The sequence below is a fragment of the Camponotus floridanus genome, unplaced genomic scaffold, assembly GCF_003227725.1.
Source record: "Camponotus floridanus strain SB8 unplaced genomic scaffold, Cflo_v7.5 scaffold108, whole genome shotgun sequence".
NCBI lineage: Eukaryota > Metazoa > Arthropoda > Insecta > Hymenoptera > Formicidae > Camponotus > Camponotus floridanus.
Window position 1 is genome coordinate 475,944 of NW_020229224.1, and position 144,179 is coordinate 620,122.

Consider the following 144,179-nt stretch of genomic DNA (forward strand, 5'->3'; position numbering starts at 1 on the left):
TACGCGGAAATCAAGCAGTTGGATACTGCCAGATTAGCAGATGTGGAAGGTACTTAAAGACTATTGCATTTATAACATTTGACACGCGTATAAGTGAATTTCAGTCATACAAATTCATATAAGAGTATATAAAATTTGTTTTTCAGAGTATGTCTACCAGAAATTCGGGAGGTCGGCGGATCATACTAAACTGTTTCGCATCGCTGTACGAAACAAATGTAACAATGCCAAAAAACAAACATCTGTTTCATCGTCAAGATAAATGAGACTATCAGTATTAAAACATTTTTTTATTTCATGTATAAGTTTTACATATATATATATATATATATATATATATATATACTCGTATATATATACACAAACAAATGTATATGTCTTAATTTACATTTAAAATTACATTAAAAATTTATCTCGCTCTCTATATAGCTCTCTGTTTATATATCACGTGATGGATCATAGGTAAAATATTACAGACTGTGTAACTACTACTGTAATATTGCTATATATATAACACACTCTATAATATTTGATCTGTGAGGCCGGCGTCTCATGTGCGGAAATTTACAACGGAATCAGCTTTACTTTTCATTAATTTTTGTAATTTAATTAAAATTAATAAATGTGTTAAGAAAATAAAACAAAAAACGATAGAATTTTTTTCAAAATTTTATAAGATTGATTGAGCTCAATCAATCTTAACACTCACACACACACACACACACACACACACACACACACACACACACACACACACACACAACATCAAAATGTTTATAAAATTCTGAAAAAATTTCTATCGTTTTATTTAATCTTTTTAACACGTTTATCAATGTTAATTAAATTATAAAAATTAATGGGAAGTAAAGCTGATTCCGTTGTAAATTTCCGCACATGGGGGATGCCAGCCTGATCTGTGTAATCCCTGTAATATTTCCTCTGTAATATTTTCCTGTAATCCATAAACTGTAGTGCGAAAAAATCACATAAATTTACTGTAATATTTGTATAGTTATTGTAATATTTGTGTGTGGTTATTATAATATTTTTTTGTAGTTATTGTAGTGTTTGGATTACATAGATTACAATTCTCCGCCCGTCGGTCTTTTTCGTAAGGGGTATGTTAAGAATATATCTGAGCGTTTTCGGCATTGGGTCAGAGATCTAGATGTCAAAATTTCTTACACTGGAATAAATAATTTGCACCGTTTTATTAAAGTCGGCAAAGATAATTTGGAGAAAGACTCGCGCAGCAACATAGTATATAAGATCAATTGCATAGATTGCGACGGTTCTTACGTGGGACAAACGGGTCGCTTATTAAGGACGAGGATTAAGGAACATAAAAGGAATCTTACGTCCGTCATTGCCGAGCACAGAGCGTTAGATCATACGTTTAATTTTGACGACATTGAGGTTTTGGATGAGGAAACTTTTTTGGGAAAGAGATTGATATCGGAGATGATCTATATTAAGCGTCAAAGAAATGCGTTGAATCTCCACAGCGATACGTCAAAATTGAATATTTCATGTTTATCGATAATCGAAAACATATCTAAAATTTAATTGTTTGTTGTTTGTTAGGACTGTTCTTGTCCTCAGTGTATACTTGGATTGTTTTTGTCGATCACATTTTGACGTCATTTTATCGTTAGTATTCGAATCTTTTTGTCTAGTCGACCATGTGCGCGCTGAGTGTTCGTGTCCGTTTCTGTTTCGTCTTCTCGAGTGGGAGTGAGTTGCCTTTGTCTAATTATAATTATTGCAAGGCTTTACATCTATATCTTGTGCATTTATTTTGTTAGTGCATTGCTCTTTGCGCCTTGCAACGCTCAAAGGATTGCTTGCATCTGGCTTCCTTCGGATTGACTTGCCTTGACGGGTCCACGTTCGCTCTTTAAGACTATACATGTACGATGACTAATTTTTGTTTTCCTCTCTTTTCTATTAAGAACTGCGTTTTTATTGTTATTTTATTTGATTCTTTTTTATCTTATCAGATTCACTGAAAAAGACTTGAAATGAGTCCGAAACGTTTGTCAATAAAGAAGAAAGATCGTCTAATGTGATCGTTTTCATGGATTACTTTTTTCTCCAAAAATCACGCCTTACAACTGCGTTGGCTCTTTATGGCCTTTTACTATATTTTATTTTAATTTGTTAATTTCGAGAGCCTTTTATTTTGTTTAATTTTATTCTATATTTTTTATGACCCGTGTCATATGTTAAAACTTGTTCGAAATAATTTTGCAAAATCTGGTATTATTCGTGATGGAGAAGGTAATTTTATAAATTGAAATTTTATTGTAATATTGATCAGACTTATAGAATTTGAAGGGTTGCATCCTGCAGTAAAGATTCGTCGTCGTTACATTTATTTTCATAACGAAAAAATGAAAGTGAATCTAGCTGCTCAGGTTTTAAGTAATAGCGTTAGTGATGCACTACTTCATGCAGAAGTTGATAGGAAACTGATAAAAACAGATTCAGAATTTAATTTCAAAGGGGCTTCTGCTACAGCAAAATTTTGTAAAACTTTTAATGATATTTTTGATTTATTGAATTCCCGGAATTTATATAATAAAACTGAATTAAAATGTGCAATTATCAAAAGAAATATAAATATTTTAAAGAGTAAAGTAGAAAATTATATTAAATATATTGCTAATTTAAAAATAAATGATGTACCTATTTTACAAACAAATGTAAGGACTGGTTTTATAGGCTTTAAAATTTGTTTGCAAAACGTTATTACTTTAGCTGAACAGCTATTATCCGAAGACAAAATAACTTTTTTCTTGACTTATAAACTGTCACAGGATCATATTGAAACGTTTTTTGCACTAATAAGACGAATGGGAGGCTGGAATAATAATCCTAGCGTAAGGCTATTTAAAGCTTCGTATAGGAAAATTTTACAGTTAGCGAAAGTATCGGTACCTCTTAGTGCTAATTGTGTGCCTAAAGATGACACTATTATCAACACTATTATCGTTATCTGAAAATTATTCCGAGACAGGTGATAAACGTACAAAAAATGAAAACATCGATGTCGACAGTGATAATTTATTCCAAAATATACTTCTCGATCATGATTATTTCATGTCAAGCAATTATAATCCCTCTGAATACGACAGATATTATCAAATACGTTGCAGGATTTGTTATAAGAAATATAGAGCGTAAATTATCTTGTCAAACATGCTATGATAAGTTGCGAAATAAAAATACATATTCGGAGGATATAAGCAAACTTCTACTGCGGAAGAATCATATGACAAATGTTGACCTCCAAAATCGAAGAGGCCTAATTGAAGCTTCAAGCGACGTAATTAATATATGTGAAGTGGCTGAGAAAATTTTGAGGCATAATAAAAGCATTTTATTTTCAAAGAAAAATATTATAGAATATTTAATTTGTCAATGTTTTCGTTTTATGCCAACTAAAATTTTTGATGATGAGTCTCATAGATCAATCTCCTTTATTTGATCATCGCCACCAAATTATTAAATTAATTTTAAAAAAGTTTTTAGAAGTACGTTTACATTATGAAAGTGAACAATTTCAAAATAATGTTAATAGGCTAAGAATGCGTAATAATAAATTAACTTTGTTTCAAGGTCAATAAATAATGATTATTATTTAGGCAAATTATGACTTGATTTTTTTAATATTCCTATATATTAATATACAGCGTGTCCCAAAAGTATGGACACACCTGATTTTCTTGGAAAATAAGCGTGCTAGAAAAAAACGTCAATAACAAAAGTTTCGGGAAATCAAACGGTGCATCTAAGAGTGACCTTGAGTTTGACCTTGAGCTTGACCTTCAAGGTTATTTGAAGGTCAAAGTGTTTTTTTTTAAATGGGAATCCCTATTTTTGATTGTATATTCTTATAGCTGACCTCGAGAGCTTTCCAAAACACTATAATAAAATATTTTTCCCTCAAGCATTTATCGAGTTATGAGGCTTCAAATCATTTCTTAATTTTACATAAACCGTAAAATATCTTGTAAAATATTCACTTTTCGATTATTTTACCTTAATACTTTTATATACAAAATAATGAGAGGAATCAATTGGTGTAAACAAAACATACAGTTGTTTTTAAGAAAAAATATGGAACTTAATTGCAAATTACATATTTTTTCTTAAAAACAACTATATGTTTTCTTTACACCAATTGATTCCTCTCATTATTTTGTACATAAAAGTATTAAGGTAAAATAATCGAAAAGTGAATATTTTACAAGATATTTTACGGTTTATATAAAATTAAGAAATGATTTGAAGCCTCATAACTCGATAAATGCTTGAGGGAAAAATATTTTATTATAGTGTTTTGGAAAGCTCTCGAGGTCAGCTATAAGAATATACAATCAAAAATAGGGATTCCCATTAAAAAAAAACACTTTGACCTTCAAATAATCTTGAAGGTCAAGCTCAAGGTCAAACTCAAGGTCACTCTTAGATGCACCGTTTGATTTCCCGAAACTTTTGTTATTGACGTTTTTTTCTAGCACGCTTATTTTCCAAGAAAATCAGGTGTGTCCATACTTTTGGGACACGTTGTATATTTAATGTTCCTATATATAATGTTCCTATATATTTTTAATGTTCCTATATATAAAATTTTATATTATTTTTGGAAGAAACATTCTATCAGCTTTCAGTATGTTGTAATGTGTCCGCAATTAAATGCCAATTGTGATTTTTTATTAATTATCATTAATTATAATTGTTATATTACATTAGCGTCGTCTGAGTATTTAAATCAGATTGCGCAGATTCTATTGCGCAGGCTCTCCCTACTACGATGATGTAAGAGAGAAAAAGAAACTCATCTTACATCTTTTGTCTTTCTTTTCGTATACTTAACGCTTATACAATGTATGCTCGGTCTATACTTACTATGTCTATGACTGTAGCCATCTGTGACCGCATTAAGCTTTTGTTTTGGCGACAGAGTCTGTAAAACATAACCTGTCAACAGAAATCGAGCAAAATCTGCGCATGTAACCTGATGACAAATTGACAGCAGAAACTGCACAAGATTTGCGCTTACTTTTATTAATGTTATATAAATGCAACAAAATTGATTATTACAGGTGCTAAATAACAATATTATCGGCAAGTTAATTATAATTTTTTTCTAAAATGACATATATGTCATATGTTATATCGTAATATATATTATATCGTAGTTATATCTCATATAGCGTAGTTATATCTCGTATAGCGAAGGATTAATTCAATTTAATTAAATTAATAATAAAGTAAATGATAAAAGTAAATGTAACTTGTAAAACTGGAGATGTAATTTATTTAAACTTAAATTCTTGCTTTATGCCTCAAATAGGCAGTACATGAATAATTTTCCATTTATTCATTATATTTATATTGATTCCAATCACTTTAATATTCTGAATCTCATCTGTTTGTATCAGATATCAGAAATTAAAGTGATAGACATTAAAAATGATAATTATTACTATTATGTTTTTAGTCTTATTCATATTCGCGACTTTATATATACTTCTGACAGAAATTAGATTACGAGAAAGTACAGCTCACGTAGCAGTAAGGAACTATCGAATCATGCAAACCCTGTTCCGTTTCTGGCGTCAATCTGTTATCAGAGATTGTGTGCGCAGATCCTGCTCGGTTTCTGCCATCAATGTGCCATCAGTTACATTCCGCGACAACAATTCGTTCCTTGGCTCCTCTTGGGGCAAGAGGAGCGTAGAACTGGCCAATCAGCTGCTATGCTGCCAGTTAATTGGTCAGTTCTACATCCCCCGCGACATCAGCAGGTTCTACCCGACAATTTGATATCAAATTTCATTGCGCAGATCCTGCTCGGTTTTTGTTATCAATTTGCTGTCAAAACTGCGCCGCACAGATCCTGCTCGGTTTCTGCCATCAATGTGCCGTCAGTTATATCAGCAGGTTTTACTCGATTTCTGTCAACAATTTAATATCAAATTTCATTGCGCAGATTCTGCTCGGTTTTTGTTATCAATCTGCTGTCAAAATTGCGCCGCACAGATCCTACTTAGTTTCTGCCATCAATGTGCCGTCAATTATATCAACAAATTCTGCTCGGTTTCTATTGACGATCTGTTGTCCAGTTATGTGAACAGATTTTGTTGTATGTCTGCTGACATGCTGATAATATGCTCGAACATATCAATTCCCTTATGCAAACTGTAGTCTTTCTGCCTTTAAAATTTGTAATGGGTGTTTGACGAAAATCTGTTGTAAACAGATTTGGCTATCTGGGATGTGTTTTTTTACTTGCCGCTACGTGGCAACACCAAATTTAACTAACCCATATTCGAAGTCATCTAAAGTGGATAGAAGGTCTACAAAGGACTAATGTAGTAATTATATTTCTTGTCTTGCGTCAGTTTAATTTCTGACAAACTAACTTGGTTTATTTAATATTCTAAAACCTAATGAGGGATCTAGATTATAATTAATATAAATAAATAATTAATATATATAAATAATTAATTAATATATATAAATAATTAATTAATAATTAATAATAAATAATTTGTATTATATATAAATAAATATATAAATAAATAATAAATAAATAATTTGATAAATAAATAATTTGTTTAATAATCTGGATCTCTCATTGAGTTTTAGAATATTAAACAGATTTTTCTCAGTTGAATAGGTAAATAGGAAATAATTCATTTATTGCACATATTAAAATATTCTGGTGTCGAATGTATGTAAAATAATTGTATGTATATATTGAGATAAATATTTAAGAAATATCTAATAAAAAACACTAATAGATGTTTTTTTAAAGGCATTTGTTCCTATCTTTCTTAAACATTTTTTTATCAAAGTTTATTTATTAAATTTAAAACAGTGTCTCCATTTGTAGCAAAACGCGTTTTAATATTACAAATACGTTGCATCGTAACATTGCTACAATTTTATATTGCAATATTTCTAAAAGCGGACATTTTAACTGCAATGTGTATGCAATCTTTGTGGAGGATTGCCCGATTAGACACAGTACGATTAGACACAGCCAATCATATCGACCGATGCCTAGGGTAACCAGCACGATCAAGCACGATTAGCCAATCAAAGCCAGTTATGTCCAATTGTACTGTGTCTAATCGGAGGTGTCTCATCTTTGTGTGCTGTATGGGAGGACACATAATTAGCATATTAGAAGATAATGTGTTTTTAGTGATAAAAAAACATGTCAGTAATAAAGTTTTTACATTATCTGTGTCAAACCGACATTAAGATATTCCGAAATATTTTGTCTATTATTAAACAGTACATTTTAATTGAATTTATTATTCATGTACAAATGACGTGGATACATTGCAATGATTATACACATAAAATTGTAAATCATGCAGTTAATTTTGTAGATCTAGTACATGAAATCCATATACAAAACATAGAGAGATTATGGAAAGAAATGTGAGCAAACATTCCTCATTACGATATATGCGATTATCACTTTACACACTATTTTGCTGAATTTCTGTTCAAAAGAATATATAAGAATATATAATATATAATTAACGCATATAATGAGTGAAATATATCAATTAGATTTAATAACTACTGAATAAAATTCTTATTTCATTTATATCCATAATTTCCTTTTTTATCACAAATTTTATGTGTGTATTAATAGTAAATTTGATAATTATGCAATATAAGGGAATTACTTCCGGTTTTAATAATTCTTACATATATTATTAAGAACATTAATCTGAGTAATATGAAGAATATGAAGTAATGTGAAGTTTTAATCAACACTCGTTGTTTGTTAAAAAATTATTAAAAAACGTACTATAATATAAAATAAATGCTTGGATTTGTAACTTCCTATGCAAAGCGAAATATATCCCTTATTTTATATATCATTTATATTTAACCTTGATCTTCGCTAAAAATGGATTTCGCTTTGTCTTGGAAAGTATAAGCGTGGACACAATGAGTGCTTTCCAATTGAGATATCCCTAGACACTTTTATGCACACGGCGACACCAGAGAGAAACCTGAGAGCGGCCACCTCGCTTTAACGGGCACATTGTCCTAATGCGCCGCCTGACAAAGTGGACGTCAACTACATCCATTACAGTCGATAATAATACATGGTTCGTATCTGAGCTATGGTTCATGTCCGAGCTATGGTTCATATCCGAACTATTCACATGAGATGGACATGAGAGTTAGACAAGAGCCGATAATAATCTATCGTTCTGCTTTTGTCTCACCAATGATGGCAAATCACGCGGCGGCATGAGGCGGGCGGTGATTTTCTATCGTAAAGCTCATGTCTCCTTCCATCCCTTGTCGGCCCCGTCTCATCTTTCACGCGCTACATTTTACATAATTCGGATAGGATTTCGAGACGACTTCGGGCGCCCAATACATAGAGACAAATTTATTTATTTATTATAAAGATATTTATTAAAAATGTTTTTTAATAAAACCTTTTCTTTCTATTTAAAATAATTATATCTGTATTTCATAAATGCTTACAACTCTCATATTATTATAGTAATATTTTATTTTATATATTTTTTAAATAATTAATTAATTAAAAAAATATACATATCAATGCGAATGATATCTTACTTTGATGCATTTGCGTGTCAGTGTTAGACATGAAAAATATAATGTAATACAACATCTAGTGTATCGAATGCTGTGAATAATTTTCTTGTAAAAAAATAAAGTTTCAATAAGATTGCTCACACATATACGGCACAATATAGCATCCAATGCGCTAGATATTGTATTACATTATGTTTTTCATGTTTTTATGATAAATATCATCCTGGCTCATGTCTTGATGAGATCGATAATTCGGATGATTAATTTTATGTAATCATTTTTTATGTAATCATATTTAATTTTGAAAATAATAATAAAAAGATAGATAAACCAGTTTGTGAAACTATAATTCTTTGTATGATAATATACAAAATAACTTTACATTAACAATAAACAGATTCTTTAATCTTTTATTAATATACATATAAAAGAATTACGTTTCACTGTCGTGATTTCGCGGCTATTTGATGCTATGAAACAAATAATGCGCGACGACACGCTTGAAATAATCAATCAGCGAACTTTAAAAGTGACGTTCGATTTTGCGGTGCTTCATTATCTGTGCATAACAGATCTCTTCTATTGTTTTAAATTTATATATTTTTTTAACGATCTGTAAGATCTGTGTATTTTGAAACACGTGTTATCGTTTCTTTTATAGAACACGACACATTATCTGTAAATATTTCTGCGTGTACGTGCGTGTATGCTTTTATCGTGTTGGTTGTGTAATCTTTTTATTTTTTTATCACGTGTTATATTTCTCTTTTATTTCTACTTTTAAGTTTTTTTAATTTTATTTTTATATTTTTTTGTTTTGCATTATAATAAACAATCACTATGTCGAGTCAGTGCCCTGTAGATAGTTATTATGATAAATGCGTATACAAAGAATGTAAGAATGGGAGATTTTCGCATGGGAAACGGCTATTCCCAATACAGAAGGATACAAAATGCAATACATGGATACGCAATACAGGTATGTTTTTGTGCAATAATTGTAATTATTTTATTAATTTTTTTGCCTTTTCTACTCCCAAATTCAATACATATTATTTGTTATTTTATTATTTCATAAAATAAAAATAAAAAAAAAAAACGACAGATGGGAGATTCGAACTCGGATCAGCGCCGTGACAAGCAGTCATCTTACTTTTTTTTTTTTTTTTTCCGCTGGCCGGGAGGTGGAAATGCTTGATGCACACCCCTGGATCGGCCCAGGCGGTAGTGTGGGACTGAGTGCGATGGGTAGTGGGCGTGATAACCCCCAGCTACCCGTACGTTATCCACTAAAACCACCCCCTGGGGGGGAGGCAACCCGAAAGTTGCCCCCCCCCTTACCATCTGAACCTTCCTTTCTCCATATGCCCTTTCGGGAGGGACCGTTTAACACATTACTTCTTCCGGTAGGGCAGAGTCCGCGCTTATGGCGCCCTTCAATAATTATTTACAACACATACTGGACATACACTAATCCTACACTCTGTTGTCGTCATCGTCTCCGTCATCTTTGTCGACGTCATCAATTATTCTCGGGGGCCTTCCCCTCCGCCTCCGAGCCCCTCTGGTTGAAGGGCTCAGAGGCGAAGAGAGAGGCAAACCCTGGGAGGACGCCACCAGAAGCTGTGCCTGTGCCTGTCGCTCCCTCTCATCAGCCTCCTTAGCAGCCATCACAGTCTCCGCGAAACCAGCCACTGCCAGCCACGCTTCACAAGAATCCAGCATCGCCGCGATCATATGATCCAGGGTCATATCCGCTGCTCGTCGCACAGGATCAGCAACATCTAGATCCATTTCCTCCACGTCGATCAGGCCAGTTACAGGGGCAACCGCCAATACAGGGTCTTCTTCAGCCATTGCCGAGCCATCATCATCCGTCCCCAACACCAGGGCAACCGGCCTCGGGAGAGGGGGAGGAGGAGGTGCTCTACCTATCCTTTCAATAAGCTGGCTTCTTTCATCCTGCCACCTGCTACAGTAGGACAGTGTGTGCTCAGGCGTGTCTACATCGCCCGAATCACATGCCGCACACGCTGAATCAGGGACTTGTCGTATCCTGTGTAAATAGGACCCAAAACACCCGTGTCCACTTAACATCTGGGTGAGTCTAAAGGTAAGTCCTCCGCTTCTCCTATTCATCCACTCATTCATTCGCGGACGAATCACCGACATTGTTCTGGCGCCTGCCAAACCCGGTTTAGCCAGGTAAGTAGCCCACATTTCCAGAGTTTTATCACTCTCCTGCTCACGTATCACGACCAAACATCTTCTGTCGTAGATTCCTTCAGATCTGAGGACCAGCACCCGCTCAAAGGTTCTTCGACGTTCATCCGCTAGGAGTAGTATTGGAGGAATCCTCGCCAACAGTAATGCAGCATCAAGAGAAATCGTCCTGTACGCCGCAATAACCCTGGTAGCTATAGTATGCAATACCTTATTCATACCTCTCTGTGACTTTGTTGATGCTTTCAGTGCATTACTCCAAACCGGAGCAGCATACAGGAGGACGGATAGCACTACATTAGCATACAGACGTCTTTTGGCCTCGCCTGGACCCCTGAGATTAGGCATCAATCTACAGAGAGCTCCGATGACTTTACTCGCTTTACCAGCTACTTGCGCGAAATGTTCGTGAAAATTAAGCCGTTCATCTATAAAAACACCCAAGTATATCATGTATTTTCCAGTCTGTATTACGTCTCTATCGACGTGAATACAGGGGTACGACCCCTCCGTCTTGATAGGAGAACTGCTTCTGTCTTCTGAGTAGCGACTCTAATTCCAATAGAACTGATTCGATCCAAAGTTCTTGCTACCTGCGAATTAACGCGCCTAACAGCCATGTCGATCGTATACGCCGACGCAATGATGAGCGTATCATCCGCGTAACAGATTACTTGACAGCCATACTCGATACCACCACCAAGAACACGATCATAACCGACATTCCATAACAGGGGGCCCAGGACTGAGCCCTGGGGCACCCCTGCCGTCATCGACCTAACTTTCACACCGCCTGGTATGGCATATTCCACGGATCTTTCGAATAAATATCCATCAATAATTCGTCTCAAGTAATCTGGAAATTCCTTTCTCAACATCTCCCGCCTGATGATCGGCCATGGGATTGAGTTAAAGGCATTCTCAATGTCGAGACTGACAGCCAAGACTACACCGCCTTCTCGAAACGCCATTTCCGCCGCATTTTTCAGTCTCGCCAGAGCATCACATGTAGATTTACCAGCCACAAATCCATATTGGTCCTCTGATAAGGCAGCGCTTTCTGCTTCCGCCATCCATGCATTAATTCTACCGGCAATAATCCGCTCTAATAGTTTGGCAATGTCCATGAGTAGACAGATCGGTCTTACCTTAGGCAGCTCTCCTTCAAGGGTGACTCCTTTCGGAATCAAAACAAGCCTGGCTCGCTTCCATAATCGCGGGAAGGTGCCAGATCTTAGGCATACAGTGAAACACTCCGCAACTTTTTCCATCATTTCAATGGGAGCAACTTTCAACACTCTTGAAGGAATGCCGTCCAAACCTGGCGCCGAATTGCGAGCACTATCTTTGATAACTCGATATATTTCCGCAGAATCGACAGTACACTGCTCATCCCAGAAGGGGACCGTCCAAATTGTATGCGGATCCGTCTCTGTACCATTTGGAAAGAGTCTGTCTATCAACGTCTGCATCACTAATGGGTCCATTATCTCTGTTAACGCAGGCTGCTGTCCGCAGGCGACCCAACACCAATTTATACGGAAGGCCCCAAGGGTCTTCGTCTATAAGACTAAGTAGCTCTTTCCACGCACGAGTTTTTGCAGCAACTATTGCTACTCGTAACCTCTTTTTGGCAAGTCGATAGGACTGTTGACGACGATCCACCTCATCTGCGCTCATAACACCTCGCGTATGTCTAATAACGGCTCTACACCACCTACGCCTACCCGAGATAGCTTCAGATCTTAAATTCCTGATTTCGTCACACCACCAGTATGCCGACTTTTTGCCTAAAGGTCTAGCTAACCTAGGCGTGCTACAATCTGCAGCCTCGCGCATCACGGTGGCTATCCAGTTCGCAAACTCATCCGCTGTACTATTTTCTAGTGATAGGTGGCATATAGCAGAACTCCAGATCAGAGCAGCCTGAAACCTGTCTACGTCCATTTTCCTCCAATTCCAATCTAGTGATGAACGACCAGGAGGAACTGAAGGCACGCCAGGTTCCAGCTCAAATGCGATATAATTATGATCCGAGAGAGTCTCAGTGTTCTGCATTACTCGCCAGTTCATCACCTTACATACAAGTCTCGGAGTACACTATGTCAGATCTACAACTGACGAACCTTGCGGACGCACACATGTAGGCACGTTACCAATGTTCAAGATCCTCAGATCCAGACCTGCTGCCCAAATTTCGACGTGATCACCTCTTACATTTGCAGCTCGAGCGCTCCATAGTATTGAAGCAGCATTAAAATCTCCACCTATTATTGTTTCTGAGGTCGCAGAACGAAGAGATTCCGCCATTTCATCAAGCCTTTGGATCATGCGTTGAGGAGAATCGTTCGGAGGTAGGTAACAGCTTATCATATTTATAGATTTAAATTCAACGATAACAAAGCCATCACACTTCCTTCTTACCTTTACAGGACCAAGGTTAGCGCGGCCATCCCACCAGATGGCAGCCATGCCCTTCCTACACAAGGACAATGAAGGGCCATCCTGAAGACTATACGGCGGCTCCGAGATCAAGCACACATCAATGCTCCATTCTTTTACATGCTGTATAAGTAAGTCGTACGCAGCACGACTTCGATTTAGGTTGCACTGCACAACGCGCATTTAACTGCCTGAAGGAGTCATTTCTACCTGTCTCCGATTCAGGTCATCATTGCCAGGCAGAGACCCACAACCCATCGCACCAATACGATGCTGCGCATCTCTACCAGCCGCCGAACACAATGCACACTTAAGTTGCGCAGAACAATCCTTTGCCACGTGCCCCGTCTGGCCACAGCGAAAACACAATCCGCGTCGATCTATATTAGATCTACAATTCGCCTGTACGTGTCCAAACTCCCAACATCTCCAACACTGCATCGGCTTCGCGTCGAGGAACTCTATTCTGGCATTGACCCAACCTATTTTAATCCTCCTCCGATTAGCCACTCTAGTAGCAGCAGCCAGAGGAAGCTTGGCCCAAGTCATGTAGAGACCATTATACATAGGTCTCATAGGGCTAATCGTTACCTCGTTCTCTTTACAGCCACCAGCACTTGCTACCGCAGCAGCCATCTCATCAAACGTCGCGGACTCATCGACTCCAACTATCCTTAGTTCACCTTGCCGAACCGGACGGGTCACAGATGCCGTTTCACCTAGAACTTTGGTAAGTTCACTCTTTAATTTTTCAGCTAGTTCGTCACCATTAGGACCCAAAACCTCGATGAGAAGCGCACCGCCCAATGACCTCCTAATCCTCGTGTTTTTGATTCCCATATCTTGAAGCGAGATGTTATCTTTCGCCTTACGCATAGCGTCGGCATATGAGAATCCTTCCGTAATGCCCTTAATAGCCACTGCCGCACTTCGGGGGGCTTTCCAGCGTATACTCCTCTTGTCAGTCTCTCCTTGCTTATTTGTGATATCATTCCTATCTACACTATTTACATCATTATTCCTACTGTTTACAGCAGATCGAGTTTTCCTTGGATCCCTTGGCAGAGGCCCGTATCCACTAGCTCCAGGAGCATCAGCCTCAACTGGAGAATCAACATATGGCCGCGGAGGGGGGGGATTCCTCCTCCCCCGCCCCCCCCGCCACCTCCTCACTCTTCCTTTGGCAGCGCTCCAGTCGCTGTTTGTATCCCCGGCATCCCCGCCAGACATACCGATGCTCTCAAGGGCACCGGGAGTCTGCGGGGGCCGGGGGGTAGGAGCATTTTCACGAGGTGGGACCAATTGTATATCGCTCTTCACCCTGACCCTCGGGTTATTCCGAGGGAGGGGAGAACTCACCTGGTCTTCCAACTTCACCGTTTGAGACAGCAACCTTCTGTCTCCAACAGGTTGCATTTGCCTAATTACCTCCTCCGTTATTCTTCTTACTAATTCCTCTTTTTCTTTTTCAGAATCAACATGAGACATCAACGGACCATCCCTCTCGGATCTTCCAGGACGAACGTCACACGACGGCGGACCCATTGGCGGAAACTCTTCTTCTTTTGGGTAAGTATTCTTTAGTACTATTTTACTTTTTCCTAATCCTTCTTTTCTTTTTCCAGGTTTACTATCTTCTTCGAACTCCAGCGGACGACTCCTCTTCAATCGATCCTGGGCATCCTCCGACGGTGTACCGGCCATCAGGGATTCGCCATCCTGCAGGTAAGTATCTCCACTTCTTATATTAGTACTATCTGATGGGGACCCCATGATTGGCAGCATCGGGGTCACTCTGTCTATTTTGGTCTTTAAAAGCTGAATACGACTTGCCTCCGTTCGCTCCTTGTCCTCCATGGCTCTCAAGGCTTTGGTCTGCAGGTCTGCGACAAGCTCTGTCAGCGCGCTTACCTCGTTTTTTAGTTTGTTTATTTCCTTTTCGTATAGATCTATCCTCGACGTTTTCTCGATGTTCTGTTTTTTCAAATAGGCGATATCTCCGTTATCTTGAATTCTTTCGGAGAGTAGCTGCACCAACATGGTGAGCGCAGACGTCCTCTCCGACATACGCTTCATTAACGGACCTTGCATGGTCTTACACTTCTTTCTAATGAAATCGAGCTCGTCAATCCACCTTTGAGCCATAGCGCCTAGGTTCGGAGTCGATCTGTTTCTTAATTCGTCCATATCCTGAGGAACTTCCTCCAATTCCATAATTATCCTTTTAGCTACTTTCTCTTTATTTAGGAAGGGCTTTCTACCTCTCATTCTTCCCCCCTTTTCAATGGAGGGAGGGGGGGCAGTATCCTCTTCCTCTGGCCTTGCCAGCGACGAGACTATCGCCACCGGCTGCTCATCGACCCGCTGCTCTTCCTCCTCGGGCTGTTCTCCGTCCGTTGACCATTCGTCATCGTTCGCCGAATCTCTCCTGGAAGGGGAAGCTGGCCTGGGCTTTTTTCTGGACGGACGGGCATACTTCGATTTTAATTTAGCTCCACGGGGTCTGGACACTCGTTGTCCCGCCGATTCTCCAGTCGTTTCCAGCTCAGAGCTGGATATTCCTTTCTTCCTTTTTGGCCCGGAACTTTTAGGCCTGGAGCTGCTTTGGTTGCTTTTTGAGCCAATTTCCGGGCTCGCGTCACTCAGTGAGATTGCGATAGCCTTCTTAATTGACCGCTGTATCTTTACCGCTTCTCTCATACACGGGCTTTCCGTTCCTTCAGTTAAAGCTGCTTGCCATTCAGGAGCAGCAAGTCTTCCGCGTCTTGTGGCGGCCTGCCTAGGAGTGACTGGGTCTTCCCGGGAGGACACGTATGTGTCCCCCTCATCTTCTCTCTCACTCTTCGTTATTCTCTCTGGTGATGCATCCTTGGCGGCCACTTCTCTCTTCGCAGTAGTCATGTTTCCTGGCGTGCAGCAGTCATCTTACTTAAGCTGATGGCAGAGAACTAGATGTCTGTCGTAGTCGTGGACGTAAAGTAAGACAGAGAAAAACGTAAGTCGTATACCGAATGTTTGGTAAAAAAAAATTTTTTGTCAGGCGTGTTGGTTATAATCAATTCGATAAAGTGTTCATAATAGCGCGTAGCAGTGTAAGGCTGATGGCAGAAAACTAGATGTCTGTCGTAGTCGTGGACGTAAAGTAAGACAGAGAAAAACGTAAGTCGTACAAGGCCATTGTGACAATGGCCTTGTACGACTTACGTTTTTCTCTGTCTTACTTTACGTCCACGACTACGACAGACATCTAGTTTTCTGCCATCAGCCTTACACTGCTACGCGCTATTATGAACACTTTATCGAATTGATTATAACCAACACGCCTGACAAAAAATTTTTTTTTACCAAACATTCGGTGTACCAATTGCTATATGTCAGCTTGAAATATGCATGTAATCATAATTTTCATAATGTGTTGTATTTTTGTTACAGAACATACAAAGTTGGAAAACTTGTTTGTCAACACCCTTAGAAAATTAGGATTATGTGAAAATCATTTCGTTATTACATCATAACGAAGAACGTAAAAGCGCGACGAGAGAAAGGGGAAAGCAAAATCGTAAGCTCGTCGCGTGGCAGTCGCGTGGTCTGTCATTGATGAAACAAAGATAGAACGATGAATTATCGGTTCTTATCCGACTGTCCATCTCTGAATAGTTCGGACATGAACCCATATCATAGACACAAACCATGTTTCGTTATCGAGCGTAATGGACATAGTTCACGTCCACTTTGTCAGACGGCGCGTCAAGCATCGAGAAATGTGCCCGTCGAGGCTGGTGGCCGCTCTCAGGTTTCTCTCTGGCGACACAAGTCGCGTTCCAATTGCCGTAACTGCCGACACAACTTTACACATCCGTACTCAACTCGAGGGCTACTAGTCGGATGTGTAAGCTTGTGTTTTCTAGTGACAAATAATAGTTACAAATTACAGACATTGACCGATTTCCGTAAAGTGCATATAGGCGCATATAGCATACGTGACACAACTGTAAATATGCATATATGCGCGCTTTACGGAATTCCAACAAGTAGTAGATTTATTTTTAATATTTTCTTTTATTTAACAAAAATATGTAACATGGATTGCGAAAATATTAAAACTATCTAAATAAATAAATTATTTATTTATTATAAATTATTTATTATAAATATTCTAAATAAATAAATAATTTATTTATTTAAGCCAAATTTCTAATTATTAATATTAAAAGTATCATTAAAGATAATAAGTAATTCAAATTATCTTGTATAATGAATTTTTGTTAAAAGCTCATGTTCCGAGTTTTCTCTTATCGATAAAAGTGCTTCTAAAAGTGGCTTAAACTCTCTGATTGGCAACAAATCACTTTTAGTAATACTTTTATTCGATAAAAGAAGACTCAGAATATGGACCAAATAGAATTATATATATTTAATGAATAAGAAATATTTATTTTTTGTCTTCCATTTCTACATATTGACGTAGCATGTATGTGTTGTTGTTTTTTAAAAATCATTGAATAAAGAATACCAGGAAGGAGCATGTTGCGATATATTGCGGGAATATTGGGTTAGTTTTATGACGTCATGAAACATCATAAATGACGTCATCACATATCTGGCGGTATATTTCAAACACACTAAAAATGCATCAAACAAAAAATATGAAAGTAATTTAACGCATGTATTATATAACATAATTAGATGATTAAGTAAAAAAATTATAAAATATTAATGTCAAATTATTGTTAATTGTTATTGATAAAATAAATTATTGTTAATAAAAAATAATTATTGTTAATAAAATGAAAGTAAATATTTACTAGATATATTTCATTTTTTATAGTATTGATATTATTTAATTTTTAATTGTTAATATTAAGATTAATTGTTAGTATGAATTATTAATATTAAAATATGAATGTATATACACATATTTATATACATCACATATAATGTAGATTTTAATACACATATAATGTAGATATAATGTAGTATTTAATACACATATAATCTAGATTTTGCAGCACAAATAATAATTTTTTGTATATATGTTTTTTTAAAAGAGAAACAAATAATACATATAATACATATTTAAAAAAGTATTGAAAGTATGTAAAAGTATTTAATATGTAAAATATATTTATATATAAAGTATGATTTGTACAGATTATAAAAAATGTATGATTGAATATAAATGTACTTGAGTGAATATAATTTGCTTTATCAATAGTTACACATTTAAAAAAATTAAATATACACATTATTAAAAAAAAATCTAAATTCTTTTTTAAATAATAAACAATTGTTTATATTTTTGTTAAACATTGAAGTAGAAGAAACCACTATCAAATGCCTTTTCCTTGATAAAATTGATACCTGATATTTCTGTCAATATTTTGTCCTATTAAGTTGCACATTGTTTAATTTGGGAAGAATCTGAAAAAAAAAATAATTAATTACAAATCTTATGTATATAACTATTTATTGTCCTTTAAACAAAATGAGTTTATTATAAAATGTTCGAACGTAACTTTGGTTTTTCGTATGTATTGCACTTTTACAAATATGATGCATCCTCAATTTATAAAATTCTGTAACAATGTTTGTAATTAGATAAATTATATGATCTTGTAAAGTAATTTGATCATGATTTATCGACAACTCTAAAAAGATTTGCTTATTTAAAAATTTGTTTATAATATCTTGTTCTAATTTCTCTTTCAACGATGTTGTAAATAATTCATTAGATAAAAAACTACGTAATATTATTTCACACTCCATACAAATTTGAATGAGATCATCACTGGGATACATTAAACCTTCTACATCTTTAAATGCCAAAAAGGTATTTTCTAAATTATCTCTACTTCCAATAACTGCTGATGAACAATCTGTGCATAGAATTATAGAAAATATTTTTTTTTGCCACAAAACCACTGATATAAATGACTACTTCCTTAGAATACTGTGATAAATTAAAGTTAAATACGTAATCATGATCATACATTACATTATTTGAACATACATTTTGCGAATTTGTACTTAAAACGCTTTTGTTGTTAAGATCCGCGTTGTTGTTATTATCCGTACATTTTTTTTTGCTTACATTAGAACTATATCTAAGTATATTTATGTTTTGCAAAGGTATGCAGCAATTGGCGCCATGTTCACGAATTTCCGCGTGAATTAAAATTTTTTTATACGCTGATATAAACTGTCGACAAGTTGGGTTATTGTTGTATCCTCCGCAAGATCTTATAGATCCAAAAAATAATTCCAGATGGTCTTGTGACATTTTATATACTGGTATAAGTGATAGATTATCTTTATCAACACATTCTTTATAAATACTAAGTAAATTTTTCATAGAAATCAACAAACATAAAAATCCAGTTTTTCGATTAGAATTTAAAATTAAACTTCCATCATAATTTTTCAATTTTGTTATATAACCGAGTAACTTTTCGAAAAATTATTCTACTTTTTCAATATTTTTCTTACACAGTGCTTGTTTGAAACCAAAATCTGATATCTTTCTAGAATTTAATACATCAAATGCATCATTCATCATAAGAATAAATTTGACTGTAGGATCACAATCTTTAAAATCCTCTAATTTTAAATGTTCAGAACAAAACATTAAAGCTTCAGCTACAGACTTACTTAATAATTGTGTAGCTAGTTTGACTTTCATTTTTTGTTTAAAGAACTCTATATGACGTTTATTAATTTTATTACATAAATGTAACCCTTCATTGTCTTGCAATTCATTTAATTTTTTTAGATATTTAAAATTAATTTCTTCATTGTTATCATCATACAAAATACCTTTTTCTGCTAAAACATTACGAATCAATTTCATAATATGTGAAGGATCAGAAAATATGAAGACAGGATTCTCATAACTTATTTTGGTTTGTAAAACAAGCACTGGTTCTTTTGCACTTTGATTTAACTTTTTTTCAAATTCAAATTTACAGCCAAGAACTTTTGACATGGTTAAATTTGTCGGGCAACAGTCAAAAGTGATATTTATGACAGTACCTTTGCAATTCTCCAGTAATTGTAAACAATGATTGACTAAATTGGCTTTTTTATTGCTATTTAAGCTTTCAATAAAAAAGTACCTTAATGGAAGTTTCCATGATTCATTAATAGTCACGAGCATGAAAACAAGAGCTTGTTTGGCAATATTTTCGTCATAAACATTATTTCTAATAGTAATTAGACCATACACTTTATCATTAATCCATTTTACGTATTGCCGTAAACTCATTTCGTCAAATACAAGAGAACAATATTCTAATAAATATTCTTTTCGATATATTCATTTCTTTTTTTTAATATTTCAAAAGATTCAGATGTAAATCCCGGTTCACCATTAATAGTTTTATACCATTTAGACAAAGTTTTATGATGAGGTAATGCACCATTTAAAATATTTGTAACATATTTGTACGCCCTTGGTGAAAAATAATGAAGAGATATAGCAAATTTTCGAATATCCTCTTCATATTTTGCTTTGCATTTTTTTTTCTTGTAACAAGCTTTTTTAAATAAACTAAGAAATAAATTACTATTACTACCAAAATAATTTTGCAATACTTCTTTAGCATTATGAGAAATCATACCGTTATTCTGTAATTTTTCTAAAACCGATGTCAAATTTTTAATTCGATGTTTCTGTCGATATGTCACTTTTTGTAATTGTATTATACGTTTCATGTATAATTTTTCTTTTGTACTCATTTCCATAATTTTTCTTTTAAGATAACTTTTTCTTGGAGTATCATCTTGTGTTGGATAATAAGAAAATTCATTCCTTTCTTTCACTTGTAAAGGTGTACTTATTAAGTTATCTTCTTGCAGTGCAGGTAATTTGAGTAGAAGTTGATGGCCCTTCATTATCGTCCATATTAATAGTGCTCACTTCCTAAATAATATTAATATTTGTTAGTTATTTTTAGTAATTTATGTTTTTAGATATTTTATATATAATTTTATATATATAACAATATAAATAACAATAATTAATATAACAATATAAATGTAACAATAATTTACTCCAATATTATACAGAAAAGTATTAACAATTCAATATGCTTACTAATTTCTTAACAAATTAAGTGTCATTAATTAAAGCCATTAAAAGTTATTATTTACTTCTAAATGCAATTCTTAATTTAAGATAAATTTAAATTAAAAATAAATAGCATTAAAATTGAATATTATTAGACATATCAACTTACTTGTGGTGTAAAAGTTTTAATAAAAAGCTCTGAATGTGCTTCTTGTGCTACTTTTTGATTATTGTGATTTGATGACATTTGCTCTAATAGTACCTAAAAAATAACCCATATCCATTAATGAATTATTATTATATAATAACAATGAATATTATTTATTTGAGGATTGCCCGATTAGACACAGCCAATCATATCGACCGATGCCTAGGGTAACCAGGACGATCAAGCACGATTAGCCAATCAAAGCCAGTTGTGTCCAATTGTACTGTGTCTAATCGGAGGTGTCTCATTTATTTTACTACTAATTAGGATTAAAATATAATATATATATGGTTATACATACACGTTGTGTATTTGCGGATTTAATGGTAGGGACAGCCATACTCTTTAATCGAGTAATTTTTCCTGTTCTATCAAAACAGTCAGATGTAAAATGCTTAGAACATAATCTGCTGTTTTTTAATGGCTGCCAGTTTGACCTACTTATAAAATTAATCCATTTTTGTCTTTGTAATGGATGTTGTGGAAAACTATATTAAAAAATAATTATGATTCATTAATAATTTACATAAAATTATATATATATATTTTGCATGCAATATGACATTACATCACAATAATATAATGTATTACATTGCCCACATCTGCAAGAATGTTTACTGTTCAAAATTATCTGTGTAAAATTAAATTATTGCTCTAAATCTAAAAGAATAATCCAGCTTCAATTTCAAAAACTTCCACTAGTTGCAAAATAAATACTTTACTAAATATGACTATTGTTAGATATAAAATACAATAAAATTAACCTACAAGTTGTAATACTTCTATTTTGACTCTATTATTTTAAATAGAATATATTATACCACTTACGTATGAAATGTTTCTATGCGTCCTTTTGTTTTAGAATATATCCACAAAGGCAACAACTGACCATTTTTTATTTTTTTTATTTAATTCTCAGTCTATTCAAGTTTCACAGTTACACATGTGACGCTTATTGAATTCAACTACAATGACGTCATAAATTCGATTCTATCGATATTTGGTTCACTTTCATTACGTCACATCCTCCGCACGGCAAACAAAGGATTTTCGGTCATATGCTCCTTCCTGGTATTCTTTATTCAATGTTAAAAACAGTTTCTATTATTCTCTACCGTAGATTAAAAAATAAGGCATGAACACAGTACAGATACTAGAATACAATTTTGTTCCAATTGAATCGTGCATATCGCTACACTTTGTGCTTTCCTGTGCACATTTGTGTTAAGATGTGTTAAACAATTGGAAAGCACCCAATGTGTTCCGCCTTGTTCGTCTTATAGGAAGAGGGGGCTTCATTTCTGGAAAATATAACCAATCCATATTCATGGTGTAGGATATACCTCGCTTTGCATATAGAAAGTTACAAATCCATTCGAAATTATGTAACAATAGAATTTTCTTTCGATAAACATATTAATAGACTTATGAAACTTCTTTCGTTTATTTAATTTTTTTAATAAATAACAAGCGACGACTAAAATCTTTGGAAGGTTATTCCAAGTCATGAATTTCAGAACATATGTCAATGTCAAAGTTATTGAAGCTAGGTTCTAATCGATACATTTACCATTTATAATATATAATGGAAATTTTTTAACAATAAAGCCGATTTTGTTTAACTGAAATGTCAAAGCAGCGATGACTTTTAAGGCAGAAACGAAGAGATTTTTATTTTCAGGGAATTAAATTTAATTAAATTTAATCGAATTAAAATCAGATTAATTTTTTCAAATCCTTAATAAAATGGATTATATGTAGATACCGCTACAATATTTAATTCTTTTCTACAATATATTTTAATTATACAAGTTACACTTTAATACAAGCTATGAGCAGTATATACCGTAACAATCACTTTTTTTGGAAGATTTCTTTTTTTTGTTTTTTTTTATGTGGTATACATTTTACGTCACATGTGATTTTTCATAATTCCGTTCTTAAATATTTGACAATAATTTTCATTCTTTTACATTCTATAATATTATTGAGAGCCATTACAACATTTCATATTAGCTTTTCATATCGCTTCTCTATCTTTGACATTTCTCAACACTTCCTATGTTCCGCCAACACATTCACCTGTCTACCGCCACCTGCCTTCATACCAACTGCACACGGCATATATACACATGCTATAGCTGTGTATGCTCTGCTGTTAAGTATAGTATTCTGAGAGACCTTAGTTCGTCTATATAGTACACGTAGTGGAGCCATAATCTTTCACCATATTACATGCTTGTTCTATCTAGCAATATAACCGCCCGTAGTTGTGCAGTCAACATTACGCTGTCGTTGATCACAGTCGTGAATCGAGTTGAAAGTTTTAATAAGCAGCGTTTGAATATTGTAGGACACCGAAAAAAAGAGATCCATTAATAATATAGATTAAATTCGACGAACTCTAAACGGAACATCGATGATGTGCGATGTCGTTCCTTCGTAAATGTCTCGGGATACTCTCAGAAATGTTTGCAACGTTTGCGAATATTTTGTAAAAATATTGTTCTCAATACAACATAGTTGCGTGATATGAAATACCGTTTTAGGCCTTTTAAAAGAGAATATTATACAATTTTAGAAATATTCCACGTCAATCTAGGATCGAGCATATTGGTGTAAAAAGTTTTAAAGTTTGAGATAAAATTAGAATAAAAACAAGTTTTTAACGTAAATTTAGAAAATATTTAAGATTTGTTTTTAATCAAATATGATCAATACAAGAAGTTCGCGATATTTATACTAGCAATTTCGCGAAAGCTATATGAGCTCTAGTGCTTGTCGATTTGCCATAATTATTTGTTGACATTGAATTATTAAAGAAAATTATTTATTGCCTCCGGCATCTCGAGAACGCCTGATTTTGATTTATTGACGAAGACAAGCGAATGTATCAACCTCAAGTTATGATGTTAACCGGATATTTGAAATGGTAAGCTCTCGCGATTAATGCAATCAGAAAATTTTGAAAAAAAATTTAGAAAGTATATAAAATTATGTATCAATATTAATCATCAATATTAACAATATATAGAAAAAAATTATTTACACACACTCTCTCTCTCTTTCTCTTATTCCTTAATATGCATATTTGTGTAATTTTATTAAAATAATATCGTTAAAATAATATTGTCGTTAAAATAATATGTCGTTAAAATAATATTCAATCATATGAATATTTTTAATTCATTATTATAAACACTATTTCTTGTAATAAGCAACATGGTAGTAACAAATATAATGTAAGTTATTTATTTGTATAAAACTGTAATATGCTATATATATTAATTTGCTTGCTTATATAACAATAAGCATTAATTTGCATAACAATGTTATAATATAATATATAATATATAATGTATAATGTATAATATACTATTACAATATAATATTGTTAACTGCATATTCCTTTACTTACCATTATTCGATGAAACCAGACGAAATTCGTCTTCAAGTTTTTCTTATGAAAAAGATCCATAAAGTATAGACTATTAATATAAGTTCTATAGTATCTATAATATTTTTTCCTCAGTTTAATAATTTCTCATATATTAATTTCTCATATAAGCCTAAACAAGCGATTAAAACTATTAAACAGATTGTTTGGAAGTGGACGGATAATGAAAAATTATTTCCATATTTATTTAAGGTGAAAATCGGAATTTAATTTTTATATAAATTAAATTTCTCTCAAGTTTTATGAATTAAATTTATTTTATATTATTTGTTTGTGTATGATCTAATTATTAATAATATAATTACAATATAACTTATAACTATTAATATTGTACTTACAATATACATAACATCGATATATATTAAATATGTTATATAATTATATATAATATTTTTATGAATGAGAGAAATTACAATTAACTATATATATATATATATATATATATATATATATATATATATATGCACAGAGAGAGAGAGAGGGTTTATTTCCTTATATAATACTTAGGTAGCAAGCACACGTCATTTTGATATTCCAAACTGGTTATTTTTGGTCATATATCGTCAAAATGACTAATTTATTACTTGACTTTATTGACTGACTATTCTTGATGTCATGAGTTGATGTTTTTATGATGTAAAAGTGACGATCTAATGTCACAGATTCTTGACGTCATAACATGTACCGCATTTTGATGTCTTTTTCTTAGCATAATAATATATTTAATAGCATTGGAATAAAGCAGTCTTGATATAACATTATTTTGACGTCATATTTCAATCATGAAATCAATTCCATAAAAACATCTTTTAAAATTTTTTCACATAACATGACTTTCGCCATCAGATTTTAACAATTTTTCTTTCAACATATGCGTTTATCTGTGCACGACTTATGTTGCTTAACCATTCAAATGTTTATTAAATTAATGCACAGTGAAAATATTAGCTATATCAATCGAGTGTAATCAAAGTGCCAAGAAATATACACATTTTTTTATATACAGTTGATTGGCAAAATATATTTTTATAAAACACAGACAACGGAAGACATTATTTCTTGAAATTTTAAATGATATTAGAAGTAAGTTTATTTATGTTTAAATAAAATAATAATAACAAATATAAAACTTGTGACCTATTTTCTTACCATATTTATCCCCATACAGCATAGAATATTGCAACAATATTATTAATATTGTTGTAACATTACAATAACATTGCAATATTGCCATAATATTGCTGTAATATTCTGTATTGTATGGATGTTTTCTAGCGTTTTCAAATAAAGAAGTTTAATCGATCCGCGATTCTTCTGAAGAATATAATAGCTGTAATTGTTCAATGATGCTCTCGAATCCGTTAATCTGCTTTATTCCAATGCTATTAAATATATTATTATGCTAAGAAAAAGACGTTAAAATATGGTACATGATGTCAAAATGCGGTACATGTTATGACGTCAAGAATCTGTGACATTAGATCGTCACTTTTACATCATAAAAACATCAACTCATGACGTCAAGAATAGTCAGTGAATGACCAATTTGAAACGTCAAAAAATGATGTGTGTTTGCTATCTGGATATTATCTCTAATATTCAGTTTTGTACTTATATAATATTACTATAAGAGTGTTTTTCTGGTCTCACTGATATTTACTATGATTCCTCCCTGCAGATTATATAATATATATAAAGTTTATCCTAAAAATGTGGAAACCAAAATATTTTGAAAAATACGCATTTTCATGAAAAATTTTCCGTACAAAAGTTGTAGGGTTTTAAATGGTACATTACGTAGTAATAATATCATTATGATTTTGAATAGCATTATCAAGGTTACATAAAGATTATTTTGAAATATTTAAATAAAATCCTCCATTTTTAGATATTCTTATAGTTATCTCGAAAGTTTTTAAAACATAATAAAATAATTTTTTATTAAGTACTTTTTGAGTTATGAGACTTGAAATAATTTTTTTAATTTTACATAAACTATAACATCGTCGTATCTCGTAAAATATTTATTTTTCGATGATTTTACCTCAATACTTTTATGTATAAAATAATGAAAGGAATCAATTAGTGTAAGAAATATAATAATATAAATATAATAATAGTGTAAGAAAAACACATAGTTACTTTTAAGAAAAAAATATGTAATTTGTAATTAACATATTTTTTCAAAGAATGTATATTTTGCATATTATGAGATTGTAAATGAATTTATTAAAAAAGAAAAATCTACATAAAAGTAAATTATATTATAATAATTACATATATATATATATATATATATATATACATATAATATATATACATATATATATATACATATAATATATATACATATATATATAATTATATATTACATAATATAATAATTATATAATAATAAAAAATCAAAGTCGATTAATTGTTTTGTTCTTTTTTTAAATAAAATTTACTTTTTAAAGAATTTTTTTCATTGTTCCGTGAATTGATCAGTTCACAGACTTCTATATATTATACTAGACCGCTAATACAGCGATGTTACTTGTGAAGCTAGAATAGCCATTTACAATTGAGCATGATATAATTGCTCTATTAATGGACCGAATATTAATATAGACTCCAAAACATACTCTCTGAGGAAAATTTTACTTTTCATAGCCGTTCCGAAACCGCTTCCAGCATTTCTGATTAGTTCCGATTCATGATTCGAGAGCGTTCCAAAACTAAGAGGAAATGTTTGTGTTCCCTCCAATCGTGTAAAATTCTCACCGATATTTTACGCGAGTAAACAACAAAAAATAAAAATGGTGGAAAGAAGTGCAAATTCAAAACTTGAAAACACTTCATCGTTCCATTTTAAATTTAGCCGCTTAGAGAGAGAAGGAGAACTAATAGGTTTTTTTCTTTTAATTATATACAGTACGTTTCAAAATTGTATTATTCTTGTTTTCCTCGCGCAGCTTCAATTGTTTCCTGTCATTTATCTCCTGTTTTCCCTAATAACAGTTTTGGAACATAGATATAGGATACGTTCTGAATTAGCTTTCGTTAACTATTTTTCTAGTTATAAAGTTAATAACACTTTAACTTTTAGAACTACCGGCATTTTTTCATTATGCAGTTTTTTTTTTCATTAAAATAGTAGTTTTTTGCTAAAAAATTTTTCTATATAATTAACATATACATTACACAGAATTTCGAGATTTATTCAGAGCCATAAAAGAGTGGCTTTCCCGACAGTTTAAAGGATAATTAACTTGATTTTGTTCCTTAATGAATCAACTGATCAGATGAATAAAGCAATGAAGAATTCATAGATTTTATTAATGTGAATAATCCGTAGCAGACAAAAGAGAGCGAGATTCAAAAATTTTATTGAAACCGTTGTGTATAGGTCAATGAAGAATTTTAATCAAATTTTCGATTCTCGCTCTTTTTCGTTTGCGGTGATTATTCATATTAACAATTAATAAAATCTGTTAACTCTTCGTTATCTCAATTTGAACTTAAAAATATTTTACTCAATATAGCCCAAACAGCACAATAACAATTCCTTGTAATATCCGAAGGATGTCAAACGGACATTGTGGATATCATAATTTTATCCCGAGACATACTCAGGATGAAAGAACAAAAGATACCCGAATATTAGTTCCTAAGACATCGAACAGCCACAAGATGCCCTCCCACTCAGCATGTAATATTACTGCTATATTTAAAATATATCTTTCAACAGTATTATAGAAATATTTCAACAGTTTGTGCCACACTTCTGCAATGTTTCAATGTCTGCAATCATTTCAAATCGATAACTTTACCGAAAAATTTCAGTCATATTTCTGTAATATTATTAAAATATTTCTTCGTTGCTAATAAATGAATATCTTGGAAATTGTCGAGTATGTATTTATATATTTATAAAAAAATATATAAATATAAAAATATAAAAATATATTTATAAAAAAATATATAAATACATGCTCGACAATAAAAATATTTTAATATATACAATAAATGGGCTTTCCCCCTTATCCATTTAATTTCAAATAATATGTTTAATATTTCGTATCCTAACAAAGGATTATTAAACAAATTATTTTAAATTAAGTCAGTTTATCAGAAATTAAACTGACTAAAAAGAAGAAATATACTTTGGATTTTATATTATAGTACCAGCCCTTATACATTTCATGACGAAAAATTGAGTACAAGTTAGTTAAGTTTGGTGTAATGGCAAAGCGAACAAGTACATTCTAAAAATATGCAATATTACAGAAACATACAAATATAAAACTATTTTTAGTAAATTTTTTTATCTTTTTGAAGGATTTCAGAAATATTGCAAATGCAATATTATAAAAAACATGATGCAGTTTTTTTTTTAAATATTTCAAATACAAAATTAGAATTGAAATGTTCTGAACATGAAATATTCTGAACATTACAATATTTTAGTAATATTATATGCCGAGAGGTAGGACTTTTTATGCTATATTTGAATTTAATGAATATACAATGGACATTAGTGAAATATTTATACCTTATTAAAAAAAGTTATACCTTATTAAAGTTTTAACGTCTTAACATTATTTCAAATATTTCATTATAATTAATGAAGTCTCCAAATATACACATATAAATATGTGACATTAACATAACTATCCTGAAAATATCCCAGGACATCCTGAACATATTCAGGATGATCCTGAGAATGTCTTGTGCTATCTGGGAAGTTAGATATTCATTATTGTACAATATCATTATTGTACAATATATCTTGTGTTGATGAAAATATGATGTAGATAATTTCAGCTGATTTATTACGGAACAAAATCAAATTAAAGTATTATCAATTTTATAACTAGAAACATATTTATGAAAGTTATAATAAAAGAGTTACAATGAAAGCTAATTCGATGAAAGCTAAATATGACTCTATGCTAACATATAAGGCGCTTTTGTGTAAAGGGAATTTTGACGTCTTTCTCCTTATTAAAATATTTTTATTCGTTAATTTTTTACAAAATTATTATGATTTTTATTATACACACTTTTAATAACTAATAATTAAATTTATTATTACTGGCATAAAAGTTTCATATTTTGAACATTTTGATATTAAAAATAAAAAGTGCTTTTTAAAATATAATTTAACGCTTCTCTGTTAATACGCCTTTGTACAACAATTTGCACACCTGTTTCTAGCGGTCCTGACTCTATATCAAAATAAGTATCATAATGTATCATAATAAATTAGCATATTAATCTAATCTATATATTTTGTCCAATTGTAAACGATTATTTTTTGATGTTAGTAATCTAGATATGTACAATATATAGAAGTCTATAGATTAGTTAAATGCTTTCGAGTACTAAGTCTAATATCGGTAGCGTTGTTGTCAGAAATTCACATGCGCGTTTTAACATTTGCAGCATTAGAAATTGAATATTAGATTTACACATTGGAAATTGGATTTACACATATTTTTTATTCTGTTACTTCCTCTAGCTTTAATTTATAAACAATTTAGACTTTGTACTACTTTATAAAGTATACTCTATAATAATTCTCGTCTTATATATATTTAATATAGGATTACACAAAGCTAATAATTTATTTTTAAAAAATTTGCAGATGTAAATGAAAGAAATTAAATATTAATTAATCAAAGGAAAAAATGAATGGAAAATATGAATTAATCAAAAAAGTTATTTTTTTTATTATTTTGATTAATCGAGAAATATTGTCTATACGTAAAATCCAATTATATATGAACGCTGCTGTTATAATAGTTTTCAGAAGTTATTTTAATTTTTTGACTTTACAAGCGTTTTAATAATTAACAATTCTAAATTAAATCGGGAAATAAGAAAAAAATAAAATTAATAGTTTATATAACATATTTCCTGTACAAATGTATAATACATTTCATGTACAATTTATCTCATTATATATTATAATACATTTCATGTACAATTTATCTCATTATTTAAAATTGATATTGCATTCCTATAATATTTTCTTACATTGAAAAAAAGTACTATTTTCATGTTACTGTTAATTAATTTTAACATAGAAGAGAGACACTTATTTAAAAAATTCTATTATTTTAATAAACATGGTAAAGATGTGATTTTCATATATGTATTTAAAGATATATCATATATGTATACTAGTTTATTAAAAATATCTATAATGATATAAAAATAAAAATTCTTCTAATGTTAATTAATAAAATCTAAAAGAACTATATGAAAACATACACATGAATATAATAATAAATACGAGAAATGATTATGAAAAATTGACTAATTCTTTAAATAAACATTATGTCTATATATAAAAAAAGATAGAGATAGAGATATAAAAAAGACACGAATCGAAGTTACTTTTGTGTCAAGATATAAGCATTTCTTTATAATCTATGTAATAAGCAAAGAACATGTAACTACAAATATTTGGATGTTAATATTACATTAAAATTGGACAAAATATTCAATTTAAAATCTGAAATAGGTGAATAATAGATCGAATCTCTTTCCTCCTTCCCCTCTCTCTTTCGATAGTACCTTAAGGAATCCATTAATTATTCACTATTCAAAGTGCTGTGAAAATGCTTACACTTAACCATTTTGCGATATTAGTCTGTCATTGCGCTTCCATTTAACTTATATTTAGTCGACATATTTACATATTTACATAATTATAAGTAATTATAAGTGACGTTGATGTCCAAATGCAAATACAAAATGAAGTATTAGTTTATCAACTTTTTTATTCGAAAGAAAAGAAAATTATTTTCAATTTATCGCAAGTTATACATTATACATTTCTAATAAAAAACTTAATGATAATGAAAATATCCGTCATGAGGAAACTATAATAAACATTATATATATATACACACACACACACACACACACACACGCACACACACGCACACACGCACACACGCACACACGCACACACGCACACACGCACACACACACACACACACACACACACAAAGTTTACCAAAAGTGTGGAAACCCCTTAATATTTCGAAAAATACGCATTTAAAAAAAAAATGTTTCAGGTAAAAGTTGTATGGCTTGAAGGGAGACATAAGATAATGTCATTAGTTTGACATTGAAGAGTCACCTGAAGGTCACGTGAAGGTCACATCCAACTTTTTAAACGGGACACTCTATATGCTTTTGCATATTCTTATAGTTCATCTCGGGAGCTTTCCAAAACATTATAATTAAGTTAATTTTCATTAAGTACTTTCCGAGTTATGAGGATTGAAATCATTTCTTAATTTTACATAAACCGTAAAATATCTAGTAAAATATTCATTTTTCGATTATCCTACTTTAATACTTTTATGTACAAAATAATGAGAGGAATCAATTGGTATAAAGAAAACACATAATTGTTTCGAAGAAAAAATATGGAATTGTTAATTGCAAATTACGAGGGGGCGGGAGAGCACGCCAAGTTTTCATATCTTACTTCGACCTGAAGGTTATTTATGCGATTTAGAATTTGTAAAACTTTTTTAAATTATATACATCATATACAAAATGCTTTAGGAATTAAAGTAATCTTAACTCATTTAGTATCGATTACGAATTAATATCACATAATTTATTATACTTGCTAATAATATTAATCTTATATCGGTTTTTAAATATTTTATTTTTTTCACTCTTTTAGATTTTTTTATTTTTTTATGTATCTGTATCCGTTTATGTATCTACTCAAAATCTGAGCAATAATACTTTTCTAATCAATTTAAAAGTTATTTAACTTTTATATTTACAATGATGCTTACAAAATCGCATATTATTCTTACAGAAAATCGCGGTAATTACTAATTTGATGAAAAAGAAATACAAAATAAACCAAATTTTTCACACATATTAACGAAATTCTAATGGATATAAATTTACTATGATTAAGTATTATAAAAATTTGTAAAAGTATCAGTATGTTAAGACAGGAATTAGATGGCGTACAGTCATGAGGCAGAAGGCACAAAAGAAAAGCTGCTGATCAACAAGAGAAAAAGACAGAGGTAGATAAATAGAGAGAAAAAGGAAGAGAAAGAGAGGGAGAATGTAAAAGAGTGGAAAGGAGGAAGAGAATGAGGAAGGAGAGAAAGTGAGAGAGAGAGAGAAGTTTGCAGCTGTATGCGACAGCTGCACGCTTCCCAATATTATTCCCCGAACAGTGTTCCGTCTTATCCTTCCTCTGCATATGCTCAATCCCTCCCATCAGGTTGCCAGGTGTTCCTTATATCGTCAGCACGCTTCGAAAAATCCTCTTTTGTTCCCTCAACAGTGTTCATCTGGAATATAGAACATGCACGGACTCGACGAAATCTCTACTTTTTTGAAAAGAAAATTTATTCGATTGCATTGGAAATATTCGCGCACATAACAACTTTATATTTCACTTTCAATTTATGCAATTGAGAGCAGATGCACGCAGCACAAACAAATGAATCGATAAATGATCGATTAAGTAATTGCTAAATAAATCCTAAAAATAATTTCATTACATATTTAAAATTGAAGTGAACATACAACAAGAATTGAATATATACTTCTCCTCTCTATATATTATTATATAATTACTAATTCAAATAATTCATTTCTATATTTATATTTTTTTTATAAAAAACTGTTTACAAAAATCTAAAAGTTTAATTAATTTTTAAAATTTTATACGAGAGATTTATGAAACTCATTATACAGTCATTTTTTTCACTAAATAAAATATAACCTCTATCTTATCCTCTACCTCTCTCTCTAATTTTTCTATATAAAAAAGACATGCTTTTTGTTTGTGTGTTTTTCGACAACAGAGTAAAATGCTTTACACATATATGGATAATTAATTAAAAGTGCTGAAACTGAATTGCTGCAATAACAAAAATTTACAATATCATTATTTGTATGTCATTTTTATTATATACAATTGTTCTACATTTTTAATGTTATGTATCTCTTCATTCAATTAATTAAATATCAAAATCAAATACATCTACGATTTTATAATTATTTACAACTTATAATTTATCATAATTTTATAATATCACTCTTTTTTGCGTTATAATTTATAATAACTTATATAATTTGCCTCATGTGCATAAAAAGTTTATGTAAAAACGTCATGTAAACAATACATAAATAATTCATGCAGATATTATTTTGAAATTTTTATTGCATAATTCTGATTTAAGTGTATGTAAAAATTTTAATTTTTTCTAGCTCAAATTTTTATTTAAAATTCATTAAACAATTTTTTATTTAAAATTCAAGTAAATTCTTGTTGTTTTACACTTTTGTAATTATACTTCTGAAAGGTGGGCATTGAAATTTATGAAATATTATATTGAATTACTCAGCAAACACAGAATATTGCAGCAATATTGCGGCAATATTACAACATTGCAGCAATGTTGCGGCAATGTAGCTGTAATATTTTGGTTTGCTGGGTAATAATAATCATAATCTTACAAAACAATAACAAATATAATAAGTTACGAAAAGCTATATATTCAATATTGCACGAGTTCCAACAAAGGATACTGCTTATGCGATTCAATTTGTTTTAATAAAGAAATTAAAAATTGGCAAGTAAAAGCTAAGGCGCGATAATTAGAAGAGAGAGAAGAAAACCTTTTTCTTTTAGTTATTAATCTTTTTTTCTTTTAGTTATTAATATATTTCAAAATACTTGTTATAATTCTTACAATGTTTATTTGCAATTTATAATTTTTAATTTTGTAGTTATTATTATTTAAGTTAATTTATTATTTATTATTATTTTTAAGTTTTTTATTTTAATTTTCAATTTGCTATGTTCTTGATGAAGAAAGTGTCTCACAATATTTGTAATTATTTCCATATTTTAAAATCGATAATTTTAATATCAATCCGATCAATACGCTCTAGAACATTGCGAAAATCTGGAACATTATGAAGACCGATAATTTGCAAGCATTATTGAATAAAAATCTATAAAATAATTATTTATTGCCACGCTCTATAATTTTCAAATGAATTTTAGTTTAGTTGATGAAATAGAACAAAAATATTATTTACTGAATAAAGAAGATTATTTTGTTGCAACATATATTAGAATATATATTATATTATTCGGTAAATTTTTATATTAGGATCTTCACCTCCGATTTGGTTTAAAATTTGCATAATGTTGTCTCTAATTCTCATTGATTCATTGATTCTATTATTTTGCATTTAAATATTATATTAGAAAACAGATTGATGATGATCTAGTAATTATTATTACATTATGTAGTATTACATTATGTAGTATTACATTATGTATATTTAAAAAGTATAGGGCTCTGTCTCTCGCTATATATTCTCTGCCCGAAAACTTAACTTAATCTTATCTTAACCTAATCTTATCTTTATTTATTTATTTTAGTTTTGTAAATATTTTAGTGATGTATTATGTATGTTATACATAGATATACAGAAAACTATAGAAGACAGAACATTTTAAGTTGAATTTGATTAAGTATTTTGCAAAAAGAAGGGCTTCATCCTTTCCTAGCCCGCTTGTTTATTTAAAATTTTCATTATATATATATATATATATATATATATATGTCATGTAAAGGAAATCACGTAAATGCAAAAACCAAGTCTTTTCGTGGCGTATTTAAGATATATTTTTGCCGTAACATAAAAATATAATAAAGTTAGTTGAAAAAAATTAGTTTTTTCGTAAAAAGACATTTTATATATTTTTATTATAAAATGCTACTTGATGTTTTTCCCCAGGACGACGTATTGTTTCTCAGACTTTAAAATATCATAATTGTATGTAGAATCACAGCAAACTCTATGCTATCTAAATTTTCAATCAAATCATAATTGATCCTAATATAGAAATTTACTTGTTTTTCTCACAAGAAACCATCTTTAAGTTAGGCTGATAAGATTTTTCTTATCCGACTTTGTGCCTTTGGATTATTATTTATTCTCATCGATGCAGAACTATAATTTAAAGCTATAATTAAGCTATAATTTAAAATCAATAAAAGATTAAATAATCAAAAGTATTATACTTGTATTAGAAAATTTAAAATCTTTATATATTTCAACGAACAATTTCAGGTCAATAAAAGATTAAACTAAAAATAGAAGATCAAAAATATTAAAAATATTACTGTAACTAATTGCGACAACATTTATTATGGTTCAAAGCTGAAATGATTCAATAGCAGCGACAATGAATATTCATAAGTCGTTTTTGCGATTATTGAAATATATTAAGATTTGAAATAATATAAAACTGTAACCAGTCACCGGCCAAAAGAACTGATTTGAAAGATTCTATAATCGATCATCGGTGAGAGGAAGGTCGAGGAAGGCCGTAGCTGGTTAGATCCAGTCTGCGTACAGTTGAATGCACGGGCATACCGCGATATATAGTTCTCGCAATGTCATTATTCCCCTTCTCCACATTAGTCTACAAATTTACAAATACAATTGTTTCTCTTTTCTTGATTGGATTGTCGATAAGTTCTTTGCTTCCCAAAAAGATAGTGATTTCGAGAGACAAAATCAAGTTTGTCGTGCAATTTTTTCGCAAATGCTATTGAAATAAATACTGATTAATTTCTTGACCAATATATCATAGAATCACACATCATAAAAATCATTCAAACATTAATAAAAATTTCGATTTAATCTTCAGCTTTGTAATAAAGTTTAAAACACTCTTCTTCTTGTAAATCATGAGATTTTAATAAGCATGTTTTGCAGTGTCCAAATTGCTTGTCTAGATTACTTTCCTTAAAGAAATTATTTTTTATTTTATACATATTTTTTCATTAATGATTTGTTTTTTTTTAGCTTTTCGACAGTATTCTCCTCTCAATTATCTTGTTCTCTGATATTTTTTTTAATCCTATTTATCCTTGCAAAGATAAAAGTAAAGATTAGTTTTACTAATATCTTAATCTTAACTTTATTTCTTTGCACTTCTAATTCTAAAGAGAAACAAATTAGCCATAAAATAAATTAAAAATAAATTACATTGAATAAATTGAATTAAATTATAAAATTTATATTAATTAATATTAACATAACTAATATATATCTTCAAATCATATTAAATTTTAATTTACAAAATATATTGTTTGTTCATAATCAATTTTGTCATTTGATATTCTATTTCTTTTCGTAAAAAATTTTATAGAATGGAATACAACAACTGAGATATAATAAGTGAAAAACGCAAAATTACATTTGCGTCACATTATACACCATCTTTATTTCACGAGTTTCTCCTGTTAGTTCCAATGGCTCTTCTGGTTCGCGACCGATTCTTTTCTCTTTTTCTCCTTCTTCACCGCCTCTTCCTTTTCCTCCACCATCTGTATAACCACCACCACTGTCGTCATCGTTTCCATCGACACCATGACTCTCGGTCCAGAGGTACTGCAGAATTAGTCGTAGCCTGCATGTCAAAGAGCACTGTCTTACGTATTATCGAATTCTCGAGAAATATTTCTGATTTAAGGTTGTCGGTTTGTCAGATCCTTACTGATCGAATGCAATATAATTCCACAGTTACTTTGACAATTATTATGTGAATTTGATTTGAGTTATAAGAGTGTGCTCAAAACGGTTTCCAAAAAAGTTACAGAACTTTTTTTAAAAAACGCAAAAAAGATTATTTAAGTTTATAAACACGCAAATAAGAAAAAAGAACATAGTAACAAATCTGCTTCTTGTGATTCATAATTCATGAATAGTGAATAATACCAACGAAACATTACGTCTTTTTGCAAGTGATTATTAGTGTATTTAACTTTAAAGATGGTGCGTGGTTTATCACAGTGGACCAAGACACTGAGTTTCCCAGCGAGAGTGTCACCTCAAAGACCTGTAAAAGAATCCAAGAGTTTCCACGTAAGTCCCAGTGCTAGTCCCACGTCACCGCCCAGTCCAATCAACGACACGATGGATAAAGCACCTATAATTACTGACGAGGTTAGATACATATATTTTTCTGTTTTTGTCTCGCATTTTTATTTTTCTCGACTCTTAATTTAACCTTTTAATGCAAAACTAATTTTAACGCAAACTATTTTTAACGCAATAATATATAATTCATATTTTTTTCCTTACAAAGTATTCGAGCATTTCGATAACGGAGGCAAATCTCTTGTGGAGGCATGTAGAATAAATAAAAATAATCTTAACAATTTTTATAAAATTATAAGTTTCTATAAAATTTTTTTCTACAATGCATCTATTATTATCATCATTTTATTATTTACTTTCTATCTATTAAATGTTTTTTTGTTTTTGAAAACAGTTAATTTTGACGAAGTGAAACAAGAGAATACTTTTTTCCTAGAAAAAGATATGGCACGGGAATTAAAAACATATTTAAAAATATATATAAAAGAAATCTATCGGTTTCAGAGTTTTGTAAGTTAGAAAGCTTAGAGGTGGTCTGCTCCTAATTCTCCAACATAGTAACAACAAGTCTATCACGCAATATTTTCAAAATCTTTATTTAATATACAAATAATTATTATAAATTATTAAAAACTATAAATATTATTTAAGAAAAATGCTTCTTAAATTTTAACTTTAAAGACAAATATCTCGATGGATGTATTATGAAAAAAAATTTTATAGAAACTTATTTATTTTTCTTATTTATTCTTAGTTATTTTTATCTGTTTTATATGAAAAGAGATTACCCATCTTTTTATTCTACATATAATTTGAAATAACTGAATTATTTCTATACACAACACTGGACAATAGGGATATCATCATAATAACATGTAATGCTCATCCGTTATTCCGTTAGAATTCTGTTTTCCCTGATTACCATCCTAATACTAATAGTAAGGTGCGAATGAAAAAAAAAAGGAAATATTCAAAAATAGTAATAGAAAATGACTTTGATGTCAACATTTTCGACAAATATAAGTTTATTACGATCTCATTGAGAAAGACTGTTGATTCTGAGATATGTACGCAAGAATTCCACATACAAACGATTCGTCTCGATAGTCCTGCATTTCAATGTCGCTAGATGCTGCGCAAACTCGACAAGGCATAATCTTTCTTCATGTTCATATGATTCGTGGAATTTCGTGCTTGAGTATGCTCAATGCCGTCTCATTGGAATAAAATGCTAGCTATAAGACACAACGGCAGCAGCGGAAGCGTGGGAATCGAATGTAACAGATGGCCTCGACCGCTTCCGAAGTCATTCGAGTTCTTTTTTCTTGTGTAGCTCTTTTCTGATTCACATATATTCGCGCTATTATTTCGCCAATATAAAATCGGTAATTGATGCGAAATATTTAATCGTACAATGTATTTCATGATTTAGTTAACGTAATTTTTCAATTTTACATTATGAAAGAAACAAAAAAGAAGAAATTAAATTTTTAGTTAACTGATAGCAGCAAATATTAATACTTAATACACACACACACACACACACACACACACACACACACACACACACACACACACACACACACACATATACACACACACGCACACACACAGAGGTTTTTAAGGTTTGAATTTTTGCATTCCAATTCTTCTTTCTGTTAAAAATGAATAAATTTAATAAAATTTATAAAATTGAATTTAACAAAATTTAATAAATTAATTTTTTTACGCAGCAATTTTTTTCTTCTTTATTTTAAGATATTTATGATAAAATATGATGACAATAAAATATGATGACAAAAAGTAATTTAAACTACCCGTAGAGGGGGGGGGGAGCGGAACATGCAGTGTCCACACATGTACTTTGCAAAATGAAGGAAGTTACAAACACTTATTAAAAGTTTAGGTAAAATAAAAAGTTTAATTTTTATTTAGCAAAACTAAACAATAATTCTATAGCTTAGCGACATGGAAGGGACGAGCAAACGTAAACAAAAAATATAAACGCACAAGTAAAATATAAAATATGAAACCGTGATAAGCAAACAGAAAATAAACACATAAATAGAATATAATGAAAAGATGACATAAAAGTATGAAACTTCAAAAGTGCATATCTCAGAAACGAAAAGAGACCATCACAAAATTAAAACGTATTACTTAGGAATGTATCTTCTACAACATATGTGAAAAAAAATTTTTCGAGCTATGTAACCTAAAGTGAACATTTACAAAAATTCTTTTACATAACATTTTTATAGGATTATATTAATTTTTACATACCATTTTTATCGGATTGTATCAATTTTTTCACAGAAGTAGAAAATCTAACATAATTTGAAAATTGCATTCGGAAAGAATAACAGGCTTACACTACTCAAGTGCCGTTCGCCGATATTCTTGAAACTTTGTACACACATCGAAAAACATTGAACACGTGTTTTTTTATTTTAGCTAACAAGGCGTTTTAAGGTTAGAAAACGCATTCGAAAATTTAACACAGTTTAACCATTTAGCACAATGCTAACTAACGCTACTCATGAGTGTCATTCTCTTACAGCTTTTACGACATTTCTCTTTCATAATTTCATTGTCTGCGTGTTTTTGACATCGCTAATGACGATTTTGACATTAGTTTAACGAGATTCAGAATAGCAAATACAAAATGGTGGACAAAGGTGGCAAGATAATCACTATCTTGCCTTCACTGGTCGGGTAGTACCACTATCTTGCCTTCACTGGTCGGGTAGTATCACTATCTTGCCTTCACTGGTCGGGTAGTTCCACTATCTTGCCTTCACTGGTCGGATAGTACCACCATCTTGCCTTCACTGGTCGGGTAGTACCACTATCTTGCCTTCACTGGTCGGGTAGTACCACTATCTTGCCTTCACTGGTCGGATAGTACCACTATCTTGCCTTCACTGGTCGAGTAGTACCACTATCTTGCCTTCACTGATCGGGTAGTTCTACTATCTCGCCTTCACTGGTCGGGTAGTACCACTATCTTGCCTTCACTGGTCGAGTAGTACCACTATCTTGCCTTCACTGACCGGGTAGTTCTACTATCTTGCTTTCACTGGCTGGGTAGACCTTCCCATTGCCTTCAGTTTTCGCCATTTGGATGCGTCATATTGAATTTTTCATCCACCACCTTTAGATTGATATAATTGTTGCTAAAATCGTAATCATGTATCTAATAAACTTCGCAAGTGGCGTTAAATAAAGTTTTTGAAACTTCTGCGATTTTGTCCACCATTTTGTATTTGCCATTCTGAATCTCGTTAAACTAATGTCAAAATCGTCATTAGCAATCTCAAAAACATGCAGACAATGAAATTATGAAAGAGAATGTCGTAAAAGCTGTAAGAGAATGACACTCATGAATAGCGTTAGTTAGCATTGTGCTAAATGGTGTTAAACTTTCGAATGCGTTTTCTAACCTTAAAACGCCTTGTTAGCTAAAATAAAAAACACGTGTTTAATGTTTTTCGAGTGTGCAAAGTTTCAAGAATATCGGCGAGTGGCACTTGAATAGTGTTACTTGTTAGTAATATCGAAATTTTTGAGTGTTTTGTTAATTATTAATGATTATTTTTATTTCCTCTGTCAGTAGCAGGCTATGTATTAAATTAAATTAAAAGTTATAATTTTTAAAGTAGCCATTCTTTCTTGGAGAAAGTTACAAATTTCAAAAACTGTAGAGAGAAAGGAAAAGAGAGAGCGAGAAAGAGAGGCAGAAAGATATATATATATATATATATATATATATATATATATCCATTGAGAAATTCTACTCAAAGATTTTTTATTAAATCATAAGTAAGTTATTTTTTGCACTAACATATAAAAAATGAGTTATCATATAAGTTCATAGTAGAAAATAATTTAGTGAAGTTAAAGAAGAGAAGAAGAATATATCCCAAACATAAAATATTGCAACAACATTGCTGCATTGTTATAATATTGCCGCAACATTGCTACAATGTTATAATATTGCCGAAATATTGCTGCAATATTCTGTGTTTGCTGAAATATATTATATTTATTTTAGCCCACAATATAAAGATTCTCAAATCAATGATTCTCAATTCATATATCTGCTATACCAGAAATTATATACAAGATGAAGAAAAAGTATGGAAACTCTGAAAAATTTCGAAAAATATAAGTTTTACAAAAAAATTGTTTCGAATAAAAGTTGTAGAGTTGTTTAAATGATTTATTTACTGATCTTATCAGTTTGATTTTGGAAGATCAGAACAAGATCAAATTGAATTTTTTAAAATGAGAACCCTCATTTTTTATCCCTTACCTTCCAAAACATAAAGAAGTATTTTTCCATTAACTATTTTTTGAGTCATAAGACTTAAAATAATTTATTAATTTTTACATGAACTATAAAAAAAATCTTGTAAAATTATTTTTAATAAATCTTGTTAACTTATTTTTTTATTATCTTATCTCGATGTTTTTATGGATAGAATAATGAGAGGAATCAATTGATGTAAAGAAAACATATAGTTATTTTTGAGAAAAAATATGTTAACTGCAAATTACATTTTTTTAAACATATAAACTATATGTTTTTTCACACCAATTAATTCCTTTCGTTATTTTCTGCATAAAATTATTGAGATAAAATAAAAAAATAAATATTTTATGTAATATTTTGTAGTTTATATAAAATTAAAAAATCCTCATAATTCAAAAAGTACTTAATAAACAAGTACTATATTATAATGTCCCAAAAACGTTTCCACAAGAGGTATAAGAATGCAATAAAAAATTCAAGGTCACATTTAGAAAATTCAACTTGATCTTGTCTAGATCTTGACAACGACCAAAGTTAAACTGATAAAATAGATAATAGTAACTAATAAATAAATATTTTAAGGCTTGCAACTTTTATCCGAGAAACAATTTTCTACAAAACTTATATTTTTCAAAATTTTTCAGGATTTGCATATTTTTACTCACCCTGTATATACAATACTGGTAAAAAATATTGCATTGTTTCCAAAAAATACAAAAAAAACACAAGTAATTGATTAAATTTTTTATTTCTTCCCCTAGCTATTTTGCCTTTGTTTTTAGAATTATTAAAGTATAAAATAACAGTAAAGCATAAAATAATAATAAGTATAATTTATTAATAGTAAATATAATTTATTAATAGTTATATACATTTTTGTTCAAGTTATAAACATTTTTGTTCAAGCCTTATGATTTGAAAAACACTTAATGGAAAAATACTTCTTTATAGTGTTTTAGAAGCTAAGCTACAGGAATAAAAAATGAGGGTTCTCATTTAAAAAAATTCAATTTGATCTTGTTAAAGTAATAACTTATCTGCTTCTATAAGTGTTGCAATATTTTTGACTAATACCGTACTTTGTTTAATTACATAAGCAATTTTTGAGTTCAAGTACACTCTATATTGGCAAAATATTAAAAAAAAATTTACCAGTATAAATATTCAAATGTAATAACAAAATTTTACCATTGTTTTTTGTATCTGTTAAAATATTGTTTATAACATATAGAATTAATAGCAACAAATTCTAGTAAACCTTCTAGAAAATTTAGATTCTATTGTCAAATAATTAATGCGTTGATAAATATGAATAAATATTTACAGCTAGATATTACAGCCAGATTTTTGTGAAAAACGATTTTTCTATGTTTATCATAAAATTATTTTTTATAACATATAATTAACTTTAACATGAAGACACGCCAGAAAGACTTTATTTCTAAATTTCGTTTACAGTTCAGATGTAAATTCTGTCTCTGTTTAGATTAATTATGTAAAATATATTACAATATTTGTTAATTATTAAACTGTCTTAGTTAATTTTTCGTATCTAAAAAATTGTTACTGTAGTTGCAAAATCATTTTCTTTTGACTGCAAAAGCATGTCACACTACGTGTACATTCCATGATTCTATTGTTGTTCACACTATCCGGGAATGCGGAATAACACAAAATGCTTATGAGTGTATATGCAAGTAATTATTGTAATATTATAAAAACTCGCCTTTTTTGCTTCTCTTTTTCTGTCTCTCTCTCTTTCTCTTCTTCTCCCTCTCTCTTCCTCCTCGCTACTTCCATCCTTCCCCTTTCTCTCTCTCTTTTCCCACGACAGTATTCTTCAGTTGGGCCGGAAACAGTGCGGTTCTATGTACGTGTTCCATCGTCGCGCATTCCATGACATAAACTTCTCTATACTCTGTGCCGTTCGTGAACGAAAATGTTACGCTCCGCGGCAACTCGCTACGAAGGGAAACAATGCGTGAACTTGATTCGTTCGTTCAATATTATTCATATCTCAAAATTCTTATCTCTAAAACGATATGAACAATTATTATATCTTTCATATGATATTATATCTTTCAAAAATTGATATTGATGATCTTTTATTTTTATGCTCAAATTATATTATTTGCTTCTCTTTCTGTCTCTCTCTCTCTCTTCCCCCCCTCTCTCTTTCTCTCTCTCTCTCTTCCTCTGCCCCTCTTTTTCTCCTCGCTATATACAGGGTGTAACTGAAAAGGCGCCCACAGAGCAAATAGCATTATTCCTGATTAAAAATCGAGTCGAAAAGTCCTGACTCATTTTTTTCTATAATACTTGATAAAGCGGTAATTATTGAGCAAAGTTGCGCCAATAAGCACCGACCTTTAGCCTCCTTGTCGAAATTTTTTTTTACGCTTTTGACGGAAGAAATATGATTTTTAATGCAAAAAAAGTTTTTCGCATTATTACAACGCATAAAAATATTACACGATAGTGGCATGACATAGCGTCGAAACGGCGAAGCGCTCACGCACACTACCAGACGCGCGCCTCACTGACGTACGTCCATCTAAAGGTCGGTGCTTATTAGTGCAACTTCACTCAATAATTACCCCTTTGTTAACCATTATAGAAAAAAATGGTTGAGGACTTTTCGACACGATTTTTAATCAGGAATAACGCTATTTATGTGTGTGTGCGTGTGTGTGTGTGTGTACAAATAGCGTATCTCTTAAAGCAAAAAGGATTGGAAAAAATGTTTCAAACAAAAGTTGTTTTACTCGAAGGGAGACATAAGATGATGTCATTGATTTGACCTTGGATAATTGTTTAAAGGTCACATGAAGGTCATTTTTAATTTTTTAAACAGGACCTCTTCTTTTTATTATTTATTCTTATTGTTTATCTCGAGAGCTTTCCAAAACACTAATAAAGTATTTTTTCGAGTTTATAAGGCTTGAAATAATGTCTTAATTTTATATGAACCATAAAATATTTAGTAAAATATTCATTTTCTAATTACTATAGTTATTATAGTTATTTTTATAGTTAGATTATTATAGTTGTTTTTAAGAAAAAATCTGTAATTGCAAATTAGTTTTTTTTTTTTTTTTTCGAAACAATTATGTGTTTGCTTTACACCAATTGATTCCTCTCTTTATTTTGTACATAAAAGTATTAAAATTTAATTATTAAGGTAAGGTAATCGAAAAATGAATATTTTACTAGATATTTTATGGTTTTAAATAAAATTTAAACTGAAGAAAATCCTACATCATTTTACGATCTTTACAATAAAATTGAAGAGAAATTAATGTAAAAAGATCGACTAATTCGTGAAAAGGTAATTATGCATAAAAACGGCCCATCTTCGCACAAATGTGTTATTGACATATGTTGTAAAGATGTTATCCCTGATTAACATTCTGAAGGCTTTAGCCGACGGTCATTTTTTATTCAAAAGTTATTAACAAATAAATGTGAGAAATATTGACATAAAGATTCTACTTTATTTATTCACCGATTTGCTTTATTTTTAAATATGTTATTGAAGAGATTTTCCAGAGTAATTTCATACATATATATAAAAGTCAGACTCAAATAGTTTTGGACTTATAGGCTGAAAAATGATAAAAATAATAAATACAAAAATCAGGAAACTTTCGGAAAATCTACCTATATGTAATAATGGGTAAGAATACTCAATTTCTACGTATTTTTACCTCTTGAATACGAATATGAAACTTAAAAATAGTGGTCGAACTCGCAAGTCGAAGAAAAACGCAAAAAAAGGTAAATTAAAGGTAAATAAAAAAAAGGAAACAATTTTAATTTATATAGAATTTAATACAATTTAATACAATTAAAAAATATCACAAATGTATGTGCACACACACACATGCGCGCGCGCACAAGAGGGTGCAAGGGTAGGGGATGCATTGCGAAGAGTTCAATCACAATGGATATATGCTGTAAGTTGTAAAGCGAGGTCCACCTTCCCTACCGGTGTGGTGGTTGCGGGAGGGGGGCCGAAGGCTCTACCTTGCAATCCCCGCGCGCGTGTGTGTGTGTGTGTGTGTGTACACATACATTTGTGATATTTTTTAATTGTATTAAATTGTATTAAATTTTATATAAATTTAAATTGTATTAAATGTATTTAAAATTATTATTTTTTCATATAACAACTAAAATAGTAGGTTTACGAAAAAAATGCATATAATCTTTTTTGTAGAGTTTTTCAGCGGCCTTATTTTTTGCTTAAAATTTTTTTTCTCAAATCAATATTTTCGGAAATAAAAAGCATTAAAATTGGAAAATTCTTTTGTTAATAACATTTTAATAAACAATGACCGCCGACTAAAACCTTCAAAATATTAATTAGAGCTTATGACCTTGACAACATATGTCAATGACACATTTGTGCAAAGATGGGCTCTTTTTATGCATAATAATCAATATTTTTATTGTATTCAACAAAACATGCCTATATCAATTTATGAAGTAACATGTATTCATAACGTATGGTTATGAGTTATTGGACTTAGTGTTAATCTATTAATGAAAAATTTAGTTTTTTTTTTTTTTTAAATGAACCTTTTTACAATTTTTAATAGATTTTATTTATTATTTATTTCTATTGTACATAAAGTATAGTTTAAAATTTATGCGACATTTTAAAATACACTTTATTAAGTAAATTTCCTAAGAAATCAGAAATATCATTTTACATTCTTAGATACAAAAAATTTATTTAAAAAAAAAACGATTGATATTTCATATACATGATGTTCTTAATTGACCACCCTCAAAAACTTTTTTATTTGTGATTCTAGAAAATAATGTTGTAGAATTTAAGAAGATTTATTTACTGATCTTATTAGTTTGACCTTGGATGGCGTCATCAGAGTCAGGACACTGTACTTTCAAAAGATATAACCTAATTCAAACCTATGTTTGATTTAAAACAAATCTGGTTTAAAACAGAAATAAGTTTGAGTTAGGTTACATCTTGCGGAAGTAGAGCTCCCCTTCAGGAGTGGAACTCACTGTATCCACGCATGTACTTTGCAAGATAAAAGGAAGTTCATTCTACATCTAATCTCCCGTTGAGATTATATATAGTACAATTTATACCAGATTTACCGAAAATAAGTTCACGGGACCATTGAACTTATTTTGTAAATAACTTTGTTGTAATAAACAACGAGCGACAACTAAAATTTTTTGCAAGTTAATTAGGACATGTCCTTGACAACATATGTCATGGTCATTGAAATTGATGAAGTTGTCGCTAATATGCAGTTTTACCAAGTCCTTACTATTTTGCAATTTTAGCAATAATTAAAAAATATAGGCTAATGAACGCACGTTTCACGCGACTAGATTGTAAGTTGTATTCCAGGTAAGCCAGCAACGAATGTCATATAATAAAATGAAAAATGTTCCATCCGTATTCTGGCTCTCGTCTTGTTGTTGCCATGCAATACTTATTGTTCTCTAGCACGTCTAAAACATACATCCGATAGTCTAGCGCGTTAAATATGCACTTATTTGTTAGTCTTTTTTAATTTCTTTTTAATATTTCAATCATTATTACGAAAATTGCAAAATGGTAAAAGACTTTTCTGATCAGTTTATTATACTTTATTTTTTCAAAAGTTGCTCCAATCTTTTTCAAACCTAACTTGTGTGTATGTATGCGTGGCGTGTCGTGTGTGTTTCTTTATACTTTTATACTTATATATTTCAAGAGCAATTTGAAGGAAGAAGACAGGTTTGTCTCTTTTATTTTTTTTCTGTTATTTATATCTCACCGCTAACGACTATCTGGTTAAGTTCCTCGACCTTGCCGGTCGTGCAAGTTTCTGCTTGCAAGTATCTATGAACGTGCTGAAATACATATTTATAAGCCGGATGCATTTGTGTACAAGATATAAAAATGAACCTCACAATTTCTTTTTCTAAACCAATTTCAAGAAAAGAGAGAACAGAAGAGAGCGAGAGAAAGGGAGAGGAAGGAAGAAATACATCGACTACATTCGAATACATGAAAAATATAAAATTGCATAAATTCGAAGCGACATACATAATAACATATTTTTATGCCATTAAAATTATCAATCTTTTATAGTCATATATCAATTTTTTCTATATTAATATTGCAATATTTTTAGCAATACTGTATATACACACACACACACGCTCACGCACACGCACACGCACACACACACACACACACACACACACACACACACACACACACATCATTTAAAAATATTAAAATGTAATAAATCGTATTTAAAAGAAAAGAAATTTACATATTATATCTTGAAATTATTATGTTATATTGAAAATATTAAAAACAATATTTAATATTTTATTTGCCGAAATGTAATTGGATAGTAAATATGTCGATAAAGAGAGTGCCTCGATTACCTTGACCTTGACATATATTGCCAAGGTCACTACCCTGAGTAACATCCAAAAGATTTTTTGCCATCGCTCGTTGTTTATTAAAAAGTTATTATTAAGAAAAGAATTTTACAATTTTAATGCTTTTTATCTCCAAAAATATTGATTTGAGAAACAAAATTTTAAGCAGAAAATAAAGCCGTTGAAAAACTCTACAAACAAAGTTATATGCATTTTTTTCATAAATCTACTATTTTAACTGTTATAAAAAAAATAATTTGAAATACATTTAATACAATTTATATAGAATTTAATACAATTAAAAAATATCACAAGGGAGGTCTTCCGGCCACCCTCCCGCAACCACCCTGTCGGTAAGCAAAGTGGACCTCGCTTTACAACTTACAGCATATTTCCATTGTAATTCAATTCTTCGCAATGCGTCCCCTACCGACGGGGTGGTTGCGGAAGGGAGGCCGAAGGCCCCCCTTCGTGCGCGCGCGCGCGTGTGTATGTGTGTGTGTGTGTGTGTGTACACATATATTTGTGATATTTTTTAATTATATTAAATTGTTCTAAATTCTATATAAATTTATGTACATGCGTTGTCGGAGAAAGAAAAATATTCAAATTTATGTTTATATTTATATTTTATTCAGCAATATTATTATTAATAGAATAAATGTCCTGCATATTTTGAAAAAATGCTTCAATTCTTTTTTCGAAAGGATAATTTCTTAATTTGTATATTCGATATTAAGAATCGCTTTACATCGCATTCAACTGTCCTAATCACATTTTTTTCACAAAGATAAGAAACTAATTCCTCGTAATTATTAGTTAACCGGAGAAACTCGTGAAGTCTCATGTTCACGTATTAAGAGTTCTGCAAGTACTAAATACAAGGAATATTTCTACAGTCTGGCTTAAGTCTTACTAAGGCTAAGGATTATTGTTATATTTACATATTTCGGACCATAAGCATACTTTGCGTGGAAAATACTTTCGAACTGTGTTTTCATACTATAGTTCTATCTACACAGTGTCAATAAAATCTATATTCTTTTTCTAATTTCTTTACTAATAACTTTTTAACGAAGCGAGCGACGGCTAAAATCTTTTGGATGTTACTCAGAGCAGTGACCTTCACAACATATGTCAAGGTCAAAGTAATCGAGGCTGTCTTTATCAACATATTTACCATTTCTTATGATTTGATTTCAGTTTATAAGTGAAATAGATAATATAATAAAAAATTTCTTTTGGATGTAATTTTTGATATTTGTTCAGAAGAAATAATAAAATTCTAATAACTACTTTCACTTTATAAAATCATAATAGAATATAATTGAGAACATATATAATAATTAATAATACATTAATATCTTCCATTTTTCACATTATAACATTTTTATGACACAAATAGGTATGATAATCGGACAATTAAATGACGGATATTATGTACGAATACGATTGCATTCATATATGCAAATTATGAGTGATCGTTGATCTACATTTAATGTAATACATATATAATACACACACGCACACGCGCGCGCGCGCGCGCGCGCGCACACACACACACACACATATGCAGGGTGTCCTAAAATCACCGAATTTCCTCCTAAGGACAGATTCCTTAGAATATTTCAAGACAAAAATTGTAATAAAAAAATGTCAAGACTATAATAGTTTTCAAACGGCAAGCGATTATATCTTACGAACAGGGCTGAGATTTCGCGCACTTAAGTACGGCAAAATGACAAATGAAAGAAATGCTCCTATGAATAGGGCGATCTTTTTATAACATTATGATTTGCATATAAATTTAATAATAACATTGTCATAACATTATTATACGCTTTCTCGCTTCTCTACGCATTGCATTACATTTTGTTAATAAATAAATCGCAATAATTGCAAATGAACGCAAGAATTAAAAACGTCTCAAAAATAAAAATGATTCAAATAAATATTTGCGACATGTTTCAACTTCAGCTATCAAAGTGGTCGATCAATATTATAATCAAGAAGGTATTCACTACGCCGTGCGAGACGAATAAATTATAATAAAATTAGATTTGATATTTATTGATTTTACATTTTAAAATATTTTGGAATATGTTCATAATGAAATAGAAATTGAAATCGTTTCAATAAAAAATATTTAAATTAGTAATTAGAAATCAAATATATTTAATAAATTTTAATTATAAATTAAAAATAGACATCCTCCTTCATGATTGGTGGTTTTAGAATATCTTGTTATATGTATAGGGCATATCAAAATTTGTGAATGCGGAATGCACGTAATAATTCGTGCCAAAAGAAACAACTTTTCCTTTTGGCAAAATCACGTCTGAATATTACTTTTTTATTGAGAACACAACTTCCCATACAGCACAGAACATTGCAGCAATATTGCGACAATGCATACAGCACAGAATATTCCAATATTGCAATGTTATTGCAACATTGCTGTATGGATTTAAGCTAATGAATAAGCGCTTTAGATTACGCATGAATCAGGGGCGGCGCACGCACATCTTACGCAGCGTTTGAGCATATGCGCTATTTTATTATTTTGCTAATGGTTTTATCAGAATTATGCATGATAATTAAATTTTTATTATATACCTATTAAATAGCTATTTTCTCTCAAGACAATTTACTTAATGAAAGAACATTTTCCATTTGATATCACCGAAGCAATGACTAAAAGTAAAATAAGTAGATAAATAAGTAGATAACATGTGAATAATTTTGATCTAAAATATTGTTTCAATATTCTCAGAATTTTCTTAATCCTAAAAAAGATCAATATTAAAACATACATGTTTGAAATGCAGACTCTCTATATGTATATATATAATCGCTCTGCGGATAAGATTCTCTTGTATACATTGAATCATTTCTGGCGTGATAACTGCTATTGCACAATAAAACTGTTCTTCTAAATCTAATATGTATGGATCAAAATTATTCTAACCTACTTATTTTACTTTTAGTTATTGCTTCGGTAATATCAAATGGAAAATGTTCCTTCATTGAATAAATTATTTCGAAAATAGCGATATTTAGTTATCATGCATAGTTCTTGTAAAACCTTTAGCAAAATAATAAAATAGCACACATGCTCAAACGTTGCGCAAGCCATGCGCGCGCCATCCTTGATTCATGCGTAATATAAAGCGCTTACTCGTCAACTTAAAGTTGCTCTCATTAAAATTATAATATTCAGACGCAATTTTGCTAAAAGAAAAAATTGTTTTTTTGACACAAATTCTGGTCTTTTGACAAAAAAATTGTTTTTTTGTATCCGCAAATTCTGGTTCACCCTATATTAGTAAATTGTATATAAATTGTATATAATAAAATTTACTTATATAAATTTACTATAATTTATTTAAATATGTGTATATATATATAATATTTATATAACTAAATTTTATGATAATCAATTTACTGATCTGCATTAGTAATGTGATTTTTTTCTTAATTAAAATATATATATATATATATATATATATATATATACAGGGTGTCTCATTTTAATTTCCCCAGGTAAATATTTCGGAAAATAATAAAAAATCGAAAAAATATTTCAGACAAAAGTTGTATGGTTTCTAGGCGGACATAAGATTGGTTTGACCTTGAAGAGTCATTTGAAGGTCACGTGAAGGTCACTTCAATTTTTTTAAACGGAACACCCTATATATTTTTGCGCATTCTTGTAGCTCATCTCGAGAGCTTTCCAAAACACTATAATTAAGTTAGTTTTCATTAAGGACTTTCCAAGTTATGAGGCTTGAAATCATTTCTTAATTTTACATAAACCGTAAAATATCTTATAAAATATTCATGTAATTTGCAATTAACAATTACATATTTTTTCTTTGAAACAACTCTGTGTTTTCTTCACACCAATTGATTCCTCTTATTATTTTGTACATAAAAGTATTAAAATAATCGAAAAATGAATATTTTACGGTTTATGTAAAATTAAGAAATAATTTCAAGCCTCATAACTTGGAAAATACTTAATGAAAACTAACTTAATTATAGTGTTTTGGAAAGCTCTCGAGATGAGCTACAAGAACGTGCAAAAATATATAGGGTGTTCCATTTAAAAAAAATTGAAGTGACCTTCAAATGACTCTTCAAAGTCAAACCAATGGCATCATCTTATGTCCCTCTAGAAACCATACAACTTTTGTCTGAAACATTTTTTCGATTTTTCATTATTTTCCGAAATATTTGCCTGGGAAAATTAAAATGAAACACCCTATATATACAGGGTGTTCTAAAAAGTATGTTAAAAATTTAAGAAGATATTCCTCACACTTGAAGGATGAAAAAATGTTATATGGATATAGATTCGGAAATGTTTATTTCAGGAGTTATGTTGAAAACACTGTTAGCTGTATTACTTACACAAGGAAAAATTTAGGATTAATTATTGTAGACGACAATTGTTTAATTAGACTTATTTATATTTGATTTTAATATGACTTTGAGTATGTTACAATAAATGTTAAAAATGTTCACCTTTTTCATGAATACAAGCAGTGACACATCGATTCACGGACACGTTCAAAAATACCTGGCATACAGCGGATTGTCTCGCAACCTGCAGTAATACGGTCACGAAGATCTTGAATATCACGCACTGGTGTAGCATGTATGTACGATTGTCTTTAAATGTCCCTACAAATAAAAGTCGGATTGAGATTCGGGGAACGTGGGGGCTACAAAGTAGGTTCATCTCTTCCTATCCACCGATCACCGTAAATTTGATTCAGCAAATCACGACTAAAACGGGCTGAAATGAGGAGGAGCTCCATCATGCATAAAGTACATGTTTTGTCTAATTATCAATTCATTTTCAATATTTATTGTAACATACTCAAGGTCACATGAAAACCAAATGTAAATAAGCTTAATTAAACGATTGTCATCTACAATAATTAATCTACTCTAAATTTTTCCTTGTGTAAGTAATACAGCTAACAGTATTTTCAACATAACTCCTGAAATAAGCATTTCCGCACCTATATCCATATAATATTTTTTCATTTTTCAGGTGTGAGAAATATCTCCTTAAATTTTTGTCATACCTTTTAGAACACCCTGTATATATATATATATATATATATATATATATATAAATAATATATACACACACACATATACACATATGTGTGTGTGTGTATATGTGTGTAATCGGTTTTTAATCAGGAATAACGCTATTTGCTTAGTGGGAACTTTTTAAGATACACCTTGTATATATGTGTGTATATATATATATAACATATAACATATACAGGGTGTCCCATTTTAAAAAACGCACCTCGATAATTCTTCAACGAAGCATTTTCAGCAAAAATGTTTCAGACAAAAGTTGTATGGTTTCAAGGGGGATAAGATGATGTCATTAACTTGACCTTGAATAGTTACTTGAAGGTTATGTGAAGTTCACCTTCAATTTTTTAAATAGAACCGCCTACTTTGTATTGCATATTCTTGCAGCTCATCTCAAGAGCTTTCCAAAACACTATAATGAAGTATTTTTTATTAAGTATTTTTCGAGTTATAAGGCTTGAAATAATTTCTTAATTTTACATAAACCATAAAATATTTTGTAAAATATTCATTATGGACATAATTTATATTTACATATTATTCCTTTGAATAAAATTATTGTAAGAAAACTGGGTGTGCAAATACTTATTTGATCCACTGCATGTTATCAAGATCATCATTCTGAGTAATTTTGTGAAGATTTTAATCGGCGGTTATTGTTTATTCAAAAGATATAAACAAAAGAAATTTCATAAGTTCATTAATATATTTATCGAATAAAAGTCAATTGTTAGATAATTTCACATAGATTTGTAACTTTTGATGCAAAGTGAAGTGTATCCCGCATCACAAATACGAGTTGGGTTAGGTTATATCTTCTGAAAGTGGAGCCCCCCGCAGGGAAGCGGAACATACTCTATTTACGCATGTACTTTCTTATAATATATACTGAAGCAAAATTTACTCTTAATGGAGGTTAAAATTAAGTGAACTTTGCTTCATCTTGAAGAGTACATGCATGGACAGTGTGTTCCGCCTCCCTTTCAGGAGATACAACATAACCCAACCCGTGTTTGTAATGCGGGATACACTTCACTTTACATAGAAAGTTACAAATGTAACATTTTTCGCGCACAAATAGTTTAATAACTCATATTTTGTTGTTAAAGCGAGAAACTCGTATTACTTCATGTTAACTACCCAGTAAATACCAAGTAACAGTTATATAACTGTTAGTTGTAATTTCCCACTCAACAATATAACATTTACATAACAGATATGTTATATAACTGTTAGTTGTAATTTCCCACTCAACAATATAACATTTACATAACAGATATGTTATATAACTGTTATATTGTTGAGTGGGAAATTACAATTAACAGTTATATAAATGTTATTTGGTGTTTGCTGGGTATACAATAATCTGTTTCTAATTCACCTTTTCTAAAATATTTTCAGAAGTCATAAGAGATATCAAAAACATAGAAGCCTATCATTGTTCCACTCTCTGATTTCAATATAAGAAACTATGTTCAATATACTAACTATTTCAATATAAAAAAAATGTAATTGTTAATTGCAAATTACATTTTTTTCGAAACAATTATGTGTTTTCTTTACATCAATTGATTCCTCTCATTATTTTGTACATAAAAGTATGAAGGTAAGATGATCGCAAAATGAATATTTTACAAGATATTTTACGACGGTTTATGTAAAATTAAGAAATGATTTCAAGCCTCATAATTCGGAAAGTACTTAACGAAAACTAATTTAATTATAGCATTTTGGAAAGCTCTCGAGATGAGCTACAAGAATATGTAACAGCATATTAGGGTGTCCCATTTAAAAAGTTGGAAGTGACTTTCACGTGACTTTCAGGTGACTCTTCAAGGTCAAACTAATGGCATCATCTTATGTCCCCCTCGAAACCATACAACTTTTGTCTGAAACATTTTTGTCTGCCGCGTTCAGTTTTTGAGATATTCCGCTGATACGGGTAGTCTGCGACACTCTGTATATAAAGATTCTCTGAATCAGAATAATAAAATTTTTTACCAAAAAATTTTAAGGCACTATAAGTATGAATTGATAATATAGTTTTATAATTCGAGTTATGACATATATTCGGCCATAGTGTTTATGTTTTAAAGACAAAGGGTCAAACAAACAAAAGCAAATAATATTATCTTTCATCATTTTCAGACGTTCCAGGACACGGAAGCAGAAAAGGCAATAATGAGTTCAATCGTATACTGCATACATCACAAGGATGGCTGTAAATGGTCAGATGAATTAAGAAAACTGAAAGTAAGATTATTTAGAACAGAGTTAGAAGAGATGAGTATCGATAAATAGACAAATTCAAATCTTGCTTTTATCAGGCACACTTGAACACATGTAAACATGATGCGGTTCCATGTGGCAATAAATGTGGAGCGATGATTCCTCGTGTACTTATGGAAGACCATTTGAAATATACTTGCGCTCAGCGTAGGGCTCGTTGCGACTTTTGTGCCAAAGAGTTTACTGGACATACTTTAGAGGTATAATAATCTATTACTAATTCAATTTTTTAGTAGTTACATTTCTATGAGAAAATTAATAAAAAATTAATAAAAAATTTAATTTTATTAAGCTCCTAATCATTAAAAATATTTGGCAATTAACTTTATCAAGCAATATAAATTTCTATTAGTCTTTTTTAATTATCTTCTTCATGTGAAATATGAATATTCCATTTAGCAGTTTCTTAAAAACTGCTATTCTTACTTTAAAAAATCATTAGTTTCTATAAAATCAATTATTTACAGAAACACACTGGAACATGTGGATATGAGCCTCTGTATTGCGAAAACAAATGCGGAATGAAGGTACAAAGGCGACATTTCGGACAGCATAAGTTAGGAGAATGTGCCAAAAGATTAGTTGCCTGCCGTTACTGTAATAAAGAATTCGTTTTCGATACACTTGGTGCTCATCACACGAAATGCGGTCGATTTCCTGTTGCATGCCCTCATCGTTGCGAAACTGCGGTGCTTCCTCGAGAGGATCTCGAGATTCACTTAAAGGATCATTGCACTACGCATCTACTTTCCTGTACATTCAAGGATGCCGGTTGTCGCTTCAAGGTATTAATTATTCTTATATCCACTCTAATAAAAGATAGATAAAAATGAATTGAAACCGATTTATTTCCGCAAAATGGAATATTAAATATTTAGAATATATAAGATTTATTATAAGATTTATTTACAAAGATTTCAATTCTCTTTTATCTTTTATACATTTATATGCATCGGAATGACCAAAATTCATTGATTAATAATTCTAATTACACACACACACACATACGAGTATTCTAGAGTATTCTATACTAGCGCTTGTAAGGAGGCAGAGGAAGTTAAACTGAATAGCAGAGTCCTCTACTATTTTGCAATTTTCGCAATAATTAATTAGATATTATTTTTAAAGAAATCGGCCAATCTGAGTAGAAGCGCGCGGCGAATCGGGGGACGGGGCGCTTATCAAACATAAGGCCCTTGCACGTACAAAAATTTTCAAATTTCAATCGAATATTCTCCCTGCAATAAAAAAATAATCAACTATGATTTGTTAGTTTTCTTACGGTTACGACTAAAATTTTTGTACATGTAAAAGTCTTTACGCTGAAACGTCGCGCATTGCCATCATATTGAAGAGCACTCCACTCACCGCTTCGCCGCACCTAGTTTACAGTGGGATGACTCTCATCGTTGTGCGCTTGTACTCGCACGCATTGACCGATCTTTTCAAATTAAATTTAATATCTAATTAATTATGATGAAGATCGTAAAATGAAGATTTTCTCATTCAGTTTAATCCGCTCTATCTCCTCATGCGCACTTGTATATAGTGCTCTAGGATACTATATATATATATATATATATATCCGGGTGTTTCAGACCACCCGTACACCCCATTTTAAAGCAAAGGAAGTGGTTATTTTGAAAAATGTTTCAGACAAAAGTTGTTGAAGATAAAGTAATGCATTACATGGGTAAATTTGATTGACCTTGGGTGGCGTCGTGAAGGTCATGTCAAGGTCGACTTGAATTTTTTAAATGGGAACCCCTATTTTTCATTGCATATTCTTGTAGCTTATCTCGAGAGCTTTCCAAAACACTATAATTAAGTACCTTTTTATTAAGTACTTTTTGAGTTATAAGGCTTGAAATAATTTCTTAATTTTATATAAACCATAAAATATCTAGTAAACCATTCATTTTTCGATTATCTTACCTTCATACTTTTATGTACAAAATAATGAGAGGAATCAATTGGTGTAAAGAAAACACATAGTTGTTTCTAAGAAAAAATATGGAATTGTTAATTGCAAATTACATATTTTTTCTTAGAAACAACTATGTGTTTTCTTTACACCAATTGATTCCTCTCATTATTTTGTACATAAAAGTATGAAGGTAAGATAATCGAAAAATGAATGGTTTACTAGATATTTTATGGTTTATGTAAAATTAAGAAATTATTTCAAGCCTTATAACTCAAAAAGTACTTAATAAAAAGGTACTTAATTATAGTGTTTTGGAAAGCTCTCGAGATAAGCTACAAGAATATGCAATGAAAAATAGGGGTTCCCATTTAAAAAATTCAAGTCGACCTTGACATGACCTTCACGACGCCACCCAAGGTCAATCAAATTTACCCATGTAATGCATTACTTTATCTTCAACAACTTTTGTCTGAAACATTTTTCAAAATAACCACTTCCTTTGCTTTAAAATGGGGTGTACGGGTGGTCTGAAACACCCGGATATATATATATATATATATATATATATATATATATATATATATACACAGGGTGTCCCATTTTAATCGATGACCCCGAATAATTTTTTTAATTTTGATTGTAGGAAAAAATGTTTCAGACAAAAGTTGTATAGCTTGAAGGGGGACATAAGATGGTATCATTCGTTTTATCTTGAAAAGTTGTTTGAAAATCACATAAAGGTCACCTTCAATTTTTTTAATAGAACCCCCTATTTTTTATTACTTATTCTTGTAGCTTATCTCGAGAGCTTTCAAAACACTATAATAAAATATTTCTTCATTGAGTACTTTTTGAGTTATGAGGCTTAAAATCATTTCTTAATTTTACATAAACCATAAAATATCTAGTAAAATATTCATTTTTTGATTATCCTACCTTAATATTTTTATGTACAAAATAATGAGAGGAATCAATTGCTGTAAAGAAAACACATAATTATTTCGAAGAAAAAATATGTAATTTACAATTAACAATTCCATATTTTTTCTTAAAAACAACTGTGTTTTTCCTTTACACCAATTGATTCCTGTCATTATTTTGTACATTAAAGTATTAAAGTAGGATAATCGAAAAATAAATATTTTATTAGATATTTTACGGTTTATGTAAAATTAAGATATTATTTCAAGCCTCATAACTCGCAAAGTATTTAATAAAAACTAACTTAATTATAGTGTTTTGAAAAGCTCTTGAGATGAACTAAAAAAATATACAAAAGCATACAGGGTGTCCCATTTAAAAAGTTGGATGTGACCTTCACGTGACCTTCAGGTGACTCTTCAATGTCAAACTAAAGACACCATTTTATGTCTCCCTTCAAGCCATACAACTTTTGTCTGAAACATTTTTTCCTACAATCAAAATTAAAAAAGTTATTCGGGGTCATCGATTAAAATGGGACATCCTGTATATATATATATACAGGGTCTACCAAAAGTGTGGAAACCCCTAAATATCTCGGAAAATATACGTTTTACAGAAAAGTGTTTCCAACAAAAGTTGTAGGGTTTAAGAAGATCTATATACTGATTCTATCAGTTTGACCTTGGATGGCGTCGTCAAGGTCAGGTCAAGGTCACATTGACTTTTTTAAATGACACCCCCTACATTTGATTGCATATTCTTATAGCTTAATTCAAGAGCTTTCCAAAACACTATAATAATGTTCATTTTTATTAAGTACTTTGCGAGTTATGAGGGTTGAAATAATTTCTTAATTTTACATAAACCATAAAATATCTAGTAAACCATTCATTTTTCGATTATCTTACCTTCATACTTTTATGTACAAATTAATGAGAGGAATCAATTGGTGTAAAGAAAACACATAGTTGTTTCTAAGAAAAAATATGTAATTTGCAATTAACAATTCCATATTTTTTCTTAAAAACAACTGTATGTTTTCTTTACACCAATTGATTCCTTTCATTATTTTGTACATAAAAGTATGAAGGTAAGATAATCGAAAAATGAATGGTTTACTAGATATTTTATGGTTTATGTAAAATTAAGAAATTATTTCAACCCTCATAACTCGCAAAGTACTTAATAAAAATGAACATTATTATAGTGTTTTGGAAAGCTCTTGAATTAAGCTATAAGAATATGCAATCAAATATAGGGGGTGTCATTTAAAAAAGTCAATGTGACCTTGACCTGACCTTGACGACGCCATCCAAGGTCAAACTGATAGAATCAGTATATAGATCTTCTTAAACCCTACAACTTTTGTTGGAAACACTTTTCTGTAAAACGTATATTTTCCGAGATATTTAGGGGTTTCCACACTTTTGGTAGACCCTGTATATATATATATATATATATATATATATATATATATATACATATATATATATATATATATATATTCAACAAAATTATTGCATAGGCAATTTCATGTCAAATTTTCGCATAACTTTAAATAAGTCCGTCAAAAATGGTCATATTTGAAATTTTTTTTTCATTCTCCAATTTAAAGTCTCTATTTTAAGAATCATTTGTCAGATTTTGAATTTATCCTCTCCTTTTCTCGTCATTTCGTTAAAAGTAAGGACGTGTTACGTCTCTAAAATTGTATAATTTAATTTATTTCACAGGGTAGAATAAATTGTTTTCGCAAATTTTATTATGATAATCAACATAAAATATAGATTTTTATGTGTGAATTTAAAAAAATGAAGTTATACGATTTTTTTTGCGGAGTTACGACATATCAAAGTTACCTATACATTTTTGTTTACCGCCAACATTAGCATTACTCGATGCGCATTACAAGGAGGTTGCAGACGTTCATGCATATTTATGTAGGCTCTAATTGTTGCCTGAATTTCATTCCATATTTGATTCTGCAAGAGATTATCTGAAGACGAGGCGACAATACACATGAAAAAAAATTTATTCCCTGTGGAATGCATCAAATTATGCAATTTTTTGGAGACGTAACACGTCCTTACTTTTAAGGACAAGAGAGAAGGAGGATAAATTCTAACTCTGACAAATGATTTTTAAAATAGAGGATTTAAACTTGAGAATGAAAAAAAAATTTCAAATACGACCATTTCTGACGGAGTTATACTTATTTGAAGTTATGCAAAAATTTGACATGAAATTGACTATGCGATAATTTTGTTGAGGGTATATATATAGGGTGGCCCCGGACGTTCCAGCCAGACTTTGGGATCTTATAGGAAATTTAATTCTGAACAAAAAATGTCATATAAACATGAGTCGAAAAATGCTTCCTTAAGAAGTTATCGCTCTCAAATCGTGATTATTTTACACATTTTTCCAAATAGAAGATATGCGTCTTTTAACAAAAAGTATCGAAACAAAAGTTGTAGAAAATTAAATTATCTTTCAAATGAGATAAAAATGATTGTTGTACGTTCCACAGGCGCGTGTTCGGTTATTTTATAAGAGCGATGTTGTCGAAACTTCTGGAAATCTTGAGAACGCGATGTCGAGTCATGAGGAAGTGACATTTATTGTTTTGTATTAGAATTTGGCTGTCGTTCGTGTTCTTAAATTTCTGACTTTTTGCATGGTAGAAAGAATACATATGTATGTATGAAAAAATGTGTAAAATAATCACGATTTGAGAGATTTTTGAGCGATAACTTCTTAAGGAAACATTTTTCGACCTATGTTTATATGAAATTTTTTCTTCAGAATTAAATTTCCTATAAGATCCCAAAGTCTGGCCGGAATGTCTGGAGCCACACTGTATATATATATATATATATATATATATATATATATATATATATATATATATATAATTGATTAGTATAATGTATAATTATAATTTTTAATTCTCATGAAATTAATTTCATTAATTGATTAAGTTTTTATGCTTTCAGTTATAACAGAAAGAATCAAAGTGAAAAGAATTGTATATCACTGCGATTAATTCAATTAATAAATTGTTAATGAACTATTGTTGATTAAACAATAATTATCAATTATTGTTATTTTGTAATCAAAATCTAAACAAAAAATTCATATATGTTGATATTAAAAATGTTGTCTTTGGATAATTAACTTTGTTCAATTATTTATGGATCTCCTGTTTGTTCACTAAGCGAGAAAAAGTTATTCTCTTATTATCAGCATATCTTCTTTTACTCGAAACGCATTAACACATTTTTTTCTAATAGGGAAATAGATTTTCACTTGATAAACATCTAGAAGAATCCGCAAAAATGCATCTAAGCCTCATGTGTAGTCTTGTAACGAAGCAGCAACATCAAATAACTAGTCTAAAGTCAGCGATCAGCAAACTATCATTGAACTACACGGGTACACTTATATGGAAGATTACGGACTATGCTACAAAGATGTCAGAAGCGAAAGCGAAAGAAGGAATGGAGCTTGTCAGTCCACCTTTTTATACTAGTCAATATGGATATAAATTGCAAGTATGTAGGATATTATATAATCAACTCAGTAAATACTGTTATATTAATATAATTATATAAAAGCAATGAAACAGAAAATATTACAAATAATATACATAAATATTATACGGATAAGTTACTGGTTAATTGTAATTTCATATATATAATATGTAATAATATAAGTTACATCTCACCTATTATATGTCATGTTACATCTCTCTTTCGTAGTTACTCCATAGAATTGGTTCATATAGAGAATTAGTCATATACAGAATTATTAATTAAACAAAATAAAATAAATTAAATATATTTAATTTATAAAATACAAAATTTAATTTATAGAAATTTTGATTTTTTGCTTTATTAGGCATTAAATGGATTTTTTTATATTTATCTTTCTTATATTTATCAATTTCAAGTAATCTGTTTAATATTTTTAATTCTTTGTTAAAATTATAGAACTAACTGATAAATAAGAGGATAAATAGATTTCTGATCTCATGTTAGTATCTGTTTTAGTATAGACTTTATATCTATTTTATAATGAAATATTGAATATGAATTAGTTAAAGTCTAGTTTCGCTACATAACAACAAATGAAGGTATATTAACATATGAAGCAATATTATATTGCAATAATATATTTTATCATATTACTATTGTAATATTATAAAATAATATTTATAATATATCATAGTTTTATATAAGTAACTTATGCGTTATATTATTTATTACTTCCACATTATATTATAACAGACAATGTTTACTGGGAAGTATATGGAATATAAACAATCATTATATATTTGCACGACTCAAAATCTTTTAAATTTTGTGTAAGATAGAGTTTTTTTAATCTGTTTTGTGAATTTTCTTTGATTTTAATGTCTTTGTACGTTTGTGTTATTTATAATAGAAACTATATATGAACTAGGAACAGGGTGTCCCATTTTAAAAAACGCACCTCGATAATTCATCAACGAAGCATTTTCAACAAAAATATTTTAGACAAAAGTTGTATGGTTTCAAGGGGGACATAAGATGGTGTTATTAATTTGATCTTGAATAGTCACGTGAAGGTCATTTTCAATTTTTTAAATGGAACCGGCTACTTTTTATTGCATATTCTTGCAGCTTATCTCGAGAGCTTTCCAAAACACGATAATTAAGTATTTTTCATTAAATACTTTCCGAGTTATGAGACTTGAAAGTAATTTATTAATTTTACATAAATCGTAAAATTTCTTGTAAAATGTTCATTTTTCGATTATCTTACCTTAATACTTTTATGCACAAAATAATGTGAGAAATCGATTGGTGTAAAGAAAACACATAATTGTTTCAAAGAAAAAATATGTAATTGTTAATTACAAATTACACATCAAGGTGCGTTTTTTAAAATGAGACATCTTGTATGTGCTTATAAAATATATTGAGTATCAGTTTATTAAAAGAACTTTTTGATCCTGTAGGCCTCGATTTTTTTAAACGGAAATGGGACTGGAGAAGGCAGTCACATCTCGATATACATAAAAATTCTACCCGGCGAATATGACGCGCTTCTACGATGGCCGTTCTCGCATAGTGTGTCATTCACAATGTTCGATCAAACAGTTATTGCGGAGAAGGCTTGCAACATCGTGGAAAGCTTCATACCTGATCCAACATGGAAGAATTTTCAACGGCCAAGTCGTGAACCAGATTCTCTCGGTTTCGGCTTTCCAAGATTCGTGTCCCATGAAATGGTGAAGAAGCGACACTTTGTTAAAGAAGATATCATGTTTATTCGAGTTAAAGTGGATCCTAGTAAAATTGTAGCGGTTTAAAAGATGCATTAACGCGATGATTCTATTAAAACATTAGGGTAAAAACCATATTACTGACTGTGTTCATATTACTGTTGATCAAAATTTAAGTGATTTTTAAAATATAAAAATTACATATGTTATATTTTATTAAATTTCAAAATAAAATTTTGAACAAATGTATTTATTATTAAAGTAAATAATGTTTTATTATTAAAATAAATAAAAATTAAAGTCAAAATACTAAATAAAAAAAACTTAGAGTTTCAAAAGTTTTTTCCAGGTCGCATCCATTTTTATTAAAAAAGTAGGTAAAAGGTACAAAAATGATCAATTAAAGGCAACTTTATATAGTTCATATATAATATAATAAGTATTATAAGTTTCATTGAAATGTATTTTTTTGTTAATATAAGATTAAAATTAAACAGGAAAAATACTGAATAATATTGAATAATTTATTAATTTATTTAATGTAATTATTAATACCAACAATGCTTTCATTTTTTTGTTTTTAATACTGTTAGCATTACGAACATCAATTGTAAGGTGAACTAATTATATAATTAGTGAAATAATTATATTATTATTAGATTATTAGTAGAGTTTCTCTAACATAAAAAATTAAATCTTAAATTTAAATTATTTAATATAATGTGGCAAATTGACAATAATATGATCATCTGGTTGCCAAAATTACAATATGATGTAGAAATTATCAGTATTAGATGCAATTGTCTTCAACTATTATTATATTAATTAATAAATGAAAAATTAACTTTAATAGCTTTTTTCTATTTTATTTTTAAATTTTATATTACAAAAAAATATTAAAAAAATAAAACATTTATAAATATCATTGGCCGTATATATTTAATCAAATATAACTGAATATCTAATATCTTAATATAACAGTAATGTGGTCTTGTACCCTAAGTGTTTATGGTTGCGGACTTTATTGTGATATTTCCAAGTACTTCCTTGAGCAAGGCTACAGTACTTATGCTTTAAATTATGTAACAATAATTGCTTTAAATTATGTAACAATAATTGCTTTAAATTATGTAACAATAATTGCTTTAAATTATGTAACAATAATACATACTGAAATTCCGAGTAAAGACACATACGGGAATTTTGCCGTCTGTCTACGTCAAGACAATTTTATTTCGTGTTTGTTTTTAAACGTATTACTAGAAATATTACTGATAATGTGTTGCTATATAATTATAGAACCCTATAGCACACATGTCCAAAGGACGTCCTCGAGAAGTCATTGAGAGGACATCCAGAAAAAAATATCCTCCGGCTGTCTTCTGTACATCCTTCGGACATCTTTTTCACATAAATGTTGTTAAGGAATTAACTTATTGACACTGCCAAATACGATCAAAATATATTTACTTTTTCGATTTCCTAATTTCTTTTTTTTATTTAAGTTTATTATCATATAACCATTTCCCGTGGTATATAATTCCCATCCAGAAAATAATTGGTATTAGATATCTATGAATATATGAGAAACAGCTATTAGAAATACTACCCAGATAGCCAAATCTGTTACAACAGATTTTCGTCAAACACCCATTATAAATTTTAAAGGCAGAAAGACTACAGTTTGCATAGAAGAATATATATGTTCGATCATGTTGCTAGCATGTCAGCAGACATACAACAAAATCTGTTCACCTAACTGGACAATAGATTGTCAATAGAAACCGAGCAGAACTTGTTGATATAATTGACAGTACAATGATGGCAAAAACCGAGCAGGATCTGTGCGGCGCAATTTTGACAGTAAATTGGTAACAAAAACTGAGCAGGATCTGCGCAATGAAATTTGATATTAAATTGTCGACAGAAATCGGGTAGAGCCTGCTGATGTAACTGACGGCACATTGATGGCAGAAACCGAGCAGGATCTGTGCGGCGTAATTTTGACAGCAGATTGATAACAAAAACCGAGCAGGATCTGCGCAATGAAATTTGATATCAAATTGTCGGGTAGAGCCTGCTGATGTCGCGGGGCAAGGGGGACGTAGAACTGGCCAATCAACTGGCAGCATAGCAGCTGATTGACCAGTTCTACGCTCCCCTTGCCCCACAAGAGGGACCAAGGAACGAATCATTGTCGTGGAATGTAACTGACGGCACATTGATGGTAGAAACCAAGCAGGATCTGTGCGGTGGAATTTTGACAGCAGATTAATAACAAAAACCGAGGAGGATCTGCGCGCACAATCTCTGATAGCAGATTGACGGCAGAAACGGAACAGAGTTTGCATGATTCGATAGTTCTTTCACTTACCGCTATATGAGCTGTACTTTCTCGTAATCTAATTTCTGTCAGAAATATATATAAAGTCGCGAATATGAATAAGACTAAAAACATAGTAATTATAATTTTATTCAGAATATTAAACTGATTGGAATCAATATGATAAATGGAAAATTATTCATGTACTGCCTATTTGAGGCATAAAGCAAGAATTTAATTCTAAATAAATTACATCTCCAGTTTTACAAGTTACATTTACTTTTATCATTTACTTTATTATTAATTTAATTTAATTGAATTAGTCCTTCGCTATATGAGATACAACTACGATATAATATATATTACATTAATATATATTACGATATAACATATGACATATTATGTCATATTTTAGAAAAAAATTGTAATTAACTTGCCAATAATATTGTTATTTAGCACCTGTAATAATCAATTTGGTTGCATTTATATAACATTAATAAAAGTAAGCGCAAATCTTGTGCAGTTTCTGCTGTCAATTTGCCATCAGGTTGTATGCGCAGATTCTGCTCGGTTTCTGCTGACAATCTAACATCAAATTGCACGCGCAGATCCTGTTCGGTTTCTGCCGACAGTCTGTTTACAGGTTATGTTTTACAGACTCTGTCGCCACAAACAAAAACTTAATGCGGACACAGATGGCTACGGTTCTGGTGTGGGATTTTGATCGAATTTGCTGCCAATCTGCTAACATTTTGCTTACTGGGTATAGATATCCAAATATCTCTTTATCTTTTAAAATAGATAGACCATAACAAATATATATGAAATTAAATGGCTTGAACTGAACTTTATTGTGAATATAGTGATTGATTACAAAATTGATCTGTATTGAAGAACGGAGAGATATGCATATTTTTTTATAATGTAGATATTTTGATATAATAAAAATTGTAGCGCTGTTTGAAACGAATATAACGATGTATGATTTAATGTAAATATTTTATATATTATGCGAGATTTTTCGGCTTGAAATATCGCGGGCGATGACCACAATTTCATTTTCGGCCCTGCGATATAGCCAACTTCTGACTGAGTATCATGATTAAATAACAACATGACATACGTCAACCTCTACTGCACGAATCAGAAGTTGGCTATATCACAGGGCCGAAAATGAAATAGTGGACGTCGCCCACGATATTTCAAGCCGGAAAATCTCGTATAATATGTAAAATATTTACATTAAATTATGCATCGTTATATTCGTTTCAAACAGCGCTACAACTTTTATTATATCAAAACTCTACATTATTATATCTACATTATTATAAAAAAAATTATGCATATCTCTCCGTTCTTCAATACAGATAAATTTTGTAATCAATCACTATAATCACAATAAAGTTATGTTCAAGCCATTTAATTTTATATATATTTGTTATGGTTTATCTCTTTTAGTTTAAAAGATAAAAGGAGGTGGCCACGTTTAGGTGAGACACGCTGTATTATATATATATATATATATATATATATATATATATATATATATATTGCGACATTTTTAATTGATAATGAAATTTTTATTTTAAACAATTCTTCCTCGAGGTGTTAGAGAGGAGGAGAGGGAGCGAAAACGTCGTCAAAAACACAAGGCGAATAGAGAATACTTGCGCTCGAAGAAACAGGGATGGAGGGTGTTCTCGCGCGAGCTGCGGCGAAGCGGAGGCCGTCTCGAGATCTCTAAATTGGGCGCCAGATATGGTCTTTCACGTATCAGTTTGCTAAATGCCAAAATAACGCAAAAAACGCTTGCCTGATTCGCCACGGGCCGACTAGCCCGCCTAACGGTAGAGGGACAAGGTCTTTGGAAAAGTCAATTGTTCTATGCGAGGTTTTGGCAAGTTCGAAATTCGACAAACACAACGGAATTTAACAATCACGAAAGGCTAACACTTAAATAAATTACGCGGACTTAATAAAGAATAATATAACAGATTTATTAAAAAAGAAAATAATATAAAAATAAAATAAATAACAAATCAAAGAAAGAAAGAATATTCACAATAAGTTTGGAAATTTGAAATGACGAAATATATAACACATATCCAATCGATAACGGTAATAATAATAATAACTCAAATGGATCGAATTTTGCACGAAATTGATAACATACAAAAGCGCTAAGTTGTTCCCAATATTTATTTCAATTTCCCATACAACACAGAAGCTTGCATCAACATTGCTGCAATGTAATATGCTATGCAGGTAATTCAGATGCAAAGCTTATGAATTCCAATCACGAAAGGCTAACACTTAAATAAATACGGACTAAAAAAAAAATAACAGATTATTAAAAAAAAAAAAATAAAAATAAAATAAATAACAAATCAAAGAAAGAAAGAATATTCACAATAAGTTTGGAAATTTGAAATGACGAAATATATAACACATATCCAATCGATAACGGTAATAATAATAATAACTCAAATGGATCGAATTTTGCACGAAATTGATAACATACAAAAGCGCTAAGTTGTTCCCAATATTTATTTCAATTTCCCATACAACACAGAAGCTTGCATCAACATTGCTGCAATGTTACAATATTGCTCACTGCAGTGTAATGTGGCAGATATAATGCAGAGACATTATTTTGTATTATTACTTTAGCAATGTCGCAACAACATTTTAACATAGCGAAAATGTATAACATGTGTTTCTTTATTTGCCGCTACGCGGCGACACCCAATTTAACTAACTCATATTCGAATTCATCTAAGATGGATATAAAATCTACAAAGGATTAATGTAGTAATTATATTTCTTGTCTTGTGGCAGTTTAATTTTTGATAAACTGACTTAGTTTACTTAATATTTTGAATCCTAATGAGGGATCTAAATTATTAAACAAATAATTTGTTTAATAATCTGGATCCTTCATTGGGTTTCAAAATATTAAACAGATTTTTCTTAATTGAATGGGTAAATGGCAAAATAATTCATTTATTGCACGTATTAAAATATTCTGGTGTCAAATGTATATAAAATAATTGTATGTATATTATTGAGATAAATATTTAAGAAACATCTAATAAAAACTAATAGATGTTTTTTTAAAGGCATTTTTTTCTATCTTTCTTAAACATTTTTGTATATTTTCAAAGTTTATTTATTAAATTTAAAACGGTGTTTGCATTTGTAGCAAAAACACGTTTTAATATTACAAATATGTTGCACCATAACATTGCTACTAAAAATCTTACATTGCAATCTTCTTAAAAGCGGACATTTTAACGTTACTGCAATCCTACAACAATCATGCAGCAAAATTTTGCAGTGAATTTGCAACATTGCAATATTGCGATGAAAGATTGCTGCAATGTGTATGCAATCTTTGTGTGCTGTATAGGTTGTTTTTATGACTAGGCTTTGCGAGATCGATCGGCGTTTCAAAAATGTAACGGAATTTCGACCATCTACTCGTCGAATTCTTGTACATATCTTTTCCCTTTCTCTTTTACTCTAAACGACAGCAATATATTCGACAGACTGACGAGAATAATCGAACGAGAATGATGGAATAATTTGCAAAGACGGAAAATCTCGTTTGCGACGAGCATAGTCGATGCGATCGATGTTCGACAGCCATCGAATGCCACTTACCCATACAGCACCGAAAGATTGCAGAAACGTTGCATAGACCTATCACGGAAACATTGTAACATTGCATGGAAGTTGCGAAATGTTTCTGCAACATTACTGCAAGCAACGTTGAAATATCCGCCCTCAGAAATATTACAATGTAAAGATTGTAATAATGTTACGGTGCAACATATTTGCAATATTAAAACTCGTTTTGCTACAAATGCAGACCGTTTTAAATTTAATAAATAAATCTTGAAAATATGAAATGTTTAAGAAAGATAAGAAAAAAACATTTACCGCCTTTGAAAAAAAACATCTATTAGTGTTTTTTATCAAATGTATCTTATTAAATATTTATCTTATTAAATATTTTATTAAATATTTCTCAATAATATACATACAATTATTTTACATACATTCGACACCAGAATATTTTAATACGTGCAATAAATGAATTATTTCCTATTTACCCATTCAATTAAAAAAAATCTGTTTAATATTCTGAAACCCAATAAAAGATCCAGATTATTAAACAAATTATTTGTTTAATAATCTAGATCCCTCATTAGGATTCAGAATATTAAGTAAAACCAAGTCAGTTTATCAGAAATTAAACTGACACAAGACAACAAATATAATTACTATATTAATCCTTTGTAGACCTTATAACCATCTTAGATGAATTCGAATACAACTTAGTTAAATTGGATGTCGCCGCGTAGTGGCAAGTGAAGAAAAACATACATTTTCATTTTTTATATGTTGAAACGTTGTTGCAACATTGTACAACAAGTACAATTGTAACAAAGTAATATTACAAAATAATGTCTCTGCATTATTTCTGCAACATTACACTGCTATGTGCAATGTTGTAATATTGCAGCAATGTTGATGCAAGCTTCTATGCTGTATGGGTACTTTTCTTTCGGCTTAATGCTCTTTATTCATGCGCAGTTCTCGAATTTCGACAATTTCTTAATTCGTTATAATCTATTACACACTGCGACACACTCACATGCACGACAAATATCTCGAAATAAGCGCAAATCATACACGTAACGAACGCGACAAAGACCGCACAATATTCGCAATGTCACGATACGCAACAGCCACACACTCACATACACGTTAATTAACAACGAAAATCGCTCGAAGGTCGATTGCGAAAATGTCTTACGCGGCTTCGACAATTCTTCTGATTCTTTTTGACAGCACGGATAGCGAACGCATTCCCCGCGATTTACCGCGCACATGATCGATTTACGAGAGCTGATCGCTACGTGTTTTACGACACTTCGAATTCCGGAGAGACGAACGGTTCCTTATCGACTACGGCCGTTACGTCCTTGATGCTTCGGTCGCTTGTCTCCGGTCACCCGAAATACATGAAAATCGAATATAATTGTTAATTGCAAGTTACATAATTTTTCTTCGAAACAACTATGTGTTTTCTTTACGTCAATTGATTCCTCTTATTATTTTGTACATAAAAATATTAAGGTAAGATAATCGAAAAATGAATATTTTACAAGATATTTTACGGGTTATGTAAAATTAAGAAACGATTTCAAGCCTCATAATTCGGAAAGTACTTAATGGAAACTAACTTAATTATAGTGTTTTAGAAAGCTCTCGAGATGAACAAGAATATGCAATAAAAAATAGGGGGTTTGATTTAACAAATTCTAGGTGGCCTTGTCGTCACCTTGGCGACGCCATCCAAGGTCAAACATATGGCCCCAGTAAATAGACCTTTTTACACCCTACAACTTTTTTTGAAACAATTTTTTGTAAAACTTCTATTTTTTGTGATATTTCGAGGTATCGACTCTTTCGAACACTCCGTATGCCGATGTAATGATACGTTTCCGACCCCAGGTTCATTTGTAAAAATGAATTGAAATTGATTTTTATGGCCCCCGACTCTGAAAATTTATCAGTTGAATTTCCGAACATCCTGTATATACCCACATGGCAGAATTCGTAACCGTCCGCGGTTAATTTTTGGGACTCTTCGCAAAGGATAGAGAAGATGCGACTATAATAGTCTTCTAGCTAGTGCGTTTTTTGATCAATGAGGCATCATTCGTAAGTTCTATGTCGTGCGTAGCCTTATATACTGCCTTAATTGGATCTCACTCTCGGATTAGACGTTCCCATTTTCGCCGCCTAGTGGCGAGGCGCGAAATGAATGTATATGAATATCCACTGGATAACTTTAACTACTTGGATATACACTCACATTCAAAAAAACAGGCCATTACATTTAGCACAATTTTTTAACATCTTCCAAATAGCGATAAATCAACAAAAAATCATCGTATTGAGAGGAAACAAAGCTCAAATTAAAGCTCAAACATTCTTCTAAAAAAAAAAAACAAATTTCGGTCACAAAAAATATTTTACAAAATGGCAGACGTGGAGGAGATAGACTTTGACGAATGGATAGATTTTGACGAATGGAAAACAAATTTTTTTAAATTGTTGCATTGCTCAAGAAAATCAGCTTCCTAGTACGAAAATGTGTAAGTTTTTAAGCTCATTTATTTCCTAACAAATCCATATTTTAATTTTGTTTTAACTTTATTTTATCTCAGGACGGTAATTTTTTGCTGATTTATTGTTATTGAAAGGTGTTTATTTATTGCTATTAAATGATGAAAAATTGTGTTAATATTTAATGATCCGTTTTTTTGCATGTGAATGTAGATATGTGTGGATAATATATACAGGGTGGTCCATTTAAGTAAAGCCACCTAAATATTTCTTCAAATTATAATGCAAAAATTATTTTTTACATAATGTGAATGGTATATTAAAGTATCAATATTCAACAATATTTAATATTTTTTTGCAAGATCATTTTTTCAGAGTTTTCAAGGTCATCGTGTTTTTTTTGTAAAATGCATATTGCATCGTACTAATTAAAAAATATGTTCAGGCATGTATAATAATATGACCTTGAAATGAATTCGATTTCCAAAAATTAAAGTTTTACACAAAAAAGTCGAGATTGTAGGATTTGACCAAGACGAACCTATAAACAGAAAAAAAATATTTTATAGCACTAATAAAATATCTATTTAGAAGACTTGATCATGAAATGTATAAGGCAACATTCACTTTCTTTTAAGTTATTATCTTTGTAGATGTTCAAAATGATGTTCCTCTATGATGATACATCTGAAACAAGCAATAACCGACTATAATAATTTTTCGATCGTTTCACAATTAATATCAGCACAAGCTCTAACTTTGTACATTCGAATTGTTTCCTTTAAACACTGATCATTTTACTATAAATGAATATTATATTAATATGAATATCATATCTTTTCTTACGTCGAATAATTCATCATAAATATGTATACGTAAATCATCATAAATTCGTTACAAACACGTACATGTAGATATACTGACAAATTAAAAATGAAGAAAACTTTTAAATCGTCAAGGATCACTAGTATTGTAATTGTAAACATGTTTATTTACATTCTTAGGCTTTCGATTGTCGCGTCTTTTCCAAAACCTGCGATCTTGATAAACATAAATTTTATGTAAAATTTTAATTTTTGGAGATCGAGGTCATTTTAAGGTCATATTACTATACATGTCAGAACATATTTCTGATCAGCTACAAGGTGCAATAAAAAAAAAAAAAATATATATATATATATATATATATATATATAATTGCAAAAAAACACCAGACTCTGAAGAAATGACCTTGAAAAAAAATATTCTTGTCGGATATTAGTCCTTCGATACATCATATGATGTAAAAAATATTTTTTGTATCATCACAATTTGAAGAGATATTTAGGTGGTCTTATTTAAATGGACCTGTATATGTCTCCAATCAGTCAAGTCTGTTCTAACAGTGTGTTCTTTCTAACAGATTTTGTCAAGTGCCTGCTATAAATTATTGTCAGCAGAAAGACAGATTGTATGCAAAACTTGTTATATCAGATAATAATAACAATTTGTTATATTGTTATATCAGATAATGATAATAGAATGTTAGTAGAAATGTTACAAAACTTGTTGATATAATATGTTAGAGTGATTCCCAATCGGACACAATACTTATTGGCCAACTGAAAATAAAGGCTTTTGATTGATCAATTGTGCTGATTACTCTAGACACCGGTATAAGTGGTGTGTCCGATCGGGAATGTGCGCAATCGGGACGATCTCATATGTTAGTAGGACACCAGCACAAACCGAATTGGCACAGAATTATCATAGCAGATTGATAGCAGAAATCGAGCAATGCAATCTGAACAATGCAATTTGATGTCAGATTCTGCTCGGTTTCTGCCGACAATTTGTTGTCAGATTATGTTTTACAGACTATGACGCCAAAACACAAGTTTAATGCGGATACAGATTCTAATTTTGGTATAGGATTTTGATTGAATCTGCTACATCAACTTGCTGACATTTTGTTTACTGACAAGTAACACTACTCAAATGCCATTCGCCGATATTCTTGAAATTTTGCACACACGTAGTACATCGAAAAACATTAAACACGTGTTTTTTTATTTTAGCTAACAAGGTGTTTTAAGGTTAGAAAACGCATTCGAAAGTTTAACACAGTTTAACCATTTAGCACAATGCTAACTAACGCTACTCATGAGTGTCATTCTCTTACAGCTTTTACGACATTTCTCTTTCATAATTTCATTGTCTGCGTGTTTTTGAAATCGCTAATGACGATTTTGACATTAGTTTAACGAGAATGGCAAATACAAAATAGTGGACAAAATCGCAGAAGTTTCAAAAACTTTATTTAACGCCACTTGCGAAATTTATTAGATACATGATTACGATTTTGGCAACAATTATATCAATCTAAAGGTGGCGGATGAAAAATTCAATATGATGCATCCAAATGGCGGAAACTGAAGGCAATGGGAAGGTCTACCCAGCCAGTGAAAGCAAGATAGTAGAACTACCCGATCAGTGAAGGCAAGATAATGGTGCTACCCGACCAGTGATGGCAAGATAGTAGTACTACCTGACCAATGAAGGCAAGATAGTGGAACTACCCGATCAGTGAAGGCAAGATAGTGGTACTACCCGACCAGTGAAGGCAAGATAGTAGTACTACCCGACCAGTGAAGGCAAGATAGAGATTTGACCCGGCTACTGAAGACAAGGTGCGGCCTTCTCCATATACTTGAATTTTAATTCCCCATATCTTGGTGAAAAGAAAAGGATGGAATTAAAAATATTGCCTTCATTTCACGTATCTTTTGCAGTAGTGAGGAGAAGCATTATAGTCTGGAACAAAAAAGTGTTGTATACATAAAGATTCGTTACACCAAGCACATTTTATGATGGAAATGTTTGTGCAAAACCTACAGTGTGTACCACAATTCTCGAAGCAGTATTCCACAGATGTTGCACATTTTTCTGGTTTTTCTGAAGTATACGCTTTTCCACCAAGCGTATTTGAATAAATTTACAAATCTTGGTGATGAGAACTGGTTATGAATCAATGACTGAATCTTTAAGATGTTATTCCTCAAATGTAAATTGATATCGTAGTTATATAGTATGATTAAGTCCGAGAAATGTTTAAGAAAGTTCTTCCATGGTCTGAATGTATAAACATCTAATGACTGGATCATACCAGTTGTCCCTGCGGGAATAGTTAAAATTTTGACTCTTTTATCACGCTTATCTATAACATCGAACTTTTCTTCCGTTTGTCCAGTCCAAGAGCCTAAACATAGAGCCGATGCTTCATTAACATTAGGCAAAAAAGCATCGACAAACCATTTTACAGCAATATGAAAGTTTGCCAGATTTCGAAGCAAACACAAGAATATTTTCAGCTTTATAAATATTGTTTCTGACGATCGGACCAAATGTACCTTGTGTCTCTTGTAACATTATTAGCAAAGGTGATTTTAAAACCCCACTTGCAGATATAAAAGGCTGTATAGTGTAGCTGTGAGTCAGTGAATTTATAGATTGAGTCAAGCATTCAACTTTCAAAGTACCTTTAAATGACAATATACGCCCTGCATGTGATTCTAAATTAAAGCCTGATTGATCAGAATTGAATACATTATCTTCTCCTATAGATAATATTTCTGATCTCACTATTACAACGAATTTATTACTCTTCTGTACGAGAGTTTCTTTACTCGTTATCTGGGTTTTCGTAACAAACTTGTTAATCTTTCTAAATACTATTCCATGTCTCACTTTGAAAGTATGGATCCATTTGGAAGAAACAGAGAAGAGTTTATTTGATAGTTTAACATCATCCCTTGCTTTCAAAGCCCATCTTTTCAACTCTAAATCATGAACAGGTAGTGATTTTTCCATAGCATTTTTGAATTGATCTAAAACATATGTACTGATATGAAATAATTTCTCATTCCTTGTGCCTCCCTTCGCTACTTGTGCTTTCCACCTGTACAACGTTTTTTTATCTGGAACCCTCTTAAATCTACTTTTTACCGTACTAGAGCTCACGTTACCATTTTTAGCAAATCGCCAAAACTTGACCGCTCTGTTTTTATAATCAACTTTCACTTTTTTATCATCTTGAACAACACATTCAAAATCGTCATCGACTTCAACAGCATCAGGTATTACGCTGTCATCATTATAACACAATGTTTCATAAGTTTCAGTGAACACGTTGGAACCAACAGAAGATTTAATAAGATCTTCCAAATAAGCTGCGAATGATCTTTCATCTTCTGTCACAATCGATTCAACATCATACTGCGAATCACTGAAACTATATGTAGTAAACGAAGAATATTTTTTGGATTCATAGACATGTTTTGATGAATTTTTTCGAGAAAGACGCAGAGAAAGAATAGTACTTAACGTTATTACAATTAATAACAAATAATAGACGTGGAAACAGCTGATGAAAATCTATTTGTTGTAAATTGTATAGAAAGAGATACACAATGTAGAAAATATTAAAGCCGTGCTGTGAAAACGGCCGATGAAAAACTAATTGTTATCAATTGTAGTTCAAAAATACGCAATGAAAAAAGATAATACTTCGTGAATATAACTTATTGTAATCAGAAGCCTGTCGTATTGCTCTCTGATTTCAACCTTTAAAAACGATTAATGAAACCTTATTCGTTATGAATGGTATTAGCAAAAGTTGCAACAATGATAATGAAATGCGGTAAAAATATAATTCATTTTGACAATATATGTGCAAATTGTGGTATCATAAGCATGTTAGACGAAACTTGAACATATAAGTTACCATCGGCCGTTCTGATTACTGTATGTCAGATTGTATAATTGAAAACATTAAAAAGACTTAATAATCCTATCTTCATAAGATTCAATTTCTTAAAATTTCGTGATTTGCTTATTGTTTTCGTCATTTGAAAAAAGGGTTAAGAAGTTTGCCCACCGATATTTGTCGAGGCACATTTTGACATCCTTCGTAAGACTACTATTAAATTTGCCATTTTTCATCAGCCTCTACATTGATATAACTGATGTCAAAATCGTCATTAGCGATCTCAAAAACACGCAGACAATGAAATTATGAAAGAGAAATGTCGTAAAAGCTGTAAGAGAATGACACTCATGAGTAGCGTTAGTTAGCATTGTGCTAAATGGTTAAACTGTATTAAACTTTCGAATGCGTTGTCACGGATGATTTCCGCGAGATTCGTCGTCGGATAGCGGGAATCGGAAATCCGGGTTCGGTAGGTCTTGAAAAATGAGCGAGAGCGTGTGTAAGATAACAATAAAAAAAGAGTTTATTGTGTGTATGTAATACAGAGTGTGTGTGTGCGTTTGTGAATGTAATTTTTGTTCGGGCGCGATATTCGGCGCGAGACGTGAATTAATTATTCGGCGTGCTATGCAGATGTTGTGTCACGAATGCACGTATAATGCTATCGAATTTATTAAAGAATGTACAATAGTTTACAATCGTGCGTATTTCGGAGATAATGCGGTTTCGGATCGTATTGATACCTTTACGGCGCGTGTTATGATTCCAATGCGGTCAATGACCGTTTGACGTCGCGCGTATGGTTTTTATGTACGCGCGTTCGAAGGATCCGTCTAGTTGGCTTTTTGTGCTGTTTATGAGAAATGCGCGCTATATTTCCGTGAAATTTGTCGTATGCGTTTACGCGGAATTGTATCGGTAATTCCCGATAAATAAGGAGAGTTTTCGGGAACGCAGTGCCAACGAGAATAACTCGTCCGAGGTAGCTCTCCTCTCTGCCTCGTGAATAGATGCACTAGCGCCTGGCGGTCGGATTACAGACCGGTGGTCGAGAACTCTTGACGGAATCAGAGTGCACTCTGATTTCTTTTCCTGATCGGATTATTGATCGGATGGATGGATCTTGATCGAGGATCGAAAGTGCTCGATGGAGGAAGAGTTCGCTCTACCTCCTTTCCTCGAAGCTAGATTTTATTTTATATAGGAGCAGTCTAGGTTTCGGAGCTGCTTCGTGAGCGGATCGGAAAAAGGTAATTAGTGTGCCGAACGTGCCCGTTTTAATTGCCCGGCGCGCGGCGGTATTACCCCTTTCGAACGAGTTACGGAAAGCGATACGATCAGGGGCCCGCTCGGAGGGGTTCGGGATGCGTGCCGAGCGCAGGTTTTCGCCGGTCGCCGGATCGGAACTCGTCGGCAACACTCGGCGGTATTCGGCTCTCTCTCCGAAGGAGTTAAAATAGTTTAAAAAATGTGGGCGAACCGCGCCCCTGCCGGCGGGTGTTCTGCCGGGCGGCAGCTTCCGGCAGATCGCCGGGTACGATGCATCTAAGGGGGTGCACGGGGTGCATCGTTACAGCGTTTTCTAACCTTAAAACGCTTTGTTAGCTAAAATAAAAAAGCACGTGTTTAATGTTTTTCGATGTACTACGTGTGTGCAAAGTTTCAAGAACATCGGCGAATAGCACTTGAGTAGTGTTACTTGTGAGTCTAGCGGATATCTTTGGTAGCTACTTAGGCCCAGTTCCACAATTTATTCTAACCGAAGTTTAGCTCGTTAAAGGATTTACATTGCGTCCAAAGCCCACTGTATCCAATCGGACGTCATACATTGAATTGTTCACATTGGACGCAATGTAAATCCTCTTTTAACGAGTTAAATTTCGGTTAAAGTGAGTTGTGGAATTGGGCCTTAGTGGATATGGATGTGGATGATATATACACATATAGTGTAAAAATATCCCCGCCAGTTATTCGAGAGATATAGATATTTGTACATCTATTAGATTACTAATTATAGAGGACATAGACCTCATATAAACATTAAGATATTTATTAGATATCTAGTCATATATATAGACTCCTATATTACCAGTTCAGTAGGAGGAATGAGCGAAAACATTATACGGTGCAGACGATACCTTCTTTCTCGCACAGTTAGTCTGTTTTAGCACTTTTGTGCATGCGTCAAATATATATATGCCATATATATATTTGATGCTAAGTGCTAAAACAGACTAATTGTGCGAGAGAGAAGGTATCGTCTGCACCGTAATGTTTTCGCTTATTCCTCCTACTAAACTGGCAATATAGGAGTACTATATATATGTATCTAGTACATAATTTTTTTTGTGTGGGTTTAAGCGCTGAATATTAATCCTCAGAGAGAGAATGATACAAGTGACCTAAACAACATACTAACATTTTAGGAACATCCGAAGGGCATCTAGGATGGATATTACGGATATCTTGTGGATATCCTATTGTGTGTGTGTGTGTGTGTGTGTGTGTGTGCGCGTGTGCGTGTGCGTGTGTGTGTGTGTATTGTAAATATATTCTATTGTATATATATTGTTGCGCCCGCGAAGTGATATATATCGAAATACGCATGGTACAACTATCGACATACGTTCACACTCGCGCACTCGTGAATAATAATACGGTTCTGAAACACAAGAACTTTAGTAGAATCACGAGAAACATACAAGAACTCAGAATAACTCAGAATAAACGGAACACAGGTTAAGAACGCGCAATCGCTCAACTTCAGACAGTCGTTGTTAAAAACAATGTTTTGACAACGCACGCAAAGATAATCTTCTTCCGTTGACGTACTTCCCGCCGACAGAATAACGGATGGCGAATCCGCAGGGACGGAATGCGGGGGCACAACAATATTATTACATAATTTTATCCCGGAATATTCAGGATGTCATGAGGAAGAACAAAAGATACTCGAATATTAGTTCCTAAGACATCCTCAGGATATCCTGTTGGATATGCTCAGGATGTCCTTTCACTCGGCTATAATATTACTAAAACATTTTTGCCCCATATTTTATTCGAAATATTATACTTTCCCAATACTATTACAGAAATATTTGGGAACTGTTTATGCAACACTTCTGCAATGTTTTAATGTCCGCAATCATTTTCAATACGTAACCTTGTCAAAAAAAGACCGCACATTTTATATGAAAAAAAGTAGCTTCGGTCACATTGGCTGAAATTGAAATTGCATATGTTGGTGCTCAAAAGTTTCCTCGCAAAAAGTCCGAAAATCAAAAGTATCGAAGATACGATGATTTGAATGATTTTTGCATAATGATGAATGATTTTTACGGTAAATGTTTATTTTACGTCATACAGCTCGAAAAATTTTAATTTTTTACATATGTTGTAGAGGACACATTCCTGAGTAATACACCGTTTGAATTTTGTGGCGCTCTCTTTCCGTTCCTAAGATATGTAATTTTGAATTTTTCATACTTTCATGTCATTTTTTCGTTACATCCTATTTATGTGTTCACATTTTTTGTTTACATTTGCTCAACACGGTTTGATACTATATTTTCGTTGTGTGTTTATATTTTTTTGTTTACATTTTCTCGTGACTTCCATGTCGCTAAGAATTTAATACAATTTAATACAATTAAAAAATATCACAAATGTATGTGTACACACCGCCGGTAGTCAAGGTGAACCTCGTTTTACAACTTACAGCATATATACATTTTGATTGAACTCTTCACAATGCGTCTTCTATCGATGGGATGGTTGCGGGAGGGGGGCCGAAGACCTCCCCCCCCGCGCGCGTGTATGTGTGTATGTGTGTGCCTATATTTCTTCTTAAACATGCTGTCGTAAAATTATATTCTATTCTTGAAACTTTTTTGTTAATAACTATTTAATAAATAACAATAAACAGCTAAAACCTTGTGAAAATTATTCAGAAAGATGACCTCGGGAAATGTAAAGACAAAAATATAAACATATTTAGAAAGTAACGAAAAGATAATACAACTAAGTATGAAACTTTAAAATTGCATATCTCAGGAATGAAGAGAGAGCGCCACAAAATTCAAACGGTGTATTACTTAGGAATGTGTCCTCTACAACATATCTGAAAATAAAAATTTTTCGAGCTGTGTAAAGTAAACATTTACCATTTTTACATAATCCATAAAATATCTAGTAAAATATTCATTTTTTTTATTATCTTACTTTAATACTTTTATGTACAAAATAATGAGAGGAATCAATTGATGTAAAAAAACGCAGTTGTTTTTAAGAAAAAATAAAAAAAATTCAGCGACTAAAAAGGTACAACATATTTCAAATTCAGCCATTTTCGCCGGGACTCATTTTTACGTGGTTTAGTGCGGGATCCTTTATAAAAATATAAAACTTTTTTTAGCAAATTTTTTACTTTTCTGAAAGATTTCAAAAATATTGCAAATGTAATATTATAAAAAACATGATACAGGAATATTTCTGAAATATTCCAAATACAAAGTTACAAAAAATGTTATTGAAATATTTTTGAATCTTACAATATTTTTTAATAATATTACATGCCGAATGGGTTAAGCATTTATATAAGCATTGTTTTTATTCATTCCAGATAGGAAAAAATATCCCAAAAATATCCAAAATGTATTCAGGATATCTTGAGGGATTTTATAGGATGTACTCAAGACATACGCTTCAAGATATCCTGGATATGTATGTGTAGGATGATATTAGAGCTTTTAAGCCACATTTGAGTTTAATGAATATACAGTAGACATTAATGAAAGATTTATACCTTATTGAAGTTTTTAACATCTTAAAATTATTTCAAATATTTCATTATAATTAATGAAATCTCCGAATGTATACATAAAATATTTAACATTAATATAAATATCTTGGAAATACTCCAAAACATCCTAAACATATTCAAGATAATCCTGAAGATGTCTTGCGCTATTTAGGGATGGATGCGATCATGAAAATTGCACGGTAGAAATCTATTTTGGACTTAAACAAAAATTTTTTATACGCATATTCCAGATTTAAAAAATTTTATATATACAATATATACTATTTGTAAAACAAAATATTTTTAAAAAAATTAATATTTTTGTATATTTCTATATACACACATATATAAAACATTTGTTTTCAAGTAAATGTTTAGTTTAATCTGCTAAATTTCAAAATAAAATAATTTTGAAATAAATTTTAAAAAATGTTCAAAATATACTTAATTGATCTCTTGTTACATAAAAAGTTTGAAAACTAAAGATCTGTTATCTAATAACATAAAATTATTAAATATTAAAGGTGTCACTTCTGCGACGTTGTGCAACATTGATAAACAGTTTTAGATTATTCTATCATAAAAAAATATGCTTAAGTCGAAAGAAAAAGTAGTGAAGGAATTTGCAGAAAAAATATATTTAATCAATAAATTATTAATTTTTTATAAAAATTTACATTTACAAGTTACTAATAAAATTGCATATTAGACAAGAAAGTTATTACTGTAATTAAAATTATTTTTAAAATTGTTTCAGAACAACATATTATTACAACATATTATTTATTTAAAAGTTGAAAAATCCATCGTATCGACGAAATATTGGTAAAAACAAAATATCTTTTTGATATTTTGTTTTTACGCAAAAAGACATTGATTAAATATATTTTTAATAATTTTAATAATTTTATTTTTAATAATTTTTAAAATTTATTCCAAACTTTATTTTTTAAAGCATATTTTTATCAAAATTTAAATGGAAACAGATAAAAAATATTTATTTGCCCTTATTATACCACACGAGTTTTTTTAGAGTATATTTTTCAAATAAGAATTATACTCAAGATAGCAAAGTCTCTAGAAAGCAGATTATGCCAAGTGTCTGCTATAACTAATGTTAGCAAAAAAGCTACAAATTTGATATTGAACCTATTATTACCAATTAAGTTAATAAATTGATGTCAAAAATCAAGCAGAGCCTGCTCATAGACTTTGACGCAGATTAGCGACAGAAACTAAGCAGGATTTTCGTGCGCGTAATTAGATTGCAGATTGACGGCAGAAGTGGAACAGGATTTGCATGCGTGATCTGATGGCTAATTGGCAACAATCATTTGATTCGATAGTTTCTTCGCTTACGGCTATGTGATATATTTGCAATCAAATTTCGGTCAGAAATATATATAAAAAGTCGCGAATATGAATAAAAGACTAAAAATATAGTAATTATCATTTTAATTTCTATCACTTTAATTTCTGATATCTGATACAAGCAAATGAGAGTCAGAATATTAAACTGATTGGAATCAATATTATAAATTGAAAATTATTCGTGTACTATCTATTTGAGGCATAAAGCAAGAATTTAATTCTAAATAATTACATCTCAAGTTTTACAAGTTACATTTATTTTTATCATTTACTTTATTATTAATTTAATTAAATTGAATTAGTCCTTCGCTATATGAGATATAACTATGATGTAACATATTACATATATGTTTCCTAAGAAAATTCTAATTAACTTGATAATATTGTTATTTAGCACCTGCAATAATCCATTTTGCATTTATATAACATTAATAAAAGTAAGCCCAAATCTTGTGAAGTTTCTGCTGTCAATTTGTTATTAGGTTGCATGCGCAGATTCTGCTCGATTCTGCTCGGTTTCTGCTAACAATCTAACATCAAATTGCACGCGCAGATCTTGCTCGATTTCTACTGGTCAATCTGCTGTCGGTTTATGCTGACAGATTCTGCTAGCAGAACCCAAGCTTAATGCGGACGCAGTTGATGCAATCTGCCGCAATATTCTGTTTGAATCTGCTCGCATGCTGCTGGCAGACTGCTAACATTTTGCTTACATATATATATATATATATACAGGGTGAGCCATTTTAATTTATCCACCCCAATAACTTTTTTATATTTGAATGTACAACAAAATGTTTCAAATAAAAGTTGCTTGACTTCGAGGGGGACAGAAGATGGGTGGCAAAAATTTGACCTTGGATAGTCATTTGAAGGTCACATAAAGGTTACCTTCAATTTCTTAAATGGAACCCCTTATTTTTCATTGCATATTCTTGTAGCTTATCTCGAGAGCTTTCCAAAACACTATACTTAAGTACCTTTTCATTAAGTACTTTTTGAGTTATAAGGCTTGAAATAATTTCTTAATTTTACATAAACCATAAAATATCTAGTAAATCATTCATTTTTCGATTATCTTACTTTCATACTTTTATGTACAAAATAATGAGAGGAATCAATTGGTGTAAAGAAAATACATAATTGTTTCTAAGAAAAAATATGTAATTTGCAATTAACAATTCCATATTTTTTCTTAAAAACAACTGTATGTTTTCTTTACACCAATTGATTCCTCTCATTATTTTGTATATAAAAGTATCAAAGTAAGATAATCGAAAAATGAATGGTTTACTAGATATTTTATGGTTTATGTAAAATTAAGAAATTATTTCAAGCCTTATAACTCAAAAAGTACTTAATGAAAAGGTACTTAAGTATAGTGTTTTGGAAAGCTCTCGAGATAAGCTACAAGAATATGCAATGAAAAATAGGGGGTTCCATTTAAGATTTCAAACTTGCCCCCCCTCACCGCCCAGGGGGAGGGGTGGGGGGGCTGATTTTAACGTCATTGTACGTCCCCCTCGAAATGACGAAATTTTGATTCTAACCATTTTTTCGTAGTGTGCTTATTTTTCGAGTTATTTGGCTGCCTAAGTTAAAATGGGTCACCCTGTATATATGAAAGGTTAATATATGTTATTAGCTCTTTTATCGTTATATATTTTATAATAGCTTGTGATTATATTTGCTATCTTTCTGAATGATCTGTCATTCACATATTTATCAAATTACATCTTTTTTCAAATTACATCTTTTAAAATATCCTTTAAAATCTGACGAGTGAGCGAAACTTCGATTTTTCGAGTAGCTTTATAATTGCGACTGAAAGTTATTCTTAGGGAAAAAAATCAAAGATTATTAAAGAATTCTATATATACTATAAACTTAAAAAATATAAATATAAATGTGGAATTCTACACACATACAGTAATGAAATGAATGAAAGTAATTAAGACAGTCTGACCAATGTAAATATACACTTTTTACACATAGTGATAATGAGAAATGTGATCGAGATATGTTAATAAACATATGTAACTTAAAAAATAAAGTGGTTAATGAACTGTGTTACATAATATTCGTATGCAAAATGTATTTTTATATTTTATACTGTGTTATAAATCTAATACATGTACACATATAAAGGGTCCAAAGGAAGAATGTAAAAGTTTATTTTTAATTTTTTTGAGATGATTGCAATGTTGTAGCTAATAAAGTAGTTTTAAATTATTATAAGATAGCTTAAATCACAAAAGAAAATGCATACAGAGAAATATGTTTAGTCAATACAGATAAATTTGTAGTAAAAATTCACATTAAGTTACTAATAAAATTGCATATTTAGTTATTACTATAATCAAAATTATTTTAGGTGGCCCAGAATAACAAAACATTATTATCATATATTGATTAGATAGATTCATTTAAAAAAGCATATAAATTACAAAAAATACTCTATTATAAAATTGACAAAATGAATAACCCAAAATTAATATCTAAATCCTCCATTACTTTATGTGATTGACTTCAAATATTAAACAATATATCTTAAGAGAATTATTTTTATTTTCTGTATTTTATCTCTTGTGAGGATAAAATACAGAAAATAAATTTTCTTGAATAAAGATTTTTTAATTGTAAATCAATAAAATATAAAAATTCTAAAAATATTCACATTTTTCTATTTACTGACAATATTATAATAGCATTATATTTTTTATATAAATAATTTTGTATTTCACTTTCATTTTTTATTTTTTTCCGCTGTATTGAGAATTAATTTCTCCCATATTTGCCTGCAGAAAATAGAAATTATTAAATTTATTTGAAATGGCAATTATTAAACGATATAATTATTACATATATGATGTTATATAACGCTAATAAAGTTAATAAATAAAAAAGCTAATCTTACAGATTGTATTCGTAACATTTGATCTAATGCATGTGGGAGTAATGGACGTATACTATTAATTTCCATTGCAGTAAGATGATCTAATCTTGCATGCACTCCTTCGCTCTTTACAAAAGCATCAACAGATGTACGCAATTTAGACATTCTTATATCCCATATATCCTATATATAATGCAAATTTTGATAATACAATTTTTATTCTCTATGTTATTGTCTATGCTTATTGTATTTAGTCAATTTATTTACCTTTACAGATGTCCTTATACGATCTGCATCAGGTATATCATCATTTGCCACATTTAATAAAATTTGACTTTCATCTATATAATGATTACTAGGCATCTCTGTAAACAACCTAATTCGTAAAATATTTTATAAGTAAATGACGACATCGGATTTTGAAATATAAGATTATTTTGAAAAATATATATAAATATCAATAAAAAATAAAAACATCAATAAAGAACATATATCAATAAGTAGCAATTTTGGGCAGTTGCTTACATACTTTGACATCTTTTCCATTTCTTTTCTGTCATTTAGACTTTCAATATTCATCCATTCTTGGTTAATAATACGACACTTTTGTTTCTGCTTGAGAGACACGGCAAGCCAAATTGGTACTTTGACAGGCAAACCGGCGCGAAATGGCCCAACTGAGCCCGAGATCAGATAAATTATATCCAAATTGAAGTTAGGCACTATGTTAACTAGTTGCTTCTCGCCAAGAAATTCAATCTTACTCGGGTCCATGTTTTGTTAAAATTTTAATTCACTTTAAGTATCATTTTTTTGTTGTCACCGTTTATAATCATTTTAACACTTCTTAGGGTGCTTTCCAGCTATGGTAACACAGTGATACACTGTGTGACACAGTGGGTCTGTTCTTTTTAGCTGCACTGCTGCATTAGTGCAATTAGTTAGAGTGAAAGAAAGTATGTTTGTCTCTTTCCAACTTACTGCACTAGTGCAGCAGTGCAACTAAAAAGAACAAACCCAGTGTTACACAGTGTCGACTTGTAGCTGGAACGATTTTAGCTTTCTTATTTTGCCACTAGAGTGCAGGGCAGTCACTTTTAATAGTTGTCACTAGGTCTAAATTTTCAGAACGTTCCCACACAACATTATGTCATCTTAAAGACGTCTAGATGTCTTTAAGGGTCGCAGCACACACTTTTGCATAAGCGCATAACCAGAAGCATAAGGAAATTGATTGGTCCCCAAGTATATGCATAAAGGTGCGGCCTCATTGACGCTAAAAAGTAGCGTCAACCATTGGTTGAACAAAGAGGTAAGTATACTTACCTCTTTGTTCAACCAATGGTTGACGCTACCTTTTAGCGTCAATGAGGCCGCACCTTAAGAAAATGAACCAATCAATTTTTGTATGTTTATGGTTATGCGCTTATGCAAAAGTGTGTGCTGCGACCTTAAGGGCCTATCCAGACAAACTTGCATAGGTGCATATGCATAACATAAAACCATATGGACCAATGAGCATCGAGCATTAAATCGCTATATTGACTTACATAACATAATACTCGATGCTCATTGGTCCATATGGTCTTATGTTATGCATATGCACCTATGCAAGTTTGTCTGGATAGGCCCTAAGTCGTCTTTTTAGCGAATATAAAAATTTGGTTATCTTCTATCACGCAATACCATTCTTAAAAAAATTAATGATACCAAATATGAAATGTTATGTTGGCACTCACTGGGGTGCTACAAAACGACGACACAGGCGAACACAGCATTTTTGCTGTGTACGATTGTGTCGACTTGTGTCGTAGTTGGAAAGCACCTATATCGACTGTAGCGACACAGTGTCGCCTGTGTTGCTTGCTGGAAAGCACCCTTAATCTCCTGTATCTCCTGTATTTCGACAACTATTTACTTCTTTGTTCAACCAATGGTTGACGCTACTTTTTAGCGTCAATGAAATTGCACCTTTAAGGTACAATTTCATTGACGCTAAAAAGTAGCATCAATCATTGGTTGAACAATGAAGCAACTACTTACTTCTTTATTCAACCAATGGTTGACGCTACTTTTTCGCGTCAAGGAAGAGGCCGCTTTAAGGTGCGGCCTCATTGACGCTAAAAAGTAGCGTCAACCATTGGTTGAACAATGAAGCAACTATACTTACCTCCTTGTTCAACCAATGGTTGACGCTACTTTTTAGCGTCAATGAGGCCGCACCTTAAAAGCCTTTGCACAATGCTGCTATCAGCATTCGAAAATATGTTTGGTCGGTGTTGGGAAAAAAGATAAAGTTGGCAGTATTGAAAACTCCTAGTGCTGCGTTTCGTTTCTCCCACTGGGAACATTAGGATTGTATTGTACCGTATGTACAATATATAAAAGTGTTGCAATTACATTAATTATTATTATGGAACAATATATTTTACTCGAAAACATCATTTTTGAATTTTCGAGTAGTTCTTCTTCAGATAGTGATGATAATAATGAAGAATTACAAAATATTTTATTCGAAAATAGAAGTAATAGCAATAGAGGTGAAAGGAAAATAGTATCAAAAATAACAGATTATTTGGAAAATGTTGTTACCAGATATACAAATATTGAATTTAAATCACATTTTAGGTAAATTATGTCACTTTATTATAATTATAGCATTATTAATATAAAACACACGTTCGTATTAATAATAATATATGTGATGTTATTAAACATATTATTATAAAATATATTTAACTACTTATTTACCTCTTTTAATATCTCAAGTAGCAAATTTTTTTAATCCTAGTGATCCCAGTGGGAGAAACGAAACGCAGCACTGGGAGTTTTCAATACTGCCAACTTTATCTTTTTTCCCAACACCAACCAAACATATTTTCGCACTACAAGAGTAACGTCTAGTACACTACCCCGGAGCGATTGAACGATTAGTCGAAAACTATTAGTGCGCATGCGCGACTTTATTTCCACACAGCGCATCACGGCGTGACCTACCTTTCAGTTCTTTGCACATCATGCGGATATGCGTGAAGTGATAGTGTGGCACTTTTCATTGTCAGTTGTTTGCGTATCATGAAATGAGACGTACTAGTATATATGTCAAACAAACGCAATAGTATAGTGATGTAGTATCTTGTCATGAGTAGTTACTATGTTAAGCTAGCGCCAGACTATGCGCGTTTTCGCGAACGTGATGCGTGATTCGTATAACGTTCGCGAATAATATGGAGGGAAAATTCGTCGATTTGTCATGCGCGATTCGTCATTCGCACTGATTTGCTAACTGAGCGATTTTTTGACGAATCTCAAAGGACACGAATGGTTACGAATCAATCCATTCGTGTCGCGTTACACTATGCGTAATTAGTTCGTGTTTTTTTTTTGATAGATTATTGCATAATTATAATGAAGAGAGAGACAATGGAGAGGTGGACAAATAATTGCGTGCTTGAACTTATAGAAGACGTAAGACACGTAGAGACGTAGATGTTTATGAGATCCAAAAGATAAATATTAAAAAAAGAACTGGTCGAAGTAACGCGAACTAGAAACTAGAAACGACGAATTATGAATGATATACAGCGAATCGCGAATAGTATGGAAAGTTAACACTGAATAACGAATCTCCCTGAATGTCCATCTGCCTGAATCTCTATGAATCACGAATTACAAATCACACATAATCTGGCATTAGCTTTATATTGCAAATAAAATTGTGATTTATTGAACAATCGTTATATATAGATATAATATAAAATTATTTTTAAATAATTTTTTCTGATCAGTTTTCATTGACATGGCTTGGTTGTCTGGTCTTGCGGATAAGGCAGAGAATTTACTAAATAAAATCGACAAGAACACAGCAGCTGTTTTAAATAAAGATAAATATGAGATGTCACAAAATCACTTGTCAACAGAAATAACATGGCTTTCTCCGGAACTTGGGTAATTGTGTTTATGTCAATTTTAAATATAGTAAATATTTTTAGATCACTTCACGCAACAAACTTTTATACATTTCATATATTATTTTTTGTGCATAGAATATAATATATAAATTGGAATATAAATTTATCCTATAAAAAACATTATTCTTTCTCTTCTACCCTTCTCTCTCTCTCTCCTGCAATTTTGAACATATGATTTTAACATGATAATATAGCTGCTAATGGGAAAAAATATGAGGATAAATAAAAATATAAGTTTTATTTCAGACAAAATGGAAGTACATCTAAAAGACCCTTATTGGAATCATCAGATCATATCCCTTATATTACTCCTACTTCAAAATTAACATCAGTGAATCTATTAAATGTGACAGCATCTAAAGAAGATGTACTATTTACATATTTAAATACTCCAGATCCAAGTCCAAAAAAGATAGCAGAGTCTTTTAATTTGTCAAAAACTTCATTAGTAGACCATCCTACTAATGATACAGATTCAGAATTATCAACTCATAGCGATCAAATTAGTCCAATTCATACTTCATTAGAAATGGTTCCAAATGCTTTAGAAGATAAAGATGCTGAAAATGAAAATATAGGTGCAGAAAATGAAAATTTATGTCTATCTAGTGAAACACAGATGTTAAATTGTGAATATTTAACTAAACCAATAACAGATGCTCTACAAAATGGTATATTTTTATTTGTGTACATCATTAATTTGTAATATATATAATTTATATATATTTTTATATTACAGAACACAAAACAGAAGAACATTTGAATATTTTTTATCCTCAACTTAAATATAAAATAAAATTGAATAATTCAAAAGTGGATATGTTAGATAATTTCACTGATTCAATAGAAAATGAGTCTATGCAAAAATATATAAGAGAAATGGAAAGAAATTTAGAAAAACAAAATGAGCTTCTTGGGAAACAAGAAACAGATTATCAGAAAGAAATTGTAATTTTAAATGAAATGTTAAAAACTTTAGAAATAGAAAAGTTACAACAATCTAAGCAAATAATGGATTTGCAATTTGTTATTGACAGAAATAGACAAGAATTAAATTTAATTAGATCTGAACTAGAGCAGCATAAGGCTAGAGCATTAAAAACTTTACAAGAAAAGGAAAAATTGATAATTGAATTAAAGAGCAATGCTCCAATAGCTATGGATGAAGTTACCATCATGGAATTAAATCAATTAAAGTAACATTAATATCTTACAAATTTATATTATCATCTAATAATCATTATGTAGTACAGAATGTAATCTATTAATATATTAAATCACAGGCAGGAATGTGACAGTGTTAGAGAAGAAAATCAGCAGATGTGTCAACAATTAAAAACGTTACGTGAAGAATTAATAAGTGCAGATTTGAACTTAGAAAAAATAAAACAGAAGTCAATGGAAACAAATCTGCAAAACCAAGAGATTCTTACCAATGAAAGACATCGAAGATTAGAAGCGGAAGAAGATGCAAGACTGCATTCTGAAGTATACAATTTTACATAAAATTTTACAAACATATATTGCATCTTTCGACATTTTTTGAGTTAATAATTAAAAAGTAATAACAATTAATTAATTATGTTTTAGGAAATAAGATCATTAAAAGATAAATTAATTAATCAACATAATGAATTTACTCTACAATTACAAAAGAAGAATTCAGAGATTTCTAGGCTTAAATTACAGCTATCTACATCAGCAATGCCAAATAGTGAAATGGATTCAAGGATAGCATCTCTTACACAAACTTTGGTCATAAAACAACAAGCATTGGAATGTTTAACTACAGAACGAAATGCATTACGTCTCCAACTTGAAAAAATCGAAGTAAATATAATAATTATTTTTAAAAAAATATTTTTAAAAGTTTTTTTAGAAAACTATATAATATAATATATAGGCTAAAATATATATTATTTTATACTATTTATTCTATATTATTTATTTTATACTATTTATTTTATATTATTTATTCTGTGATATATTACATATACCTTTCATGATATATGTTTGTTGATAAATAAGTGTTTTGAATTTTAGTATCTCTAAAAATTTTAATCTATCTCTTTTAGTATCTCTAACGTTTAGTATCTGTAAATGTTTTTCATGTATATTTCCAAATACTTCTTTTCTTTAACTTATGTTTATAAATGCATATACACATGCACTGAATATATATATATATATATATATATATATATATATATATATATATATATATATATGTATACAAAGTGTTTCTTAAGTAATGTCTAAAACTTCAGGAAGTACTTGGATGACTAAGAAAAAAAATCCTATGAACATGGATTTGGAAATGCTTTTCTGCAGAATTATGGACCTTCAAAGAAAAATAAAAGAATTCTGTAATTATCTTTCATAATTTTTAATTGAAGATTCTTAATCGAGGCTCAAAAATATACGTCTCAGAAACATAAACATTATATTTATAATCTCCGCAACAAAATTGTCGATTTTTTTTCAATATTAATTTGGAATATGCTTGGAATTTTTTAAAGAATACGACAATCAACTGCCAGAAAAATGCGTAGTTGCGCGAAGTAAATGCTTCATTTAATTTAGTTGTTATTTATTAACATTATTATTTAATTAAAAATTACGATGTTTATCGAAACTTTTTTCTTCAAAGTTGTCCAAGGAATTACTTTCTGGAGTTTTGGACATCACTTAGGAAACATCCTGTCATGTACCAATCTACCAATTGTGAGTAAATTATTATTGAGAGATTCTTATATAAAAAAAGACGTTCATATCTTTTGGACCGATAATTACGATCTTTTTTTCTTACATTAAATAGATTATGTTCTGGTTTAGTCATCTCTTCTGAAATATTCTGCACGCACGCGCGACACACGCACGCATACGTATTGTAAGAAAAAAATGATATAAATATCGGGTCAAAAGTTTTTTTTTTTCAAGTTTTTTTTTAAGAATCTCAATAATAATTTATTCAATTGACGGATTGACAAAAAGAAACTATTTTTGTATTATTATTGTTTTTATCCCAGCTTGTATGTTCCTCCTAAATTAAATTTTCAGAATTTTTATTTGTGGAAACACATCATAAAATTCTTTTTATGTACTTTTGTCCCTACTATGGAAGTATTCTTAAATCATCAATTTATGCCACAAAATTCGAAATATTTAAAAAAATTTTTGAATATCTTTTTCCGTAAGAGATTAACAAGAGATTTATTAACAAGAGATATACTTGAAAAAAAAAATATTTTTACTAAACTTTCTCATAAATAAAAAGTGTCTCTAGACTTATCTTTATATAATTCTTTTCTCTTGTTTCGTTTTGATGTCATTTTAAGTAGGCTCCTAAAATTTTGTCACCTACTTTTGAAATATCTTGTATACTATAATAATGTGTTTTATGTAACAGCATGAATATAGGAATGCTGCAAGTAATTTACGAAGAAATATATCGTACAATAATATAAACGATACAGATGATGCAAAAGCTCAAGTTCCCACATTTTTTATGGAAACACCATTTGATACCAGCGTTACCAGAAGAGTAAAAAGAGCTTATTCTTCATTGGATGCTATAAGTATTCGAACAGGGGTTTTTTTAAGAAGATATCCACTAGCTCGAATTTTAGTGTTGATTTATATGGTAAAGCGCATATTTATATTTATTTTTCTTAATAGATATAACTATTATTATAATTTATAGTATATATCTATTTTTGCAGGGGTTGCTTCAATTGTGGGTCTTGGTAGTACTTTTATCTCAATCACCAGAAGCGCATTAATAGCTGATTAGAAATTAGCATCGCATTTTAAAGAAAAAAAAATGTAAAAAATTCCATTTATGGATATTGAAGGGTGAGATATAGATTTGCATAACACATCAAATATCTTGTACAATTTAGGGTATATACACACACACACACATACATACATTATATATATATATATATATATATATATATATATATATATATAATATATATATATATATATATATATATATATAATATATATATATAATATATATCTTCATGAAATTATTTTATTATCTTTAAAACTGAATAAAAATTTTAAAAATGATAAATCAGTGATACTCATAAAATATTATGATTAAATTATCTTTTTCAAACATTTTTTACCTTCATCAATTATCATGGAATTTGTCTCTATTATGTCTATTTATCCTGTTTTATTGTTTATATTACAAAGGAATATTATTTTAATGTGTTATTTTAATTAAAAAAAAAAATTCTGTTACATTAAAAATTATTTCAATTTTTACTCAGTTTAACCTGTATATGACATAATCATTATCGGACACTATATATACAACGTGTCGCATCTAGAAGTGGTCCATAAAATATACCATAAAATATCTATAATATAAAATCTAAAATGTAAAATATTCATTTTTTTATTATCTTACCTTAATACTTTTATATACAAAATAATGAGAGGAATCAATTGGTGTAAAGAAAACATACAGTTGTTTTTAAGAAAAAATATGAAATTGTTAATTGCAAATTACATATTTTTTTTTTAAAAAAACTTCTTTACACCAATTGATTTCTCTCATTATTTTGTATATAAAAGTATTAAGGTAATATAATAAAAAAATGAATATTTCACTAGATATTTTATGGTATATGTAAAATTAAGAAATTATTTCAAGCCTCATAACTTGAAAAGTATTCAATGAAGAAATACTTTATTATAGTGTTTTGGAAAGCTCTCGAGATAAGCTATAAGAATAGGCAATAAAAAAGGGGGGTTTCCATTTAAAAAATGGAGATAACCTTGAAATCTCTGAGGCGCCTCCACCTACAAAACAATTATTAATAGCATATTACGGCTCTCTTGATACCGTACAACTTTTATACATACAAAATTTTTGTATCTCTAAAAATAACGGAGATATTCCAGGTGGACAGAGTTATTGGTCCACCCTGTATATATATATATTGGGTTGGAGAAAAAGTTTCTTCGTATTTTCCGGCAGATGGAATTAGAATCGCATAACCTTGATAATATTAATCGAATCTGTCAATACTTTGTGTGCGTTTGAAAGGTGACATATCATAAAGAAAAAGTAGCAAAAAAGTAGTGATATTTATCTATTCAGTTAAAAGTTATTGCATCTTGAAAATGAGTGAAGAGAAAGAAGAAATTCGATACATTTTAAAATTTTATTTTAAAAAAGGGAAGAATGCAACTCAGGCAGCTAAAAAAATTTGTGATGTTTATGGACATGATGCTGTATCAATACGTGTTGCACAAATCTGGTTCAAGCGTTTTCAATCTGGAAATTTTAACGTCAAAGATACACCTCGCTCTGGTCGACCGATCACTGAAAAAGTCGATGAAATTATGGAAATAATTGAACAAGACCGGCATATTAGCAGTCACGAAATCGGTAAGCAACTGAACATCGACCACAAAACAGTTTTAAACCATTTGCAGAAAGCTGGATACAAAAAAAAGCTCGATGTTTGGGTGCCACATGATTTAACAGTCAAAAATTTAATGGATCGATTTTCTATCTGCGAATCATTGTTAAAACGAAACGACATCGAACCATTTTTGAAACGGCTCATAATAGGCGATGAAAAATGGATCACGTATGACAATAATGTACGAAAAAGATCGTGGACAAAGCGAAATGAAGTTCCGCAAACTGTGGCAAAGCCAAAATTGACGCCAAGAAAAGTGATGCTGAGTGTGTGGTGGAATTACAAAGGAATCGTTCACTACGAGCTGCTGCCGTCCGGTCAAACAATTGATTCTAACCTTTACTGTCAACAACTGGAAAGATTACGCCAGTCAATTGAGAAAACGCGACCAGAATTGATCAATAGGAAAGGCGTCGTCTTTCATCACGACAACGCGAGACCTCATGTATCTATAGCGACTCGTCAAAAATTAAGAGAACTTGGCTGGGAAGTTTTGATGCACCCACCTTATAGTCCTGACCTTGCACCATCAGACTACCATTTATTTCGATCTCTACAGAACTCTCTTAATGGTACGAAGTTGGCTTCAAGAGAGGCCTGTGAAAATCACTTGTCACAGTTTTTCGCCCAGAAATCACACAAGTTCTACAGTGACGGGATTATGGTTTTACCTCAAAGATGGCAAAAGGTGGTCGAACAAAACGGCACATATTTAATTTCATAAGCTTCATTTCAAATATGAATAAAATTTGTTTCATTTTTGCAATAAAATACGAAGAAACTTTTTCCCCAACCCAATATATATATATATATATATATATATATATATATATATATATTGGGTTGGGGAAAAAGTTTCTTCGTATTTTATTGCAAAAATGAAACAAATTTTATTATATATATATATTTATATATATTATATATATATATATTTATATATTATTATATATATATTTTATTATATATATATATATATATATATAGTGTTTGATAGTAATTATATCATGTGCAGATTAAACTGAATAGAAAAGTCTTATGCCCTTTTGCAATTTTCACAATAATTAATGAGCAATTAATTTTAAAAAATCAACTAATTCATGTGAGTATAAAACGCGGCGAGATAGTCCAGCATTCACAACTCATGTAGTTGTCATTTATAGATCCTAGCGAAAATAAATATCGGAGCGTAAGTCGAATGTAAGGAAAGAGTAACAGAAGTGTAAACGAAGCTCCCAAGAAACATAAATTGTAACGCCGAAGCGTAAACGCTGAGTTGAGATCTTAATACATATACATATATGTATAATATTATTTGCTATGATATGTATGGACTTGTTACATCTTATATCATTTCACTGTATTATCATCTTATAAATGTAAGATGTATTACAAAATCGTATATCAAATTGTGAATATGTAATTAAATATGGCAACGCATATTTTGCGTTTTTAACATAAGATTCATAATGTATTCTATTTACATAATGATAATATAATAAGGTGGTACAAGAGTACACAACAAGTCTATATGCATCACATCTTTAGATAATACAGTCGATATGGCTGATACAGACCTTTTATTAATATATAAAATATCTGTTATTAATATATAAAAAGTAGTATCCCTACCGAAAATGGTCGATACAATATGATAATGGTCGAACATAATCCGTTTTAATCAGTTTTAATCGGTTCAATCCCGGATTAAAAAGTAATCGATTTTAATTCCGAACAAATTACAATCGATTTTAATATCGCTTTCGTGAATTATTTCCAATCCGAAATCATTATATTTTAATCCATATTGTTGTCAATCTAAATAAACACGAATAATCGAATTTAATGTATGATCCAAAATAATCCGCCTAGTATGCAATTTTAATTCGTTATAATAATAGCCAATTTTTAATAATTGAGTTGATTGTAATCCGGTTTAATTTAAAATTCACCGATTTCAGGAATAATAACTAAATCGGTTTTAATGCAATAAGAATCCAATTTTTGTGTAAGCAACAGTAATTTGTTTTAATTTAAAATTTTAAGATTTTTCGGATGAAAATGAAATCAGATTTAATGCAATTAAATCAAATTTTTGTCATAAATATATTCAACTGTGTGTACATAAATGAAGAAACAAAATTATATTTATTACAAAGTTTTATTTATCATTGAATTTCAAATATATTCGGAGGTTTGCATAAATATCTACAATATCCTACATCTATGTGAATAACTTTACTTTTGATATAGCTTCCTTAACAGCACATGATATCCGAATATTCTATACTCATACTGTAAATATACTGTAAGATAGCTGATGATGCTGATAGAGATGATACTCTGATAGAGATGATACTCCGTATAAAATAAGATGTAATTATACCGTGTGATATAGAGTCAGATAAGATTATCTCAATCAAGCCGTCCGTGGTGATACACGATGCAGGAATATTGTCAGGATGTTTGTCAGGATGAAATATACAACAATGATGCACAGAACACACACAATTTAATTAATGTTACTCAATTAACTGATACAAATTAGAAGACGGTAACCGCGTAATACTGATTCGTATAAATGCATACTGCGTAATAATGATCGCGAAGAAGCAAAACGGAAGAGCGAAGAAGAAAGAGAACTTCAAATTCCACAGGACCCCTTTATATCGATCCTGGCGGAATATCGATATTGACGTAATCGTGCGCGCGCACCCTATACATGACTCAGCAGGCACGCAAGCCCACATACCGGGTGTACAATAAATATATCAGATAACGGGTGTACATAAATTCTTTACAATACGTTACAGATGTAATATACTGAGAATAATCGCAGAATAAACATCTCTTGTTGTATATCATTTTTCATATATTCTCAGAATATACTTTGCATATCTCGTATTAGTATATTCTTTTTCGTATATTTTCAGGATATTCTATAATATTGCATGTGTTTCCTCATTTTGCCGCTGCGCGCGCCACCAAACTCGCATGATCATGTTACTGCCAGTTTTTTATATACATTTCACCAAAAATTAAGTACGAGTTTGGTGGCGTGCGCAGCGGCAAAATGAGGAACACATACAATATTATAGAATATCCTGAAAATATACGAGAAAGAATATACTAATACGAGATATGCAAAGTATATTCTGAGAATATATGAAAAATGATATACAACAAGAGAGATGTTATGAGATTATTCTCAGTATATTACATTTGTAACATATATTTACAGTAGTATGTGTATAGAATGAGTATAGAATATTCAGAATATACAGTATGAGTATAGAATATTCGAATGATATTGTAAGATTATTCTACAGTTTTGTCAAAAAATGAATAAATATTCAAAGAGTGTCTTCTTCTTGATTAATATTAAATTGTATTCAATTATTCAATAATTACACTGTCGTCAGAATTATTTATTTATACAATGTTCGAGTTATCACTAACAAACAATTCACGGCGGAGGCTAAATGCTCAGAGATAGACGAAGATAAAATCAATTTCTCATAACCGTATGAACAGAAGCCAGCAGCCTGTACAAAGTCCGAAGAGAATCTTTTCCATTTTTAATTTTCGTGTATGCGCGAAGACTTTCGAATATCGAATGCCTTCCGATCCGTTATCGTCGCTCGAACAATTCCAGTTCGATGGTAGGGGTGAATAAACGGGAATAGACGGTCCCGTCGATCAATTCGATGTCACTTCTTACAGCGCGGATTCAAAATTCTTACAGCTTCGTCCATCCTGCGTCAACGTTCGTCTCGAATGTTACACAATGCCGACGTCATATTTCATAACCTAAATAAAAGAAAAAATTAATTAACAAAAGATAATTTCTTAATTTGACAAATTTTAATGACAAAGATAGTTATATTCATTTATTTAAAAAGAACACATAAACTATTTTTTTTTTCCACCGGTTTTATCCAAGGTTTCAATTTATCGGATGAGAGAATAGAGTTATAAAGTTTCTGTGTAATATTAAATCCAAGAACATCTTTTACCACATACGGTTTTTGTTTAAAACCTTGGCTATTATATACGGCTCTTTGTAATTCGGTTTTAATTTCTTATTCCAGTTTTTGTCTGTAAGTTTCTAATCAAAACAAAATCGCCAGCTTTGTACAATGTTGGTTTCTTATGATGTTTATCATAATAAATCTTATTATATTCGCGGAACAAGCTTGCTGCTTGCTTCCGAGGCAATACTATGTGCATTTTCCCTTTGTTTACTCTGATTATTATCGCTTTGAATCAATATGTCAATATAATTCTTAACGTTTTTGTCACCATGACTTCGCTGGTCATATCCCAACAGATGCTTTGAAGGAGACGTAGACTGTGTTCCGTTTCATGCATTATGCGCAAAAAATCTATAATATACGTAACGTAAACTATAGATTTTCTCCGTATAATGCGCATTATGCGTGAAACGGAACACCTGTACTTATTGCCGAATTATAAGTGTTATTTATCGCGTACTGTACCAAACTCAATTGACCTTCTCAATCCTCGTCCGAATTTACTGCTTTTGTTAGACTGCTTTTAAGATATTGATTTACACGTTCTATCATTCCGTTAGCCTAAGGTGACGCTATCGCGACTTTCCTTAGTCTGATACCTAAGCTATTTAGAAATTCATCAAATTCCCTCGAAGTAAATGCTGCACCACGATCAGAAACCAATGTAATGGGTGTATCAAAAATATTAAACAAAAATTTTAAATGATCACAAACTTCTTTTGTATTTGTGGTTTTCGGAAAAGCCAAGTATAATGCGTGAATGCGTCGATCATTGCAAATATATATTTAAATCCGTTGGTCGATTCTTGGAGGGGACCGAAATGGTCTATGTGCATCAATTCGAACGGAAATATGGGAGAAGAGCTTTCAGATTGTGATTGTCCTTCAAACTTATTTGCCGATGAGTTTGCAAATAAGCAAGTAATACAATTTTTCAAATAATCACGAATACGTTTACGCATATTAGGAAACCAATAGGAACCATGTATTCCGCGAAAAGTTTTTTTCAAATCCACAGTGCGTCATGTCGTCATGGTACATTTTTGGTATTATGTTATTTATCATTGAATCTGGTATCGCGAAGCACGATTTTCTCCTTTTCGATATATTAGACCATCAATCATCTCAAATTTATCGTTATCACCGAATTCTAAATTGTTTACTATCTCTTTTAATTGCATGTCTTGCAATTGTCGAAATTCTAACTCGCGCTCTAGGACTAGTACTTCCAGATAACATACTTGTCGATTAAGAGCGTCTACATGTGCCATTCTTTTTCCGGGGCAACTTCAAAGTCATAATTTTGTAATAATAATGTCCACTGTGCTATTTGCGGGTTGAGATTAGCTTCATTTATAGCGTACCCTGCTAGAAATATCGGATTAAAGTCGATAAAAAAAATTTAATCGATTTAACATGTGAATCCTTCACCCAATTTTTACCATAGGAATGTATTAAATTTTCATGTTGCATTAAACTTTATTGAACTCGATTAAAATATGTCGGATTAAATAGGATAGAAATCAGCGAATTATTTAATCGACTTAAATCGATTTTAATAATTTTATGACAAAAAGTACATTACACTAGATTAAACTAAGGAATCCCTGATAAACAATACAATTCAAGTCGATTAAAAATTATATTGAATTGAATGGCGAATTTTAACATTGATTTCTACATTATAGAACTTAATCGACTTTAATTGTAAAAATAACTTTTAATAGCTTTTAGTCCGTTTGTTCAACTAACTTATCGGGTTTAATCGGCTTTTTCGAATTAAACGATAACAATCGCTTTTAACCCATTTATATAAGTAACAAATCGAGTTTAATCGACTTTAACGAAATTGTTTCCGTAGAACGATATTAATAAAAACTTAAACATATTTTAAACCCTTGAAAATAAAGTACAGGTGCCACCGAATTAAAACAAATTAGTGAAACTTGAGTAAAAAATTTTTTATTCATTTTTTTTTGTACAAAGCTTAGAAAATTAAAAGATTGAAAGCAATGGGTTAATTTTCGAATTTAGAATTTTTGTAAAGAAAAATTAGGGACCGATTTCATGACATGACTTTATAATGTATTTGAATTATATCAAAGTAATATTCTAATAACCTCACATTTTGTAACCATGCAATAAAAAAGTTGTGGAGATCCAATTGCACGTTGAGGAAAATGCACAATTAAAAATATAGAAACTTTTGGTAGATGTGCCACATACTGTAAGTGCATTTATAAAAATACTGTTTATCACAGTCTATGTAATAATCGCGCGAAAACAACAGATGACACAGTTGTGAGACTAAAAACGGGTCAATTTTGTAGGATAAATGATATTATTTCATATAATAACAAATGTTTCCTTTCATTATCATTATTTTCGATTTTTGAAGATTTACCTTTTAAAGGTGTTTCTTATTTGTTTTTGGTACAAAGTGAAAATGTGGAAAATAGATTATTAAAACCAATAGATGCCGTGGAACAAAAAGTTGCTATTATTGATAGTAAAACTGGTAGATACTTAAGTTTATTTTGTAACAATATTGAAATTCAATAATAAAAAAAGAAACAAATATTAAAAATTTGATGAAATTTCATTTATTACCCTTCAAAAATAATGTAATATATGACAATCAACATAAATAGTTTAAATAATATAGTAATTGAAATTGTATACTTAAATTGTATACTTAAATTGTATACTTAAATGTACTGTAAATTTATTCAAAATTATACACTGTTGTATAATGTAGGTAAAGACGAAAAGTTTTACAATCTATTATTGGATTGATTGCATTTCAATTCACTTGCCATAAAAGTCGATTAAAATACATGACAATTATTGTCATTAAAGTTCATTCAATTAGAAGTTATAAAAACCTGTAAAATCGGGTTGATTTGAACCACAATATGTAGCAATATAGTCGATAAAAAAGCATTTCGGATTAAAATGTGTTAAAGTACATTTAATATTTGTATAAAACTCCCCGATAGACATCGATTAAATTTGATTACAAAGAGTGTGTCTAAAAGTCGATTACAATATTTGACAATCATTGGCATTAAAGTCGATAAAACAGTGATTGCGATTGAAATGCATTAAAGTCTATTAAATATTTGTATAAAACATCCCGATAGAAATCGATTGTATTTGATTACAAAAGTGTGTCTAAAAGTCGATTAAAATATTTGACAAATTGGCATTAAAGTCGATAAAACAGTGATTGCGATTGAAATGTATTAAAATCTAGTTAATATTTGTACAAAATTTCCTGATAAAAATGTATTCGATTTTAATTAGTAATATTAGCATAGGAGTCGACAAAATTCAATTACATTTATTAATATTAAATTCTATTAAACTATCAAAGGATTAAAGTCGATAAGGTTCGATTAATTCTTACTGTAAATTTTCGTACTAAAAGACATTAAAAATCTTTGTCATCTAAAGTCAATTCATATCGATTAAAATTAATACTCATTAGTGATATTGAAGACGATAAACAAGAAAAACGATTGAAATCGATTAAATTTTAATCGACATTTTTGGAAACATCGATTAAATTGATCAAAGTATATTAAAGTCGATTAATTTTCAATTCACTTTTATCGACTTTAATTCAATATTTCCAGCAGGGTAGACTAATGCATTGCAATCCGTTATTATCGTGAAATTTATGCCATAGGTAAATGTGAAACCGTTCGACCGCGCGTACTATGGCATCTCTAATTCAAAACTGATAGCGTGTTTCTGTTTGATTCGTTGCTCGACTAAAGAAGGCTTTCGGCGCCCATTTCGAATTTGCCTGTTTTTGTAGTAATATTGCGCCGAGCCCTTGAGAGTTCGCATCCGTATGTAAATAATTCCATGGGAGCTGCAAAGTTATATAAATGAAGTACTGGATACGCAGTCAATCCTTCTTCAATGTATCAAAAGTTGTGATACAATCCTCATCGAATCTAAATTCCACCGACTTTTTTAACAAATTATGCAATGGTCTAGCTTTTATGGCGATATTTTGTATGAATTTACGGAAGTAACTGGTTAAGCCTAAAAAGCGTTGTAATTGGTGTACGTTTTTCGGAATTGGAAAATTTTTAACAGCTTCCGTATGCCGATCGCTCAATGTATTATAAGTTGATTGTGCGAAATTATATATCCTAAGAACTTCACTTTTTTTTTTTTAAATTACACTTAACCAGATTCAATTCGAAACTGTATTTACGAAGCGTTAACAACTTTCTTTAAAACATTCAAATTTTCTTCAACTGAACTTGATACTATTAAAATATCGTCTATATACAGGGTGTATCAGACTACCCGTACCAACCAAATATCTCAAAAACCGAGAACGGCAAACAAAAATGTTTCCTACAAAAGTTGTAGAGTTTTGAGTAACGCATTACATAGTAATATTAGTATATCCTTGAATAGCGTAAAGATCACCTTCAATTTCCTAAATGGAACCTACTATTTTTCATTGCATATTCTTGTAGCTTATCTCGAGAGTTTTCCAAAACACTATAATAAATTATTTTTTCATGAAGTACTTTTCGAGTTATAAAGCTTGAAATCATTTCTTAATTTTACATAAACCATAAAATATCTTGTAAAATATTCATTTTTCGATTATTTTACCTTAATACTTTTATGTACAAAATAATGAGAGGAATTAATTGGTGTAAAGAAAACATACAGTTGTTTTTAAGAAAAAATATGGAATTGTTAATTGCAAATTACATATCGAAACCCTACAACTTTTGTAGGAAACATTTTTGTCTGTCGTTTTCGGTTTTTGAGATAATCGGCTGGCACAGGTGGTTTAATACACTCTGTATACAAGGATTTTATTCTCTCTAATAAAAGGCTCTAATATTTGAACCACGCGTTTTTGGAATTCCGCAGGTGACTCCGAGTAATCAAAGGGAAGCCGCACATACTCAAACTGTCCGTCGGGCGTCGCAAACGAGAAATATTTCGTGTGTTCCGGATTTACTTTTATTTGATGAAACCCATCTTTTAAATCTAATAATGAATATACTCGCTTGTCGCTCAATCTCGCAAGGCAATTCTCTATGAGAGGGAACGGATATTTCTGCTTAATTACACGCGCGTTTAATGGTCGCAAATCGATGCAGAGTCTCAGTTTGCCATTTTTTTTTTCTTACCGGCACAATTCTTGCGCAATACAGCGAGATATTTGTTTTGATAATGCCGCGTTCTAATAAATTGTCTGTTATTTCGCGAATCTGTTCGCGTTCTTTTAAAGCGAATTTTCGTGGCGCGTACGTATACGTGGAACTATCTTTCAAATTATACGTACACTGTAGTCATCATTATTATGTCTTTGAGACGCTGTTTTTCATTTTTATCAAAATCTATCTCGCAATCATCTATTATTGATTCCATACTTATATTAGTAAAACAAACCATTTGCAATAAAGGTTGTGTGAACGTGTCCGCGTTTACTTTAGACGATCGAAAGATTAATGTTAGGTCATGTTGTTCAATAAAATCGCAACCGATTATTAAATCTAAGTCTGAGAAGTCTGATTTAACCACGTTTAATGTAATATCAAAAATACGATCCGGGAATTCTCTGAATTCAATTCTAGACCTTTCTTTACCGAGAACATTGATCGGAATTTTAGGTAACGCGTTAAACTTCCGATCGACTGGATCCAAAGAGTCAATTTTTATTTTAAACATTTTATTAAAATTCTTTAAATTATTATAATAAACGATGCCGGACTTCCAGTATCAATCAACGCATTAAGATTATTATTTATACTGTTAATACTATTTACAACGACTATAGGAGAAAAAAGATAAAACTTATCATTTTTGGGCTTCACAACCGCTACCATCGCTGGCTGCGACGAGAACGATGCTTTAGCCGAAGATGCAGTTGTCAACGTAGTTTGCTCTTTTCTCTTCAAAGCCGTGCAATTCGCTTTCCAATGGCCCTTCTTTTTGCAGTAGTTGCACGTACTCTCCGTCGGCTTACCATCGTGCCTTGTTGCTTTGCCGTCGGTTGCCTTGAGACCGTCCCTATTGCGTCACCCTTGCTCGGATGCTGATTCTTCTTATCAATATCACTCATCCCGAAGGTAATTCTTCTCATTGCTTCCAATTGATCCACCGAATGTGTAGGCAGAGTCAGTGCTGTTGCACGCAGCGAATGCTGCTGGATACCTCCAATGATAAGATTGACGGCGTCGGTCGTAGGGATGTTCAAACGATGAATTAACGACAATTTATCGATCACATATTGATCGAATGATTCATTCGATGAATTCCATTTTCGAGCTTCAATACGCTGCATCGGGGCCGTGAATGAGATGCGACGATCGAACATCTGGATCAGCGCTTGTCTGAGCGCAGGCCACGACTCTAGAACTTGACCAGATTGCATCTCATACCATCGTTTGGCCAACTTGGTTAACTTACTGGAAGCTATTAATAAAGTTACGTCGTCGGACGTTCGATGCACTTGAGCAACTCTATCTACTCGTTGTTTCGAAATTTGTATATTTTCTTCGTCCGTGTCACCAAATTCTGGAATTTGCGGCGATAACAATGAGACGACTTGCGCCGACGAAGTGCTGATTGTCGGGGAACGCGGAGATTCCTCAATTTTTCTTTCCTGCGGTGTATTACTTTGAATAGAAGCTTCTCTTCGAGAGAGAGCTCTAATTTCTTCCAACATTTGCCGTTGCTGCTCCATAAACACACCTAGTGTTATAGCAATACGATCCAGAGGTCCCTGTTGCCTTGGAATATCAGTAGCTGGTGCCGTCGCTTGATGCGACGGGCCTGGGAGAACTGCTTGACTACTCTCTCTTCTTGAGCGAACACCCTGAGTTCATGAACGCTACGTCGACAGAAGCATTTCTTCTGATGGATTATTCCGTGCAAAATGGCTCATGATCGCCTCAATTATCAATTCTCGATCGGACGAGGCTGCCACCGGTAGTTGATAGCGCAATGCTTATTGCTTGGCCTCTTCCAAGATCATCGCCTCAAGTCATTCTCGCTGCATTATTATATTCTAAGACGACTTGGCTCTTGTCCCAACCATATATGGTAACTCAGTCGATAATTAATACACTCAGTGTATCCACACTTGAATATTATCATCACGTATATAACGCGCGCGCCAGAAAAACAGCGACAGGTGACTTTCGAAATGCATAGATTCATCCAAAACATCGGCTTGCCTCGTTCAAATTTCAATAGTAACGTCGATACATATACCGCTTCTGATATATTGAACTAAAGATTATTCTACAGCTTTGTCAGGAAATAAATAAATATTCAAATAGTGTGTCTTCTTCTTGATTAATATTGAATTGTTCAATAATTACACTGTCGTCAAAATTATTTATTTATGCAATGTTCGAGTTATCACTAACAAACAATTCATGGCGGAGGATAAACGCTCAGAGATAGACGAAGTCGTAAAATCAATTTCTCGTAACCGCACGCTAGCCGCTGGCCAACAAAGGCCAGCAGCCTGTACAAAGTCCGAAGAGAATCTTTTCCTTTTCTAATTTTCGTGTATGCGCGAAGACTTTTGAATATCGAATGTCCTCCGATCCGTTATCGGCGTTTAAACGATCCCAGTTCGTAGATCGATGAGAGGGTGAATAAACGGGGATAGACGGTCGATCAATTCGATGTCGCTTCTTACAGCGCGGATTCAAAATTCTTACAATATCATGTGCTGTTAAGGAAGCGATATCAAAAATAAAGTTATTCACATAGATGTAAGATATTGTAAATATTTATGCAACCTAACCTCCGAATATATTTGAAATTCAATGATAAATAAAACTTTGTAATAAATATAATTTTGTTTCTTCATATATATACACAGTCGAATATAATATTTATGACAAAAATTCGATTTAATTGCATTCAATCCGATTTTATTTTCATCCGAAAAATCTTAGAATTTCAAATTAAAACAAATTACTGTTGCTTACACAAAAATTGGATTCTTATTGCATTAAAATCGATTTAGTTATTATCTCTGAAATCGGTGAATTTTGGAGTGTTTACGACAATTAATCGGATCTCTGATCGGACTGAGCAGTGGTACTCAGCGATAGACTTCCTAAATTTCCCTAGACTCCGGATCAATGATGTGTCTCTGAAGTAATCGAATTAGATTAACAGTCATCGAAAGAAATTGCGGTCAAGTTCATCGAAAAAATTGTGAAAAACATCATAAGAAATTATAGAAGATACTTTATTATTCTTTTAATTAATATATCTTTATTTATCAAATATATATTAATAAACAAATGTATTTTACTGGAATAAGATGTTTTCTATAAAATAAGAATAAGTTGTTAATCTAATTTGATTACTTCAGAGATACATCATTGATCCGGATTAGTCTAGGGAAATTTAGAAAGTCTATCGCTGAGTACCACTGTTCAGTCCGATCAAAGATCCGATTAATTGTCGTAAACACCCTTGGATTAAACCGGATTACAATCAACTCAATTACTAAAAATTGCATATTATTATAACGAATTGAAATTGCATACTAGGCGGATTATTTTGGATTATACAATCCATCTGATTATTCGTGTTCATTTAGATTGTTGACAACAATATGGATTAAAATGTAATGATGTCGGACTGAAATAATTCACGAAGCCGATATTAAAACCGATTGCAATTTGTTCGGAATTAAAATCGATTACTTTTTAATCCGGGCGCGGATTAAAACATAATCCGTTTTAATCGGTTTTAATCGACCATTTTCGGCAGGGTATTAATACTCAGGATGAATTGATATAACACTTTTATTTTCTTCCTTTTCTTTTAGATTCATTTAATAAAAGCAATTTTTCTTCATCGAATCCAGATGCAAATAGTGATGAAATATTCTTCCTATTAGAATGTTCAGAGACATTATCAAAAAATAAAACAATTATTTCAGCAGCATATTCAAAATCTTCCCCTCCCAGAGAAATTTCATTCTGAACTAGATCGAAAATTAATATCCCCAGCTTTGTCTCTTGATTCTGCATCAGACATATAATGCACCAAAAAAATTTTAAAAACAAATTAAAAACACATCCTCAACAGATAAGATCCCAGAAAACAATATGTAATCAAAAAGATTTCTAAAAGATATCTTATTTCTGAACCTGATAACTTAAAAAGGCTTCTAAAAGATCATATAAAGATATTAGAATGTTATCTAATGCGCCGTTTTTTGAAGACAGAAAGATATCACGAAAATGATGTCAAAAAGATTTCTTAAAATGAACGTCTTTAAGATATCTAAATTATGTCAACATATAGAGTTCTTATTTATGATGTCTAAAAGAGATCTAACATATGTTAACATATGAATTTCTGATTCGAGATAGAATTCTATTTATAATTTTATGCGTTATATGTTTTAATGTATACGCTTATTCCGATATATATTTTATTTTGTATGTATTTTACGTTATATTTAAATATTTTCTGTATTACGATACATAAAATTTATAACTAGAATTCTGTCTTGAATTATTATTATAAATTATGTAAAATAAGTATTAGGGAATAAATCATCTTAAACATTTTTATATTTATTATTTTTATTATTGCACAAAAATAAAAATAATCGATTTAAAAATCGATTTAAAAAACTTAATATTTTTAATAATAAACTTAATATTTTTAATAATACTTAATATCTTTAATAATATATTAAATATTTTAATATTTAATATATTTTTCAAAATCAGGAACGAGGAGACATTATAAACTTTAAACTTAAAATATGAAAGAACTTAAAATATGAAAGAAAACAATTGCTTAACACAAAAATAGTTTCTATAATAACAGAATTGATAAAACCCTTCTGAAAAAAAATCCTGGATACGTCCATGTCATAATTATATTAAGTTATTATTATTATTATATAATATATTATTATAAAAGTATTAATCATCCACTGATTCATTTTGAATTTCTTCTTTTTGTCTTCGATTTATTCGATCGCCGGCATGTTGCAACCATGATTTTAATACTTTTTGCACATTGGCGATAGAAATATTCCGATCAGTAACGAGAGTTTCTGAAAAAAATTTCAATATGTTTTAACAATTCGTTCGTGAACAAAATTTTAGCAGAAATTTTATTAAATTCTGTGGGTCTCTTTTTTAATAATTAAACCCTTTACACTATTCATTTCTGTCTTTTTTATTGTAAAAGAAAGACAAAAGAAAATTAGCGCAAAGTACAGCTAAACAGACATCGACGTTATATTTAGCTGTACTTTGCAGACTTTTGTGCTTGTAAAACACGGGTTTAATGAGAACACAAATAATACCGGTCTTGCAGCCAAACTGTGATCAATTTTGTTAGTAATTTGTTGTTATTTTGCTAACATTTTATTAATGGGACAAACAAATTACTAAAAATGTATTGATTTAGTCATACAGAACATAAATATAAAACATTTTGAAATAAAGAAACGTTTATATACGATATTATAAGTAGATTAGTAAGAAACTAACATATATATGTACGTACAATTAATACGATCAAAAGTGACTAAGAAGATTAGAATGTTGAATAATATGAGAACGTCTAAAATGTTTAAAAAAGTTGATAAAAACTATATGTGATTTGATAGAATAATTTTTAAGTTATTATTGATAATAGTTAAAATAATTCGGCAGATAATAAATGTTTACAACTTTTTATCATATTATAATTATCAAACTCGATAAAACATATTCGTAAATTACTATAAACATTGGTTATTGTGTTCCAAAATTCAATGTCAGTGCTAAAAATCTATAGTACACGTGTGTGTGTGTGTGTGTGTGTGTGTGTGTGTGTGTGTATGTATGTGTGTAATGTAAACTAGATTTTTAGCACCGGCAATGAATTTTGGAACTTAGCCATTGTAACTGTACGTGATAGAGTAATATGAAAAAAAGTAGTAAAGGAATATATTAATATATAAATAAAAATATGTCAAACTATATTTTTTCTTATATTGAAATTATAAAGAATTTTTTCTTCTTTTCACAAATGAAATGTGTGTTTTAATAGAACATAAAACTGAAATAATTTTAGAAAATTGTCATTGTAAAAATGGAGTGTAAACAAAAAATTATTTTAATATTTCCAGAAAAAGAAATAGGAAATTAACCATACCAATAATGAGATTGATGAATTTCATATTCTGAGTTTCAATCTTATTTTTTTTATTAGTTCAAGTCATTTGGTAAGCTAACGTGTCAGCTATTGTTAAACGCATCGCGTTTCGTACATGTTTATGTGGGGTTATACCTCCTATTGTCCGAATCATTCTTTGCTGTAAAAAATATAAAATATGCTTGTGTTGCAATTTATTATTATTATCTTGGTAGTATCGATAATTTTTAAATATATTCTTTACTACTATATTTACTACTATTAAACTGGCACATTTATAAATAAAAATCACAAAAAGTTAGTAATCAGCATTTCCTTAGAAATTATTTTTATATTAGATTCTTCTATTTTAAATTTTTGTACGTTTTGGTATCAAATTTTTTCAAAGCAATATTCTTATATTATGACATAAAATTCTAATTGATTTTTAAAATAGTACAAAAATAACAGCATTTAAAACAATAAAATTTTTATTTAAAACATTAGTTTTACTCTTAATACTTTTATCATGCGCTATTACTGTCGCTTGTACAAAATTAAAGAACGTTTTACACGTAAAATAATGAATGTGCATTTGATGTGGATTTGAATCTAAAAGTATTTGTCGTATTCCTATCACAGTACGTAAAATCGTTGTAATATCGTTCCGACAAACTCCTATTTAGAAACAATTGCAATATAAATAATGATATAAGTAATGATAAGTAATTTGTCTTTCGGTTTATAAGTAATGATCGAGTTCACAATTGTTAGGAAATAATTCTGCTATTTCTACTAGTAAATGTATGATTGCTAATATACATTAATTACATTTGCAAAAGTGATATTTAACATCCTTTAGGATATTATTCTAATAAACAAGTATAATTGTATTTTCCATTATCATTATTATTTGATATACATGCATTGTTTATTATAATCAATTTCGATTAGTTGATCAAAATTTGAAGATAGTTAATATTTCAGAAGTATTATTTTGTTTTCAAGATTTTTGTGAAAAATTTTCATTTTATCATTTGATCATTACATAATATAAATAAGATAATATAATCCATATAATGGAGAAAAACAGAAATTAATGTTGTGATAAAACCATGTTATGATATTTATTATCTAATTATTGTGGATCAATCATTTATTATTGATAATAATAATAATAGTTTTTAAAATAGAATAACTGACACATCACAATAATAAAAATAAATTTAAAGAAAAATACTGTAAGATTATAAAAGAGAGTTATGACATTAATTTTTAGTTTTTGTTTTATCGAATATAAGTGGGTTTTTACTTTATTGAAACTTACTGCAACATTCTTGATGATTATCTATTTTTTGCTTTTGGCCGGTATTTTGTGATGTCTGCATTTCATGATGACTGCCTGATTTTTGTTCCTTGTCTGTTTCTGTATTTCGATCATTTAGATGTAATTTTTGGATATTATTTTCACTATTCCATGATTGATTCTTGCCATTTTTTTTATTATGTAAGATTCCAACAGGTAATGGTATATCTGTTTAAAAATAAGATTAAAATAAGATTTAAGTAGATTAAAAATTTATTATAAAATAAAATGTTATAGAAATAAAATATTATAGAAAGAATATATAAATATTCTAGAAAGAAAAGAGTAAGCATATGTACAACGAAAGGTACAATTTTATATTTTACATATAAAAAACTCACTTGTTACAACAATATTTTTGATTGTTGGTTTTTCTGACGCTTTTGATTTTGATTCAGTTTTCGTGATGCATAAAGGATCCCACAGGGCACAAAGACGTTTAAAAGACGACTAAAACTAGATATATTTTCGTCAAAAACGTCTTTTAGTTAGAGACAATAGTCGACGAAAAGTCGACGAAAAGTCGACTAAAAGTCGGTTCATGACCCGAATTTAATCACTAATCTATCAAGCCAAAAGATGACTAAAAGATGACTAAAAGACGACTAAATCTGTACATTTTCGGTCGTCTTTAAGACATCTTTTTATTAGGTTTTTAAAGACTTATTTAAGACATCTTTTAGTCGTCTTTTAGACATAATTTAATCGTCTTTTCGTCGACTATATTATTAGACTAAAAGATGTCTTAATTTGAATAAAAATATGTCGAGTTTTAGTCATTTTTGAAACTGCTTTGTACTATATGGATATTAAGTGAGGATAGATACCCTAGTAGCACAGCACATTGGCAATCCATTGGCTAAATATTGGTTTTATTGGGAATGTCTTGGCCAATATTAACCAATGCGAAGCTAATATTGGTTACTAACGAAATGCAAGTGTACTGCCAATATTGCAGTGCCCATGATGACACCAATATTGGTTATCAATTAAACGTAAGTGTGCTGCCAATATTGTTACACCCATGGTAATACTAATATTGGTTATAAAATAAATATAGCGCCAATATCTTACATCCATGATGACGCCAATATTGGTTATCAATTAAATGTAAATGTACTGCCAATATCGTTATCCATGCTAATATTAATGGAATTAATAGAGAATTTCGAAATTCCATTTTAATGGATACTCCTTACACACGTATTTGAATCAAATAATCGCGTCTCATTATAATCGATGAATTACGTCATAATGACGTGGCAACTGAGGATTGCTCCAGCGTTGTCACGTGACTATAACCGACCGGGGCCGGCCGGGCTCGTGCTGCCTGCACGAGCTGGGACTGTCCGGGACTTGTTCACTCGTGTTCCGGCCATGCTAAACACATTATAAGTGCGTATTAGTTGATCTTTTCTTTAGTGAAGTGTTCTTCTGTGTGTTTTAGACGTGAACGTAAATTGACATATTAACGCAAAGCCCATTATTATTTTATCGTTTGTGCTTTTATCGTTTGTGATTTTATTATTTTATTAATAGGTTGTCTGAGAAATTATATTATAGAGGAAGAGAGAGAGAGGGGGGGGAGGGAGGGAGAGAGAGGGAGAGGGAGAGAGAGAGAGGGAGGGAGGGGGGAGAGAGAGGGAGGGAGGGAGGGAGGGAGAAGAAGACTCGCAATCTTGCAACAAAGGTAAAAATTAATCTCTTATTCCTATTCAGATTTATTGTTCCTAATAGCATATATAGATTTTCAGAATGTTTGGAGGCTATCTCAAAAGTATATTGCATTCTCAGAATATTCTTGATATACATACAATTTGTTGAGAGTACATATACTAAAATTGTAAGAATACTTTTATGTCTGGTTTTTTTACTTTTCAATAGAGAAGTGAGATTGTCTTCTAGTATGTAATAAGAATAAATAATACATATATTTATAGAATATTGTGAGTTAAGAATACGTCTGTAGTTTTTAATATTATATTAGGATATTATATATATATATATATATATATATATATATATATATATATATATACAGGGTGAGGCATCTAAAACAGGCCACCTGAATAACTCCGTTGGTAAGCCGAATACAAAAAAATTGTTCAGACAAAAGTTGTATGGTTTCAAGGGGGACATATGATGGTGTCATTAGTTTAATCTTGAAGAGCCACCCGAAGGTCACGTGAAGGTCAGCTCCAACTTTTTAAATGGGACACCTTATATGCTTTTGCATATTCTTGTAGCTCATCTCAAGAGCTTTCCAAAACACTACAATTATGTTAGTTTTCATTAAATACTTTCCAAGTTATGAGGCTTGAAATCATTTTTTAATTTTACATAAACCGTAAAATATCTTGTAAAATATTCATTTTTCGATTATTTTACCTTAATACTTTTATGTACAAAATAATGAGAAGAATCAATTGGTGTAAAGAAAACACATAATTGCTTCGAACAAAAAAATGTAATTGTTAATTGCAAATTACATTTTTTTGTTCGAAGCAATTATGTGTTTTCTTTACACCAATTGATTCTTCTCATTATTTTGTACATAAAAGTATTAAGGTAAAATAATCGAAAAATGAATATTTTACAAGATATTTTACGGTTTATGTAAAATTAAAAAATGATTTCAAGCCTCATAACTTGGAAAGTATTTAATGAAAACTGACATAATTGTAGTGTTTTGGAAAGCTCTTGAGATGAGCTACAAGAATATGCAAAAGCATATAAGGTGTCCCATTTAAAAAGTTGGAGCTGACCTTCACGTGACCTTCGGATGGCTCTTCAAGATTAAACTAATGACACCATCATATGTCCCCCTTGAAACCATACAACTTTTGTCTGAACAATTTTTTTATATTCGGCTTACCAACGGAGTTATTCAGGTGGCCTGTTTTAGATGCCTCACCCTGTATATATATATATATATATATATATATATATATATATATATATATATACAGGGTGTCCCATTTTAATCCATCCAGTCGAATATCTCGAAAACTAAGCTCGGGAGAGAAAAATGTTTCAGACAAAAGTTGTTTGGTTTCGAGGAAGCCATAAGATGGTACCATTGGTTTGACTTTGAAGAGTCATTTGAAGGTCATGTGAAGGTCACCTCAATCTTTTTAAATGGCACCTTTTTTATTACATATTCTTGTAGCTGACCTCGAAAGCTTTCCAAAACGCTATAATAAAATATTTTTTCATAGAGTACTTTTCGAGTTATGAGGCTTGAAATCATTTCTTAATTTTACATAAACCGTAATATATCTAGTAAAATATTCATTTTTCGATTATCTTGCCTTAATACTTTTATGTACAAAATAATGAGAGAAATCAATTGGTATAAGAAAAAACACATAGTTGTTTCAAAGAAAAATGTAATTGTTAATTGCAAATTATACATATTTTTTCTTAAAAATAACTATGTGTTTTCTTTACACCAATCGATTTCTCACATTATTTTGTGCATAAAAGTATTAAGGTAAAATAATCGAAAAATGAATATTTCACTAGATATTTTATGATTTATGTAGAATTAAGAAATTATTCAAGCCTCATAACTCGAAAAATACTCAACAAAAAAATATTTTATTATAGTGTTTTGGAAAGCTCTCGAGGTCAGCTACAAGAATATCTAATAAAAAATAGGGGGTGCCATTTAAAAAAATTGAGGTGACCTTCACGTGACCTTCAAATGACTCTTCAAGATCAAACCAATAGTACTATCTTATGGCCCCCTCGAAACCAAACAACTTTTGTCTGAAACATTTTTCTCTCCTGGGTTTGGTTTTCGAGATATTCGACCGGATGGATTAAAATGGGACACCCTGTATATATATATATATATTTATATATATATTATATATATATATATATATATATATATATGTAATACCCTAATATAATATTAAAAACTAAAGACGTACTCTTAACTCACAATATTCTACAAATATATGTATTATTTATTCTTATTACATACTAGAAGACAATCTCATTTTACTATTGAAAAGTTAAAAAACCAGACATAAAAGTATTCTTACAATTTTAGTATATGTACTCTCATATATATATATATATATATATATATATATATATATATATATAGTATATAATACAATTTAACTAATTTGAATTACAAAAATCTTTATATTTTATGTACAATAGCAATCAGGTACATACAATTACGTTATATGCTGTTAGGAGGATATCCTGCATATTAGATCCTCCAAAGCAAAACAAGTCATAGTGATATCATAATGATATTGTTCTGCGACAATTAAATGTAATGAAATCACAACAGTCATGGAATAAATTAAATTTATTTTAAAAAACACACATATATATATATATATATATATACCTATATATATATATATATATATATATATATATATATATATATATATATATATATATACAGGGTTGGGAAGTAACGCGTTACTTGTAACGTCGTTACCGTTACAGTTACTTTTTTTGGTAACTGTAACGGTAACGACGTTACAAATTTCGTTTGTAACGAAAAAAGTAACTTCGTTACATTTTTTGGTAACGAGTAACGAATTTAACAGTTACTTTTATCGCTACTTTTTGCAAATTTACTGTGTAATTTTTATTCAAAGAAGTGTGTGGAATGCAGAATGACATGTACGCGTCATTGGGCACATGTGAAAGAAAAAGAAGTAAACAAAAGCTGCGTTCATCAATACTGGCAACGAATTTCGGAACATAGAATAACAGTCGAACGTGATTGACTCTTACTTTTAGAACCAAATCAACAAGTGTTGATAAGACAACGAGTAGTTGTTTTACTGAACGCATTGTATATAAAAATCAGGTTAGATTTTGTTTTGCTTTTCGAAGTCGGTAACTTCAAAGTCTTAAAACATTAATAATTGTGAAGTGTATAGATGTTTGTCTGAATTATAATGACGGAATTATATTTCTTAATGTTATGAGAAAAATCTCATCTTTGAGATTTTGTAACAACTTTTGTTTCTTATAATAGTGTGCAAGCATGTGCTCGCATAAGCTGCTTAGTTTGCCGGCATTATAGTCATTTTCCACATGCATATATTGATATTCAATCTCAAAAAGATATTTGTATCTTAATCTGAAGATTATAGTAAAAAATAAAAAATAATGGAAGAAGCAAGTACATCTCAATCTTCAAAGGAAATGGAATGTGAAATTCCATGGCCGGCATATTCTAAAGTTTTTCAATTTCGACCAAATCTTAGCAACGAAAAAAATTTTGCCTTTGCCTATAAATTTTGTGCAGGAGGAAAAATTAACCTGTAATATTTAATAAACCTATATTTAAAAAGTAACGAAAATTGTAACGACGCGTTATTTTTAAGTAACGGTAACGGTAACGAGTTACTTTTGAAAATTGGTAACGAGTAACGGTAACGAGTTACTTCTTAGAAAAAAGAACGGTAACGGTAACGAGTTACTTTTAAAAAGTAACTTTCCCAACCCTGTATATATATATATATATATATATATATATATATATATATATATATAATCATTTTGTTGTGTGTGTGTGTGTGTGTAAATTATCTCACAATAACATTTTATTTAATAACAAAAAGAGGTAAAGCTCTCTGTAAATTAAAATTTAAAGAGGTCCAATAGGCGTAGAGAGCTAAGTATCAATTAAAAATGTAGGTCAATAATCAGAAAGAAATATATATTAATAGTTCATAATACAAAAACAAAAAACAAAACTAATATAATATATATAAGAATAAAAGGTGTGTGCGGACGTTTCGACTTGTCTTCAAGTCATCTTCAGCGCAATTTAATTAACCAAGATTAGAGCATTTAGTAACACGGTTCGTAGAGACATAAAACGGTGATAATTAGAAACGGAAAGAATATAAATTAAATTCAAAAATAAATAAAAAATAATAAAAAACATTTTCAAAAAGGAGAAACAACTCCGATCGCAACGGTTGTACATATTCAGGCTTACAAAATTTAAAGGAGATGTATCTCCAAACGCCACGGTTGTACATGGTAGAGACGCAAACGGCTCCCAATTGTTCCCATAAGTGAAACCACTCTCGTTTAGGTTGATTGACCCAAAGTAGAGTATGCTTCATTTGAAATTCTGAATAACGCACATAAAAAGAATAAAAGTAAAAGACACAACAGAACCCAAGAGCAATGCAAGTTTTTTGGTCATATAATGATTGAAAACTGATTAATTTAAATGAAAACAGTATTAAATAAATAGATTAGGCGACAGAGAACATTATTAATCAACAGGAATATAAATAAATACCGAAAGGGAAAAGAATTAGTCAAAGTATAAAACAATAAAAGTCAATAAAATAACATAAAAACCAAAATTCGCAGTCAATTAACAATAGAAATTAGAGTGAGTACATGGAATAAAAGTAATTACCATAAAAACATTTAAACAAGGATAACTTACATTGCTTTGAGGATCCAAGATGCACATGTATATACGTTAAAAGATCAGATGTACAAGAACGTTAATATCTTTTGAAAATTCTTTCTCTGTGAAACTATCACTTACAAGGACCAGAATATAAATGAACAAAGCAAGGAACGGTTGGCCGTGTTGATTTCTGTGTATGACCGTCAGATATTCGGAAGTTTATTTATTATATCATTATAAATGTCAGGAAAACATTCTGTATCAGTTTGTAAATTTAAACCGTTATGCTGTCGCTTAATGTATAACATTTCGGAAATTAACCTCTTATTGTAAAAAGATTCTTTGTCAAGTATCTTAACGTCATCCCATCTGAAATCATGATCAAAATTTAACCTGTGTTCACTAATGACAGACTTGTTAGTAGTAACTCTATTAATATGTTTTTTGTGTTCATTAATTCTCGTAATTAACTTTCTTCCTGTCTGTCCGACATAAGATGCGTCACAATTTCCGCATTCTATTTTGTAGACCACATTCTTATTTGAAACTTTCGGGATGCGGTCTTTATGAGCCTTAATAATAGTGTTAATTTTATTAAGACTATAATACGACAACTTAATGTTCGTGTCTTTAAGAATGTTTCCAAAGTTATTTGTTAATGATGATAAAAAATGATGGTTAACAAATAACTTTGGAAACATTCTTAAAGACACGAACATTAAGTTGTCGTATTATAGTCTTAATAAAATTAACACTATTATTAAGGCTCATAAAGACCGCATCCCGAAAGTTTCAAATAAGAATGTGGTCTACAAAATAGAATGCGGAAATTGTGACGCATCTTATGTCGGACAGACAGGAAGAAAGTTAATTACGAGAATTAATGAACACAAAAAACATATTAATAGAGTTACTACTAACAAGTCTGTCATTAGTGAACACAGGTTAAATTTTGATCATGATTTCAGATGGGATGACGTTAAGATACTTGACAAAGAATCTTTTTACAATAAGAGGTTAATTTCCGAAATGTTATACATTAAGCGACAGCATAACGGTTTAAATTTACAAACTGATACAGAATGTTTTCCTGACATTTATAATGATATAATAAATAAACTTCCGAATATCTGACGGTCATACACAGAAATCAACACGGCCAACCGTTCCTTGCTTTGTTCATTTATATTCTGGTCCTTGTAAGTGATAGTTTCACAGAGAAAGAATTTTCAAAAGATATTAACGTTCTTGTACATCTGATCTTTTAACGTATATACATGTGCATCTTGGATCCTCAAAGCAATGTAAGTTATCCTTGTTTAAATGTTTTTATGGTAATTACTTTTATTCCATGTACTCACTCTAATTTCTATTGTTAATTGACTGCGAATTTTGGTTTTTATGTTATTTTATTGACTTTTATTGTTTTATACTTTGACTAATTCTTTTCCCTTTCGGTATTTATTTATATTCCTGTTGATTAATAATGTTCTCTGTCGTCTAATCTATTTATTTAATACTGTTTTCATTTAAACTAATCAGTTTTCAATCATTATATGACCAAAAAACTTGCATTGCTCTTGGGTTCTGTTGTGTCTTTTACTTTTATTCTTTTTACGTGCGTTATTCAGAATTTCAAATGAAGCATACTCTACTTTGGGTCAATCAACCTAAACGAGAGTGGTTTCACTTATGGGAACAATTGGGAGCCGTTTGCGTCTCTACCATGTACAACCGTGGCGTTTGGAGATACATTTCCTTTAAATTTTGTAAGCCTGAATATGTACAACCGTTGCGATCGGAGTTGTTTCTCCTTTTTGAAAATGTTTTTTATTATTTTTTATTTATTTTTGAATTTAATTTATATTCTTTCCGTTTCTAATTATCACCGTTTTATGTCTCTACGAACCGTGTTACTAAATGCTCTAATCTTGGTTAATTAAATTGCGCTGAAGATGACTTGAAGACAAGTCGAAACGTCCGCACACACCTTTTATTCTTATATATATTATATTAGTTTTGTTTTTTGTTTTTGTATTATGAACTATTAATATATATTTCTTTCTGATTATTGACCTACATTTTTAATTGATACTTAGCTCTCTACGCCTATTGGACCTCTTTAAATTTTATTTAATATTACAATGATGTCATAGTGACATCATACTTGTGACAAAGCGGACATTTGCATGTCACCATGACTTTCTTGTGATTTCATTGTGACATGTTATTGTGATATCACTGTGACTTTTTTTGCTATGGGAGATATATAATATATTATTTTTTAAATGTTATTTTACAGATTATTACACTGCTGTTTCTCTTGAGAGAAAATTCCATTATTTCCATATCCATTCCAATTCTATCCTCTAAAAACGAGTCTTACTTTATCAATTAACGGTAACTGTTAATAAATAGAATATAGTTTAATGAAACTTATTATATGAAATAAACATATATAAAGCTTTTTGAACACAGTTATATATATATATATATATATATATATATATACATATATATATATACATATATATATATATATATACATATATGTATATATATATATACAGGGTGGACCATTTTAATCTATAATGGAAAATATCTCGGAATGTTGGTGAGATACAACAAAATGTTTCAGACAAAAGTTGTATGGTTTCTAGGGGGACATAAGATGGTACCATTGGTTTGACCTTGAAGAGTTATTTGAAGGTCACATGAAGGTCACCTTCAATTTCTTAAATGGAACCTACATTTTCTCATTACATATTCTTGTAGCTTATCTCGAGAGCTTTCCAAAACACTACAATAAAATATTTTTTTATTGAGTACTTTTCGAGTTATGAGGCTTGAAATCATTTCTTAATTTAACATAAACCGTAATATATCTAGTAAAATATTCATTTTTCGATTATCTTACTTTAATACTCTTATGTACAAAATAATGAGAGGAATCAATTGGTGTAAAGAAAACACATAGTTATTTTTAAGAAAAAGTATGTAATTTGCAATTAACAATTACATATTTTTTCTTTGAAACAACTATGTGTTTTTTTTACACCAATTGATTTCTTTCATTATTTTGTACATAAAAGTATTAAAGCAAGATAATCGAAAAATGAATATTTTACTAGATATATTACGGTTTATGTTAAATTAAGAAATTATTTCAAGCCTCATAACTTGAAAAGTACTCAATAAAAAAATATTTTATTATAGTGTTTTGGAAAGCTCTCGAGATAAGCTACAAGAATATGTAATGAGAAAATGTAGGTTCCATTTAAGAAATTGAAGGTAACCTTCATGTGACTTTCAAATAACTCTTCAAGGTCAAACCAATGGTACCATCTTATGTCCCCCTAGAAACCATACAACTTTTGTCTGAAACATTTTGTTGTATCTCACCAACATTCCGAGATATTTTCCATTATAGATTAAAATGGTCCACCCTGTATATACGAAATTACTCGGGAAAATTTCCCCTATAACATATTTAAAAATAAAGCAAATCGGTGAACAAATAAAGTAGAATCTTTACGTTAATATTTCTCACATTTATTTGTTAATAACTTTTGTTAACTATATTTGTATAACTTTGTTAATAAAGAATAACCGCCGGCTAAAACCTAAAGAATGTTAATCAGAGATAACATCTTTACAACATACGTCAATAACACATTTGTGCGAAGGTGGGCCTTTTTATGCATAATTACCGAATTTGTTTTTTCAAAAATTATAGATTTATACAGGGTATCAGGAAATTTTTCGTAGTCTCGAAGTATGAAGATAAATTGGCTCAAATTAAAAAGGAAGGTCCTATACTATTTTGCGATATTTGCAATAAGTGGAGCGATGAGTGTGTAGACGCGCAGCGAAGGCTCTTTGCCTCCCTAATCATCACTTCACCGCGCGCCGTCATTATGTTACAGTGAGACCACCTTCAGCGCCACGTACTTCTAGCTACGCGTATTGACCAATCTTCTTTAATTAATTTTTCGTTAATTATTGCAAATATCGCAAAATAGTATATGTAAGATCTTCCTTCTTAATTTGAGTCATCTACTTTCACACAGCGAAAAATTTCCTGACACAAATTTCCCTGTATACACTGTCACACCCAATACCATCGCTTTTCCTAGTCTTAAATAAGTCTTCCTTATTATTGATTATTTCTCCTCAAAGAAATTACATTTTTCCATGAATTTTTCAATACATTTCTTATAGAATTATACAAGACAAAATCAGATCATGCAGTTTGGCTCTTAAAAATTAAAAAAAAAGTATGTGTATTTAACTTTATTATACCTAACCACTATCACGCATTTCTTACATTTATTAGTAATTTTATGTTGATTTTTTTCCAAAAAATCGTTCTCTGGCGCTCTGCGAATGATCCTACTAATTACGAATATTATAATTTTAATATAATTCTGTTTACAATTTGGTTGTAATAATATTCCATATAGCATGTATATCTAAAAGACATCCAGAAAGTATCACAAAGACATCTTTAGGCGATTGGACATCTGTAGGAATATATCTTTTGAATATACAGGGTGTCCCATTTTAAATAATACGTTCAAATATTTCCGAAACGGTGCGTTAAATAAAAAAATGTTTCATACAAAAGTTGTAGGGTTTTATATGTCGCATTACATAGCAATATTATTATGACCCTGAAAAGCACTATCAAAGTCACGTAAAGATCACCTTTAATTTCTTAAGTAGAAATCTATGTTTTCCTTACATATTCTTGTAGCTTATCTCGAGAGCTTTCCAAAACATATAATAAAGTATTTCTTCATTGAGTACTTTTCGAGTTATGAGGTTTGAAATAATTTCTTAATTTTACATAAACCATAAAATATCTAGTAAAATATTCATTTTTTGATCATCTTACCTTAACGTAACCATTAAATGACTCTCCAAGGTCAAATTATTGTCACAATCTGATGGCCCCCTTCAAGCCATACAACTATTGTTTGAAATATTTTTTTATTTAACGCATCGTTTCGGAGATATTTGAACGTAGAAATTTAAACCCGCGAGAGATTTTTTATATCGACCCTTAAAATCTAGTAAAAATTCGATTCCTTTAGCAATTATTGAGAGTAATAATTTATATATAAAACTAACCGATTTGTGTATAAATACACGGGATGCTTTGCTGCTGCTGCGTAACTTTGATTGCGCGTGATTTAATGCAAGACATTATCATGTCTCTTGATAATACATTATTCTAGGAGAATCTATTTATTTATTATGTTAAATTATCTTTGTTTTATTATGTTGTGCCGTGTGCGATACGAGATGTGGGATGTTGCCGAGATAACCCGATAAAGACCTCGGAATCAATCAATTTAGTTTTTTATGTTTTTATTGTTTCTTATTATCACTTATACAAATATATTCAATTACACTAATTGTCTCGATTTCAGTTAAACCTTTTCCCTTACTTTCGTTAAGTCCCCCTGTTAGCAATTCAATTAGATTTCGCAAATTAGCGGTTAGTTCCCGGATTCACACTTTTCTTTGATTAATTTTCTATTAACGACAGTCCGCCGCGGACTCGCGGTAGACGGTTTTTAACACCTCGTTTTTAGGGGTACTTTGGAGGGGATCGTCCAGCGACACGACCATATATGGTCATAGAAGATTTTCGTGGCAGTCAAGTGCAAGCGAAGGAGATTCAAAGTTGAATCCCTTCATTGGTATTCTCACGCTTCCGGCAAACTCGCGCGTGGTTCGCTGAGGTAGCAGTTCTACGAGGTTTGCGAACATTCCATCGCATTTTAATTATACAAAATTTATTAACCGTAAAATAAAATAAAGTTATAGTCTTTCGGACTATAACATCCCTCCTCCGTTGGAAAAAAAAACGGAGGTTCTAAACGGAGTTTTTCTATCTCATAAATATACATAAATCTATCCCTGTTTTAAATACAAAATGTTTCCCGTTTACAATATTTATTATAATCGTTTCTTATCTCTAAGTTAAAATTTATTTATTCTAAAACCGTGTTATATAGTTTTATTTCGTGTTATATAGTTTTATTTCTTTTTAATATTGGTCTAGGCATTCCATATAGTAAGTCAGTTTCGCCTATTATTCTATCAATCGGTCGTTTAGATTTCTTTTTTTTATATTGGACAATTATCCATATTATTAATATTATAATAATTAGAGTGGTTATTTCACTGGAAGCCATTGGATAAATGAATTCCTTTTGTCTAAAGAAATTATTTTCATTATTATTTAAATCCTTATTTATTTCTTCTAATTTGTTACTTAATTAACATTAAACTCTTCAAGATCGCCAGTAAATAAAATACAAGAAGTAATTAAAACGACCACACTGGCAAATTTTATTAAAGTGAATCACGACGTTTCGACAATGGTTTTGGTCCTTTTCGAGTGAAAATAATTTAGTTAACTATTCTATCGTGAGAAATAAGGAAATCACTTCGTCAAGATTGTCATGTCAACCGTCTCCATCAACACACAGAGAAAGACATTGTTACTTAATTCTTTTAATTCTAAAGGATTATTTATTACGTTTTTAAATTTTCATTCGTCATTTGATTCGTAAATGTTTCGGGAAAATGTTATATTGAATTCTGGTAAAAATGTCTTCATATTCGTTCTATATGTAAAGGGACCGGAAAGTAATGTCGTTTCTGCGCATATCGATATTCGTTTGTCATTTATCAGCTCATTGTGTACTTCAAAGTCGTGCCAAAGACATTTTAAGGTTAAAGTGACTTGTTTACTCGTAAATAATTAAATCTTAATTTTTTTTTGCAATTTATGGTGAAATGGCCAGCCAAATACCAGAAGAAGTACATATCCGGCATTGTATGCTTTTTGAGTTTCACAAGGGTAGTAACGTAACGGTTGCTACCAAAAACATTTGCGATGTTTATCCAAATGCATTAGACGTTCATAAATGCCAAAGGTGGTTTTCTAAGTTCAAATCCGGTAATTTTGATCTTTCCGACTCGTATCGATCAGGAAGACCAACAACTTTAGACAATGACATGTTAAGGGCGGAAGTGGAAGCAAATCCGTGTCAGACAATTGAGGAACTGTCAAACACTCTTAACCAACCTTGGTCGACCATCCAAGAACATTTGCAGCAAATTGGTAAAGTAAGCAGAGCAGATGTTTGGGTCCCGCATAATCTGTCCGAAGAAAACAAAGCTAACCGGTCCACTACATGCAACTTATTGCTTCAGCGGCACAATACAGAAGCGTTTTTTGATCGCTTGATCACTGGAGATGAAAAATGGGTCCTCTATGATAATCCAAAACGCAAAAGGCAGTGGCTCTCTCCGAATGAATCACCACGAAGTATAGCTAAGCCAGGTTTACACCCCAAAAAGGCGCTTTTGTGTGTTTGGTGGAGTATTCGCGGGGTTGTTCATTTTGAAGTGCTGAAATCTGGACAAACTGTGAATGCAGACCTTTACTGTGAACAATTGGATCGAGTAAATCAATCTTTAATTGAAAAGTGCCCAGCGATTGTCAACAGAAAAGGCGTTATTCTGCAACATGATAATGCAAGACCGCACTGCGCAAGACGAACCCTGGAAAAAATTAATGAATTGGGGTGGGAGGTATTGCCTCACCCACCATACTCGCCCGATATTGCGCCATCGGATTTCCATTTATTTCGATCGCTACAACATTTTCTAAGTGGCAAAAAATTTGAAAATTTGGATGTCCAAAATTCCATCTCCAGATATTTTGCTCAAAAACCAATTGATTTTTATCGATCCGGCATTGAAAATTTGCATACTAGATGGCAAAAGGTTGTTGATAACGAGGGTGATTACATCATTGATTAAAAATAAAAATTTATTAAAAATTTATCTGTTTGAATTTAATGTAAAAAAACGACATTACTTTCCGGTCCCCCATAATTGTTTCTGTTTGTATTGTCATGTCTGCAGTTGTCAGTTTATAATTGTCGTTTAAGATAATTCGACTTAATTTTGTGAGTGTCCTTTTATACTCAGGATGGTTATCGCAGTTTATCGCAATTTGCTGCTCGGATGCAGTCGAATATAGCCAAGAGTGTAGCTGATATAACAGAATCCATATAGTGCGGTTCGTTATCGTATAGTCTATGTTACAATGTTCACGGTAATCTTGCGCTCGTATATATACATTTTAATACCCCTGTCGAGCTGGCCCCCCCCACTTTTTAAAAATAAAAAATCTAATAGCTCATAATAATGAACTTTTTATGAGCTTTCATATTCCGCAAATTAAAAATTTTGAGCTCGTTGCAATAAGCAGGAATTTAATACTTTTTGTGGGAGTCGAAATATTAATTATTGAAATCGAACAAATGAGAGAAGCGCTCAACCGTTCGAGCTGTAGCAGCGAAACGTGAAGATGGCGATGGCGGTAACCATGGCTAGTGGCGCGCTGTCCCTCCCCTCGCTGCGCGCTGGCAGGCAATGTTTCACACGGTGGGCCATGCTATAGCTCGAGCGGTCGAGCGCTTCTCTCATTCGTTCGATTTCAATAATTAATATTTCGATTATTATTACAAAAATCATTACGTGGAATAGGATTTCTTTATTTAATTTACTGTTTTCTACCTCCTCACAAGTGCGTGATGTATTTATATTTTATACTGTGACTGGAGACGAAAAGTGGATATATTTCAATAATCCCAAACGAAGGAAATCCATTTGCGACCCAGGAAAATCATCGACACCAAAGCAGAATATTCACGGCAAGATGTGCGTGATGTATTTATATTTTATACATTACACCCCCCCCTACACAAATATATATATATATATATATATATATATATATATATATATAATAGTAAAATTATATATATTTATAAATAGGAATATTATATATGTATAATTTATTTTATGTATATATATATATATATACATGTGAGAATATGTGAGAATATGTACGTACACACACACAAACTGATTATTACAGTCATCGCGTATAGCAATCAGCTGATCGCGGCGAGCGCTCCACGTAATCGCCTATATTGTGTCGTTTCTGCCTACCTCTTGTACTCGTTCCATAAGTAGTGAACTATTTCCATTTATAGTTTAAAAACTAAGTTCCGGGCAAAATTTTGCAAGAGGAAAAATCGTCTTAGAATTCATTCAAGAATTTGATATTTTAAAACGTTTGTTCAGAATCACCCTATATATATATTGTATTTGTTTAACTAAAGGTTTATATATATATATATATATATATATATATATATATAAACCTTCAGTTAAACAAAAAATAATGTTATTCTTTTTCTATGTAGCTAAACATATGTTATTGTGTTTCTATCAACTTTAGTTAATATATTCTTATATTATTACATTTATCTCTTTTCAAATTTCTTTACTAAAATATTATTGCAGTATATAAATAAATAAATAAATATATATATATATATATATATTGCGACGTTTATTCAATTCAATTCAAATAACTCGCGACACTCCTCGAGATGTTGGATGGGAGCGTGCGCGGGGGAGCGAAAACGCCGTCAAAAAAGTAACGAAATTAATATACTCGCGTCCTGAGGAACAGGGATGGAAGACGTTCTCGCGCGAGCCGCGGCGGAGGCCGTTTCGATATCGCGATAAGTTGGGCGCCAGATGCGGTCTTTCACGCACCAGTGTTCGCGAAAAGCTGAAAGACGCTAAAAACGATAGCCTGCTTCGCCACGGGCCGACTAGCTCGACTAACGGTAGAGGGGAGGGGTTGTTGGAGAAAGTTAATTGATTATGCGAGTCTTCACGGAACCAACAGACGACAGACAAGACAACAATCGACAACCAAGCGAGACGAACACTTAAATAAATTACGTGATTTGAACAAAGAAAGATAACAAGTTTATTACTAGAAAAAGAAAAATAACAATACGAGTGAATAATAAGAAATCAATAATAAGAAGTGGATCAATTTTGAACAATAACTCAGCAATCAAGAAGAAGCGGTAATTCAACTGAGATTAATAATTCCTTACAGAGACATTGGTTCGCTATTAATTCCACGAGAAACGAGAACGAATCATACAAATCAAGTTGAAACGACGGTTCACAATAAATTCGAACGAGATACGAAAGCGAAATATACAATACAATTAATCCTAGCACTAATGATACGACGGTATTCTGAGCAAATATCTGCTCGAAATCGACAACGAAAACGAGAGCGCTAAGACAATCCGGTCGTTTATCCGAGCCCGTTTTTATGGCCGGAGTTCGCAGGACTGAGCGAGACTTTACGGAATACCAAGGGTTTTCGGCACGGAAATATTCGCGGATAATATTCAAACGATATCGTAATTTCGGCAGCCAGATCGACAACTTATCGCTACGGACTTTTCCTCGCAATTTCCTAGCTCGCAAAACAAATCGACAGCTTAATAATTCGACAGCATAAGTAACCATAGATCGAAAAATACTTAATACTTTTGCGAAGACGGATCACGTATGCGACAGGCGAACGATATTCTCAAATTTCGATAGCCGACGGTAGACGAAGATTTTTCCCCGCTGACGTTTCGCCTCTTTCTTCCGCGTAAGCCGCTCAGATTTCACTCTCAATACTTTGGCGATTATTTCGCACCGCGACCAATTCGGCAGATACAAATTATCGTTTATTCCGCGCTATTCGACAGCGTAATAAACGCGACGAAGACGAAAAGATTCTATTAGTCTTTATTATGCTCTATTCGGCGGCGTAATAAGCGTGACAGACGCAAATGCTTTCACGTTCACACTACAATAAAATACCATACGCGCTCTTAACAATTGACGACGACATACACGCAATCATACATCAAAAATCGCCCTGAGATACGTCACGGAATATTCTACGCGGCAACGACAGCGGTACGACAACACGGGCGGTATTCGCTTTCGCGATCCTTCGCGCACGCAGTCGATATTCGGCGGTCGATAGCTACGCGTACTGAACACCCGAAACCCGGAGAGAGACGAACATTGCCTTATCAATCTAACGCCGACGTTACGATGGTCCTTCCTCGGTCGCTTGCCTCCGGTCGTCCGAAAATACGCAAAATATCGATGGCTCAGCAAACGGCTCGAGTGATCGCGAAACACGAAAAATGGCAACGGCGGCAGAACGGCCGGCACGCGGACTAAATCGCGTACGTGGCTCACAAGGAAAGATGGGCAACCTCACCGACTATGTTTCCTCCTGCTGGGGATGGTCCTCGGCCTCGTCCTCTGCTCGATCTCGATTCTCATAGGCTCGCACGACAAACAAACGACAACGATATACAAAAGCGACTGCTCGCAGTTAGCGCCCGCACCAGAATGATCCTGGGATCTCGCGGCCCGAGATCGATAGCGGCGTCAATGACCGCTTAGTGGGGTGTGTAGCCCCGCGGCCAATCAGGACACGGCACGCAAGAGGTCCTAGCGCCTCGCGAGATCCGCGGCGCTTTAGCGCTTCGCGCGCAATTAATTTGATTTAAATTGTTAGCTGTCGCAGGCCCATTTGCAAGGGCCCGTTGAAGGCTCCGCTGTCGTTTGTCCTCCTCGGAGGGTAGCGTTGATCGGACTTCTGTCCCCCCTTTCCGGGACGTGGGTGAATTCCCCCGGTATCGTCCTTTGCTAATCGTGTTTCCAAGCGCTACTATTTCCTCCGTTCGCTGTCGACGAGCGTCTTGACGCAATCTTCCTCGATGTGCTTCCGGTCCTCCGGATCTTCTCCGGCGAGGTGCCCGTTGTCGTTTATGACCAACAAAAAATATCAATACAATTAATAATAATTCATACAAAATAACGATAATGCTCGTCTCTCCGGGGATTCTCGACAATGCTCTCTCGAGGTTGATTCTGGCGCGGCCGCTCGGCCCGCGCCCCGTGAAAATCTCGGGGCGGATGGACGCGCTACAGGACGGCAACGTCATAATATATATATATATATATATATATATATATATATATATAAATATATTTGAAAAATGAAAGAATATTTATTATACCTGCTTGTGGTGGAGCAGTTGTTTCTACACCAATACAATTTGTTCTGGAACATTTATTTGCTCCGCCCAAAAGAAAATGGTCTTTAGCCTTTTTACTAAATAGTTTACCCAGAAAGAGAAACATATATTGAATTTGCAATGTTGGAAAATATTTCTTCTGTGGAGGATAGCCTTCATCACAGGAAGATGTTTCTTGTTAGTTTAAGGTTGTTAAAAATAATTTTGTGCATAAATATCTCAGACAGCACATGTCCAAAAGACATTTAAAAGATGACTTAAAGACGTCTTAAAGTTCTTTAGACATCTTTAAGATATCTTTTGGCCTTTTTGTAGTGTCTAGGATGCTACAGTTACTTCACAATTAATAAATCCGCAATTATGAGATTCTCCTTCAACCGGGAAAATATCTTGCAAAATTTTGGCACGATTATAATATGTATTTCTTGAAATTCCTCTTTTTGATGTATCCAATATCATTTGAAAAAATAAATTTTCTTGTGCCATTAAATTACACTTATCTTCAAATGCTATCATAAACTGCTGCTAAAAATATTTGGAACACGCTATCAAAAGCGCAAGTATTCGCCAGCGTCAGTTTTTTCCCCTTTATATTTATAGCTTTTAATTTTAAACAGTTACCATTGCTTAAAATGGGAACATTCAAAAGTTTATCATGTAATATAAACTCGTTTTTTTGAAAATTTTTGTGTAAATATCGTGACTTTGACTTTCGAATCGCTAATCCACGCCAATTTTCTACATCATTTAGATTTGACATCTTACTTGTGATACGAGGTGACATACGTTGACAAGATGTACAAATACGTTTTTGTCCAAATCCTTCGTCTTCTTCTTAGCTTTTGAACATAAATTTAACGCGTGAACATTTTTTTTGCATATATGACATTTGTGAGCACCGGAGGGATGATCATTATTTTTGCAAGCAGGACATTCTTCAATTTGTGGATTATTATTTATATGTGATTGTTGTATTAGATTGTATGCTGATATTAGTATTTATGACCTCGTTGTCGATATTTTGCGATGTACTGTGACGTGACGCTTTTTGAGCTCCGTCACAATTGCCCTGTCGAGGAGGAACAGCGTGCGCGGGGTCGTTCCTCGCGCCTGAGAGGGAACTTGAAATAAATATAATCTGATTGTTTAGATTTACTTTAATGTAAGATCCGCGAATAAAGTGCGGCTGCTGTGCGAGCGTGCGTCATCTCCTTTGTACATGAAGATACAGCAAGATACGGCAAGATGAAGATACAGCAAGATACGAAAGGAGAGTGAGCCGTATAGGAAGATACCGGATATACCGCAGAGAATACCGAAGCTATCGCAGGAAGCAAAAGGTCAGGTACCGAGATCCCGCGCCGCCGCCAATCATATACCGAAACTGTATTAATCCAGGCAATTTTCAGACTAAAAGACGGCAGAAAATCCGGACAACGGGGCTAAAAACACCCTCGCAGGCGGCCGACTGGGAAAGGAAGAGGATCCTGAAAAAGACGAGGATACGGCCTGGCCAGTCGCCAAGAAGCCGAAATACCGTCGGACACTGTCGCCCGTAGATCCTGGGCCCCTGCGTAAGCGCAACGCCGTCCAACAGCTGTGATTCTGAAGGGAGCGGAGAATCAACCCCCGTTCATCCGAAAATTGATAGAATGCGCGGAAGATCGGCGCAGGATCTGAGGGCCTCACGGACGCAGATGAGATCGAACACTGTTCGGTGAGCTCGTGCCACGCATACACGTGTTGTTGAAGAGCCTAGAGGAAGCGACCCCGAAGGAAGCCGTAGCCAGCGATCATTGTAAGCCGCCGCATAGGTAGCATAATTATTGTTCATTCGGGATCAATTGGCGTCTTGATTTAGAGATACCGTCGCAGGGCGACGAATATTCCGTAAAGATTATCGCGTAAAGTATTTGTACTTGTACCGTAATTGCCGGACGCCAGCTGTCCCCGGGTGTCGCGGATTTGTTCCTCTCAGAGGGTTCGTGCCGACAGTCTCGTGTCGTACCGTAGAATTTTATATCGTTAATTACCGTTAAATGTTGTTTCGTGTCATATTAAGCGTATATGTTACCGTTATGTTACGTGCCGAAATCTAAGTCCTAGCGTGACGTGGCAATTTTGGTCGTTTCGTATCGCATATCGAAAGGCGGGATTTGCGCGAAAAATTTCTTCGCGAGCGTATGTTACCGTAAATGAACAACTGCTCTGCAAGAATATTTGTTAACGCGAAATCTCCGCTGAATCATCTTTCCGTTATCGATTATTCGAAAGTTCTATTGTTCGACTTAGAGTCTTTGTTGCCGAGTATACAAGGTCGCGATAAGACCGTTAAATAAAGCAAACAGTTCCGCATAAACATCATTACCGCTACCGTTTTCCGAAGCCTTTGTTTTCCTGCCAAAAATATACCGTGAAATATTATCGCCGATTACCGTACCGAAAAATCGATTCGAGATATATCGAAATTTTTGGAGAGACGTGTGCCGTTGAAACGATACTAACAGGATACTCGATTATTATATTCTATTCATTATCCGTTACTTTTGAATAGTTGTATCGCAAATTACCGTCAAATAGTATATTTAGTTTCGTTCGATTAATATCGAGATCCGCGCGAGGCTCATGCCTCGACCTGTGTTCCGAAGTCGTACGTGTCGGTTGTACGCCGACCGCGAGTCTTATCCTGTAGTCGATTACCGTTAATTACCGTGAATTATTGTAAGAAATACCGTTCAATTTATATCGAAATCTTGCGGCGGGTTTCACGACTCCGGCCGTGTTCGGAAATTTGACTGAGTATTGTATCTCGCGTATTAAAGATTACTCCGCTGTAAATTATTATTTGAGCTTCCGTATCGCGATTTGTGAGATATTATACATTACTTTATTACCGCTTTCATCGTTGTATTATAGTCACACATTTTGAATTTACAAGTCAAGTTCTTTGTCTTTCAAACTCGGATCTTCGATTGTTTATATTCCGAGATTTATCTGTTCGTTCTTAGTTTGTTTTTTTTTATACCGAAGGTTATACATTATATTGATCTTGTCTCTGTTATACCGTTTACTATCTGTACCATTATTGTTTAATATATTTAGATAATTATAAGTAAAATAACTGACTGTCGATTATTTCTCTCTCCTAAATACTGTCTAGCGCTCTTTCTCGACATCTAATCCACAAAGAACTCTGCCCCTCTGCCAAATACTGAGCCCGGGATTACTGGATCTTGCCGTTACCGTATCGTTATCGTGGCGCGGAAATACCGCGCCTGGCGCCCAATTACATAAGTTACCGTATTATAAGTTACCGCATTTTCAGTTACCGCACGATACCGTTTCTCAGATACCCTACTGAATTTTTATAATCTAATTTTTATACCGGCCAAGACCTTGCACGCTACCTCCTCGAGATCGGCGTTCTCGAGGCGGGCAACGGCGTTGCAGTACTTAATGTTTCCATTTGCGGCTCAATATTTTCTTCTGACGTAATGCTATTTACTAAATTAAGATCGCCTTTGAGATATTTGATATGTTTTAGAATAAATAAATCTGCTCTTATTGATAATTTAATATTTGCGAGTAATTGCGTTTTTATGATACCAAATTCTGCTTCAATAGCTATTAGATGCAAGTATTCTTCCGTATCCAAATTTATCCCGATACACTGACCAAAGAGGAAACCATTTCATGTCTTTTAATAGTTTAATGAAGGAAGATAATGAGCATTTTCTCTGTCACTATTGTCAATTGAATTTTTATGAACACGCTTGGTAATGTTATTTGTCCATTTTTGCCATCGATTTGCTGTATTTGTATCTCTATTATCTATATCTAACGCTTTCTTCAAGTTTATCATTGTATAATTTTCCGCATTATTTAATGTTTCAGTTGTCAGTAAATATTTTAATTTCTGTTTATGAATTTAGCAACTTGTGGATTTTCCATCCGGATTATTTCCTTCCATTTCATTAATAGCAACAGTTAAAATAGAAAACAATATATCTTTTGCTTCTTCAATATTACGAGCTAATATTAATTGGCTAATACTTGTCAGATAAAATGTTTTATGCGTAATCGTGCAATTTTTTAAAAATTTGTGTATTTTTTTAAGTAAGGCTGTTGTAATGCATCACAAGTTACTTCTCGTGGAAAAGGAGCTCCGCTTTGAATCCATTGTATTAACCACATCCAAATCGCTATTGTGGTATGCGATTCACTTAACATTTGCGTAGTCGGATATTTTAGATGACTTAAACATACAAATATAAAGAAATATGTGTTTTGAGCGCGAGTTATCGTGATGAACTATTTTTTTAATAATGCTGCCAGTGGCATCATTAGCTATAGAGGCGGGCTCCGTAATTGCATATTGCCGATAAGTATCAAGCTGATACTTATCGGCATATTTTAACCAATATATTGTATAAAATAGATTCATTCCTATATTGTGAATAATATTAGTTAATATAGTGCGTTTTCCTATAACTAACGATATAATCGGATTTTTATTAAAAATTTTTGAATCTGAATATTCATGTATTGCATCTCGGAGAGCTTTTTGTTTATACAGATGAAGAGGTTCAGGATTGCCTGGTGACATTATTTTTGCAGCTGTTTTAGTTCTATATACAACTTCACTTTCAAATGAAGAACCAGAATATAATGTTATAGATATTATATTTAGTAAAAATGAATTCAACAGTTGTCTTATACAGACAAAACAGTATAGCAGAACGGAAAAGAATAAGTTCAAGTTAGCTTTTAGATCATATCAAGTATTACAACCAGGGAAATGACAAGATGTTATTACAAGAAAATTATGGGAAATATGTTAGTTGCAATGTGTGGATATCAATTAAAAAAAAACTTCAATAATATTTTAACAGTGAAAAATGTAATTGCGATAGCATTATAAATGGAATTGCGAAAAATAATCCAAGCTGAATCTGTTATAATTACATGCACAATAAAAGGAACAAGCAATTGCAGTAAAAGATACGAAATCCCATACATCTTGAAATAGATGTACAATACAATTATGTAAAACCAATGAAATTGGTATGATTTACAGAATTAAAATAGATGCAAAAATAATGTCACTGGGCGATCCTGAACTTCCTCATTTATATAAACAAGTTCTCCGTGATGCGGTGTATTAATATTCATATTCAAAAATTTTTAATAAAAATTTAATTAAAAAGTAAAATCCGATTACGCAAATGTAATGAGTCATATACCATAATAACGAGTAGCATAGTAGTTAATAAACATTTAATATAATTCAAAGCGTCAATGTTTCTTTTCCGTGAGAGGTAACTAGTGCATCAATAGTCTTGCTTACTGCAGTCCTTCAAGCATTCACTAATTATAATAATATTGACGATTATGATAACATATAGAAAGATAGAAAGATAGAAAAACACTTTACTGTTATATATGTATCTCGATATAGATGCTGCTTATTTTATAAAAAAGAATATACAAATTTTTTAAAAATTGCACGGTTACGCGTAAAAGCATTTTATCTGATAAGTATTGAGCCAATTATATTAATAGTAACTCACAATATTGAAGAAGCAGAAAATTTCTTTGATTAACTGTGTATTAAGATAAATTTGAATACAGAGAAGTAACAGTCTGGAGATGTTGAAGCAGAATTTAGTATCATAAAAACACAATATATACAATATTACTCGCAAATATTAAATTATCAATGAGAGCAGATTTATTTATTTTAAAACATATTAAATATCTCAAAGATCATCTTAATTGTAGTAAATAGAATCAGAAAAAAATTTGGATCGTATTAAATACATTACAAAATATCGATAACAAGATTATAAATACTAATATCAATATACAATCTAATACAACATACACTCACATATAATAATTCACAAATTGAAGAATGTCTTGCTTACAAGAATAATGATTTTTCTTTTGTGGCGCACAAATTTCACACAAAAAAATGTCACATATTAGATTCTTGTTCAAAAGCTATTAAAGAAGATGACAAAGAATTTGGACAAAAATGCATTTGTATATCTTGTCAACTTATACTACTTCGTATCACAAATAAAAAAAATCAAAATCTCAACAATGTAGAAAATTGGCATGGATTAGAGAGCGATACCAGAATCAATATAATATATTGATAAAAATATATTATAATATATATTTAAAAATATTAAATATTAAAAATATTAAAAATATTATATATTAAAAAAAGTAATTTATATTATATGATAATGAAGATTTCTATTCTAAACAATGATAATTACTTGAAACTATAAATATGAAGCTGGCCATTAGTATTGCAAATAATATGTATTTAAAATAAACTAGATATATTCTATAAAAATATATATATTCTATAAAAAATTTTATTTTATATGGAAATCTAAATCACACATGTAATAATATTATAATAGATAAATTTAATTCTAAACAATTGGATAGTACGAATAATAATTCATTTCATTAATTCTTTTAAGAGTGAAGAAGAAGAAGAAGAGGAAAGAGAGAGAGAGAAAGAGAGAGAGAACAAATGTAAGAAAATTATTAAATGTTATCTTGTCATAGACTAGAGATTTAAATATCTGAGATTTAAAATTAAATATCTCTAATCTTTTATATTTTTATATATTATAATTTAATTTATAAAAAAGAATTTTAAATAAATTATAGTATGATTCATCAAAATATAAACTAAAAATAAAGTAAAAATAGAATATAATCTTATTGAAAAATTAGAAGCTCGACATTTAATATCAAAATACTTGTTAATTAATATTATTTTAAGATATTTAAACGCCGAATTACGTGCACGTTTTGTTTCGCAGAATTTCAGACTTTTTTGTGAATTGCGTCAATTTAAAGGTTGTTAAAAATTAAAGAGATAAGCTCAAAAATTAAAACTATATGAGTTGGAAAGTTCATAAATAAATCCGGTGCACACGTACACGATTTCTAGAGCCGATAATAATAGCTAGATTAAAGCGGGATGTTCAGTACATGTCCTAAAATAACAATCGGATGTGAACGGGCTATAAAAGTAGTATCCGGTTAAATAAAGCGACATTCAGTCAAATAAATTCGATATTTTCTTAAAAACTCATAAAATCAAAAAATAAAGGAAACTAATCATAAAACGTGAGTGACCGAATATCGCAAGAGGGTAGTAACAGTCATCCCTTGTGCGATACTGAGAATCCTAAATCCCCCGTTTTGGAAGATGCTCTCCTATTCGCGAACGAATGTAATAAAATTCTGATTTGTTACATTTGTACTAAAATGCTCATAAGTAGGGGGAGAGGAGGCCATGGAAATCTAACAAAGATTTCTATTCGTCAACCTCCCTTATTCCTCACGCTAGGAGAGGGTAATCCAAAACGATATATAAGCGCGAACTTCGAACAACCCCAGTCAGAAAAATTCGTTCAGTCAATCATTAATCATTCATTCATTGACTCACGCGTTCATATACGCACTCAAAAGTTTCGAGACATATCAACCTTCATATAGAGTCAGTGCGAATATTCGGTCGTTCCTGTCAGCTATACACATAACGAGTCAACCCACCGCCTCGTCTTCGACACGAAAAGGGGACCCAGCAGCCATTACGACTATATTCTCCACTTGCAATCGCCTTTCGCAAATAGTAAGTCTTTTCTTTTATCTTCAAAGTTCCTCCCCCTCCCCCGTCTACTTCCTTTACTCATAATAATCGTTTCTCTAGTGGAACCCACGAGGAAATCCGCTAGAGCCCATGCTAAGCGACTTCGATATCGTCGTAATCGACGTACCCGCCGACTGCTGGCTCGGGCTGCGGCTGATTCTTCATTTGCGCTAGACTTAAGTCAAATAAACGCGGATCTCCCTATTACGCGGATCTTTTTAAATCATTTTCAAGGAGACACGTGAGACCCCTCACATCCGCCCCCTCGCACTCCTTCCCCTAATTACTCCCCATACCTACTTCCCGGAACTCTTCCTCCCAGTTACTCCCCGGTGTATGACACACAATCTGACCTTCAGTCTGATTTCTCGCCGCTATCACCTTCTCCTTCTCCACCCCACTCGCCAGTCCCAGATCCTCATCCCTTGTCTCCTCCTCCTTTTCCTCCCCCTGTTTACTCCGACATCGATCTTAGTGATCGGATCCTCTCCGAAATTCTCAGCTTGACTTACCCTCTGTACTTTCACTCCATCCTTCCGGGTCAATTCACCTGGGCCCTGGTCCTATTCATATTCCAACTCTCAAGGCCTTTCTCCGCACCGCTCCTCCCGACATTCCCATACCTTGCTTTACTCCCTTCACCAGATACCCCATCGCTATTCCCATAGAATTCTTCCGGGAAAGATATCCTCCAGATTCCGACCAACCTCACCCCGTCTCACATACACACACAATCACGCTTAATGTACCCACAAACATACAAACAATCACACTTAATATTGTGCTAGAGTAATAACTAATTAAAATGTTGATGTAAATTTTATCCTTTTATAATGTACAATAAATTTAATTAATTTTATTTCTTTTAAATCCAACGTAATCAATTCCCCCCCCCCCTCATTACCCACGCTCCTGAATCACACTTGGTCCCGTCCCGGGTAAAAAGGATTAAGTTCCTTTACCGAAAAGGGGACCGGGCGGGCATTTGGACCAGAATAGCGTAAAATCGACTCTTGTGGTCGTTGACCTATATTTGGCTCACCCGCAGGCTCGCTCGACACACTTGCCCTTAAGGCACCTGTTCTCGGGATACACGTGTTACGCCCTTCCTTCGGCCCATCCTTCCTCGGGCCTGGACGTAACATTATTATTTATACAATCATTTAGATTTTGTTTTGTTAAGATTACATATATACGCACATCTTTATTTATTGCAATTAATTTAGTATCTACTTTCGTGTACGCAAATTTATTTACATAATTATACGTTGGTAACGATATTACATTCAAAATATCATTACAAATCGCATTACATATATCATACATTGGTTACGACTATTGGAAATTTTAGTATTGTATATATAGTTGTTTTGTCGCAGTACGTGCTTACTTTCATATAATTTTCTATTGTTAACCATTCGTTATACATATTTTATTTCGAACGAAAAATACGAATCTCATGGTGACTGTAAGACGACTTTTTTCAAATGGGAAATTATTTCATTTATTGGTATTAATAGCAGATGCATTATGCCCTTACGGATGTATGTGAGGTATTCTAAAATGTCTTTCGCGTCTCTGATTAGATTTGTTATCATTGCTATAATTACAGTGAAATGTTTGTCTATTTCTTCTCGCGTCGTATATTCTCTAATATAGTGATTTATTAATTTACCATTGTAATCTAATACGTTTTCTAATTTATTTAAATAAATTATGGTAGTGTTTAGGACTTTTATTTGATTTTTCGCGTGTTTTAGTATTTGTTGATTATTTTGTAATAGTTGAATTTATTCGTTTATTAGTTTTCAATCATTCGCGTCCATAAGTCCAAATAACATTTTAGTTATTGAGTCTACTCCATCTATCAGACCTCTGCGTCTATCTGATGATATTTTTATACAGATTATTTATTAATTTTATTATTTTAGCTAGTGTATTAGAATCATTGTTGATAATGTTTTTTAAATTTCCGCACGTTCGTTTAATGTTATTTTCAGATCTTTTTACACATTCAGATATTTTCAGATATTTTTACACATTTGTATACACGTTTGTTGAACATATTTATTTATTTGCCAAGTTCTATGATTTAGCTCAGTTATGTCTAATTTGATGACTAATTTTCCAGAAATTCATGATGTAGATATCCGATTTTCTCGTAGTAGATTCCTGGGTTGTGCTGTAATTCTTCAATTTCAAACGGAAGATGGGTTTCGTCTTGCTTGGTGAGAACGGGGTTGATCCCTAGTGTTAGTGTTCTGTAATAATATATATTAAGTATTATATTATGCACTCTGCGAATGTCATATTTATTCGTACTAGTTTCTTGCTAGTTTTATCAGTGTGGGATTGCTTTTAATTTTTCTCGACTAGCTTTGCTATACTTTATATTTTTTTGCGAGCTTCAGTCTCTCGCTGTCTCTTTAATAGGAAACACTCGTTTTCATAAGTAAACTGTGAGGATGTCTGATACGAGTTATCCTGCCTCGTCGGAGGAGTTATCCGACGATAGGGATGAGGTTCCGTGTGGCCCGCCTCTGCTGCACGATCGTTTTGAGCGGGTGTGTCTGCGCGTATATTCGAACAACCCGTTATCTTTTGTTTTGGATGTTAATTTGGGTGAGCGCGTTGTGTATGAAGTGGTGCCCTACCAGAGAGATACCCTTTATTGGTTTTGGGGCTTCCTTGATATTTTCCAAGTGCAAAAGACCCAGGAATTTGTTGCCTTATGGGGACGTCGTCGCTTTCAGCGACTCTTGATGCTCGACGAGAGCAGCTATCGTTTGTTTGTGGTGCCTCTTCCTAGGCTGCTGGAGAGGATGCCTCCCATCGGTTGCGGTCATGGTCGCTCGCCTGGGTAAGTGCATTTTATTTTATATTCAATATTTTATAAATAGTTTTAATTTGTTCACGTGCATGCGTATCGCTTTTCTTCTTCTTTTTATTGTATAATTAACATTGAAGTTTTTCTCTAGAATATGATCTCTAGTATATGATTCTCTAGTATATGATCCTGTCCATAGTGATTCTAGTTTTTTCGATCTTCCACGTCGAAAGGTTTCGTCATAGACTAACACTTTGTCTCCTAAATAAATTGATAAAGAATTCGGCTCTATGTATTTAACAACATGATAATTAAGAAACGAGCAATTAGAGCCCAACGCGGATGGTAATGCGTAAATTTCATAAACATTAATTGTTCGCAAAAAAATTTTTTAAACGTGCACAAGGCATTTATACATATATTTTACTTGGTGTATATACCAAGTTATAGATTCTCATGTTTTGAGAATTCTATAAAAATTCTCGTTTATTTCTGATATCGCGTTCGGTACGTCTGTACGTCACGTTGTGTGGCGTAACATTGTTTATATTTGCTCGTGACTTGTTAAAGTTTTCTTGATTGATATGTACGTTTCGCACTTGTTCGCGTAAATCTCTTATCTCTTATTTCTTGCATTTCTCGAAAACTATATACGAGTTCGGCTAATAATATATTACTAGTCTATTACTAGTTACTTTTTACCGGGCAACTGGCATCTTCATAATTCGCGGCTGCATTTGATCCGGCCTGTTGCGCTCGCAAGCGTTCGATTTCTTTATCGACAGATTCGTTATTCATATTTCTTTCGGGATTTGGTTCAAAGAGATTAATATTAACGGATATTGGCGAATAATTTCTCCTGACAGTAATTCGACTAACGCTTTGTCGGTCCTGTTCTAAATTATCGTTATCGTCTTGTTCGCGCGCTTCGGAAGATTTGGAACTCGAATTGATTCTCTAAATTTCTTCGCTATTTCGTATATCGCGAGTAGCTTCTTCCGCAACTTGGAGCGGTGTTGCAAGACCTAACTTGCCAATCGTGCTGGCACGCTCAAAAATCGCGTGCTATTAAATCGAACTCGGTTTAACGGTTCCGATATTTAAATTGAAATTCGACTTACACAGTAGTAATACGGTGAATCGTATCGATCGGTCGCTTAATCGTATCGGTTCTCTCGACTGCTGACACTGCTAATAGGTACGGGTCGTTGTCCATCGGTGATGCGTTGCCTTGGCGAAGATCGTGGATTCTTGGGTGTTGGTCCGTGGTCCTTGGATGCTGATGCTCCTTTTCAGATACAGCTGCTTGACTATGATCCCTTATCACTTGTTGGCTTTATGTATTACGTGCTGTGGTCTCCGTCTGCTTTAATATAGCAGTTGCCCCGTCCACTTTATTAATTTTATGTTGTTTCTTTTTGTTGCAGATGTTAAAGGTACAGGAGGATTTTTCTTCGGCGATTCTCAATCTCGGCCATCCCACCGCTGTCACCAAAATGTTGTGCCGTGTGCGATACGAGATGTGGGATGTTACCGGGATAACCCGATAGAGTCCTCGGGACCAATCAATTTAGTTTTTTTACGTTTTTTACGTTTTTATTGTTTTTATTGTTATTATCACTCATACAAAAATATATTCAATTACAATCGTCTCGATTTGAGTTAAACCTTCTCCCTTACTTTCGTTAAGTCGCCCCGTTAGCAATTCAATTAGATTTCGTAAGTTAGCGATTAGCCCTCGGATTCGCACTCTTCTTCGATTAATTTTCTATTAACGACTGTCCGCCGTGGACTCGTGATGGACGGTTTTTAACACCTCGTTTTTAGGGGTATTTTGAAGGGGATCGCCCAGCGACACCACCATATATGGTCATGGAAGATTTTTGTGGCGATTAAGTCCAAGTGCAAGCGAAAAAGATTCAAAGTCGAATCTCTTCGTTGGCAATCTCGCGCTTCCGGCGAACTCGCGCGTGGTTCGTTGAGGTAGTTCTACTCGGTTCGCGAATATTCCATCGCATTTTAATTATGCAAAATTTATTAACGAAAAAATAAAATAAAGTTATGGTCTTTCGGATTATAACAATTACATGTTAAAAGAATAATGTTACAATAAGTAAGCAACATACTAGGATAAAAAATAAATCGTTAAAAAATAAATCGTTAAACAACTAAAGTAATAAAAATTGTTATATAATACTACTTTTTTGAATATTATTATTAAATATTATTAACTATATTGTATATAATTATATAATTAACTATATCATGTATAATTTTGAAATATATATAAATATATGTATAAACATATGTATATTTTAATAAAAAAAATTTTACTGAAAAGGTTTATTTTTATGAAGACCTTATTTTTATAAATAATTATTATTTTACTTTGAGAAAAATATATAGGGTAATAACCATATTATCTCTCGTGTGTAGATAGAGCGAGTTAAATTGAGTAGAAAAGTTTTGTATCATTTTGCAATCTTCGCAATAATTAATGAATAATTAAAGTAATAATTAAGTTAAAGAATCAACCAATTCATGGAGTATTACCGCGCAAAGGACATCCCACTGTCACGTTGTTGCTAAGACGTGAAAATTAAATATTCATTATGCTCATATATAATTGTCATTTATTAAAGTGCTTCTTCCAAATGCTCACTTGTGCTTATAGTAACTATAGAATAGTTAGGGCTGTCTTTCCTTGCTACGTGCTAATATTCGCGCGAATTAGTTG

General features: G+C 31.4%; 7 protein-coding genes, 1 long non-coding RNA gene and 1 pseudogene across 27 annotated transcripts in view; 5 read left to right on the forward strand and 4 right to left on the reverse strand.

Moving 5' to 3' along the window:
• LOC105251734 overlaps positions 1-300 on the forward strand; it is a 1,123-nt gene extending 823 nt beyond the window's left edge. For 9 of the 13 annotated variants that reach the window (XR_003123379.1, XR_889222.2, XR_889223.2 and 6 more), the window contains 2 exons: positions 1-49; positions 147-300. The exon at positions 1-49 is cut by the window's left edge. Coding sequence is in view for 2 of the 13 variants with exons in the window: in XM_025412498.1 (XP_025268283.1) it covers positions 1-49; positions 147-262 (165 nt within the window). In the remaining 11 variants the exon portion in view is untranslated. Of the gene's footprint in view, positions 50-123 lie in introns of all 13 variants that reach the window. The other 4 variants (XR_003123381.1, XR_003123380.1, XR_003123375.1 and 1 more) reach the window with 1 other exon arrangement.
• Positions 301-18,620: 18,320 nt separating this feature from the next.
• On the reverse strand, positions 18,621-22,887 carry LOC112639172. Its single transcript, XR_003123340.1, has 5 exons — positions 22,380-22,887; positions 21,853-22,039; positions 21,513-21,605; positions 20,895-21,196; positions 18,621-18,699 (listed from the first exon to the last, which is right to left on the reverse strand). It is a non-coding gene; the product is annotated as an uncharacterized LOC112639172 (long non-coding RNA).
• Positions 22,888-24,288: 1,401 nt separating this feature from the next.
• On the forward strand, positions 24,289-64,397 carry LOC105256304 (TNF receptor-associated factor 4). Of its 3 annotated transcripts, none has more exons than XM_011266107.3 (7): positions 24,289-24,483; positions 37,852-38,025; positions 55,964-56,068; positions 56,143-56,304; positions 56,572-56,889; positions 62,249-62,509; positions 63,958-64,397. In XM_011266107.3, exons 1-7 carry the CDS (start codon positions 24,481-24,483, stop codon positions 64,309-64,311), a joined length of 1,377 nt encoding a protein of 458 aa, XP_011264409.1. In that variant the 5' UTR covers positions 24,289-24,480; the 3' UTR covers positions 64,312-64,397. The 3 variants fall into 3 exon arrangements, with proteins under 3 accessions (XP_011264409.1, XP_025268072.1, XP_011264414.1); XM_011266112.3 differs by lacking the exon at positions 24,289-24,483 and adding an exon at positions 53,243-53,354 and having other exon boundaries at positions 37,893-38,025; XM_025412287.1 differs by lacking the exon at positions 24,289-24,483 and having other exon boundaries at positions 37,497-38,025.
• Positions 64,398-86,245: 21,848 nt separating this feature from the next.
• Positions 86,246-87,436, reverse strand: LOC105256305 (probable DNA replication complex GINS protein PSF2). The gene is made up of 4 exons (XM_011266113.3): positions 87,033-87,436; positions 86,771-86,879; positions 86,525-86,686; positions 86,246-86,405 (listed from the first exon to the last, which is right to left on the reverse strand). Exons 1-4 carry the CDS (start codon positions 87,275-87,277, stop codon positions 86,361-86,363), a joined length of 561 nt encoding a protein of 186 aa, XP_011264415.1. The 5' UTR covers positions 87,278-87,436; the 3' UTR covers positions 86,246-86,360.
• A 2,036-nt stretch (positions 87,437-89,472) lies between these two features.
• LOC105256306 (golgin-84) lies at positions 89,473-94,285 on the forward strand. Of its 6 annotated transcripts, none has more exons than XM_025412407.1 (8): positions 89,473-89,971; positions 90,292-90,451; positions 90,721-91,145; positions 91,214-91,670; positions 91,758-91,962; positions 92,065-92,304; positions 93,884-94,117; positions 94,197-94,285. In XM_025412407.1, exons 2-8 carry the CDS (start codon positions 90,303-90,305, stop codon positions 94,254-94,256), a joined length of 1,770 nt encoding a protein of 589 aa, XP_025268192.1. In that variant the 5' UTR covers positions 89,473-89,971; positions 90,292-90,302; the 3' UTR covers positions 94,257-94,285. The 6 variants fall into 6 exon arrangements, with proteins under 6 accessions (XP_025268192.1, XP_025268198.1, XP_025268191.1 ...); XM_025412413.1 differs by having other exon boundaries at positions 89,473-89,872; XM_025412406.1 differs by having other exon boundaries at positions 89,473-89,865.
• A 1,556-nt stretch (positions 94,286-95,841) lies between these two features.
• Positions 95,842-96,648, forward strand: LOC112639203 (histone-lysine N-methyltransferase SETMAR-like). The gene has a single exon (XM_025412459.1). It carries the CDS (start codon positions 95,842-95,844, stop codon positions 96,646-96,648), a length of 807 nt encoding a protein of 268 aa, XP_025268244.1.
• A 9,128-nt stretch (positions 96,649-105,776) lies between these two features.
• On the reverse strand, positions 105,777-106,458 carry LOC112639210. Its single transcript, XM_025412480.1, has one exon. It carries the CDS (start codon positions 106,374-106,376, stop codon positions 105,897-105,899), a length of 480 nt encoding a protein of 159 aa, XP_025268265.1. The 5' UTR covers positions 106,377-106,458; the 3' UTR covers positions 105,777-105,896.
• A 3,459-nt stretch (positions 106,459-109,917) lies between these two features.
• Positions 109,918-113,567, reverse strand: LOC112639206. Its single transcript, XM_025412469.1, has 5 exons — positions 113,562-113,567; positions 112,829-112,937; positions 112,449-112,655; positions 111,635-111,799; positions 109,918-110,051 (listed from the first exon to the last, which is right to left on the reverse strand). Exons 1-5 carry the CDS (start codon positions 113,565-113,567, stop codon positions 109,918-109,920), a joined length of 621 nt encoding a protein of 206 aa, XP_025268254.1.
• Positions 113,568-125,574: 12,007 nt separating this feature from the next.
• Positions 125,575-126,175, forward strand: LOC105257985 (annotated as a pseudogene).
• Positions 126,176-144,179: the final 18,004 nt, after the last annotated feature.

Bases quoted from the DNA above. Each gene is read 5' to 3' on its own strand.
- LOC105256305 (XM_011266113.3), bottom strand. From the start codon at position 87,277: ATGGACCCGAGTAAGATTGAATTTCTTGGCGAGAAGCAACTAGTTAAC. The intron at 86,687-86,770 runs GTAAATAAATTG...CATTATATATAG, and splicing joins GTATAAGGACATCTGTAAAG to GATATATGGGATATAAGAAT. The intron at 86,406-86,524 runs GTAAGATTAGCT...TATTTTCTGCAG, and splicing joins AAATGTTACGAATACAATCT to GCAAATATGGGAGAAATTAA.
- LOC112639206 (XM_025412469.1), bottom strand. The intron at 111,800-112,448 runs GTAAGTTTCAAT...GTTTCTAAATAG, and splicing joins TAATCATCAAGAATGTTGCA to GAGTTTGTCGGAACGATATT. The intron at 110,052-111,634 runs GTAAAACTAATG...AATTTTTTTCAG, and splicing joins GCATGATAAAAGTATTAAGA to AAACTCTCGTTACTGATCGG.
- LOC112639210 (XM_025412480.1), bottom strand. From the start codon at position 106,376: ATGCAATCTGGTCAAGTTCTAGAGTCGTGGCCTGCGCTCAGACAAGCG.
- LOC112639203 (XM_025412459.1), top strand. From the start codon at position 95,842: ATGGAAATAATTGAACAAGACCGGCATATTAGCAGTCACGAAATCGGT.
- LOC105256306 (XM_025412397.1), top strand. The intron at 90,452-90,720 runs GTAATTGTGTTT...GTTTTATTTCAG, and splicing joins TGGCTTTCTCCGGAACTTGG to ACAAAATGGAAGTACATCTA. The intron at 91,963-92,064 runs GTATACAATTTT...ATTATGTTTTAG, and splicing joins ATGCAAGACTGCATTCTGAA to GAAATAAGATCATTAAAAGA.
- LOC105256304 (XM_011266107.3), top strand. The intron at 56,305-56,571 runs GTATAATAATCT...AATTATTTACAG, and splicing joins TTACTGGACATACTTTAGAG to AAACACACTGGAACATGTGG. The intron at 62,510-63,957 runs GTATGTAGGATA...TTGATCCTGTAG, and splicing joins AATATGGATATAAATTGCAA to GCCTCGATTTTTTTAAACGG.